Genomic DNA, 112,116 nt, shown 5'->3' on the forward strand with positions numbered 1-112,116 from the left:
TATTACACAGAATCTGGATTTCCTCAATTTCTGGCCATTTTCCCTCCAAAATCCTGTGTCAACTGTATGAAAAGATTTATAATTTTCATAGCTCATCTAGGTTTCCGAGGGGTCATACGTGGCATTGAGTGGCACTGACTCATCTGCTTGCTTTGCTGAGCTATTCAGAGATTTTAATGGGTTGCCGAGTCCTTTGGGGTCATTTTTGAAGTATCTTAAGTGGTATAAGCTATCTCTATGAAATTGTGTGGGTCACTTATCATTATAATTGAGATGTACTGGTCTGTTTATCTCTTTCTCACACATTCATCACAATCAGAATTAAATTAGTGTGGAATTAATCAGATTAATACAAATGAGAAAATTAGCTGGATGTTGGCAGGTCAAGAGTTCATGTTCTTAATATCTTAAAATATCAAATTGTAATTACATAGCTCATTTAAAATATTTAAAAGATCTTACTGACCCCAGACATTTGAACAGTAAAGTTAGTTCTGATCTCATAGAAAAGTTATAGCACACATCTCCTCAACAAACCATATGATTTAAGGTATCATTCATGTCCACAGCACGAACGGTATCGGAAAGGTTATGCAGCCAATTTTAATACTTAGAGTAGTAGTTTGTTCAATAGTAATACAGAATTGTGCCTTAGCAAACACCATTAAAATGCATTGCACAAAGTTCACAAATATTTATATGGTAGGATACTTGGTTTTGGCTGGAATTAGTTTCAGTTGGGGTATATGATTACAATAAAAAACATGAATGTTGACTTAGAACTGTTGATGTGCAGTTTTACAAGCTCCCAATGTGCACACCTGAACTCCTGTGGTTTCCAGCTAAATAAGCAGGCCTCAACTAAATTAATAGGACATGGTTGAATTGCAAACCATACAGATGATCTGAAATATTTAATAGGGATTATGGAAATTTATGTGAGGAACTTTGTGTTGAATCAGTGAATATTTGAGTTTCTTGATTAGATTAGACTTTGCTGCTTTGCTACTTTGAGGAGTGATATGGGTAAGGTTAGGGAAAGGTTTGGTGGTATGGGTAGACTTTAGGGTGGGTTATGGTGTAAAGTGAAGGGTCAACTGTGTAATTATAGATGTAATTACAGAAATTACAGCTGTAATTGGAAGCACTTTTTTAATATTAATACAACATAAAATCATGTATGTACACAATAAGTGCATTGAATTAAATTAATCATTTAAATGTTAGTACATAAAGGTTAAAGACACTTTTGGGTCCCTTAGACCTATAATAAAAATGCATATTTTTCCCTCTCTACACAGCCATAGTAATGGTAAAAGTGATTTAGTCACATCAGTGTTTATTCCTCTATTTTAAATATACATAGGCTTTGTCATCCAAACTCACTAAAACAATGCAAATGTGTTTTGGGTGGCTGCCACTTGGACTTCATGCAAGCTTGAGCGCATGCTGAAAGCCCCAGTAACTATTTAGTCTTCTAAAAATTCCTTCTTTTAGAGGCACGTAAGTCACTGAATTCAGCTGATGGCAGTATAAGTGCTGTGCAGTTTTGCTGCTTGATCATCCATAAAGTTTCCATCTCTTTTTCAATAAATTGTAAGAATTTCTATTTTCATGAAGCAAGGTGATGTGTAAGAAATGCTTAGTTTGGACTTCTATGAAGATGACTAAACATCAAAACACAGCAAATTTATTTTAGGGTGTTTCTTTTTAACGCTTGAAAACTTAGGCTTTGAGAGAGAGAGTTCTACACTGCCGGAAAGGATTTTGCATTGTGCTGTTATTTGGGTGGGCATTTTTTCATCACAAATGATATTGTCATCATAATTAAAATTAAAATTTAAATTTAATACAAATATTAATATAAATACTTTAGTATTTGTTTTTCTGTCTTTTGCTTTAATGACAACTCCTGAAAACCTAATGGTCTAATTTGAGAAAAAGTGTTATGTCAGGCAAGGCAGGCAAAGGAAGAGAAGGAGAGGTGGATCTAATTGAAGCTGCATGTTAATATTAATTGAATATTAATAATATTAAGTGCAGTCAGCGCATTAGGGCACAGTCAGGGGAGCTAAAGCCCAAGGTGAAGTCAGGTGTGCAGGAGACTAAGGCAAAGTTGGAGGGATGAAGAACCTAGGGTGACACCACAGGCTTGGAGGACCAAGTGTTGCCTGGGACTCGGAAGACTGAGGCAGGGCCTGGGGAAGGAGGAGCCTGGTGGAGCAGAAGGGGTGGAGGGCTGAGGTGAAGCAGGAGGCCTGGAAGTCTGTGGCAAAACCAGGGTGATGTCTGACCAAGGCGATGGACCTTTGCGGAGTCAAAGGGATGATGGACCATGCCGGAGTCGACGGTGTGACGAGTCATGGTAGAGTCAATGGGTCCACAAGCCGGGTTGGAGCAATGGTCCCAGAAAACAGTGGCAGAGACTGAGGATTATGAAGCCCTGGGTCTCTTGACCAAGGTTAGATGGGCTGGACCGATGACTGTGGTCACTCTGGTGGAGCTGAAGGAGAGCCAGTGAAACAGATAGAGCCAGCAGAGGAGCGAAGCCAGGAAGCCAGGATGAACCAAAGATGAGGAGATAGGAAGCCAGGCAGAGGAGGCAGAGCCAGGGAGCTGAGTAGGATCAACAAAGACAAAGGAGCGAGGAGACTGGGCAGAACCAATGGAAACACAGAAGCCAAGAGACAGCAGAACCAACAGAGACAAAGGAGCCAGGAGACTGGATAGAACCAATTGAGACAAAGGAGACAAGATAGAGCCAAATGAGAAGGAAGGGTTTGTCCACTGGAGGGGACCAATAAGTCAAATATATCAAATGGGGTCAGTGGGAACAAATCTATCATAGGGGTGAGGTTATGGATGGGACTTAACTCCAGGAAGTCCAGTTGTATTGGTGCTCCTATACCGGGACAGACATGACAGCTGGTTATAGCTCAGTGACTAACCTGTCAACTGGCTCTAACTCTGGGATATAACCGGCCGCAGGCTCTAGATCAGAGGTGGAACTCTCCACTGGCTAGTGGTTCACTGTGGGCATGGACTGGTCTGTGGCAGACAAGGGTTCAGGCTCTTGGTCCATGGCGGGCAACTGGCAAACACCGTCCTCCTCCACCTTACCCACAGTGAAAGAGTAAATCCTCATCCTAATCCAAATCCTAATCCTAATCCTTAAAATTCCCCCAAGGACCATTCCAACAAACAGAGGATCTAGTTGTTTAATGTGACCATTAATCCAGTCCAAAAAAAAGTGATTAGTGAGTGGTCAGGGTAGTGAGTTTGGTATGCGAGGTCCAAGAACTTATTGGTGCGGTCCACAAGGGTGCAATCTTCCTGTATGAGGAGGTGAACGGCTGGAAGATCCATTGTAATATCTTCTCTAGGTCCTGTTTTCTGCTATGTAAGGGAAAGAGAGGCAAAGGAAGAGGAGAAGGAGATGTGCATCTAATTGTAGCCGTTTTATTAATAAACATGGGAACTAACTGAAAGAGGAACTAAGATATGGGAAAATAGGAACAAACTAACATAAAAGTCCATGGAAAAAGAAACTTAGATTAGGCTACACATTACACAACGAGCATCTTGAGTTGAAATACCACAAATTGGAATATCATAAATTTGCTAATTTGATGAGTGACCTAGAAATAGTGCAAAAATCTTAAATATTTTTAATTAAAACATTTCTTTGTTTAACATTTCTAAAAATGCATTTTTATTTCTAGGTTTAAATGGCACATAAATGCCAGATTGACAAAATGGTCTCAGACTTTTGGACCCCACTGTACACTGTCACTCAGATTAAACGGGCCAATCAAAGGCAATTTGTAGGAGTTCCTATCGCAGGTCACTGTCTATAACCTAAGAGCTAACAGCCTTTTCATGTTACCTCTGGTAGCTTACCAGGGTGCAAGGGTCATTTGGCCAGCTGAAATGGGACAGGGACAAAGTAGAAATGTGTGCAGAGCCACATCCAGGCCTCTATTGGATCCACTGACTCAAACAGTTTTGCATGTCTGCTGTAGAGTCATCTTTCAGCCGAGCTGTGAAGTGTTGCCAGAGTTTCCCTGGAACACAGTCAGACACAAGAGCCAGAGACTCTGAGAACTGAGATGCCACGGGTGTTACTGTATTTCAGATGAGAGTAATGCTTTCCACATTCATTTTACAGCTCTATACACCTAATATAGCTTTCTTATTTGTCCAAAGGAATATTAGGAGAAAAACCCAAGACAAAGTTGAAGAACCAAGAACAGAGTAAATTTATAGTTACTTACACAAAGTGTGATTGGCATGAATAAAACATTCATGCAGGTTATTCGCTCTCCTCACTATATAGTCGGCCACCACGGAAGATTATTTTTGACCAAGGAAAAACCCTGTTGGATGTTTCATTGAACAATGAGCAAGTCAGATAAATGGATGGTTCACCCCAAAATGATCATTCTGTCATCGTTTACTCTCCCTCATGTTATTTCAAACCTATATGGCTTTCTTTTCTTTGTGGAACGAAAAAAAAAAAAATGTTTTTGTCCAATGTTGACTTTTATTATATGGACATATAATGAAAAAGCATTCTTCACAATATTTTCCTTTTGGTTGGATAGAAAGAACATGGAATAAAGAAAGTCACAGAGGTTTGGTCCATCATGATTTCATGGTGAATTTAAGGTTTCCTGACCCTTATTTAAAAAGACCAACTTAGACAAGTATGATTCAAGGCTGGTCAAGGCAGGTTGGCTCTGATGTTCACCAGCAAAACATTTTAGGTGGTCGGCAGGACATTTTGCTGGTTAAGAATCCTAGCAGCAAGTAAACACAACATATGCTGGTGAGTAGAGCCATCACTAATACGACTGAATGACTGTTTTTGTTTTTGTAGTTTTGCAAGAATTTATGCTTAAGTGCTCCAGGCAAGAGAGAAAGAGACAGATAAGATAAATGCTGTTTACTGAAGGAAGTCTTGAGAATAACACAGATTTCTAAATATGGTTAATAATGTTTCTTCATAATTATATATAGCATGATAAAGAAAATGAGCAGTTCTAGCTGGATGTTTGTTTGAGTTGTATGTGTGGGCCAGGTGCTATCTTTGTTATGACCAAATTCTCAACAAGGACAAAATCCTCAACAGTGATGGGAGCAGTCAACAGTTGACACAAGGACACCAGCTTATACTGACAGAGAGAAAAAAATAAATGTTGTCATATCATTTACTTTTGTTTGTGTTATTTTGACCCTCATAACTTTGTCTGGACAAGGACAACAAAAGATGCCAACTCAAAAAAAAATAAAAAAAATAAAAAGCAGACTCAAAATAATGATTATCCCATTAAAGTCAGCGTGAAATGATAGTTGCAGTAGTTTTTCTTCCCTATTGTGATGTTGGATGGTTGTGGTTTGCTATTGGTTGATCTCGTGTGAGTGACAGCTTGTCCCGCCCTCGTGCCAGTTATCACTCATCAGAGAAGAGATGATGCTGCATGTTATTTTAATAAATTTTGATTAAAAATTACAAAGAATCTAAAAAACAAAATAATGGTTTGCACAGATAAATCATTTATAATAAATACTGGAATATTCCAATAAAAATAAGAATTGTGAATTTTGATTTTATTGTGTCTTTAAAGGTGCTGTAAATGATGCCAAGCCATTTGTAAACCTGTGAGGTTGAGCAAATATCAGTCTCTGAATTGGGAACCAAATTAAACACGCTCCCTTAATAATCCAATATTTATGTCAGTCCGAAGCTGTCTATTTTGATTCACATAGAAGCTCTTAGCTCCCTCCGGCGACAAAATGTTATCTTTATTTCATTTCATCGTCTTATTAATTTTATCATGTTTATAAGATGAGCAATCGTGAACTTAGTTCATCAATCACACTCTCAGCTTCCGGCTTCCCATATATGGACATCCTGAATGTGCTTCAAAGTGTTCTGATTGGTTGAAGAATGCAGAATGTCTGAAACTTGTAAATGTCTGAAACCCGTCAATGTTGAAAATATTATAAAACAAGGAATTATTTTGCAAATTGATGAAATATTGGTATAATCACCTAGGCTATTCACAGGGATTACAAGCAGTTCATCTGTCAAACTTCTTTAATGTTTAACTGAAGATAAAGAATATGAGATTGGAACAACATTAGTGTGAGTAAACAGTCACAATATTTAAACGTTAGGCAAAATGTTTCTATATAGGTTAGGTTTAGTGGTATGGGTAGAAAATACAGCAAATGCAATTAGATTATAATATTTAAACAGTTAAAACAGAAATGCATCCCCACCACCATAGAGATGATGTTTGTAGGCTTCAAAAGGGCTCCTAGTAAGAATCTGATACTGAGATTAAATAGATGTATGTTGTTTTTCAGCCAAGTTATGTAAGAATTTTAAACAGAAAAAAAAATGGATGGCACAAAAGCCAGACAGATTGTAAAAAAGATTAGTCCGTCTTTCACGGTATCTCATATATCTCGCACAGCAGAGCATGTCTCGATGTACATCTCAGTGTTCCACACAATTGCCTCGAATGTGAAAACAATACAGAAAGATCCCACTGATGTCACTAAGGGAAGGGAAACGATAGAATTCCCATACTTTGGCAAAGATCTGGGAATGGAAAATGCAAACAAAACACATGAACAGGCCTCTTGGGATCATGTCACCACATAGTATGAGCATATGTTCAACATTGATTTAAGTAGTAGGGTTTATCTTGACTGCTGTTTGCAATGAGGTCAGTGAATATCTTCTTATGGCCATAATATCTTCAAGCATTTCTCTCTGTTCTTTTCTGTCAGATAATACTGTGTGAAGCACTGATGGCCTCAAACACCAAAACCACAAAAGAAACAAATTCCCAACAACTGTACCAATTGGTATTTCAGTGGTAGGTATACATAAATATTACATTTGTATTTTATTTTAAATGTCAGGTCCTTGATTAAAATGTTTTGTTAGCTAAAATGTCTATTAGCATTGAGGTAATCAATAATATGGTATTGCACTCCATAAAATCTAATTAAAATCTAACACTTTTAAAATTTACAGTCATTGTCTTCAAGACAATAGGCCAACAATATTTTTGATTCATCTGGTTTTGACCAATCAGATCTGGCTAGAGTGAGAAGATAAACCAAAGGCTAGAGAACTGCAGTGATTGTGGGCTTCATTTATAAAATGTATAAATCCATGCGAACATTCATATCAATAAAAACAGTTTTGACATGAAAAAGTCTTTATGTCATAGGGTCTAAGCAGATGTAGCCCATGTACTTTTCCTTGTGGCAGAGAGTCGGAGTAATGCAGGTATTTGGAAATCTCAGGAAATCTTAGCAATTCTTGCCACTTGTCATTCTCAAATAAAGGTCTTGGACCAATCGTGTCACTAAAAAGTGAAGCCAAAGCGTCTTGATCGCCACCAGGTGGCTGGATGCAGTATAGGTCATAAACCCTGCCCTCTCCATGTAAAGTAATGGGACGTAAGAACAATTAAACAGTCAAATTACATGTGAAATATTTTTTTCCAAAGATGGTTTCTGTCATTTTAAGCAGTTTTTATCACACTGATGTTAACTGATGTTAGTGTTTGTTCAATAAATAAGTTTGTTTTTAGGTAGTTATTTGATGCAATAAAAATTTGGGTTTTGACATTGTGATTGACAGCTGAGATTGACAGCTTCTCTGAGCGAAGTAGGCTAGTCACCGAAGCGCCAATGGACTTTTTTCTGGATGTTCGGGAGGAGATTGGAGCTTTAACTTTATTCTACAATTTCTACATTTCCAGAACTGTTTGTAATGAGTTTTTCTGCAGTATTAACCGATTTTTTGGGAGCATGATCATTTGCGATTTATAAATGTCACTTCTGGAAGAGAGCACGCACATTTTTTGTGCATACGTTCGTTTTCTGAATCACATGTGCGCACATTTAAGAAATGATTTTAAGATCAAATGTAGGATGGTTTCTATGCAACATTTTGAAAATGAGGCCCTATGTAGACTATTTTTGTAGGCCAGTCTATAAGTTCGCATCGCCCTGGTTTCCTTGACAAAAACCAAATAAGATTTTACATTGGCTTTTGGATTATTGCAGAAAATAAGCACAAAATGAAATCTGAATCCTAAATACAATCGTCAGAAGTAAAAGGCTAAACAAATTACACTACGGTCACATCACCATTGTGAGATTGTGAAAGTGGACTAGTGAGTAGATGAGTTTATCTGTTCTGCATGATGACGTTAAAGGGTTAGTTCACCCAAAAATGAAAATTCTGTCATTTATTACTCACACTTATGCCGTTCCACACCCGTAAAACCTTCGTTAATCTTCAGAACACAAATTAAGATATTTTTGTTGAAATCCGAAGGCTTAGTGAGGCCTTCATAGGGAGCAATGACATTTCTTCTCTCAAGATCCATAAAGGCTAAACCCAGCCTGATCTGCTGGCAATTTTATTTCGCCCAGCAACTCAGTGTGGAAACCCGTACATTCATTTCTGCTGCTTCTGTTACACTTTTGCGGGAACCAATCACAGACTGGCTTATCCACCTTGCTCGCTATTGGCGGGTATAACACGATGACGATAGAGAAGCGACGGCAAGCACGACCGTCAATCCAATTCCTTTTAACCTCTCGACGATGCTGAATGACTTCTTTAGTTTAGCAAACAAATCACTCGAGTGGGTGTAAATACCGATCACTTTCATGTTTTTTTGCACAACCTGCAAAAATCGCTCGATGCCATTGCTGCTTCTGCAAACCGCTGATCAATGCTACAAACCAATACAAACTAAACCTGTCTGGAGTTTTCACGTCGCTCTGCAAAGTACGTCACCCGGATCGTTGATCTGATTGGTTGAAGGACTATCCAACTGCGTGAATAATGCTCGTTGATCACGCCTCTTGTGCAGTAGAAAATACATACAGACTCCCCAGACCAATGTTCAGTTTTAAATTGAGCTTGGTCTGGTGATAGCCAGACAACCATAAAGGTACTAAAAACATATTTAAATCAGTTCATGTGAGTACAGTGGTTCAATATTAATATTATAAAGCGACAAGAATATTTTTGGTGTGCCAAAAAAACAAAATAGTGACTTATTTAGTGATGGCCGATTTCAAAACACTGCTTCATGAAGCATCAGAGCACAAATAAATCAGCGTATCGAATCATGATTCAGATCGCGTGTCAAACTGCCAACGGCTGAAATTACGTGACTTTGGCGTAAGTCACTTACGTGACTTAGTGTAATTCGATACACTGATTCATTATGATCCGAATCTTCCTGAAGCAGTGTTTTGAAATCAGCCATCACTAAATAAGTCATTATTTTGTTTTTTGTTTTTTGGTGCTCCAAAAATTTGCATATTCTTGTCGCTTTATAATATTAATATTGAACCACTGACTCACATGAACTGATTTAAATATGTTTTTAGTACCTTCATGGATTTTAAGAGAGGAAATGTCATTGCTCCCTATGGAGGCCTCACGGAGCTATCGGATCTCAACTAAAATATCTTAATTTGTGTTCCGAAGATTAACGAAGGTCTTACGGGAGTGGAACGGCATAAGGGTGAGTAATACATTTTCATTTTCATTTTTGGGTGAACTAACCCTTTAATGTCTCCGACAAACTCTTTTTAGCAACAACCTTTTTCAAGACAAGTAAAAGCTTTAAAAAAAATCACAAAGGGGTGTTACTGATGTCATAGAATAGACCTATCTTGAGCTTGTATTCATCAAAGACCTTATTTCAGGCTTTTCACCAAAAACTTTCTGACGGAAGCATATGCTAATGTAAACTTGTTTCCGGGTTGCAGCACTCTGTTGGCTAGTAGACCAGAACCCTGTCCTGACACTCACATCAATGGACATCAACACCATGATGAAAGTGTGATGAACCGGATCTTGGGTGGTGGCATACAGGGAAAATCGAGATGAAATGTTGATTTTTATACATAGTATTTATCAGAAAAGCATTTATATCCAATTAAGGTTTTTTCTTTTTCTTCACGAAACAGTTCGACTCTTTGACCTATCAACTTTCTCACTTTCATAAACATCTTTGCAAAAACATACTCAACCTTGTAAAATGAGTATAGAATGAACACATACCAAAATGCTGATCGCTGTAATTATGTCATCATATCTCAAAGGCATGGTTATTATATGCAGACACTTCCCCCCTTCATGACAGTGTGATTTAACACTCGCGCCATTGAGCTACATTGATAAAGCAGCACTGCCACCTGTCGGACATTACATGTATTACATTATTCATTGCAACAAAAGTGATGACACCAGCCGATTTATGGTTTATGATGGGTCCTCAAATAATAGAACACACAAAAGGTCAAACATTAAGATATTGAGATATTATGAAATTATGCTTTCTGCCAATTTAAGGTAAATTGAAAAAGGTAGTATTTTTCTTATTATCACAAAGAAACAAACATCATGGTCAAGGTCTATCACACAAATGATAAATTAAGTATATAACATGATATGGCAATACATTATCACATGCAGGCAACTTGAATGTCAATATTAATGGCACTGCAAAAATGTATTAGCAAAAAGGACACACAGCTAAAGAAGCTATCAAATTTTCTCCTCCTGAATCAAATTCCTTGGCCAGTACTTCACTCTATCTACTGCCCATTGCTCTACGTCCTACTGTGGAGAGTGTCACGCTCTCTGCATTTTCTCTTAAGACGCTGTTTTTGTCCTATTTACACCTGGTAGAAACATCCATCTTGGTTGATTCAGTCGCATGTGGTCACCATGCTGATTAACCACAAGAAAAGTGCTTGTGCATGTACTTATATGGACTTTTCCAAGTATTTCGAATCAATCTTTTAAAGCCTCAAATGACTGGAAAACCATTGTTTTAGCACAATGAATGACTGTCAGGTGAATAGGTGATCTTTCATGGATGTCCAAATAGGTTTACACTACAAAAGCAAAGTGTTCACATGCTTTTCTGTCCACTATATGTCATTTCAGTGATTTGAACACAGAATGTTTTGGACCCCATTAACACCTGGATTTAGTGCTGTCTTCTTGTGAACGGATCACCTGAAACTGATGTTAATACCAGGAGCCTGTGGGTCAGAGTTCATGTAGAGGTGACAACTCTAATGCCAAAGTACAATCGGAGCTGCTCCAGAAAGATGAAAGTTAGTACAGTGTGAGGAATCAGACGGATTCCAGCTGGGACAAGACCCTGAGGAGCCAAAAACACATGGTTACTACAAGAGTAACACAGTTTTAGAATATATAACACACGCTTTCATTGCATAAAACATGGTTTTCACCTTGTAGAAAGCTTTAGGTCCAAGTTTTCCAGTGTCGGTCAGACAATGAATCACCCCCTACCACAGAAACTATAGTGTCACAACTGAATAACATATACTAACAATCACAAATTTGAGCATTGATAAGATTTTTAACATTTTTGTGAAATACTGTAAGAATTTGTGAAATATTATTACAATTTAAAATAGATGTTTTCTATTGGAATATATATATTAAAATGTAATTTATTCCTGTGATGTCAAAGTTGAATCTTCAGCATAATTACTCCAGTCTTCAGTTACATGATCCTTCAGAAATCACTGTAATATGATGATTTGACTTTTTGAATGGAAAGTTCAAAAGAACAGCATTTTCTTATAGAAACCTTTTGTAACATGATAAATGTCTTTACTGTCACTTTTGATCAATCTAATGCATCCTTGCTAAATAAAAGTATTAGATTTATGTGTTTATATACACACCGATCAGGCATAACATTATGACCCCCTTCCTAATATTGTGTTGGTCCCCCTTTGCTGCCAAAACAGCCCTGACCCGTCGAGGTATGGACTCCTCTAGACCCCTGAAGGTGTGCTGTGGTATCTGCTCCAAGATGTTAGTAGAAGATCCTTTAAGTCCTGTAAGTTGTGAGGTGGGGCCTCCATGGATCTGACTTGTTTGTTCAGCACATCCCACAGATGCTCGATTGGATTGAGATCTGGGGAATTTGGAGGCCAAGTCACACCTCAGACTCGTTGTTGTGCTCCTCAAACCATTCCTGAACTTTTTGCTTTGTGGCAGGGCGCATTATCCTGCTGAAAGAGGCCACAGCCACCAGGGAATACCATTTCCATGAAAGGGTGTACATGGTCTGCAACAATGCTTAGGTAGGTGGTACGTGTCAAAGTAACATCCACATGGACCAGCAGAACATTGCCCAAAGTATAAGCCTCCCTCTGCCGGCTTGCTTTCTTCCCATAGTGCATCCTGGTGCCATGTGTTCCCCAGGTAAGCGACACACACGCACCCGGCCATCCATGTGATGTAAAAGAAAACGTGATTCATCAGACCAGGCCACCTTCTTCCATTGCTCCGTGGTCCAGTTCTGATGCTCACGTGCCCACTGTTGGCGCTTTCGGCGGTGGACAGGGGTCAACATGGGCACCCTGACTGGTCTGCAGCTATGAAGCTCCATACGCAACAACCTGTGATGCACTGTGTATTCTGACATCTTTCTGTCAGAACCAGCATTAACTTCTTGAGCAATTTGAGCTACAGCAGCTCGTCTGTTGGATCAGACCACACGGGCCAGCCTTCGCTCCCCACGTGCATCAATGAACCTTGGCCACCCATGACCCTGTCGCCGGTTCACCACTGTTCCTTCCTTGGACCACTTCTGACAGATACTGACCACTGCAGACCAGAAACACTCCACAAGAGCTGCAGTTTTGGAGATGCCCTGACCCAGTCGTCTAGCCATCACAACTTGGCCCTCGTCAAACTCGCTCAAATCCTTACACTTGCCCATTTTCCTGCTTCTAACACATCAACTTTGAAAACAAAATGTTCACTTGCTGTCTAATATATTCCACCCACTAACAGGTGCTGTGATGAAGAGATAATCAGTGTTATTCACTTCACCTATCAGTGCTCATAATGCTATGCCTGATCGATATATATATATATATATATATATATATATATATATATATATATATATATGTTCAAAAGTTTGGGGTCAGTAAGATTTTTTAATGTTTTAAAAGAAGTATCTTCTGCTCACCAAGCCTGCATTTATTTGATTAAAAATACAAACAAAAACAGTAATATTGTGAAATATTATTCCAATTTAAAACAGCTGTTTTCTATGTCAATACAGTAAAGTGTAATTTATTCCTGTGATCAAAGCTGAATTTTCAGCATCGTTACTCCAGTCTTCAGTGTCACATGATCCTTCAGAAATCATTCTAATATGATGATTTGATGCTCAAGAAACATTTATGATTATTATCAATGTTGAAAACAGTTGTGTACAATTTTTTTCAAAATTCTTCGATGAATAGAAAGTTCAAAAGAACAGCATTTATTTAAAATAGAATATTTTCTAACATTATAATTGTCTTTACTGTAACTTTTGATTAGTTTAACTCATCCTTGATGAATAAAAGTACTGATTAATTTTATTTCTATCCCCCAAAAATAAAATTAAAATTCTTACTGACCCCAAACTTTTGAACGGTAGAGTTCAATGTTACAAAAGATTTAGATTTCAGACAAATGCTGTTCTTTTGAACTTTCTATTCATCATAGCATCATGAAATAAAATGTAAATAACTGTTTTCAACATTGATAATAATAGTAAATGTTTCTTGAGCAGCAAATCATCATATTAGAATGATTTCTGAAAGATCATGTGACACTGAAGACTGGAGTAATGATGCTGAAAATTCAGTTTTGATCACAGGAATAAATTACACTTTATTGTATATTGACATAGAAAACAGCTGTTTTAAATTGGAATAATATTTCACAATATTACTGTTTTTGTTTGTATTTTTAATCAAATAAATGCAGGCTTCGTGAGCAGAAGATACTTCTTTTAAAACATTAAAAAATCTTACTGACCCCAAACTTTTGAACGGTAGTGTATATATATGATCCTATAGAACCCAAAATTTTCAACTTTTTTTTTTTAATTGAGAAATTCAAAGACAATCTTACCCTGTATTCCTCTTTTGAATTCATCAGCCTGGTTTTCACCACATCCATGGGCTGACAGAGAACAGTAGCACAGCCTCCCTGTGAACAGGACAACATTAAAATGTTTCTATGTTAACAAAGATGAACTACTTAGTGGAATCAACATCATACTTTTTACATTTTTAAACAGACAACACTCAAAAATGTCTTAAAGTCACAGTAGCAAAAGAGTGCATAATTCCAAAGTTGAGAGAGAGGGTGGAAAACGGTCATGTAAATGAAATCAAACTACTACATAACTGTTCGACCAACAAGTGGAAAAATAAAATGACAAAAAAGTAAAGGTTATTTTTCAATGTGTTTCTGAAGGCAACTCACCGCAATGAGGCTTGCAAAAATGTGAGTGAAAATGTTATCAGTCATCAGACCAGTTCCCAGAAGCAGCTGCTTGGCCTGGTCATAACAGGAGAGCTAGAAGATCCACAGAACACCAGTGAGGAACTGAGACTATCCTGCGCATTTAAGGGCCAAATGACAGACCACCAAACCATTTTTATTACCTGCCCCACAGTGACCATGGCTCCTCTACTAGCTGCCATTGAGGCTCCAGAGAACAGCTTTCTTATTCCCTCTGTGAGAAAGGGCGGCAGTTCATGAGGGATCTTACAGACAGAGCTCTATGAATAATTCAAATGACCCCAACCCTTGTCTGTTCTCTCTTTCCTGATGAATGAATAAGTAGCACAGCCCCACATTCTGTTATTACACATTTCCAAATTGCTGTGGGAAGGTTTTAAAGTGCAGACTTTGGCATGCATAATTCTCTGGCACCAAAACATCGCTGCAATTCATTCTATACTAAAGTTTGCGACTATATATTTTCAGACAGTTCATTCATCAGATTTCTTCTAGTCCTAAGCCAAAATATTTATCTTTTTTTTTTTTTATTGTGAAAGGATTTGCTTGTTCTCACCTTCATTCCAGACGCGCAACAATCCATCAAGAGCGTGTGCATAGCTGCAAAACACCATATGCTGTCATGACAGATCATCATTCTGTTTGGTGTATGATTTATAATCTTTGAGACTCACTTTCTTCTAAGCTCAGGTGGCAACTTCACATCATTCTGCATTCTGTTATAAAACACAAGGTAGAAGAAAATCATTCAGCCTCACAGCACTTTTTATTATTTACAAAAGAGTACCAAAATAAACCACTTACAGTTGCTCCACCACAAAAACACTCACAACTGCACTGCTGTTCTCACTTATTGTGTAAATCAATGTCACTCACCTGACATTAACCATGTCTGCTGGCGTCCCAATAAACCCTCCAGTAAGACCTACAGGTTAGGAAATGAAATGAAATTTTCTTTATCAGCTTTTTTCCTTTCCTCCAAGAAGCATATTTTATTGTATGAAAACAGACCCTCTAAGATATTCTGCTCTCATTTTGTGTTTCATGGAAAGACATTTTAACAAATGGTTAAAATGACATAGGTTTGAGTAAATCATTTTCATTAGCTATGTTTACATGCACCCAAATCTGTTGAATGGAATTGATGAAGACTCAATTGAAAAGCCTTTATGTAAATACTTCAAGTCTGATTCAAATTTAATTTAATTCAGATTAAAAGTGGAGGTGTAAACGTGAAATAATCCGATCAACAGGAAAAAAAACAAGCATGTAAATGTTAAAACTGTTTAAAATGATTTTCATGATTTGTTATCATCACAACATTTTTTCTTATGTCAAATCATCTTAGATAATTAATGTGGTTCAGATGACATTCATTGTAACATTTATCACCTTCATTGAATTAACTCAATTTTTTAATTTCAATGAACTCAAAATTAAGGCAACCAGGTAACTTACTTTTTTAAGTTAAACCATTATACAATTATTTTTTACAGTGTACTTGCATATGTTTACCAGTGGCCATTCATAATTAGAGCTCTGATTATATACGAACGTGCATATGTTTATGTCTTATGAAGTGGTCAGTGGAAGAGACTGAATATTTAAAATTTGTTTTATAATTATATATTTGTCAGCTTTCATTTTAGGTATGTCATCAAGGCAAAAATGACATTTATACTCACAGTATAGCTCAGGTGAAATTGTAGCGATGGCTTTCTTTGGTTCTGAAAGCAGTGACTTAAGTTGTTTGGGGCTGATATTTTGCTGGATATTTACACACATAAAATGAAAATAGGAATCAGATTCCAAGGTTTAGGGTTCATATAAACAGAACTTTGATCATCTGGACTGGATTCAGTATGATTGACAAAAATGAGTGCATGTGAACATACCTATTTTGGGGTGAACTGTCCATTTAAACCAGAGGTTCTCAACTAGGGGGCCTCAGCAAACTTCCAAGATGGTCTCAAGGTGACTTAAAATTACTTAAAATAAGCAAAACCAATAAAAATCAAGAATTGTTTGTTTCTTTTGAAGAACTAGGATTCCCAATGTTTGATACATGTGGTAGCCTAATTTTAAAAGGGTGATTTCTAGTCCTAAAAAAGTTGTGTAAATTAATCAGATCTTAATATGCCATGGGGGTTTTAATAAAGATAGTTATCCTGAGCTATAAACTATTTGCATAGATGGAGGCCTTAAAAATTTGTTATGGACAATGGAGGGCCTTGGAGTCCAAAAGGTTGAGAACCACTGCTTTAAAAGATGCCAAATAGAGTGAGCCATCTTCAGTTTGCTTCACTGGCAAATTAAGACAGTTATTGGATTACAACAGAAAGAGTCTGCTGTGACGCTTTTACCTCCAAAAGCAGCCAGTAAGATCTTCTGGTAGAAGGGCATGGGCCCCTGGTTTCGACTGGAGTTCTTGTCTCTCACAGTTTCATAAATGGCAAAGCGGGTCATTGAGTAAGTCATCTAGAAAAGTAAACACGGCCCCACACTGTCAAAAGTATCTGTATCATTCAGGCAGTCTTGTTGAAGGACCATAAATTTAGCTCAAAAACATCCAAATCCTCTTCAGAGGCACTAACCTGCCTGCAGAGGGAGGCACTGAGCCCGTTGTAGAGCGCTAACAGCCCATCACTGCGCACCACCTGCGTGGCCATGCTAGTCATCCTCATCTTCACCTCCTGCTGGGTTTGCAGATGAACCTGCAGGTGGAGGAGGAAACCAAGACAAAATGCAGCAGAGACTATACTGTAGACTATATTATTACACATTTTACTGTACTATACTCTACATAAGCAATAAGGCACATGAGACATGTGACCTTGATTGTCTTTCTAAAATGCTTAATAAAAAAAAAGGCTGTTTTATTGCCAGGCAAAATAATAAGACAATATTTCACCATTTTTAAAAAAAAGAAATACTAGCCGAACGCCAATAAATTGAAGATAAAAGTAGCCCCCTTGTGTCACTTCCAAACTGTTTAAAAATATGTTTTTGGAAAAATTTGTGTAAAATGATTTTGTGTATGGCACCTGTCTGTCACTGACAAACACATTCGGGTCTACAAAACATTTTTTACTCTTAATGACTACAGCAGATTGGCTAAGATATTTTATCTGGAATTTCTGCTGTAATTATATGACAGTTTGAATTATTATTTTTGTTAACAGAAACTTGAATTGTCTACGATATAGGCCTATTATATAACCACAATATTTTCAGTTTACATCTTGATAGTGTGTATATGTGTGTGTGTGTGTGTGTGTGTGTGTGTGTGTGTGTGTGTTTAGCATTTTAGCATTACCCTTTTTTTTAGTTCGCTGAAGCCTCCCAGTGGATTGAGAACCACTGTACTAATCTATTTGATGCACTGATACTTGTTCAATAAATACAGTAACATTTGTGATGTAATATAGCCTACTACAGTGGCTCTCAACCAGAAAGCCAGGGGCCCACAAGGGGCCTCAGCATACTTCCAATGGGGTCTCAAGATGACCAAAAATATTTTAAATATTAAAACAAAAACAATTATTAAATAAACCAAAACAACTAAAATCAAGATATGTATTAGGCTATTTTAATTCACCCCTCAACAACAACTGTCTTGAAAAACCTGGATATGTGCCTAGCCTCATTTTAAGTGTTATTTCTAGCCCTAGAAAATTAATAAAACCATAAAAACCCATGTAGCCTAAAGTTTTCTAGTTATTACAAGCTCTAAATATTAAGGAGTAGAATTTTCGAATTTTGTTCTGGACAATTGGGATCCTAGGAGTTAAAAAGGTTGAGAACCATACATAGGAAATAGGCTACTTACTATACACTATACTATACTCTATTCTATTCTATTCTATACACACATAAAGTTGTTATACACTGAAGACTAAGACTGCAGGTCTCTTTAGAAGAGCTCATGTAACCCCCCTCACTCATACCTTGATCAAGTCCAGTGGGTGAGTGCAACAGGCGGCCGCACACGAGGCAATTCCTCCGAAATACCAGCGCGAAACACGCGTCTCTGTCATGCCTGAATCTGGGTTTATTCCGTGACGACACGATGAAGGAATAAAGTGGAATAACGCGATTCACACGCGACATTAACCGCTCGGATCTGTGAGTCCAGTGATAATCCTCTACAGTGCAGCTGATGATTTAATGCTGCCGGAAGACCTGTACTGTCAAAAGTAAGCTTGTCAGTATTACTTAACCCGCTATACGTAGCGTTACAAATGCACAGAAAGTCGCTCGTTTGTAAACAATAACAGCCTTTACTGATATAGCGGGTGAAGCGCGCGGGTTAAAGCTGTAGTCGAGCGTCATGCTGCAGTCTCGCACGCTCCAGGCGACATTTCAAGATCGAGCATCTGTCAGAGGAAAGTAGGCTATCATGTGCCACAGCTACAATGTTGCTTTAAGGAGACACGCAGTTGGCATTAGGCCTATTACTCACATGGCACGGTAAGTGTTAATTCAGAAATTATTCTTTATTTGCATTTTTATGTTCAAATCTATGTTTCTGGGGTCTTTTGAATTTATCGATGAATTATTGAGCCTTGCTGAGTATAGCCTATTATTTAGCCAGTCAGTTCTTCAATGAAATATGAAACAATGAAATATCTTTTCGGTAAGCAAACAAGAGTATTTGCACTGAGAAAGTCTCATAAGGTGTCAAGCGAGCTTTCAGTGTGTACGTGACATGTATAAATAGAAACAAGAATTGTTTTACCTCTGTTGGGTTTGTTAAAGGTTTCAAATAAAGTTCACCGTGTAGTGAATGCTGCCAGACTTCGGTTCATTTTTATTAATATTTAGCAAACCTTTTTGTCACAATTGTGAGCACTTCCATGTTTAAATAAACAGTGTGCACAAAATTCTTAGGCACATCGAGTCAAATTTGGGTTATTCCTACAGTTTGGTGTTTGTTTTTTGTTTTGTTTTTTTGTCCCCATGAACTGCATATTTTACATGGTTTTTCATGCATGGATGTATCATGAATTGACAAATTCATAGTTATATATATATATATATATATATATATATATATATATATATATATATAAACTTTTGAAGCCAAATTCCTGTCCCCAATCATGTTTTCTCAATTTCACTTTGAAATAAAGGTTCGTCTACATAGTAAAAGCACAATTTTAAGTATTAGTATTTGTCTATTATTTTTTACATAAAATATTTTTGTAAAGTGTAAAACCATTAAATTAGGAAGGAAGATCCACAGGCAGATAGGTCAGTGACCAGATTTGATAAGAAGGGCAACACAGAGTGCAGGAAATGAGGTCATAGTGATATGAGACCAGCAGAGGGCGCCAGAGACCACCGTGAAGAAAAACAACAACCTGTTCAAAACCCCTGAAACATGCTTAGAATTAGAAGAATCATCACACAGACTGACTGCTGATATTGATATTTCAGCATCTTGTAAACACATACAATCTCTCTCGTGAATGATTTGTCTATTATTCTTATCTTCAAAATTACTTAAATAACATTTTAACTAACATTTTTGATCCTCTTTAATGGGTCAGAAACAGCATTGATTAACAACCTCAAAGTTCATCCAACCCCAACTTTACAGTTTTTATTACGTCCAGCTCATTTCAAGCCACAACATAAAAACAGGATAACACACCACCGTTCAATCAAAACAAATTCATTTATTGATTTTAACAAAAAATAAAATTAAAAATTAATTTAAAAAATGTAAATGCAATATTCAGGCATTTAAAATTCATAGTATGTAATCAGTGACAGTGTGCAAATTTGTCTGACACAGTTTTCAGTCTTTTAGATGCCATATGAACACCCTCACATCTGAGCGACCCCCATCCAAAACATATGAAAAGTGTATCTTTTATAAATTTATACACTGAAAAAAAATTATATTATTAATCTAATGAGTTTATATTAAGTTACATTTATTATATCAATTTTAAACTCACTATAGTAATGTACTGTTAAATGTATTTATTTGTTTAATTCATTTTAATGTCATTTTTATTTATTTATATTACGTATTTATATTTGTTTAAATCTTTCATTTAATATTCTAATATTTGTAAATATTTATAATGAATTTTAATTGTGCATTTATTTATTTTAATCAAATTTAGTTATTTATTTTAGTCTTATTATTTATTTATTACCTTTTATTATTATTATTATTATTATTATTGTTATATATATATATATATATATATATATATATATATATATATTATAATTTTTTTTTTTTAATTTAAACATTTTTCCTCTAGACTTTTTCACTCCCTTGTGGCCCACTGTGTGTTCCCAGACCCCTCTCTGAAAACCCCTGGTCTAACACAATTTTGTATTTTCATTGAAAGTGAATTATGAGAGTGAGAGAGAGAGAGAGAGAGAGAGAGAGAGAGAGAGAATTATGATTATTTCAATTGAAAGGTTCTTTTGGTAGTAATAATAAAAATGATGAAATGATGATAAAATCTCCATGAACACAAAAAGAACTTGAGAAAACAAACATTCACAAATCAAAACACTGTTGAATATCAAATGTCAAGTGTCCCCAACTAAGCAAGCCAAAGGTGGCAAGGAACCCAAACTCCAGCAGGTGACATCAGGTGGCAAACAGGTGTTAAAATGGAAAAAAAAAAAACCTTAGGAGAAACCAGGCTGTCGGGGGGCCAGTTCTCCTCTGGCCAACAGCGTACAGTGCTTTATTATGATTCAGTTAGCTTTGAAAAACTGTTTGAGGACTTACATATATGTATATGAATTTGGGGGAAAATGGGTGGAAAAAGCTTTTTTTTTTTTTTGTAATATGATATATTATTTAAGACTTTTTTTTATTGTGAGAGAGCAACATACATGACACAGGGGCAGGAATTACAATATTTGTCAATGTAAATTTAAATGTTTGGTGGGTAAAAGCGAAGACTATAGATTAACATTTAAAGGGGTTTTGGTAAAAGCATGTTTTTGTATACTAGTGCAATTGCTTGGAATAAATTACCTGTATGTAAAGAGATTAAAGGACCGTGGAGGTTTTAAAAGAGTGGTAAAAAGATGGTTTGGTGATTTTAATTAGGATTGTTGTGTGTTTAATGTGATTATTATTTGTATTTTATGATGAATTTGTTTTTGTTTTTTGATCTTTGACCTCTGTCACGTTTGTACATGCCTCCATCCCTTTTAAATAACAATGAGGACCACAATGGAAAAAGCCATTGGCTTTATTGTATTTTTTTTTTTTTTTTTTTATCCTCTACAGTTTTTTTAAAGTGTATGGGATACTTGGTATTTTGTAGTTTGTAAACTTGTCAAATAAATTCAAATCAAATCAAAATTGTTGCACCAGGAAAAATAAGACATCTGACAAGTGTTCTGGCAATAAAGGCACTTTCTCTGTGTCCACATTGCCTCCATTTGGATGATCTGATCATAACGTTAATCTTCAACCCAAATATCAAAGACTTTGTGGGAAACCTTTGATTCCCCAGATCTGGATACACAAACTAATGATTTAGTGTGAATAAGATAAATAACAAGAATAAGATTTTGTGTGAAGTCAGTTTTACCCCTCAAAACGTACAAATTACAAATTACATTTAAGTGATGGGCATTGAAGAAACTCAAACATCATTAGAGGAAACTTCAACTATTACATGTTCCCAAAATCAACAAATCAAAAGAGCTTGATGACCGACCAATCACATTAACCTCTCTGGTGCTAAATGCTTTGAAAGGTTTGTTAAAAGGTGTCTAATGTCAAATACTCAACACTTATTTGATCCTTTTCTATTTGGTTATTAGTCCAATGAAAGAGTAGATGATGCAATTCTAACATTGTTGTATCTTGTTTTCTCACATCTTAATGTAATGAAGAGAAAATAGACTCTTCAACATCTCATTGTTATTGATTTATCATGAAGTACACTCACCTAAAGGATTATTAGGAACACCTGTTCAATTTCTCATTAATGCAATTATCTAATCAACCAATCACATGGCAGTTGCTTCAATGCATTTAGGGGTGTGGTCCTGGTCAAGACAATCTCCTGAACTCCAAACTGAATGTCAGAATGGGAAAGAAAGCTGATTTAAGCAATTTTGAGCGTGGCATGGTTGGTGGTGCCAGACGGGCCGGTCTGAGTATTTCACAATCTGCTCAGTTACTGGGATTTTCACGCACAACCATTTCTAGGGTTTACAAAGAATGGTGTGAAAAGGGAAAAACATCCAGTATGCGGCAGTCCCGTGGGCGAAAATGCCTTGTTGATGCTAGAGGTCAGAGGAGAATGGGCCGACTGATTCAAGCTGATAGAAGAGCAACTTTGACTGAAATAACCACTCGTTACAACCGAGGTATGCAGCAAAGCATTTGTGAAGCCACAACACGCACAACCTTGAGGCGGATGGGCTACAACAGCAGAAGACCCCACCGGGTACCACTCATCTCCACTACAAATAGGAAAAAGAGGCTACAATTTGCACGAGCTCACCAAAATTGGACAGTTGAAGACTGGAAAAATGTTGCCTGGTCTGATGAGTCTCGATTTCTGTTGAGACATTCAGATGGTAGAGTCAGAATTTGGCGTGAACAGAATGAGAACATGGATCCATCATGCCTTGTTACCACTGTGCAGGCTGGTGGTGGTGGTGTAATGGTGTGGGGGATGTTTTCTTGGCACACTTTAGGCCCCTTAGTGCCAATTGGGCATCGTTTAATTGCCACGGCCTACCTGCGCATTGTTTCTGACCATGTCCATCCCTTTATGACCACCATGTACCCATCCTCTGATGGCTACTTCCAGCAGGATAATGCACCATGTCACAAAGCTCGAATCATTTCAAATTGGTTTCTTGAACATGACAATGAGTTCACTGTACTAAAATGGCCCCCACAGTCACCAGATCTCAACCCAATAGAGCATCTTTGGGATGTGGTGGAACGGGAGCTTCGTGCCCTGGATGTGCATCCCACAAATCTCCATCAACTGCAAGATGCTATCCTATCAATATGGGCCAACATTTCTAAAGAATGCTTTCAGCACCTTGTTGAATCAATGCCACGTAGAATTAAGGCAGTTCTGAAGGTGAAAGGGGGTCAAACACAGTATTAGTATGGTGTTCCTAATAATCTTTTAGGTGAGTGTATTTTAGGTAAAATCTCTCTCAATCTATTCTGAAACATCAACACAGTTTCACTGATGATCCAGACCAAACATTAAACCCAGGATAAAGCGGCTGAGTGAATGTGGTCTGGACTGTGTGGATGAGGCTCATTGTGTCAGAGACGCTGTAGAAAGACAGAGTTCCTGCACTGTGATCCACAAACACTCCTATTCTATGACTGATGGACTTTATAGGGAGGACAGTCTCTATGTTATTGTGTCTGAATGAGTATTTGGAGGGAGTACAGTCCAAACTCCAGGACTGATCATTATATCCAAACGCACACTTAATATTCCCTCCCTTCCTGCTGATGCTCTTATATGACACTGATATAAACACATAATTTCCACTCCAGTCAATCTCCCAGTAACAGCGTCCACACACACTCTCTCTACACAACACCTGAGACCACCCATCAAATCTGTCTGGATGCTCAGGATACGGCTGGACTGTGTAAGTGAATGTAATCACTCTGTTCTTCTCAGACAGATAGAGGGTTTTATTCACTGTGTTCAGATCCAGAGTGAACTGATGGGAATCTGATGGAGAGAAAAAAAAAAAACATCAGAATCAGGAATTATGAATCTGTCCGATCTTTTAATGTATCTAAACTCTTTGTAGGAACTGTGGACGAACCAGACAAATTAATCATTCAGACGATTCTTTCAAAACATATTTCTAATTCAGAATCAAGGTTCCGGCTCCAGCTCGTCTACAGAGAGAACCAATGCTGATTATTTTTACGACACACTATGCTTCCTGATAGCAGGAGAAGTGACAAACCAAAGGGTCACCCAAGAAGATAGATCCTTTGATCACCAGAGCAAGAAACGTCTCGGTTACGTATGTAACCCTCGTTCCCTGAAGGAAGGAACGGAGACGTACGTCAGTAGTGACCGACGAATTGGGATATCGCTTAGAGAGCCCTATCAGCTTCGTGTGAACTAAAACAAGCCAATGGAATTGGCGTGCGATATTTGCATAATGCGCACCGCCCCCGACAGGTGTATATAAATAGGAAGCAGATGCAATCGCACTCTGTTTTTCGCTGAGGAGACAACTGGTGTCCGCACATCAGCGAGGGTACAGAAACTGTGGCGACGGGACGTACGTCTCCGTTCCCTCCTTCAGGGAACGAGGGTTACATACGTAACCGAGACGTTCCCTTTCAGTCGGTCACGTTCGACGTACGTCAGTAGTGACCGACGAATTGGGATCCCAACTAAAGCGCCACAGTTACGAAACCCCTTCCAGTGCTCAACGCGAGCTCTATCCGCCCATAGCTCTATCCTTCTCCATAGGAATGGAGAAGGGGGCGAGCTCACGCCGAGGAGTTTACTGCTGTTTTACCTAATACCCACTAAGTAAACTAGACTACACTGGGAAAGCGAACCCGGAGGGGACGCTGCGGAGGCCACTACCTACCCAAGGGGGAGGAGTTTACGTGGAGAATACACATATGGACTGGCCCGGGGGGCAGTACGCATATGGAGTCCCTGGGATGGCTCCACCTGGGTAGGGGGAGACTCATCTGACAGGTGACAGCAGAGCTGGCTCTGCTAAGGGAAAGACACGGACTCGCCGTAGGGAGTTTTAAACCGTGGATAATTACACATATGGGACCGCTCACGTAGAGGAGTCACGACATATGGGCCCCAGCCAACAGACAGCGTCAGCGACGGATGTAGGCCTGGCATCAGACACTCTGCAATGTCCGAGCCGAAGGGGGAGGTGGAGGAACTCGACAGGGTTCGCCAAGCGGGGAACACGACTGGAGTCAAAATATGCACGCATCCGGCCCAGGGGGCGGGAATGGCATTGCAAGCCGACACTTAGAGCGGGTTCAACGCGTTTACCGGCTAGTGGAAGCGAGTACACGGGAAGATACCGACTCTTCACGAAGGCTATAGAATCTAGCGAACGTGTTAGGTGTCGCCCAGCCCGCAGCTCTACAGATATCTGTCAGCGAGGCGCCATGAGCCAGCGCCCAGGAGGAGGCCACCCCTCTGGTGGAGTGGGCTCTCAACCCGAGCGGGCAAGGCATGCCCTGGGATTCGTACGCCAAGGCGATGGCATCCACTATCCAGTGGGCCATCCTCTGCTTGGAGACAGCCTTTCCCTTCTGCTGGCCTCCGTAACAGACAAAGAGCTGATCTGAGGTCCTGAAGCTTTGCGTCCTGTCCACGTACACACGCAGAGCGCGGACGGGACAGAGCAAAGCTAGGGCTGGGTCTGCCTCCTCCGAAGGCAGCGCTTGCAGGTTCACTACCTGATCTCGAAAGGGAGTGGTAGGAACCTTGGGCACATATCCAGGCCGGGGTCTCAGGATGACGTGAGAATCACCGGGCCCGAACTCTAGGCACGCTTCGTCGACCGAAAATGCATGCAGGTCCCCTACCCTCTTAAGGGAAGCCAATGCGACCAGAAGGACAGTTTTCAGAGACATTACTTTCAGGTCGACTGATCGCAAGGGCTCAAAGGGATGACCCCGGAGAGCTGAGAGAACCAGGGTCAGATCCCAAGAGGGTACGGAGGAAGGGCGAGGAGGATTCAGTCTCCTCGCCCCCCTCAGGAACCTGACGATCAGATCATGTTTCCCCAGGGACTTACCCTCAACTGCGTGGTGATGTGCAGCGATAGCGGCAACATACACCTTCAGGGTGGAGGGAGACAGCCTTCGCTCCAACCCTTCTTGCAGGAAGGAAAGCACGGATCTGACCAAGCATAATCGGGGGTCCTCTCGGCGAGAGGCGCACCATTCGACGAACAGGTTCCAATTCAGCGCGTAGAGGCTCCTAGGGGAAGGAGCTCTAGCGGAAGTGATGGTGTCTACGACCGCTTGCGGGAGATCACTCAGAACCTCCGCATCCCGTACAGGGACCACACGTGGAGGTTCCACAGGTCGGGACGCGGGTGCCATAGGGTGCCCCGTCTCTGAGTCAGGAGGTCCTTCCTCAGAGGAATCGGCCAGGGAGGGGCTGTCGCGAGGAGCATGAGGTCCGAGAACCAGGTCCGAGTGGGCCAGTACGGCGCCACTAACAGAACCTGCTCCCCATCCTCCCTGACCTTGCACGGGAGTTGTGCGAGAAGGCTCACTGGGGGAAACGCATATTTGCGCAGACCCTGGGGCCAGCTGTGTGCCAGGGCATCCGTGCCGAGCGTGCCGCCGGTCAGGGAATAGAACCACTGGCAGTGGGCAGTTTCTGGGGAGGCAAACAGGTCTACCTGGGCCTCGCCGAAATGCTGCCAAATCAGCTGAACCTGGGGGGTGGAGCCGCCACTCGCCCGCAAGTGGAGGCTGCCGTGAGAGCTCGTCGGCTGCACGGTTGAGCACACCTGGGACATGAGTGGCCCGAAGGGACCTCAGATGCTTCTGACTCCACAACAAGAGATGGCGGGCGAGCTGCGACATGCAACGGGAGCGTAGACCACCTTGACGGTTGATGTACGCAACGGCCGCAGTACTGTCCGAGCAGACCAGTACGTGCTTGTCTGACAGCTCCTTGAAGCGGGCCAGAGCAAGACGTACCGCTAGCAACTCGAGGCAATTGATATGCCAATGCAGCTGAGGCCCCGTCCAAAGGCCCGACACTGCATGCCCGTTGTACGTGGCCCCCCATCCCGTGGCAGAGGCATCTGTGGAGACCACAGCATGCCTGGACATTTGTTCGAGGGGTACTCCGGCCCGCAGGAACGAAGGGTCCGACCACCGGACAAGGGTGCGACGGCAGGTCGGTGTCACGGGGACACGGAGCGTGCCGCGCTGCCACGCCCATCTCGGGACCCGGCCGTGGAGCCAGTGTTGAAGCGGCCTCATATGGAGCAATCCGAGCGGCGTGACCGCGGCTGCAGATGCCATATGCCCCAGGAGCCTCTGAAAATCTTTCAGTGGGGCCGCTGTCCTGCGCTTGAGCGAGCTCAGGCAGTTCAACACCGACTGGACGCACGCCTCGTGAGACGTGCAGTCCGTGCGACCGAGTCTAGCTCGAGACCGAGATAAGAGATCCTCTGCCCGGGGGCGAGTTTGCTCTTGTCCCAACCGGCTGAGGTGAGCTAAAACCATGTCCCTGTGTTCGCACAACTGCTCTCGCGAGCTGGCCAGGATCAACCAGTCGTTGAGATAGTTGAGAATACGAACGCCCTGTTCCTTGAGGGGAACAATGGCCGCCTCCGCAACCTTCGTAAAGACGCGGGGTGACAGGGCCAGCCCGAAGGGTAGGACTTTGTACTGATATGCCCGACCCTCGAACGCAAACCGTAGGAAGGGTCGTGTCGAGGCAGAATCGAGACATGAAAGTACGCGTCCTTCAGGTCGATTGCTGCAAACCAATCCCGGGGACGGACGCATTCGAAAATGCGCTTCTGCGTGAGCATCTTGAACGGCATCCTGTGAAGATACCGGTTCAAAACGCGCAGATCCAGGATTGGCCGTAGCCCACCGCCCTTCTTCGGTACAATGAAGTAGGGGCTGTAGAACCCTGACTTCATATCGGCTGGAGGGACCGGCTCGATTGCATCCTTCGCCAGTAGGACAGCAATCTCCGCCCGGAGAACAGGTGCACTGTCCAACGACACTTGAGTGAAGTGGACACCCCTGAAAACCGGGGGACGCCGGGCGAACTGAATCGCATAGCCGAGTCTGATAGTGCGAATGAGCCAGCGGGACGGGCTGGGAAGCGTGGTCCACGCCTCCAGACTCCGAGCCAGAGGGACCAAAGGCACCACAGACGCACCGGGGGTGGGGCAGCGAGGCAGAGTACGGGGACCCGACTCGGACGGCATGGAAGCGACCCGGAGTGTGGTCAGACTCTGCGAGGCAGCAGTGCGTATGGGAGACGGCGCAGGGGACGCGGCCTGCACCATCACACTGCCACCTGCTGGCGGAAAGGGAGGGGGCTGCGAGCGGCAAGGCGGGGCCTGGCACACTGGCAGACGCGCCCTCTTGTGACCTGGAGTTTGAGGAAACTGCTCTTTTTGTGATAAAGTGGGTACCGCTGGACTCCGGGGAGCCAGCGGCGGTAGATGGACAGACAACACAAATTCCCCCCGGCCCTCCTCCGGGGGTGGGAGAGAAGATGGAAAACTCTCCCGAAGAGCGAGAACCTTCCCCTCCAGGTCGCCTGTCTCAGGGCCGTGATTTCTTTGACCGTTTGCCACCTGGCTTGGCAGAGACGGGCTGGGCACCACGTCCGCGACCGGCACCCTGCTGTTTGGCTGGTGTAGACTGCTGCTTTGCCGACTTAGCAGGGGCGGAGGACGACGCAGGCGGGCGCCCTCGGTGACGAGCAGGCTGAGCCACAGGCGGCTGGGTGGAGGCAGCAGCGGACCGCCGTGGCATAACGTGTTTAATGGCCTCAGCCTGCTTCTGTGCAGCGTAGAACTGTTGGGCAAAGCTCTCCACTGCGTCGCCGAAAAGGCTGACTGGAGACACGGGGGAATCCAGGAACCGATGTTTGTCGGTTTCCCGCATGTCTGCCAGGGTCAGCCAGAGATGGCGTTGCTGGACTACCAGAGTAGACATCGCGTGACCAACAGAGCGTGCTGTCACCTTCGTTGCCCAGAGGGCAAGGTCAGTGGCAGCGCGCAGCTCCCCAAGCAACTGTTGGTCAGGCCCTTCCTGGGGCATCTCCGACAGCGCCTTTGCCTGGTATACCTGCAAAAGGGCCATCGCGTGCAGGGCGGAGGCAGCCTGCCCACAGGCTCTGTAAGCCTTCTCAGTCAGACCGGCTGAGAACTTACAGCCCCGGGACGGGAGGCGCGGCTCACCACGCCAGCCAGTGGCCGTTGGACACAACTGCATCGCAACAGACCGCTCGACTGGCGGGATCCTCGCGTATCCCCTGGCTTCCCCGCCGTCCAGGGAGGTGAAGGCGGACGAGAGACCGGGCCTTGCACGAACACTATACTGTGCTTGCCAAGACCTGGTCACCTCATCGTGCACTTCCGGGAAGAAGGGCATTGGGGCGGGACGCTGGACCTGACCAGCGCGACCCCCCCCCCCCCCCCAAGTACCAATCATCCAACCGAGATGGGCCGGGGCAGGGTGGAGGATTCCACTCGAGCCCGACACACATGGCGGCCCGGGAAAGCACAGCCGTCAACTCGGGATCCGACTCGGTCAACGCTACCGTCCCGGAGGGCGGCAACGCAGCTGGATCTTCCTCCCCCGAGGACTCTGGCTCGTCTTCCGATGCAGAGATCGACATCTGCTCCGCTGCAGGCGCACCAAAGGTAATGGCTGGACAGTCTGTAGAGGGCCCAGCGGAAACCAACGGCGGCACGATGGGTTGCGGTGCTGGTGAGGCGGCAGGGGCGGTGCTCGGCGGGGAAGCCCTGACCGTGATCCTCAAGTCACCCTTCCTATACGCCGCCGAACCGTCATTCCGACCGGGGCCGGAAAAAACGGTCGAATGGGGCATAGGGGAGGGGACCCCCGCTTCCTGAGACTTCAGGAAGGAGAGTCTAGACCTCATGAACCATCCACAAAAGCTGCTTCTGCGTGCTGAACGCCCAAACACGAGATGCAGCGATTGTGCCCATCAGCAGGGACCAGGGAACGACCGCACCCAGTAACGCACAGACGAAATGACATACTGTCAGGGTTCGTCTGTAAAGCTCTTTTAGAAGGGAACAGTCAGCTCACTCGTGCTGAAGCACACAGGGAGTGACGCGATGTGTGCAGGTACATCACTCCCTGACACACACCGGGGAAACCAGCCCAAATCGCAACACACTCTTATTTTTCTTTTAGTAGTGGAGATTTGAGAGTTGCTGTTAAAACAGCAGTTGAGAGCTTTTAAGCTCAGGCTCCCCGGAAGCTCGCGACCTCGCTGAAGTGCCTTGACTGCCAACACAAAACAGCGCTGTTGATCCTCTTCTGAGGCAGTTTAGTTTCACTTTGAAAAAAGTCTTTTTTCTGAAGCAGGACACCAGAGTTTGGCTACGAAGCAAAAGACAGAGTGCGATTGCATCTGCTTCCTATTTATATACACCTGTTGGGGGCGGTGCGCATTATGCAAATATCGCACGCCAATTCCATTGGCTTGTTTTAGTTCACACGAAGCTGATAGGGCTCTCTAAGCGTACGTACTGACGTACGTCGAACGTGACCGACTGAAAGGGAACAGAGAGACAATGCAGACCCCTTTTGGTTTCCTTACTTCACAGAAAAGCCAACGAAGACTGTTCTACAACTAAAACTGCATCAAAATTGTTCCAACAATTTTAATGGACTTATCAAACATCTTTTAACTACATACATTTTGCATTATGTGTCCACAAGTACTACCTGTAAAAAGTTATGCTTTAGAACACTCACAATTCATGTAAATGTGTTAACTCTTGACTGAATGACTGAAAGTATGCCTTATTTGGACTTAATTTGATTCTTTCCCCCTTTCCTATATCCTGACTTGAATGAAATCTGTTTAAAATGTATTGTATTCCATTTAATAGAAATTATGTTAAAATGGCACTCTCTGCTGAAGCAGAAACAGGATGTAACACCTATGTTTTATCGGGGGCAGAGAAAAGCCCTTTTGAAACAGGACAATATCTGATTGGCCAAAACCCCTTAGAGGTGTGACAAACAACTAAGTAAATTGTCATATTGCAAGATAGTGAACTAGTTAGGTTAGTTCTGTTCAAAGAAGTCAAGACAAGTACCAAGAACAATGGAGTAACAGGAAGAACAGACAAGCCGCTTATTCAAGCCATCCAACCTTCACTCACTTTTCTTTTCTTTTCTTTTCTTTTCTTTTCTTTTCTTTTCTTTTACTTAATTTTTCTTTACCGCTGAAAGTGTTGTGTCCTAAGTTTCGCTGCAAAGTTCAACCAACGACTTTTGCCGCTTCAACTCCAGCGACAAAGAGACTTCCTTTCATTGTTCCACATGGACCTGACCTGGACCAATCATCGACTTGGGAAACCCTTCTCTGCACGACGAGGGAAATTCACCTTTAAGTCAAAGCAAGCAAGTACCTCCAGATGAAAACTGAACTGGTGCATTTAAATTAATGATTCATGGTTCGTTCGGGTCTTTGAAATGCATTGATAGGAATTCTGGTAATCATATCACTCTCTCTCTCTCTCTCTCTTTCAAAACTCTTTCTCTCTCATTTCCTTCTTACTGCAACACGTATGAATGTATGTGTGTGTATGTGTATGTGCGTGTGTTTGTGTTAGATTAGTTTGTGTTAGAATAAATAAAATCTCTTGTAGATTTTTTTTAAAGAAAGTGTCTTGTATTATGTAATTCTATGATTTAATGTCTTAAACTGCGATCTTAAGTTACCGTGCTTTAATCAGTGTTTTCACGATTGTTGGATATTTATATCTGCTAGAAGAGCTTATTACGGCTCGAGCAAATGAACGCTAGACGAATCAGTTGCTCGGTCGTAAACTTACAACTCTTTATATTTCCCTAATAAATTACTTAATTTGAGCTAATTTTACTTCCTAGGGTGTTTTCCCTACGTCTTCATGACTCAATGTTCAGTGTATCATCAGTGTCTCAGTACAGCTGATCAGATATACTAAGCAAATCATCATTTACATGATCAATTATAAACTCTTCTATCATGATTTCTTTCACCTGCTACAGGAAGAACATGAACACATTCAGTGAGTTCTTCTGCTTGTTTTCTTAGTGACTTACATTGTAGGAAGTCGTTCCTGGTTTTGGGATTCATGTTGGTGAATGTGACTGTGGAAATAAACAGACATGAACAATGTGAAGAGAAATGACAAGATTACTGTAAATGCATTATGAAATTTCTAGATGATTCGAATATGTTGTATGATATGATGAAGGATTCGTTTCTGAGAGCAGATGAATCTTCAGGTGCCTCATTTATGAAACGCATGTATCGGTCCTAAATGATCCTAAATTCCATGGATTTTATTTCACATCATTTGTGCTGGACTGGTCCATAAAGGGATATATGTGGCTGTCCTGTAGAGTTGATGTGCTTGTTCACATTGCATTTGAATTAAAGATTAACTGTGATTTATGAAGTGGGAACATTACTTGTGCATATGGATGTTTTATAAATAGTAGGAATATTTCAGAAATTCTTGTATGTTCACATTTCGGATATTTCTACACATTTTTATAAATGAGGCCCAGGACTTTACCTCTGTCAGAGATCTTCTTGATCTCCTCTTTGCAGAAATCCTCCAGTTTGTCTCTCAGCAGACGGACAGATTCTCTCATGCCATCAAAAGAGAAGAGAGAACTGGAGGGATCGTCGGGTTCGTCTGTAGATTTAGGAGGTGCTGAGAGAGACTGGAAACTCTACAGAAAACACAAATCAAAACTCATCAGCTCCACACTTCAGCCAATAACCTGATTAGATATGTGCGACTCTTGTTGACTTGACTTATCTTCAGTAACTCACTTCAGTCCAGCACTTTCACACAATCAGATACATTCTTCTCATATTCATTATTTCATGCTACAAACTCTTGTATTTGCCACTTTTAAATAGAGTAAAATATACTAAAAATGTATACTTAACTGCAGATTGGATGTAATGTTTTTAGACACTTAATTGCATGTTATTTGCACTTAAATGAATGTGGAAGTTTAAATTGTTATTACATGAAATGAACAGAACTTTAGAGTGCTTTTTTCTCCTGTTTAAGTTGGTCTCAATCTGCTCTCATGAAATGTTTCTCTTGCTCAACTCCACTATGATCCTGTTCTTCTAGATCTCTGTTACCTGCAGGAAATGGATGTGATCATGTGTGTGTGAAAGCTGCTCCAGCTCAGCATCTCTCCTCCTCAGATCATTGATCTCCTGCTCCAGTTGTTTCAGTCGTCCTTCAGCTCGACTCACTGCAGCCTTTTCCTGATCTCTGATCAGCTGTGTGACCTCAGAGCAGCTTCTCTCAATGGAGCAGATGAGCTCAGTAAAGATCTTCTCACTGTCCTTCACTGCTGTCTGTGCAGAGCGCTGTTAGGACACACATCACAATCACACAGTAACTTCAGCAGGACTGACAGAGTCAAACTGAGACGTCTCAAACTTCTCTTCTTCTCCAGACTCACCTTATGAGACTCCACAGCCTCTCTCAGCTGCTGAAGATCTTTCTGTCTCTGCTGGATTATCTGACGGATCTTCATCTGTGTCTCCTTCAGCTGATTCTGGAGGACAAACCAATAACAAGAAATGACACACAAAACTACTATCACAAAAGAAAATTAAAGTTACATGAATCCTGAATTGGTGGAGGGTTAAAGATCAAGCATAGTAAGGTTATACTGTAGGATTAATCCACAGATTCATAGCTTCCTGAAATGAGATTATGAATGAATATGAAAATGGCAGCATTATTTTATCAGTGCTTTATATGGTTATTTCACCCTAAAGTTTTAATTCTGTCATTGCTCGCCTTCATGTTCCAAACCTGTTTGACTTTCTGTGGGACACAAGATATTTTGAAGAATGTATCAGCTATAAATATGGTGACGCCTCAATAACATCAAACCTCACTGGTTCTTAAATGTTTAAGTCACATGACTAAACATCATGATGTCATGACACAAACACCAGTGACGTTTGATGGTTTTGATTTCACCATATTTGATTTGGGCTCCATATACATGAGTTGATCAATGATTTTATTCATTTGTTAATCAAAATATGTGCTTAAAATATACTTTTAATAAAATGAACTACAACTTTTAATGTTTAGGCCAAAATAGATGAGACATTCTTTAATATATCATCTTTTACATTCCACTGAAGAAAGCAAGTCAAACCGGTTTAAATCAGTGTGACGGTGAGTAAATGAAGAAAAAATGTGTTATTTCTGCGTGAATACCTCCTCTCAGTTCATACCTGTTTCTCTGTCCTCTGTGCTGCAGTTGATACAGTGTTGTGGTTTTTATGTTCATACTCCTTACACAGCACACAGATGCATTGTTGATCAGTGACACAGTACATTTCTAGCTCTTTATCATGTTTACAGCAGATCATGTCCTGCAGTCGTCCAGTGGCTTCAATCACTTTGTGTGGTTTACGAGAGTGAGATTCCTCATGAAAATGAGTTTGACAGTAAGATTCCCGACACAGCAGACAGGACTTGACGGCTCTGTATTTTCTTCCAGGACAGACGTCACACTGCACGTCTCCAGCTCTACTGCTCGTCTCTAGCTCTTTGTCTTGTTTACGACAGATCATGTCCTGCAGTCGTCCAGTAGCTTCAATCACTTTGTGTGGTTTACGAGAGTGAAACTCCTCATGAAAATGAGTTTGACAGTAAGATTCCTGACACAGCAGACAGGACTTGACGGCTTTGTATTTTCTTCCAGGACAGACGTCACACTGCACATCTCCAGCTCCAGCGTAACAGTCAGCAGGAAGTTTAGTCTTCTTCAGTTTCTCCACCACTTCAGCCAGCATGGTGTTTTTACCTAAAGCAGGTCTTGGACTAAAGGTCTGTCTACACTGAGGGCAGCTGTAGACTCTCCTCTCATCCTCCTGATCCCAGCAGCCTGTAATACAGCTCTTACAGAAACTGTGTCCACAAGAAGTTGTCACTGGATCCTTCAGGAGATCCAGACACACTGGACATGTGAACTCATCCTGAGAAATCCTGGCTTCTGCCATTTTACTGCATGAATACAGAGAGACACAAACACACAACAGCTCAACAATACTTCAGTTTCTGTTTCTCTGAACTGAGGAGCTGAAATAGTTTCCTGCTTCTGTGTTTGAGTGACGTGTGGAAAACAGGTTGTGTCTGTAACGCAGCTTCCTCATTTCTGCTCAAGGAGAGTCACTTACCTGCTGTGCTTATGTGATCAAAACTAGATGATAAATATGTTGCCGAGTTGTGACACTGATAGGTGAGAAAATATAGATCTGTAAGTGTTATGTGTTATCTATTACTATTTATATAGAGAGATCAGTGAGCGTTCTGTAGTGAATATTTTGAATCCCTCAACTTTCACAATTTTTTTCTATTTATAAATAGGTTATACAGTAATACTATCTATAAATAAGTGATAGAATTTTTTATTTCTTTTTTTTTAGTATGGCAAGCAGGATGAGGCTGAGGGCCATGAGAACGGCACGAGGCCAGTGGCGTGATTGCTAATGAGTTTCACCTGCCCACATACCGGTCTCGTAACTCACAGATGACTTCGGAGGCATAAAAGGGGGAGCGACAACAGTGAAGTACGAAAGAGGACCAGGCCTGGACTATGTTTTGTTTATGTGTGTGTGTGGCAGTCGTCCATTGGGACTGCCGCTTTTACCTTTGTTTTTTTGTTTGTTTTATTTGTTTATTTTATATGATTAAAAATTTGAACATTTGCCGGTTCCCGCATCTTCCTTCCCTGATCTATAAACGGTGTTACCTTGGTGCCGAAACCTGGGAAGAAAGGAGAAGCATACTGTCGAAGAGCCCTCGCTGCTGAGGGGAATTGTGGTGCTGAGGAGGTCAGGAAGCATGAAGGAGCGGTGATCACCAGTGGCTGCCGTGCTCCTGGGCCAAGGAGGGGTGGCTGCCATCTGAGAGGGAGCGGAGGAGTCGGCGCTGTTTGCCATGTTTGGAGAGGAGCAGGGAACGGGGGACTCGCTGCCGGCTTCCCCTTAACAGAAGGAGCCATCGCCGTCCACCAGGAGGCGGACTAGGATCGAGCCGTCCACCGAGGAGTGTCCAGTACCATTGCATGGCACCGCGAGTGAGAGTCTCTCAGCTGGTTGAGGACTGAGTTGCAGTGTGTCCGGGAACCAGACCAAGATTTTTTTTCCTTTTCCTCTCTCCCCTCTCTCGTCTGTCACTCCTGGTCCTTCCATCTCCTTTTCTCTCACTTCTTCTGTCCTTAGCCCCATGTGCCGCGGGAGGGCAATCTCGGGAGTACCCCCGGGCCTGCAAGGGGTGATGGGGATATGTGGCAAGCAGAATGAGGCTGAGGGCAGTGAGAACAGCTTGCTAATGAGCGTCACCTGCGCACACACTGGTCTCGTATCTCAGAAGCATAAAACGGGGAGCGAGGACAGTGAAGGATGAAAAAGGATCAGGGCTATATGTTATGTTTTGTTTATGTGTGTGCGGCAGTTGTCCGTGAGGGACTGCTTCTTTTACTTTTGTTTTCTGGCTTATTTTATATGATTAAAATTTGTTGAATGTTCACTGGTTCCTGTCTCCTACTTCCCTGATCTACGAATTTACTCTATCCATTGCACAAGAACAAATCCAACGTATTGCCAAGTTAGAAAAGCAGAACAAACAGTTGCACACTCGAGTGTCTCGTCTCACTCAGAAGTTGGGCCTAAACAAAGCCTCAACCAAAAGTGACTCAAAAGACCAACAGTCAGATGAGAGCTATCCTGACTTACTGTCTTTCTGTAGACTAGAGGGCAATAGCAATACTGGATTCATGGATAAAGATGTAAATGCAGTTGAAGTGTGTGGAGTGAGACAAAAGGCTCAGAGCAGGGCAAAAGGGGTTGACACAGTTCGATTTGTAACCCCCATACTGCAGTTACAAGCAGTCAGTACCACTATAGGTCCTGAAGACATAGAAAGAATAGCTGAGAATTTGCCATCAGTGCATAGAAACTTTTCTGAGTTTAGGACATAGTTGTCCAGAAAAATGAAGCTCTATGATATGTCCCTAGCTGAAGTCACCCAGCTAATGTCACAAATCTTGACAGAGTCAGAAATCAATAACTTTGAAAGTGCTGTAAATAATTCTGAGTTTCAGCATTCCAGTAAAGGTGAATTGAGAGAAGGTGTTCTGAGAGTGTTACAGAACCTTGTTGGACCAAAGGTAGACTGGTCAAAGATCACTAGTTGTGTACAGAAGAGGAGTGAAACTGTAAGTGAGTACACTGAAAGATTTTGTCAGTCAGCTGCAGCATACAGTGGAATAGCTGACACTCCAGAGAAGGTGTTAGAGGATAATGGACCACTGGTCCGCATGAGGTTTGATGGGCTTTCATCAGAATACAGAAATGCATTGCCTTTCTTAGACCTCACATGGTCCAATGTAATCCGGCAAAACAACTTGGATAGGTTAGCTATTTGGGAAAGAGACTCCGATGTCAAGACAAGAGTAAAGATTGCAGCAGCATCCTTTAAGGTCAACACAGAGAATCGACAGAAACGTAAATGTCCTAAGAGAGAAGGCAGTTGTCATTACTGTGGCAAACCTGGACATTGGATGAAAGAGTGTAGGAAAAACAAAAAGACATTTAAAGAAACTAACAGCTTTACTCAGCTCCTACTCAGTCTACTTGCTACATTGAAACTGCCCCTCCCCTCTTCTCCAAACTCTTGGAGCAACAGCTTGCTGACATGCTAACCATTTGGGCTGTGAGTGCTTAATTTCCCCAGTAATCTACAAGAAAGCTAAAAGACTCATTCTGAACAAAAGAAAGTTGACTGTCACTTCCACCATTTGGGGAACACTTGTTAAGTACACTCACAGCCTTAAATGTTATGCTACAGCACACTCCATTCACTTATCCATCCTCTATGGGTTATGATGTCTGCTATGACTGATGGTTTCAATGGAAGCTGGAGATGTAGCACAGTAAAGTTTGCAAATTAACTACAGGGAGAGAATAGGACACACAGACCAGTGAGGAGCCCAGGGAAGAACCGAAGTGCAAAAGGCCTCGGGGGCCAACCCTGTGGTGAAGACTTCCTCATAGGTTTCCCCATCTCAGTACTTTATCCCCACCTTACTGGTCTATAGGTGTCAAATTGATTAAGACTAGGTTAAGAAAAAGAAGAACAAAACCACTATACGATCACTAGAAGTTTATGATGATCAGAATTAGACAGAAAAAACTATACAATCATCAGAGGTCTAATGTACTAAAGTCTATGCATGAATACTGCTGGTCTGCTGTTTCTTTGTTTTCTTGTGTGCAGGTATGTGTATATGCCATGACGTCTCAAGCAGCACCTGGTGTAAAGCATCACCTCAGATATCCATGAACAACCTTCATGATGATGGAGTCATCAGAGCAACTCGGAGTTGCACAACGACAAAGAATCATCTTAGGACAAACATGGAAATGGACTCTACAGGGAACAGACTCCACAGATATTCAGGCGCCATGGACTTTTAGGACTTCCACGCTTATGCTACATGGTTTTTCTGTGTCATCATGTAGTTAATACAACATGTTACCACCCTGCGTTGTATACAGGTGCTGGTCATATAATTAGAATATCGTGAAAAAGTTCATTTTTTTATTGTAAATTATTTTAAAAAATGAAACTTTCATTTATACTAGATTCCCTACATGTAAAGTTTTTTTTAATTTGTTGATTAGAGTGTACAGCTAATGAAAGTCCAAAATCCAGTATCTCATAATATTAGAATATTTATATTTGAGTTTCATTAAATGACCATCCCTACAGTATAAATTCCGGGTATCTCTTGTTCTCTGAAACCACACTAATGGGGAAGACTGCTGACTTGGCAATGGTCCAGGAGACAATCATTGACACCCTCCACAAAGAGAGTAAGTCACAGATGGTCATTACTGAATGTGGTGGCTGTTCACAGAGTGATGTATCAAAGCATATTAAATGCAAAGTTGACTAGAAGGAAGAAATTGGGTAGGCAAAGGTTCACAAGCAACAGGGATGACCACAAGCTTGAGAATACTGTCAAGTAAAGCCAATTCAAACACTTGGGAGAGCTTCACAATGAGTAGAATGAAGCCAGAGTCAGCGCATCAAGAGTCACCACACTCGGACATCTTCAGGAAAAGGACTACCAAGCCACTTCTGAAACAGAAAAAACGTCAGAAGCTTCTTACCTGGGCTAAGGAGAAAAAGAACTGGACAGTGAACAGTGGTCGAAAGTCCTCTTTTCAGATAAAAGTAAATTTTGCATTTCATGTTGAAATCATGGTCCCAGAGTCTGAAGGAAGATTGGAGAGGCACAGAATCCAAGCTGCTTGAAGTCTAGTGGGAAGTTTCTGAAGTTAGTAATGATTTGGGGGGCCATGACATCTGCTGGTGTTGGTCCATTGTGTTTTATCAAGTGCAAAGTCAATGCAGCCATCTTCCAGGAGATTTTGGAGCACTTTATGCTTCCATCTGCTGACAAGCTTTATGGAGATGCTGATTTCCTTTTCCAGCAGGACTTTAGCACCTGCTCACAGTGCAAAAACCACTTCCCAGCCAACATGCCTGACCCCTGAATCTATGGGATATTTTCAAGAGAAAGATGAGAAACAGTCAATCCAACAATATACAGATGATCTGAAGGCTCAGTAGTGCCTCAGCAGTGCCACAGGCTGATCACTACCATGCCAAACTTCACAGATGCTGTAATTTGTGCTAGGAGCAAGTCATTTGCTGTAATATGTGCTGCCGACCAAGTATTGAGTGTACAAATGAACATACTTTAAAGAACTTGAACTTTTCTGTTTTGAAAATCCATTTTTTGATTGATCTTAGGAAATATTCTAATATTTTGAGATACTGGATTTTGGACTTTCATGAGCTGTACGCTCTAATCATCAAAATTAAAAAAAAAAAAAAAAAAAAAAACTTTTGAAATGTTTTACTTTACATGTAGGGAATCTAGAATATATGAAAGTTTCATTTTTAAAAATAATTTACAATAAAAAAAATTAACTTTTTCACGATATTCTAATTATATGACCAGCACCTGTATGTGTCAACAGTATACTCAAGTTAAAGTACAACACTTATGTAAATGTTGGACACGACACAGAATAAGATGTATGTGCCTGTAGCTGTTACAAGTTGCATGACTGGAAGATGGGACTTATGTTAACAAACATATGTTATAGAAGGGATTTAAGAAGGTTTAAATTTGTATTATGTGAGAGTTATTAGAACTCTCAAAGGGGGAACTGTGGGATTACAAATTTAAGAATCTGTTTAAGATCTGATGACCCCACATCCAGACATAACCTCACATGAAATACTAAGGTGAAGTACATTGTATTTAGCATTTTAAGGTAAAGATGGCCACATCCGATGAATGATTCTGTTTAGCAAAGTTTCTAGCAAGAGTTTTCTGCCAGTTCCTGTTCTCTTTATTGTATGTCTAATGAGTCAGATTACTGAGATTCTCACCTTTTGTCGTTAATGGCTCTTGGAGCCCCTCTCCCATTCCTTGAATAGTGAATAGGTATGCTGATTGGATTAGGACTTGTGACACTCTAGCGTCTGGGGTGGGTTCCTATACCTGAATACTTAATTTGCATGCTTTGTTGTCTCCCTGGTGCTTTGTCTCTATCACTAAGCACTGCCCCCTAAAATGTATATAAACTTCAATGTACACTGCCTTAGTTAGACTTGGATGACTGCAGCTACCGACAGCACGTGTTCTCAATAAAGAGTAACTTCTCCTTGAAAGATATCCCAACGTCTCCTCGTCTCTGTTTCGACGAGGAAAAAGTTTCCAACAATATTAAAAATAAATTTGCTGGTCTCAAGAGGGTCTTGGCTGAGTAATTTTCCCAGAGTGACTTGTTATCACCTCACTGATTTTTTAGAAGGCAATTTGGCCCTGCAGCTACAGCTGTGATGGCATTGCATTGTGTTCATAGCAACAAGACAAACTGGAAACAGATATAGACTTTGACGCTGTGAATACTGAGTCAAATTATTTAAAGATTTTTGTGACTACAATACAGAATTAGACACAATTTTCTTATTTTTGGGGGTAAGATGTTATCAATTACATTCTTCTGAGAATTTATTTGGATATGAAAAGAAAGGTTGGACAAACACAGGTCTGACTGACAGCACAACGATTAATTTTTGGTGGGCTTTTATTTATTTTTATTTTTTTCAGTCTCTTTTGAGACACTGAACAACATACAAGAGTGCAGTAATATTAAAGTCTGATATAAGACCAAGATAAAAGATATGTTTTATAAGACTGAGCCTTAACCAGTGCTGTTCACACCATTTATGACGTCAGTCATAAACCTTCTTAGCACCTCTTGAACAATTTCAAAGTGATTCATGTTATTCTTGGGCTAAATTTCTTTTATGAAACAAAGACAAGCTGAGCATGTCCTCTGAATGGGTGAAATCCTCAGGCTTGGTTACAAGTCTCTCAGTGACATCATAATTATCATTATATACCTCAGTTTTAAAATTTTGTGTATTTTCCTAATTGCAGTCTCTAGGACTTCTGCATGGCAGCAGTTCTCCAGAACTGAGACAGAATTATACCATTTATAATTTTTAGTTTCACAACACTGTTTTGTCCACTGTTTTGGATAATCCTATCAAAAGATATTTTTCACAAGTTAACGTGACCATTTGCTTATTTTCAGTGTTGCAACGTTGTTGCAGCAAAGCAAATAAACATGTAGCTGGGCCCTAAATTTGGATACTGTTATTCCAATTTAAGGTTAATATCTTGTTGCGTAGGCAAACAAGGAGATCTTTTAAGTTAAAGCAAGGGATATCATTTCTCATCTACGCTGTCGCAATCATGTCCCTGATAAAATGTGGTTGTCTAATTCTCCAGCCCCACCAGATTTTGGTATGCCGACCCATTCTACAAATGTGTCTATATAGGATGCGGCTATCTTTCCCTCAACACTTCTAAAAGGCAAATAAGAATGGACTTACCACAACAGCTGAAAAAAGAGAAGCAGCAAACCTCTTGCTTGTTGCAAATCCCAATTTTCATCTTAAAAAAAGACAACAGGATATGGGAGATCACGTCAGGGTCACCACTTTGTAGGAAACCCCCATCGGCCCAAAAACAGAATCTGACGGCCTGGGTGAAGGTTTAATGCGTGTACGCCTTTTCAGCACCCCAATGAAGTTCACTTAATTTCTAGAATTTAGTCTCAATTTTACTTTAGATGCTTGTTTAATCTGACTCCAATTTCAAATGATTATTACTCTTAGATGGTGTTTCCATTTAGAAATTAATCATCGGTTATGTATTAACTTAGATTTTTGATTATTCTGATTACCTTATATATTATTCCTTATATAATTATTCGTTCACTGCAGTCCTGGTATTGCTTAGAAAAGTCACTTCGGCTGATTAAGTGCTCTTCACAATTACAAATTCGTCAGTTCTGACCTTCAACAATGGATGCAGGGTAAATATCTACCTTTAAGTCGGTCACGCTCTGCATACTTGTAACAAAAAGCATAGTTTTTATATACTTATGAAAACTGCAACAGAAATCAGAAAGTCAGAAATCGAAATGGACTTAATTTATGTGCTATATGCTCCACCTATTAAACCTTCCGTATGATCAATCCTGAACGGATTTGCGGTAATACCTTCGCTTTAATCTACTAGAAATAATGAGTTAAGAATAATGTAGAATAAATCAAGAATAATATTTATTTTTCAAGTAAAAATGTATCATGCCAATTACATAGTTGGACAATTAGAAGCCAATTCAGAAATCATAAATGCATAACATCAGTTGCTCAAAGATGACTCTAAGAGTAACAATTGCATATACACACAGTGGTGAATAAGTGTTTTTAGGACACTCACCCATCACTGGGGGTTTCTGGCTACAGAAGATCCCACATGACTGCTTTGCACTTTACCTTATATATTCAAACCAAAACAAAAGGGTTATAAATATTTACTACAGCAACACCTGTTTTGGGGGGAGCAGAGTGGGTTTTTACAACACCCAAAAGGAGGACATAATTCTCCTTAGTTTTCAATCTTCTTCATAATACCAATGACTGCTGTGAAACTGAGACCATTTTACCAATCACACTGTGACAACTATGCCATCATTATGGAGATTAGCCCTTTAGTTGGGCTCTTGACCCTTGACTTTCTATGTTAGATTTTTTTTTTTCTGTAATAATGCAAATTATGTCATAAAGCAGTGAGATCAGTGCTTTACAGTGAGCAGATATTAGCTGCTTTTTAATGATGAGGTAGTCATTGTGGCCTGATCGTATCCAGAGTAACTAATCGATTGTTTTGTCAAATATACATTTAAGTTTTGCTTTATCAACACTGAAACTACAGCATGGAAGTAAAATTATGCAATATGTTTTTGAAACAAAAAGCATGTTGAATTGCACTACTTGATAAAAAAAATGCATTGCATTAACCGTGCTTGTATTTTAATGCATTGTATTTTTTAGGGCTTGCATTTTTATGGGCTGAAATTCAACATGGCTGTATATTTAAGCAGTATATATTTAATCTAAAACATTTCACCCACATTTTCATTGTTAAAAATTCAATAATCTATATTAACCTTTCAGATTTCACTTCCAAAATATTCATTCTGTTTAAAAATACAACCTATAATATTCAGCAGGCAATTTTCGGTCCATTTCATTTTGCGTCCACAATTCAGTGGATCAAATTTCAACATTTCACATCCGGGAACTGCAGGAATAGCAGTAGAGTACCGATTATAATCTCCAATTGCTGTTAGTCAACCTCACCAGCAGGTGGTGCAAACGCGTGTTGATGAAGAACAGAGCGATGGGTAGAGAGAGTCATTCATTAAAACGGATTTACATTAATTTACATTCCCCTGCCGTCTGGACATTAGGGGTGCAACGGTTCTCGGTAAAAAAATTGAACCGTACGGTTCTCCACTTACGGTTCGGTACGCACTTGCACCGCGGTCCATCTTGAATGACGATGCATCTATTGGTTAATATGGTTTGTTTAAAATAGCAACGTGGAAATCAGACAGACAGAGTTCAGATAATGTATGTTTCAGTCGATGGATGCGCAAAACGTTACAACAACGATAATCAAAAAGCGTGGACAAAACAGTCACTCTTTGTAAACTGTTAACTGCGAGTGCCGTATGCTCTAATGTCCAGTCATTTACGCCGTCATCGCTCGGGTGTTGATAGCGCGCGAGTGCAGGTGAGACCTGAACAGCACACATTGCTATCTGTGTTTAAACTAAACTCATTTAAGCCTTGCTGCTTTAAACCTTCAAGAACAAGACGCGAAAGAGAACTCGCACGCTGTGAGAAGATTTGTGTGCGCTCATCCGAAGCATTTCAGACAGCGTGCAAATACTGAGTTCTCTTTCAAGTCTTGCACTTCAGCGGACAAATTCATACAAAAATTATGTTAGCATGCCCGTCTTGGCGAGTATCCTAGCAAACATAGTCGGTTATGTCTTGGGTGAACGTATATTAGTCGAGAAAGAGAGTGCATGTGTAACAGTATATGTACTGGATCGTGCATGTCTTAAAGGGGAAAAAACTATTCCTGCTGCCTGACTGAATAGTTTTTGCAACTTCAATAATGATTAATCTTTATTTATTTTATACAGTAAAGATAATATGCAGTGTTATTTTATATTTGATTACTTTATCCATTTTCTGTACCTGAAAACTACTGTTAGATACCTGAAAAACCTGCAAAGCACTGTTTATTTTATTTGAATATTTGCTTTATTGTATACTTATTTGTGATGTTGCTTGTAGTTTGATTGTTTGTTCTTATTTTCTTTATTTTTATTTGACAGTAGTCCTATTTTCCCTAAACATAGCACATACCGAACCGTACCGAATCCGTGACCCTAAAACCGTGATACGAACCGAACCGTGAGCAATTTGAACCGTTGCACCCCTACTGGACATATAGAACGCTTAACTTATTTTTATAGACTAAATACAGTGAAAGACCACCAAACTTGCACCTAGTGTTGTCAAAAGTACCGGTACTTCATATGTGACTTAAATGTGACATCGCAGCCATGAAAACATTTTGGTTCATGCCGAATGAGAGAGGTACAAGAGTCCATACATTTAAGTTTTGTCGGGTTACTATTCTGTTTTAAAGGTGCCCTAGAATCAAAAATTGAATTTACCTCGGCATTGTTGAATAACAAGAGTTCAGTACATGGAAAAGACATACGTTGAGTTTCAAACTCCATTGCTTCCTCCTTCTTATATAAATCTCATTTGTTTAAAAGACCTCCGGAAAACAGGCAAATCTCAACATAACACCGACTGTTACGTAACAGTCGGGATCATCAATATGTACGCCCCCAATATTTGATGCATGCATGCAACATGAATGACAAACATCTTGTAAAGATCCATTTGAGGGTTATATTAGCTGTGTGAACTTTGTTTATGCACTGTATAACTGCACTTATAGTCGAGAGCTCGAGGGCAGGGAGCAAGAGATTTAAAGGGGCCGTGCAGCCTGAATCGGTACATAGTTAAAGGGTTAGTTCACCCAAAAATGAAAATTCTGTCAGTAATTACTCACCCTCATGTTGATACAACCATGTAAGTCTTTCTTTCATCTTCGGATCACAAATTAATATTTTTGTGATTAAATATGAGCGGTGGAATACTCCTCCATTGGCTTTAAGGGGGCCCAAACTTGTCCGTCCAGAAAGTCAGTGAAGAAAATGTTTAAATAGTCCATGCCACTACAGTGGCTCACCCGTACGTTTCTCAAGCGACGATAATACTTTTCGTGCGAAAAAAACAAACAAAAGAACGACTTTATTCAACTATTCATTTTCTCTCTTGTAGGCCTCTGACGTAGCTCCATGACGCATGCGCGAGAACTAAACTGACGACGGTCTTCTTCTACTACTACTTGTTACTGGCTGCTCACTCCTTAGGAGTATTACCGCCACCTAGTGTTCAAGATGAAGTGCTGGCATAGCCGGAAGCGCTAAACTTTGTTTACAAGCAGGTGAACGCGCGCGCGCGACATTGATCGTGCTTTTGGTCTCGCTCTAAGTAATTGTTTACAATGGTTAGAAAGTGTGCATTTCCTGGATGTCCGAATCGTGAAAAACTAACGAGTAAACGTAAAGGTGCCTTAACATTGCCACAAAATGAACGGCTTACCTTTCACCGTTTCCCATCAAATGATCGTGAGGGACTGAATCTATGGCTGCTGGCTGTTCAACGGGATGTTAATTTACCAATTAATTTCGTCAAGCACATGAAGTTATGCAGTGAACATTTCTCTCCAGACGACTTCAAATCAGTTCAACAAAAAAGATTACTGAAATCAACAGCTGTGCCCAACTTGTTTATACAGACCAACAAGGTAAGTGGAAGCAGTATGTGGTAATTGTTAAAGTCATGATACACTCATTTAGTTTTGTCTTAATTTGTATATGGCTATATATTAAATAAAAAAAACATAATACATGATACAGTGAGTTTTACAGTGTCTGTGTATTCAGGTTCGAATAAGTAAGGTTGGTTAAAAAAATTCAAGTCTTCATCTACGTCAAAATCTGCCGACATATTTACAAATAATGGTTTTTACATACAGCGCGCGCGTTCACCTGCTTGTAAAAGTTTTACAAAGTTTAGCGCTTCCGGTTCCGGCTATGCCAGCACTTCATCTTGAACACTAGGTGGCGGTAATACTCCTAAGGAGTGAGCAGCCAGTAACAAGTAGTAGTAGAAGAAGACCGTCGTCAGTTTAGTTCTCGCGCATGCGTCATGGAGCTACGTCAGAGGCCTACAAGAGAGAAAATGAATAGTTGAATAAAGTCGTTCTTTTGTTTGTTTTTTTCGCACGAAAAGTATTATCGTCGCTTGAGAAACGTACGGGTGAGCCACTGTAGTGGCATGGACTATTTAAACATTTTCTTCACTGACTTTCTGGACGGACAAGTTTGGGCCCCCTTAAAGCCAATGGAGGAGTATTCCACCGCTCATATTTAATCACAAAAATATTAATTTGTGATCCGAAGATGAAAGAAAGACTTACATGGTTGTATCAACATGAGGGTGAGTAATTACTGACAGAATTTTCATTTTTGGGTGAACTAACCCTTTAATGATGCCCCAAAATAGGCAGATAAAAAAATTTATTTAAAAAAATCTATGGGGTATTTTGAGCTGAAACTTCACAGACACATTCAGGGGACACCTTAGACTTATATTACATCTTTTGAAAAGAAGTTCTACGGCACCTTTAAGAATCGTGATCTGGTCACCCGATTAGCAGAGAATTTAACACTATTCCATTAGTTATTCCACTGAACATGAAATTTGTTTCTTTTCCCAAATCTTCACTCACGCAGGGGATTATAAACATTTATTTCTTTCGTTCGCTTTTAGGCCTATTCACATTATTTACTGTGGTAAAGTAGAAAAACATGTAGGACAGAAACCTTTTTGCTTGCACATCAATTTCTATTTAACACAGTTTGTGCTTGTTATTAGCTAGACTTTATAAGGTGTGTCAAGTTTATTTGTATAGCGTGTTTCACATACACCGGTAATTTTTAGCTTCGCTTTGTCTGGTGTGGTACCGAAATTGGTACCGAGAACCGTACATTTTTAATGGTATTGGTACCAACTACTGGAATTTTGGTACCATGACAACACTACTCGCACCTTATTAAGGATGTAGCTATAGGCTACAGGCAAGCAGGTTGACTCGGAATATGGACGTAATGTGCAAAGTTTGTTGCTAATCGTTTCCCAGTGAAATACTGGCATAAAGTTGGCTTGACATTGGATGGTCGATACTTGCAAATTTAGGCACCGTCAGTTACATATGACATTTAAATAGCATATAAAGAGAATGGCTTACAGTCATAAAACCAACTGTAAAGTGTTCATGTAGGTTTCAGGTATGATGCACACCTTTTATGTCCTGACGGCAGGGGAATCCTGCATACTGCAGCACAGCCACAATATAATGAAAGTTACGTCTACCTCAGATTTATCGTTTGAACTGTTCATCAGCATCAGAGAATAACGTTACAATCTCGTTCACTGTAGAGAAAGCTGCTTACATGTAAGCTACACAGGGAAAGTAACAGTGAAGACATTGATTTAAATGTAAACACAACTTTTGTGTCTTTATCAGCTTCTGCTTATATACTGTCCCTGATAATCATCACACATACACTTACCTCTTGCTCCGTTAATGTAAATCTGTTTTAATGAATGAAATGAATGTCTTTATCTGTTGCTCTGCTCTTCATCAACACATGCTTGCACCACCTGCTGGTGAGGTCGACTAACAGCAGATGGAGATAGTGCTTTTCCTGCAGTTCCCGGATGTGAAATGTTGAAATTTGAACCACAGAATTTTTGGACGCAAAATAAAATGGACAGAAAATTGCCTGCTGAATATTATAGGTAATATTTTTAAACAGAGTAAATATTTTGGAAGTGAAATCTGAAAGGTGAATGTAAATTATTGAATTTTTAAAAGTGAAAATGTGTGTGAAATGTTTTTCAATTGAAATATTCACAGCTTAAATATGCAACCATAAAAATGCAAGCCCTAAAAATACAATGCATTAAAATACAAGCACGGTTAATGCAATGCATATTTTTTTTTCAAGTTATGCAGTTCAAAAAGCGTTTTATTTCAAAAACATATGGCATTACTTTACTTCCATGCTACAGCATGAGAACAGTGTCACAGCAAAGAGTTATCAGGAATGATTTTAAAACCGTGTAGTGCATAAAAGATTTTGAACTATACATGCTATTTACACACACAGACATCAAGAATCAGCATATGAATCTCAGCAATGGTGATAATCAACAAAACACTTCACACTGCAATGCATGCTGAGTATCATATCATAGTACAAAACTCCCATCATGCACTGCAGTATGAATAATTATTGTCACCACTGTTGAGGTTTGTATGATAAGTGTTCATGTCTAAGCTTGAACAGCAACTGTTGTTCATCTTCATCATTGAAGTATTATGGTGGCATTTGTTTAATGGAGCTATTTTTTAAGCAGTTCTTTAATAGCTGAATCTCCTTTAATAAACTGAAAGAGAGAGAGAGAGAGAGAGAGAGAGAGAAACCACTTTGTGTTCATTCCATTGTTTTAAAAGAAGAAAATATAAGCTGAACTGCTCTTTCAATGTTTTGATTCAGGAATGCAAAAGTGTTTGTTGTGAAAAACTACTGCAATTGCTTAAAAGCAAATCATTTGAAAAACATTAAAGGGTGAAGAGCCCAACTAAAGCAAACACTGACCACCATGATGGTGGAATTGTTTTTATGACAAGCAAAGCATTAACATCTAAAGCTCTGTTAATTCTCAATAAGAACTGCTGTAGACATCTGACAGAAATAAAGTCAATCTGGTTAGTAATAAGTGAAGCAGGTACTGCTGTTTGTGGAGTTGTTTAATTAATCCTCCTCTGCTGAGATCTTCAGAGATTTAATGTATTTTATCTTCAATTTATTTCATCTAAGGGGCCATAATGATAATCGAGAGACAAACAAATAAACATTCTTCAAAAGCCTGTTTTATCATTATTTGATACATACATTTTAACATGACTTTTCTAATTGTAATGATTTTGCTCATGTAGTAAATATTGTTCAGCAAAGTTTTGTACATGTTGATCATTTAGAGTACTTAGAAATTCATGTATTAAATATGAAACAGTAGGCTTTATAGGGTAGAGGACAGCAGTTAAGTTTCTCTTTTTGTTTCTCTTTATAAATTGCAAATCAGAAAAGTAATAAAAATGTTAGAAAAGTGTTGGGGTATATTTTCACTGCACAACACAAGAAATGCTGCAAATTTTAAGAAAAGCTGCCATAAAATCAGTAAATTTAAGCTGCAAAAAATCAGAAAAAGCCCCACGAAATCCTGGAGGGACTCTGATACATCAACACAGTTTCACCGATGATCCAACACAAACCATACACCCAGGGTAGAGCAGCTGAGTGAATGTGGTCTGGACTGTGTGGATAAGGCTCATTGTGTCAGAGACGCTGTAGAAGGACAGAGTTCCTGCACTGTGATCCACATACACTCCTATTCTACGACTGATGGGCGCTACAGGGAGAACAGTCTGTATCTTATTGTGCATGAATGAATAACTGTAGGAAGAGCAGTACAAACTCCAGGACTGATTATTACCTCCAAACAAACCCTCATTACCCTCTCCCTTCCTGCTGATGCTCTTATATGACACTGATATAAACACACCATAAACCCCACTCCACTCAATCTCCCAGTAACAGCGTCCCCACACACTCTCTCTACACAACACCTGCCACCACTGATCAAATCTGTCTGGATGATCAGGATACGGCTGCTCTATGTCAGTGCCACTAATCGTTCTGATCTTCTCAGACAGATAGAGGTGTTTATTCACTGTGTTCAGATCCAGAGTGAGCTGATGGGAATCTGAAGGAGAGAAACACATCAGAATCAGGAATTATGAATCTGTCTGATCTTTTAATGTATCTGCACTCTTCATGGCTCAGTGTTCAGTATATATTCAGTGTCTCAGTACAGCTGACCAGATATCCTGTGCAAATCATCATTTACATGATCAATTATAAACTCTTCTATCATGATTTCTTTCACCTGCTACAAGAAGAACATGAACACATTCAGTGAGTTCTTCTGCTTGTTTTCTTAGTGACTTACATTGTAGGAAGTCGTTCCTGGTTTTGGGATTTATGCTGGTGAATGTGACTGTGCAAATAAACAGACATGAACAATGTGAAGAGAAATGACAAGATTAAATGCATTAATTTCTAAAACATTTCTAATATGTTGTATGATGTTAGATGAAGGAAGACTCATTTCTGGGGCAGATGAATCATACATTATTTATATGTGACAGAGGCACAGGACTTTACCTCTGTCAGAGATCTTCTTGATCTCCTCTTTGCAGAAATCCTCCAGTTTGTCTCTCAGCAGACGGACAGATTCTCTCATGCCATCAAAAGAGAAGAGAGATCTGAAGGGATCGTCGGGTTTGTCTGTAGATTTAGGAGGTGCTGAGAGAGACTGGAAACTCTACAGAAAACACAAATCAAAACTCACCAGCTCCACACAATAACCTGCACTATCGGCATATCAGATCTGTGCTCTCATGAAATGTTTCTCTTGCTCAACTCCACTATGATCCTGTTCTTCTAGATCTCTGTTACCTGCAGGAAATGGATGTGATCATGTGTGTGTGAAAGCTGCTCCAGCTCAGCGTCTCTCCTCCTCAGATCATTGATCTCCTGCTCCAGTCGCTCCAGTCGTCCTTCAGCTCGACTCACTGCAGCCTTTTCCTGATCTCTGATCAGCTGTGTGACCTCAGAGCGGCTTCTCTCAATGGAGCGGATGAGCTCAGTAAAGATCTTCTCACTGTCCTTCACTGCTGTCTGTGCAGAGCGCTGTTAGGACACACATCACAATCACACAGTAACTTCAGCAGGACTGACAGAGTCAAACTGAGACGTCTCAAACTTCTCTTCTTCTCCAGACTCACCTTATGAGACTCCACAGCCTCTCTCAGCTGCTGAAGATCTTTCTGTCTCTGCTGGATTATCTGACGGATCTTCATTTGCGTCTCCTTCAGCTGTTTCTGGAGGGGAAACCAATAACAGGTAATAAAACATTAAACTACTATCACACAATAATGAAAGTTACATGAATCCTGAACTGATGGAGGGTTAAAGATCAAGCATTGTAAGTTTATACTACAGGTTTAATCCACAGATTCATAGCTTCCTGAAATGAGATTATAAATGAAAATGAAAGTGTCAGTGTTAACCCTCTGGAGTCTGAGGCTGTTTTGGGGCCCTGGAGAAGTTTTGACATGGCCTGACATTTGTGCTTTTTTCAGTTGTTCATATACATATTAATGGAAAAAGTGTCATTACACTGTATTCAGTACGAACTTGGCTACCATAATATGTGAGCAACATGAATGTACATGTTTGTATTTTTGAAGGATTAATGGGTAACGCTTTAGATTACAGGCTGGAAAGTACTGCGTAATTACAACAAATTTACAGCGTAACTTTCAATAAATTATAGTGTAACTATACAGTAAGTATGTGTAAGTATAGGGGAACAATATGTAAAGTATTGGGAATAAAGGGGTAACAACCAGGAAAATAACAAATTATTTGTACTGTAAATATTTTATAACTAAGGGGTAAGTATGACATTACGGGCCGTAAATTAAAGTGGAGCTTGTTACCCTCTTATTTCATGTAGTTACAGGGTAAGTAATTAATAAAATGCAAACAATCTGATATCTGTTACAACAGAGACACGGAGGCAGAGGTAAAAGCAATCCAGGTAAGTTTATTTCACAAATAGCAGAGCACTGGGTGATGGTAAGTAGATATATAGTTCTTGTGAGATGAAGAGAGTGTAATACTGTCCTGATTTATCTTGCAGATGCTGGCGGAGAGTTGCAATGAAGGGAGATGACGGAGACACTCACACACACAGGCAGGTAGGCACACGAGGAGAACAGGAGACGAAGGAGATGGAGGAGATCGCTGGAGCAGGTAAGTATGTCGTTGGGAGTCCTTAAGGTAAGCATACATGAGTAGTAGTGCAAACGAGACCGGACAGTGAGTGTGTGTGAGTGTGGTGGTTTTGTAGTGGCGGTGATTGCAGTGCTGATGAGTAACAGGTGGCGGTGATCAGTACGCTGGTGATTGAGTGCGTGGGTAAGGGAGTGAGGTGGAACCTGACGTGTCTGTGACAATATCACTGACTCCGAAACCTTTATTTGAAAAACAACTTTATTAAAAACAGGTCTACAACACTTATTATTCATTTTTTTTAAATCAACTTTTCATTTCCTGACAGAAAGTAACAAGTTTTGTCCGTTTTTTGGTTGTTGTTGTTTCTCGCTTGGCTTCCTCCTGCTCTTGTTTCTCAGCTGATGAATCTTAAGAAGGAATCTCATTGCTGTTCTGTATCATAAGAAAATACAGTACATCCCGAAATTTTCTCATGGTTTAGGCTATTCATCTTTTCGCTTCTGACCAACTGTCACCAGCGCCTGCATGAGAGTCGACTTTGCGTTTGACGAAGCATATTAATGAGCAACGTGAAGCTTTCATGACGTTCTCGCGGGAGACTCATGTGAAACTCGCACGAGAACTGCCGTCTCTGTTATTCTGTCTTGTTTGTCTCTCATTCTCATTATCTGTTATTCTGTGTATTTTGTTGTGAGCATTACTAAAAAATAATAATTTTAAAAAAAAACTGACGGCATCCAACATCTGCATCTCGGCACGTTTACGTCACGCTTCAAGTTACGTCAAGCATGAACTCTCAACCCTCGCATGCAAGCGCAGGAGACAGTTGGTCGAAAGTTTTAAAAATATTCAAATATTTGGTATTTTTCTTACAAATACGTATCGTTTCACTTCAGAAGACATCGATTCATCCATTGGGGTCGTATGGATTACTGTAGTTATTGCTGTATGTGCTGTTTGATGCTTCGACTTTTAGGAACACGTGAGCTTGCATTATAAAGCGTTCCCAGATGATTTATTTTTTTCCTAAAATCTTTTTTGTGTTCATCTTAAGAAGGAAAGTCATATACATCTCAGATGGCATGAGGGTAAAAGATGAGTAAACGGTGAGCACATTTCCGGGTGTACTGTATTTTCTTATAATACAGAATAGCAAATGGGATTCCCTCTTATTCATGGGATTCATCAGTGGAAAGAAAGAAAAAGAGGAACAAGAGGAGTAGGAAGCCAAGCAAGAGAAACAAATAAGAAGTGTTGCAACTTTCAAAATCTGTTTTGAAATAAGTTGTTTTTCAAATAAAGTTTTCCAAGTGATATGACTGTTTGCGTTTGTTTATTTATTTATTTATTTATTTATTATTAATTACCCTGTAACTACATGAAATAAGAGGGTAACAAGCTCCACTTTAATTTACGGCCCGTAATGTCATATTTACCCTGTAACTACATGAAATAAGAGGGTAACAAGCTCCACTTTAATTTACGGCCCGCAATGTCATACATACATACATAATTATTGAAAGTTGCACTGTAAATTTGTTGTAATTACACAGTACTTTCCGGGCTGTAATCTAAAGCGTTACCGAATAATGTTTATGCGTGGTAATTGAAAAAACAAAAAACTTAAGTCACTGAAATAATGCCAAAAAACTAATATTATATATGTGTTCACAAGACTTCTGGGTATTGGAGGTTGTAGACTAGAGTTTTTGCTTCAAAATTATGTAAAAATTATCCTGCCTACTCTTACAAAAATTTTGTAAGACACTTTTTGTCAAGAAACACAGTATGGGTGAAGGCGTGAATCTTCATGAATAATGCTGTGATTCACACCTGAGAAGACAAAGACCCGCATAATGACCTGCATAATGACCCACATGATGAACCCTTTCAGTCAGGTAGGCTATGTGAAAAAACCCTCTGTGAACATGCTATTAAAAGTATTAACATAAATATAATGTCCACTCTTTACAAAAAAAAAAAAAAAAAAAAACATGATTTTTGTGATCTCATGCATGCACGTATTATTGCACATCAAATGAGGAAAATTTTGTATAGGCATATTATAGTCTAAATTACAGCAGTCAAAAAATTGGATGCATTACTATTATATTTTTAAGAGAAGTCCCAAGTCTCTGTAACGATGGGAGACTCAGGCAGGGATCCAATTGCAAAGCTTTTATTAAAAGTGAGCGTGGTCATACAGGCAGGGTCAAACGGGAACAAACAGGAACAGCAAGGGAAAGGCAGGATCGTAGTCAGGATACAGGCAATGGTCAGGACTGGCAGATATCATTCACAGAACAGCAGACAAGGCAAGGGTCAGGACAGGCAGCACAGGATCGTAGACGGTAGACAACAGGTTCAGTAACAAACAGGCAGACAGGAAAGTAATGCTCGGAATTGTGACACAAGGTAAACAAGACTTCGCGGTGAGGTGGTGTGTGTGAAAGTCCTTTATAGTCCTGGTAATGAGCTGCAGTTGGGTGTGGTGATCAGTGTGGAGTGATTGTGGAGTGAGTGCAGGTGATAAGCAAGGGAGGATTATGGGAAATGGAGTCCGGAGTGAACAGGAACGTGACAGGAACAGACGGTGATCATAACAGTCTCTAACCAAATAATGGTTTTCTATTTTAATATACTTTAAAATACAATGTATTTATGTGATGCAAAGCGTCTGAACATTTAAGTTACCTCGATGGCCTCTATTCATCAGTGTGTTCCCTAGTGAAAAAAAAGTATACTAAGTATACTTGCAGCAAGAGTAATTATTAGTATATTTCAAGTGTGTTAATGATTAGTTCATTTAAAGTGTGCTATTTTGAAACAACTAATTTTGTACTAAGTATATTTAAGTTGAAATTAAGTAGTATTAAAATACAACTTTAAGAATATTTAGTATACTTATGTGTACTAAATTGAAACAACTTCAAGTATACTTAGTACACTTTAAGTATATGTCTGTGTAGGGACTAATTACATGCTTGATTAGTGATATTAAAGTGTACTTAATTTGTGTTATAAGTATACTTCATTTGTGTTAAAAGTATATTTTTTGTTATAATATACGTTGTATTATAAGTATACTTTTATTTGTGTTATAAGTATACTTTATTTCTGTTATGAGTACACTTTGTGTTATAAGTACACTTTATTTGTGATTTAAGTACATTACAAAATAATTACGAGTGTCTTCAGAAAACACAAACAATACACACTGAATATATTATAGTATATACTGTATGCTCAGTACCTTTGGCTTATTCCAAATATTAAACATTACACACTTTGCAGTCAATAACTATACACTTTGTTATTACTTCTACTTTGTATAATATAGTCAACATTTGAAGCGGATCAAAACCTTTAATCAAAGTTGTCCTAACTTTTTTGATCCACTTCAAATGTTGACTACTGTACTTTGAATTACATAATCTCACACAATACAGTTGTGCTACCATTTAAATACAGTTCCCTTTCGATACTTCACTCGTACTGCGTATGGGGAAAAGTCTCCCTTTTTCCCCGTCACTGAAGCCTTTTTCAATAACGCAGTGTAACTGCACCGTCATTGGTTCACTCATAGACAAGTTGTTGAACCAATGGCGGCGCGGCATAGCGGCGCGGCATAGCTGCGCGGCCTATGGCGAGAAAGCTCGCGAACTTTCCCGCCAAAATGGGCGGGGTTAAGGGCTGTATAAGCAGGCGTTTCGCCATAGGATTTCAGTGCATTCTCCTTCAGCGACGACTTCTACTTCTCCTCGCTGATCTCCGCATGAAGCCGAAGAAGCTCGCCGCCTTCGAAGAAGCTCTCGCCGCCGTCAGAAGAGGCTCCTGCAGCGGACTCAGCTGGACTCGCCGGTCTGAGACAGCACCGGCGCCCTCGCTGACTGCAGCCTTCTGCGCCGTCTTCGAGCCGCCGCCTCCCGCTTCCCGCTCCGGCCGTTTCACCAGCGTGTCTCCTGCCGCCATCCGGCGCGCCTTCTGAAAGCTTTTCACCGCTCCACAGAGCTTCCGCGGCCCTCGCCACTCTAGAGAGCCCCCCAATCGCCGTTATTACGGCGGTGGCGTTTCTTCTAATGCCGCGCCACTCGTGTGGCACGTGCAGAGCCCCTCTGCACGACGATGATGGACACAGCGAGTGCGTCGCTTGCCTGGGCAAGTCCCACGCTGACGGCGCGCTTGCTGGAGCCTCATGCCCGCACTGCGAGAGCATGAGTCTCGGTTCCCTGCGCTCGCGGGTTGCCTTCTTCACGGAGGGCGATCTCGCCGCTCGCGCCCTCCCGTCTCCTTCCTCCCGTGAGCCGGCTAGGAAGAGACAGCGGGGTAGAGCGATACAGCGCCCGGAGTTGAGCGAGCTCACGCTGGCCCAGCCCCCGCGTGCCTCGCCCTCTCCTCCAAGGGAACACTATCCCGTCCTGTTCTCCCGACCCGAGCAGCGTCCCTCTGCTGATGCAAGTGACCTCGTCTCGTTTGGAGGATCGGACGACGAAGCAGATGACTCTATGTCCCTTGCTGCCTCCGAAGCAGAAGGATGGGCTGGCGAGCCGGAGGATCCCGCTCCCCCACCTCCTCTGGAGCCCATTGAGCACAGCCAGGGCATGGATGCCGAGCTTTTCCGCATACTGTCCAGGGCCGTGGAAGAGCTGGACCTCGAGTGGGCCCCTCCAGAGGAACCATCACGCAGCCGCCTGGACGAATGGTTTCTGCCAGGCCGCCGCCAAGCACCTCGCCAGCATTCAGCTCCATTGTTTCCAGAGGTCCACGAGGAGCTGACGAAGTCGTGGCGCGCTCCCTACTTCGCCCGCCTCCACACGACTCATCGCTCTGCCCTCACTGCTGTCGACGGCGGCGAAGAGAAGGGATACGAGCACTTGCCGCCCCTGGATGAAGCGGTGGCAGCTCACCTCTGTCCTCCTGTGGCTGTAGGATGGAAAACGAAGAGGTCCCTTCCCTCCAAGCCCTGCCGGACTACCTCTACCCTGGCTGGATGGGCTTACACCTCAGAGGGCCAAGCTGCCTCCGCGCTCCATACAATGGCCATATTCCAGGTCTTCCAGGCCAAACTCCTCCGCTCACTGGACGAGTCTGGCATAGACGCACCGGCCTTCAAGGACCTCCGCAGTGCCACCGACCTAGCCCTGTGAGCCACGAAGGCGACGGCCCAAGCCATTGGCCGCTCAATGGCCAGCTTGGTTGTCTTGGAACGCCACCTTTGGCTCAACTTAACTGAGATCAAGGACCTAGACAAGACGGCCTTTCTGGACGCTCCGGTCTCACCCTCCGGTCTCTTTGGGCCAGCAGTGGATGGCTTTACTGAGCGCTTCACCGCGGCGCAGAAGTCGTCTCAGGCTATGAGGCACTTCCTGCCCAAGCGCTCCAGCTCTGCTTCTGCTTCCAGCTGCCCCAGGACTGCGCCGGCTCAGCAGAACAAGCCAGCCCCACCCGCCTCCCAGGCAGCGCCACCAAAGGAGCACCGCCAGCTCTCGCGCCCTGCGAAGCGCCCCTCCTTCCCGAGACGGCAGGGACCCCGGCCCAAGATTGTGCTGGACCCGGCGGCTCCGAAGACGTCCTGATTCATCAGAAAGGAAGAGGATGGGGGTTTGTCTTGTTGCGACCGGACCACCCCCAAAGCTCCTGCGTGCAGTTTCCCCTCCGCCTCGTCTAATTCCGGGCGTGGGAAACATGCTTCATGTTGTAACTCCGCCCACACCTGTTGCGCCCACACAAACCGCCGTTTTCACGGCGAACACTATTTTACTTCATCAAAAAAAGAGCAAATTTCCTCTTCCACCTCTCTCAGTGTACGGCCCCCTCACCGGCGGCCTGTCATCCGACGTTATACGACCCCTCGTCACTCGGGCCGAGGCTTGGCAAGCCATCCCCGATGTGTCAGACTGGATCCTGGGGATCATAACTCAGGGCTACTCGCTCCAATTTGCACGACGGCCCCCTCGCTTCGGCGGGGTGTTGCAAACCTCGGTGAACGCGGACGACGCTCACGTCCTCTGAGCCGAAGTTATGACGTTGCTAAGGAAGGGAGCTGTAGAAATAGTTTCCCCTGCAGAGAGCGAGTCAGGCTTTTACAGCCGCTACTTTCTGGTCCCCAAGAAGGATGGCGGTCTCAGACCCATCCTAGATCTCAGACTTTTGAATCGCTCCCTCATGAGACGGAAGTTCAAAATGCTGACGCTGAAGCAGATCCTCGCGCATATCTGCCCTGGGGACTGGTTCTGCTCGCTGGACCTGAAGGATGCGTATTTTCACATCCAGATAGCCCCCCATCACAGACGATTCTTGAGATTCGCATTCGAGGGGGTGGCATACCAATATACGGTCCTGCCCTTCGGGCTGTCTCTGGCTCCTTGCACTTCCACCAAGTGCATGAACGCGGCGCTCTCCCCTTTGAGACAAATGGGAATCCGGGTTCTAAATTATCTCGACGACTGGCTCATTCTAGCCCGTTCGCGAGCCGAGCTGGAACACCACAGATCCGTGCTCCTCAGCCATTTACAATGTCTGGGTCTCAGGGTCAACTTAGCCAAGAGCTCGCTATGCCCCAGCCAGCAAATTTTGTTTCTGGGGGCAGTATTCGACTCAGTCCGTATGACGGCAGTAGTCTCGCCGGAACGCGCTCTGGCGATTCAGCAGCTCGCGGCCTCAGTCAAGAACAAAGCCTATCTCCCTCTGAAGCTTTTCCAGAGGTTGTTAGGGCTGATGGCTTCCGCCTCCCCGGTGCTGCAGCTCGGCCTTCTTCGGATGCGGCCTCTACAGTACTGGCTGAAGTTTCGGGTTCCTCCAAACGCCTGGCGGCACGGCCGCCTGTGTCTCAAGGTCAATCAGGCCTGTCTTCTAGCCCTGAAACCTTGGTTGAACCCTGCTTGGTTCATTCTTGGAGTACCCCTGCAGGCGGTCTCACGACGGACGGTGCTCTCAACAGACGCCTCCAACACGGGTTGGGGCGCTGTGTGCAAGGGCAGACCGGCCTTCGGCTCGTGGAGTCACGAGGAAAGCCATCTACACATCAACTGCCTCGAGATGCTAGCAGTGATGAAAGCCCTTCAATCCTTTCAGGCTCACTTGACAGGACGCCATGTCTTGGTCCAATCAGACAGCCTGACAGTGGTGTCGTACATAAACCACCAGGGCGGTCTTTCGTCCAGCCGCTTATGCGCTCTGGCAAAACGTCTCCTGGAATGGGCCCTGCCGAGACTTCAGTCGCTCAGAGCGACTCACATTCCTGGCAAGACCAATCTGGGCGCGGACATGTTGTCACGGAGCAACATCCCCTCAGACGAGTGGATGCTCCATCCCCAGACGGTTCTCATGATTTGGGAGTTCTTCGGGAAAGCAGAGGTAGACCTCTTCGCCTCGGAAGACAACTCTCACTGCCCAACATTTTTCTCGAAGGAAGTCGATGCTCTGGCCCACACATGGCCCAGAACGCTCCTCTATGCTTTTCCCCCGATCGCACTGATCCCCCAGGTCATCAGGCGCATCAGGGAAGACCAACACAGAGTCCTTCTGGTAGCCCCGCTCTGGAGGAGCCAAGTTTGGTCCTCAGAGCTGTTCAAGCTCTCTACGAGAGCCCCGTGGCCGATTCCCCTGAGACGGAATCTCCTTTCTCAGGCAAACGGGACAATTTGGCACCCACAGCCAGAGCTCTGGGCTCTACACCTCTGGTCCCTCGAGGGGAGCCGGCTAACCTCCCCCGGGACGTTCTAAATACCATATCTCAGGCGAGAGCCCCGTCCACGAGACACCTCTACGCCCAGAAATGGTCGGTCTTTGTTGATTGGTGTTCCACGCGCAACATAGACCCTGTGGAGAGTGACATATCTTTCATACTGTCTTTCCTCCAAGCGCGTTTAGATATGGGGCGCTCCCCTTCAACACTTAAAGTGTACGTAGCAGCCATCGCAGCGTTTCACGCGCCTATTGCTGGACAGTCAGTAGGTCGAAACGGCCTGGTGGTCCGTTTTTTAAGGGGTTCTAGGCGATTAAATCCACCTCGTCCCCTCACTGTTCCCACTTGGGACCTTTCCCTGGTCCTCAGGGCCCTCAAGGGTAAACCCTTTGAGCCGCTGCGTTCAGCTGACCTCAGGCCCCTCACACTGAAAACCGCTCTGCTGCTTGCATTAGCATTGGTTAAGCGAGTTGGCGATTTGCAGGCCCTCTCTGTAAGCCCTGCATGCCTCGAATTCGGGACTAATGACTCTAAGGTCGTTCTGAAACCTAGGCATGGCTACGTTCCCAAGGTGCTCTAAACCCTGTTTAGAGCACAGGTCATCTCGCTTTCTGCTCTTCCTCCCTCTACGGATGAACGAGAGCTAGAGTTACTCTGCCCTGTCAGGGCATTGAGGACCTATGTGGAGCGATCACAGTCCTTCAGGCAGTCGGATCAGCTCTTTGTTTGTTTTGGTGGCCGCACCAAAGGGTCTCCGGTCTCAAAACAGCGTCTCTCACGTTGGATAGTCGACGCCATTAACCTGTGTTACTCCTCTCTGGGCGCTGAATGCCCCATAGGAGTTAAAGCCCATTCCACCAGGGGAATGGCTTCCTCATGGGCTTGGTCCAACGGAGTTTCCATTAAAGACATCTGTGAGGCGGCCGGCTGGTCTTCACTGTCCACTTTTGTCAGGTTTTATCATCTTGACGTCACGACCTTGCAAGCTTGGGTGCTTTCAGTGTGATTGGGCGGCCTCTTGCGAGTTCCGCGTCACACCGTTTCAGGATTCATTCCTTGTAGTGTAACAAGGGATACGGTGGCTTTGCTTTCATACTTGTTTTCTTGGTCCCCTTTCGGTGTCCAGAACAAGTTACGTCGTTCCCTGCCGTGGCACGGCGCGGTTGAATTCGTTCCCCATACGCAGTACGAGTGAAGTATCGAAAGGGAACGTACTCGGTTACTAACGTAACCTCGGTTCCCTGAGATACGGAGCGAGTACTGCGTTACTTGCCGTGCCACGAGGCTGCGGCTTCAGAGTCGTCGCTTCAGTCGATTGGCACTGAAATCCTATGGCGAAACGCCTGCTTATATAGCCCTTAACCCCGCCCATTTCGGCGGGAAAGTTCGCGCGCTTTCTCGCCATAGGCCGCACAGCTATGCCGCGCCGCCATTGGTTCAACAACTTGTCTATGAGTGAACCAATGACGGTGCAGTTACACTGCGTTATTGAAAAAGGCTTCAGTGATGGGGAAAAAGGGAGACTTTTCCCCATACGCAGTACTCGTTCCGTATCTCAGGGAACCGAGGTTACGTTAGTAACCGAGTACGTTTAACACATTTTCCCAAAGTTGAATGCATTTGTTTTCAAGGCCACTAAATTAAATAAAATATAAGAACATCACTAATGAAGAGACATATTTAATTGACAAATCCAATGGTTTTTATTTAAACTTAATATAGATTCAGCAAAACTTACCATGTTTTTCATTAAAGAAAAAAAAAATATTGGACCATGGTGACCCTCTATACACAAATACAAATTACACATTATATTCCATGTTCTGATGAGCTTCTCATTGTGTCTGATGGCACAATGATGACCGCAGAGACTCATGAAGAACAGCATCTGTTGACAGAATATACCAAAGATATAAGACAGCATGTTCAACTCTTTTCACGTTTACAATAGTCTGTCTAAATCCTACATTGAACCAATACTATTTTTGAACAGTAAATGAGGATTAGCAGCAGGGAACTGTATCAGAATGGCATGTCGATATTGTTTTCGGTACATAGTCAAGCATAAAACACTTTATGAATTAATATCGTACAGAATACGGGCCGATTTGACCAATCATATGAATGTTCTGGTGCTGCATACAAACATGTGCCATAAAACACCATACAAAAACTCAAAAAGGAGATATCAAGCCGAAATATCGCTCTCCGTTTGTTAAAGAAAATAAAGTTTGTTAACTGGTAAACTACAGCTCACCTCCCAATAGCAGCACTTTTCTCCGGTTCTTTCAGGATCGCGTAGGCCATTAGATGTCGTCGCCATCACGGTCAGGCTGCAATGTCACTTGATTGAACTGGTCAGAATCCCCAAGATTGAGCGATGTATTGCGCTTTCAGTGTTTTATTAAATAAATTATACATTGCGACATTATACTTCACCAGAGTGACTGAGCGAGGGGATTCAGACGATTCAGCTCTGATTGGCTGAAGGCAGTGAGCAACAAAATCTGATTGGTCACAGACCAAGTTGAAGAGACATTTTAATTCCTATAAGTTTAACCACTCAACATATTTTTTCGCATTACTTGTGCTGCTGGTGTGTTGTTTAATATAGATTTGTGTGTACGATTGTAAAATGATTCTGCCAGTGTAAACTTAATAAACATTTACACATATTTGGAAATTCTATAGGCTACACTGCATATACTAAATGGGCTTATGGGCTAATGCATTCATACTGAAATAAATAGCACAAGTAATATAATGAATTCCAAGGATGAAGAAGTAAACTTAAAAAATATACTCAAATTTAACATTAGATACACTACAACTTCAGGATATTAAATAATGCATTTTTTAAATGTACTTTTAGTGCATTGTTACAATGATCATTTTCAGCACACTGTTAAAATATACTTCAAATATATTTTTATAAAGTGCAAATAAATACACTTTTAAAAAATAAACTGAACTTACACTTCAAGTATATTTTTCTAAAATATATTTTTAGAAAATATACTAAAGTACAATTATTTTAAAGTGTGTTAAAAGTTGCATTGTGAAAATATGATACTAATATACTTTTTATATATTTAATGATAGTACATTTTTTGTTAGTATATTTGCAGTGTACTATAGAAAAAGGGAATATATTTAAAATACAATAAAGTATACTTTTTTTTCACTAGGGTTGTTTTAAATGAATACTCATGCCATTCCAAACCTGTATGACTTTCAGTCTACAAGATATTTTGAAGAATGTATCAGCAATACATATGGTGATGCCTCAATAACATCAAACCTAATTGGTTCTTGAATATTCAAGTCGCATGATTAAACATCATGATGTCACAAACACCAGTGAAGTTTGATGTTTTTGATGTCACCATATTTGATTTGGGCTCCATATACATGAGTTGATCAATTATTTCGTTTTATTTGTTAATCAATATTTGTTATTTCTGCGTGAACACTTCCTCTCAGTTCATACCTGTTTCTCTGTCCTCTGTGCTGCAGTTGATACAGTGTTGTGGTTTTTATGTTCATACTCCTTACACAGCACACAGATGCATCTTTGATCAGTGATACAGAACATTTCTAGCTCTTTATCATGTTTACAGCAGATCATGTCCTGCAGTCGTCCAGTGGCATCAATCACTTTGTGTGGTTTACGAGAGTGAGATTCCTCATGAAAATGAGTTTGACAGTAAGATTCCCGACACAGCAGACAGGACTTGACAGCTTTGTATTTTCTTCCAGGACAGACATCACACTGCACGTCTCCAGCTCCAGCGTAACAGTCAGCAGGAAGTTTAGTCTTCTTCAGTTTCTCCACCACTTCAGCCAGCATGGTGTTTTTACCTAAAGCAGGTCTTGGACTGAAGGTCTGTCTGCACTGAGGGCAGCTGTAGACTCTCTTCTCATCCTCCTGATCCCAGCAGTCTGTAATACAGATCTTACAGTAACTGTGTCCGCAGGAAGTGGTCACTGGATCCTTCAGGAGATCCAGACACACTGGACATATGAACTGATCCACTGAAATTCTGGCTTCTGCCATTTTACTGCATGAATACAGAGAGACACAAACACACAAAGCTCAACAAAACTTCAGTTTCTGTTTCTCTGAACTGAGGAGTTTAAATAGTTTCCTGCTTCTGTGTTTGAGTGACGTGTGGAAAACAGGCGTGTCTGTAAAGCAGCTTCTCATTTCTGCTCAAGGAGAGACACTTTCCTACTGTATCTATGTGCCTTTCAAGTGAAATATACTGTAATTGTGAGTTCTGATCAAGTGAATGACCAAGAAATGTGGTATTTATAAATGAGAAACTCAAAATTCTAGATTTTTAAAATTCTAGTTTCACTTCAAGTACACGCTTTTCTAAATCTCAATTCTATTTACGAGATGTTTCAGTCTGGATACAGAAATCATATCTATATGACAACTGATGTTGGAGATAATGGTATATTAATGCTCTCAGAGCTTAGCTCTGTTTATGACATGGTTGACCATGATATCCTTATCTGCCAACCTAAACTCGGTGGGAGATTGAAAGGAAGTTTTAAAATGGTTAAAATTCTCTGTAAATTTTGGCTCATCTGTGTCATCGGCTGCTCATTTCTCTTCCCCAGGGATCCATATTAGCCTTGACTCTTTTTTCATTATATTTGCTCCATTTGAGTTTAATTTTTAGGAAACGTGTGTCCTTTCATTGTTACACAGATGACACCCAGATTTATCTCTTCTCAAATGTTCTGGATATAATACCTTTGAGCCCTTGCTGGTCTGTTAAGAGGACATTAAAATGTGGATGTCTGCTTTTTTTCAGATTTAAATGAAAATAAAAGAGATATTATCTATTTCTGTCCTCCTGATGGTAGATTGATGTACTACCTCAATTGCATCACTTCATCTTCAGCGAAACTGTTGTTAAGAATCTGGGTGTTCTGTTAGACAGTGATATGAAACCTGAAAAGTAAACTCAGTTGTCATATCTTGCATTTTCATCTTCGTCTTTTGACCAAAGTTCAGCCTTTCCTTTCTCCACAAGTTTTTGAACATGTGATTCATGCACTTTTATCATCTTGCTTAGACTGTAACTCCTTGTATTATGGTACAAACTCCATTACCCTGGCACGACTCCAGACAGACAAAATGCAGCAGCAAAATCCTAAAAATAAATCTGAAAAAATGACCATATTTTAGAATCATTCCATTGGCTGCTGGTTCATTTTAGAGTTGATTTTAAAATATTTTCTTTGTTTACAAATGTTTGAATAACCTTGCACCCCATCTTTCTGATCTTTTATCTTTACACAACCTTTCTAGAGCTGTTAGACAGGTAATTATAGCAAAAGCATGTTGTCCCTGTGCTTTTGCTATAATCTTTGGAACAGTCTGCCACGTCACATTAGATCTGCACCAACACTATCATTTTTAAATCTTAAGACTTTATTATTATTTATAGGCCTATTATTTATTATTAAAAACTCTTTTAATGTTCCCTAAATGATATCTTAAAATATATCATTAAAATATATCATGGTTTTTTTGTCTCAAGAAGCACACCAGTAATGATTTTTCTAAGGAATGTTTATAAAAGATACTTATATATCATAATTAATCTATGGCCTAATCCTGGCTTAATCTAAGTTTGTGAAACCAGGCCTTTTATTGTCAATATTATTTAATTTGTCTGTGTTTTATTGTTCCTTTTATGGTACGTTTTTATGATGTGTTGTAAAGCATGTTGGTTATGTTGTATAAATGGTGCTGTAAAAATAAACTTTGACTTATAAGTGTTATCAATATGTATACAGTATATAGTGTTGTATTGATTTGCTATTTACCAGTTTTTAAAAAAACGTTATTTGCATGCTTTTAAGTTAATGCCATATAAAGATGCACAGCAAATTAATGCTATTTGCTGAGAAAGTACCTGCAATACTTCAATTTAATTGATGAAATTAGCAAAAGATGTGAAAAGTAATTTCATAAACTTAATGTGTGTAACCAACCACAAAGTTTAACGAGAGGGACCACGGAGGTGAAGAGAAGTTGTTAAAACCACAAACGGAAATAAGATGTCCAAATCAACAAACAATAACATCAGTGATATATCAGTTCTACCAGAAAGACTCGGGAAGCAAAGAAACGTTCGAATACAATTTATTAAACAGTATGAATGTAAATATCAAAGATAAATGATAAAATTCTTTGGCGTAGGCCTCGTCCATAGTACAATCCGGAGGGTAGCAGACGTTTGCAGATCCTGCCTGAAGATGAAGGCCAGTTGGAGGATTCTTTGAATGCGTTCCTAAATATTACCAAAGAGAAAGAGATAATGAATGCACAGACTTAATGAATGTTGAACAGAAACATTAACAGAAAGAATCATATAATCTTTTCGTTCTGCCAATCTTAATCTTTTCGTTCTGCCATAGCTTTAAGGATGTGAAGATTGCCGCATAGGCCGTAACATTGCCACATTCGAGCATGAAAGCCAAGTTGGCTGATAGGCCAGCGTATAAACATGCCATGTAGATCATATGTATGATGCCACGATAGGCCATAGTGAGGGGAAGACAGAGTGGATGAATGAGATACCCTGATATGCCGAATAAGGCAAGCCATATAGATGTAAATAGTAGGAATAGAAACTGACGCCGTTACAGGTAGTTTGACGCAATAGTATACTTACCACAGAAGATTTAAATATAGGATTTTATGATAAGCTGTAACCTTACCTAATGCTTGTTATTGTTACGGTGCTGTATGCAATAGAGATGAGGCATCAACGGAAATCCACAATAATGGGTATTTTAATGAAGAAACACAGAGCCGAAGCATAAACACACAATACAACATAAAGAACGGACAAGGAGTGAAGGGAGTGAGTCCAATATAAAGGGAGTGCTAACGAGGAAGTCCAGGTGATGATGATCGGTGAAGATGGGGAGATGACGAGGGAAGTGAGTGCAGGTGTGAAGAACAGGAGGATCATGGGAAATGGAGTTCAGGAAGACAAGGGATCTGTGACATTACCCCCCCCCTCTCCCGGTAGGCATGGCCTCACGCCGTAGATGTAACAACGGGGAGGGGGGGTGGGTGCCCTGGAGACCTCATGCTGGTGCAGGGAGAGGAGTGGACTGGAGTGGAGGTCTCCAGGGCGGGTCCATGAACCATGGCAGGTCAGGGGCCTTGGCATGCCACGGCGGAGCAGGTGCAGCGGGCCGCCACGGCGGGTCAGGTGTCGTGGGAGGCCACGGTGGGACAGGTGCCGTGGGCGGCCATGGTGGAGCCCTACCCACATGTGTCCCCCACATGTACCCCACCCACGGGTACTTGGGGCCCCCCCAAAAAAATATACTTGGGGAGGTTTAGGATGAGTCTGAGGAGTCTAGGGCTGCGTCCGAAATCGCCTACTCACTGAGTAGGTACTTAATTTCAGTAAGTACTTACTTTACGAGCCTAAAAGAGTAGGTACTAATCTCGTTGAGTATGAATGTGATCCGGATATAATCCGCCATGTTGACGTTATCATGTGACCTACGCCGTTATCACAAGCGCAACAACTGAAAAGATATGAGTGACAGGTTCTCCAAGCCAATTTTTTTTTGCTTTAAAAATGATTTCAAACTGTATTGTTCTGTTTTGCATAATTGTAAAAGTAAAAAGGCAATGCGAGCTTATAAAATTGTAAGCAGATATGATGTATAAAGTAGCACCCTTTTCCTTTTGTTTGTTTTATATATATATATTTTTTTTTTCTTGTCCTCTGGCATTGTTTTTTTTTTCACCTTATTTTAGCTGCTGGTTTGTTTTTGTTCTTTTACTTAAATGATATATCTCATTGTATTGTTGTTGGTTTGTGGCATTAATAAAAAAAAATAAAAAAAAAAAAATATGAGTGACAGGTTTAATTCATGTCTGTAAATATCTTGAAATTGATTTTTTTTTTTTACCCTACTAATGTGACCCACAGTTTTATCCTTAAAGATAGGCTATATAACTAAAAAATCGCGATCTCTTGAATATGTTGTTAATTTCTTTATTTTATATGCATACAATTTTATCCACAAGCAAAAATGGCTTAAATCTCCTGTTTTCCTTTTTCTCGTTGAATTTAACTGTCGTTCCCTTATCCCTATAATAAAAAATTATATATTTTTTTTAAGCCTTATGTTGAATTATTCAGATATTTAACCTTGTCATTGTGCTTTTTTTCTGTGTATATAATCTATTTATTTATTTGTCATTATGATTGCTCATTGTTAGTTCTGCAATAATAATATAATAAAAAAGATATGAGTGACAGGTGCACTAACACCTCACAGCACCAGTAACTTCACAACACTACCTTGTACGGTTTTCATTAGCATTTGCAATATCTGCACAAAGGAGATGTCAGACAGCTGCTTGAAGATCTCACCTTTGGAGAAGACTGATGTATTACTACTAAAGATTACCCCAGAATGAACAGCATTGCTAGACCACCCTAACACTTAATAATAAATGCTGACCAATACTTAAATATAACTTTTTTACAGAAAATAATGTATTAGTAAAACAAGCAAAACGTAAAGTTTTGTCATATGACATAGCTATGCATGAATAAACACTAGACAAATACAACCAAGGTGAACACATCTCAATTTACAGTCAAGCAATGAATGCATGAATAAAATAAATATATTTTATTTACGGACAATAGGAAACCTAAATGAGTTATAGAATGAATAAAAGTAATCATCACAATAAATAAATACATAAGTCAACAACACATGAAACAAAGCTTTATTCAAACTTATTGTTCTTACAATCGCATATTTCAGCCCTGCTGCCATCTCACACAGCTGTGCCAATTCTGCAGCTTTATTCTGATGAAGCAGCTGACCACCATGAACACCTTTGCCTGTCTTTGCCATCTATAATGTCCCTCATTGCTGCTCCTCTCAATGGGGACATCTTTGATCCAGAGGATGAGGGAGATGATGAACCCCTCAACCTTGAAGCAGGAGTGGGAGAAGATGTGCGGGACAATCTGGCTGCTGCTGTGTCTGCTCCAAACATTCATGTGCTCTCCATGAACAAGACTACATGTAAAACATTTAAACTGATTGAAACGTTTAATAATTCATGTCAGAATTCTGTTTCCTGCCATATTTCATTCAATATTTTTACAATTACGTGCTATTTTTTTGTTTCAGCTTTATTATTTTAGTGGTGTAGTGGGCTAAAGGTAAGCAGAATGTTGCTGGTTCTATCTCCGCAGCTGTCACCGTCCTTAATCAAGACACTTTACTCCAGGTTACTCCATGGGGATCATCCCTGTAATAAGAGCACTGTATGTCACTTTTGATAAAGGCATTTGCCAAAAGCAAACCTGTAAATAAATGTAAATGTGATTTTTGTAAATCTTTTTTGTTAGTGTCTTGGGCACAAACACTCAATAAAGCTGATTATCTCTTAAAGTTTACTTTTTCAAGATACTACCATAATATAAATGCATACATACAGTTTCTATTTGGGGGCTTAAAGGGTTAGTTCACCCAAACATATAAATTCATTCATTATTCAGGTTTCTTTTCCCCACAAATGCCGCCATCACCTTGCCTTGCAGGTCCTGCTCCACCACAAAAGCTCTGCAGCAAACATACTGACATCAAGAATCAGAAGTGCTGTAATAACTCTGTTTGAAATGACAGTAATTAAAATAAACTACAAGTTAATATTTAAATAGATTTGTATTAATTTCTGTAGTATACTCACTCAAAGCCATTGATGCCATCATTCCTTCATCAGCCTCTTTCCACCGGATAAACACGTGTGCTCATCTGTCCCTGTAACATTCAGACAAGATTCATGTTTCCTCTGAGATTTATGTGCTCAATACTACATTTACATGATGATGTGTTAACACTTTATCCAACACAAATGTTCCTTAATTTACCAACAGTAGGCTACTAACGGACAAATAAAATAAATAACTTAGGTCTAGTTACTTGTACATTTGTTTATTTACATTCATTCATGTACATTTACTTACATTCATGTAAAGTGCTGACAACAGTGAATTCTACATCACACATCACTCAGATGTATATTTCATATTGTGACGTACTCATTATCTGCAATACTTATTGAATGTTTTCCTGTCAGATGTTAAATAAACATTTAGTAATCGACTTTATGATGTATATGGTTTGGAATTCATGTAAATCCACTTTGGAGACGAACGTGTGTTTATTGAAGCTCCCCTCTTAGCACAATAAAACGTGTTTTTACAGCAAAATCACAACTATACTACACTGACAGGCGTCTTTACACCTCTATAGTAGTTCAACAAATGCAATTTTAACACAAGGAACCAAGTTTTTGGTTTTTAATACTCACATTTGAAAACATCCGCGCTGCTTTTCTCCTCCGTGTTCGAGTGTGACGTATCCTCTCCCGTGGCCTCCTGGGATATAAGAGTGTCCATCGGATGAACACTTCAGAATCTGGGCGGGAGCAGTAGGCCATCCGGGAACTTCTCGACTACTCATTTATGATTACTGAGGATTTCGGACATACTAGTTCTTTCATGTACTATTTTTCTCTACTATATAGTAGGTAAGTTGGCATATTCGGACGCACTTTAAGTAGACGCACGTCCGAATCTCGCGAGGATTAGACATCACCCAGGTAGTTCTCGCCTACTCTTTTATGAATACTTCGGTTTCGGACATACTTTTTCGCTCGCCTACTGCTTTTCCCCTACTATATGTAACCCGTGCGGCTCGCTTATGCCCAGCGTGATGTGCGGCCAGCGACACCGGGTATTAAAACTTGGTCTGCGTTGTGTTACGTTGTGTGGATGAAGAGACAGACACGGGACAGCAAGCAGCCGATTCACTGGATCTTTTTACTGTATCAATAGAGACAAATAAGCAGCCTCAGATTGAGTGGCCCTTATAACACTCTCTTCCATTGAATCACAGTTCAAAAGGGGCGGAAGAAAACATGAACATAAGGAAAATATATACAAAAAAACATACCTGTATCAATAGAGACAAATAAGCAGCCTCAGATTGAGTGGCCCTTATAACACTCTATAAAACAAATATGGTGCGCCTCCATTACCATGTGCTTGTTTCACATAAAAGACAGAAATATTCCTCAAAGAATGTAAAATAACAAAAATAATCCCAAGGATAGATAAAATAGTACTTTACACATAAGTTTGGGTTGAAATAAAGATATAAAAGATATAATTAACATAAGGATTAAATAAAATTAACAGGATGACAAAAGAAACCTACCTCTTCCATTGAATCACAGTTCAAAAGGGAAGAGGAGGAGACAGGACAGGAAATTAGGTCATACTGTGACCTCGCATCACTTAAAGGAGAAGCGCACCTTTAGATCAGGTATCATAAAACGTACAATAGAACAATTTTGTGTGAATTATAACAATATTTAGCTGTATACTTTGTATACCTGTTACACTCACCCCCCAGAATTTACACAAAATTCCAGAGTATAACAAAAACAAGAGCACAGATCTTGAGAATGACATGGTCTACACCAATGGTTCCCAACCACATTCCTGGAGTACCCCCAACACTGCACATTTTCCATGTCTCCTTTGTCTGACACACCCATTTCTGGTCTTGGAGTCTCTGCTAATGAATTGATGACTTGATTCAGGTGTGCTTGATCAAGGAGACATGCAAAATGTGCAGTGTTGGGGGTACTCCAGGAATGTGGTTGGGAACCACTGGTCTACACCCCAGAAAAAAAACAGTGAAGACTCTCAACATGAAAAGTTACCCAACTAAGGGATACAAACATGAAAGAAGTTGGCCAAACCACTACACATGTTGTAGGCATACCAAAGTGCCTTTTACACTTTGAAAAACTCAGACCATTTGCTTAAACAGTATACACATGAGAAAAATACAATACATTACACTCAGTAGTATCAAAGAGCAATGCTATACAGATTTAAACATGAATAACAGGAGATATGGACTCCACACCAAGTAAGGTCTCAAGTTGAACCATTGACTCAATCAGCCTACGAACAGGCTTAATTACTCTACCAAGCCTGGTAATGTAACGATTGTCAGGGTTATTGTCAACCACAGGATCGTACAAATCTGTAGAAACAGGGACAGTAGGTGAAAAAGCACTAGCTACAGTGTCAGGGTTGTAATGAATTCCAGGGCCCAGTTTACGGCCGGGCCCCTCTCGCTCCGTAACAGTGGACAAAGGTTTGCTACATTTTGATTGGATCTTGGTGGACTAACACAAACAAACTGTCCAACGCCATCAGATAAAGATGTAAGGACAACATCCAGACCTCTCTTAGAGGGTAAGAAGAAGACCTCTTGTACCAAGCCTGGGAAGGACAGGACTTCTCATTGGTCCACAGGCAGTTACTGCCCTTCACCCATCTAGTCACGACTTCCTAAAGTTGGCCAGAGACTGCCATAAAAATTCCTCGGGACCTTAGCAGAAATGGGTGAAACAGAGAGATCACAAAGATCCATCCAAATCCATTCAAAACTATGTTTGAAAACCTTAGAACTGATGAAAACTACACATCCATTTCATACTTATTCACAGAAATAAGTATTCTCAGTGACAGCTATTTGTAGTGCAACCTCTGATGCAAATTCAGCTGTTAATGTAGAATTGAATGACAGTTCAATCTTTTTCCATCATGTTTAGTCTCTATTCGTTTAGAATATTGCCAAAGGTATTCTGGTGGTGGTTTGGAAAGTGAGAAATGCATTGGTAAACTTTAAAGACACTGTAAAGACTTCCAACTTTGTGCTTTATGCAAATGAGTTCCACAGGAGAAAGAAGGGTGGGCCACACTCTGTGTGTCCCCTCTGATGCCAGCAGCCAATCACAGCACTCGAATGGAGAAGTGCCAAAATGCAATCTCCTCCTCATCAGAAAGGGATAAAGGTACCCTTTCAACAGACCCTCTTTGTTCTGAGTCTGCCCTTCAAACAGGGAAAGACATAACAGATATTGTTCTGAGTCCCGGCTTGCGAAGCTGAGACACAACAGATACACTGTTCTGAGTCTGTCCTGCACGGGACAGATATTAACAGATACAACACCGTTCTGAGCCTCTGGTCCATCCAGAGAGACAACAACAGATCCCGTGATCTGAGCCTACAGCTTGTGAGGCAGCAACAGAGACGACTACGTTCTAAGCCTCCAGCTTGTGAGGAAAGAGACATCAACTAACACTACGTTCAGAGTTTCCGTCCAGCGAGACAGTAACGACATCTGCAACAAGGTTAAGCTCGGGAGAGCAAACCTTCATTCCAAGGTACCTTCGTCTGCGTGTTCCAGATTGTTAAGGACCTTCTGCACCTACGCCAGGGCCTCATCTGCGTGTTCCAGATTTTAGGACCCTTTGGTGCTCCAGGAGATCAGCATCCAGCAGAGCTTCGTGTTCAAGACTGTTGAAACAGTTTCTGGCTCCTCTCCCCACTGCATTGTCACCCAGCACAACCAGTGGAAGACGTCACCGTCATTGGACTCAACCAAGTGGAACGTAAATATCACTTAACCAAACCTCTTTCCAGAGACCTTGGCATTGTTGTATATTATCAGTATATAATTTCCTAACTTCCATTAGATGTAATATAGCTGATTTTAGTTAATAACAAATAATCTTTCGTTTATTTGTTTGGTGCATAATAAGGTTCTCCACCTTATTATTTTCAGAGAAACAGTTTATCTTTCCATAAGATAGCGTAACTCTTCCATAGCCACACCCAACTTAATCACTTGTATTCTATGTAGCTTATGCACTTTATTCCTTTATCATTCATAGTATTCATTTAGTAGTTGTGTTAGTTATTCTTGTTTATCTTTTTGTTAATAAAGGGAAAGGGGGGGGGGGAAGTGGTCATCTGATGTACTCATAACCACACCTTAAGAGACGTGTGTCCAAAAATCACAACGTCAGCGGTGACTTGAGTACCAATCCCTATTTTACTTTGTGTCCTTTGATGGACAAAGTAAAAATCACTACAGGATCAACAACAGATAAATCAGCTTGTGCTTCAGAAACATCTTGAAAAGAATGAGATGAGACCCAAGAAGCTGTACAATCATCATCACACACAGCCATGTGAGAAATGACAGATAGAGACTCTGCATGTGACAAAGCATTAGTGACAGGTATTGTTGACTCAGTTACATCACATACAGATTGAGAAGGTGAGGAACAAGGACCATCACCAGTACATTCACCAACAGAAAACTCAAACTCTGTTGTGGGCAAAGGAAGAAAGTTAACTGGCAACAAGAGATTCCGATGTACCACTTTCTCATGACCAGATCTGTCACGGATCTTATAAATGTGCAAGGAAGGTTTCGAAGCGACAACAGAGTACATGGTGGGTTCCCATTTATCGGCAAGCTTCCGTTTACCTCGACAGCCTTTGTTGGCGATAAGAACTTGATCACCAATAGATAGAGGCAATCCCTTGACTCTCTTGTTGTATTGATCAGACTGGTGTTTCTGTTCTGCAGTAGAATTCTTTTGAGCCAGCACCATAGCAGACTGTAGATCACTGACAAGAGATTGAACATAGTCATTGTAATCACAGACTGACTCATCACGAAGCACACTTGAAAACATGAGGTCAACAGGTAATCTCGGCACCCTTCCAAACATCAGGTAAAAAGGGGCAAATCCAGTTGTTTCATGGGCAGTGCAGTTATACACGAATGTCATCGTTTGCACTAACTGTGGCCACTTTTGTTTAGATCTGGGTGGAAGCGATCTCAACATGTTACTTAACGTTCTGTTAAACCTCTCAGTTCCACCATTTCCCATTGGGTGGTACGGGGAAGTTTGTGACTTGTCGACACCAGCAAGATCAAGGAGCTCTGCTATCAGCTCGCTCTCAAAATTTGCTCCCTGATCCAAATGGATACGCTGAGGGAAGCCGTAAACACAGAAGAAGCCATCCCAGAGTTTCTTCGCAACACTCTTAGCCGATTGGTTCTGGCATGGAAAAGCGTGAGCTAGCTTGGTGAAATGATCTGTGATTACCAAGACATCCACAGATTTATTGTGCCTATCCTCGGCAGACCAGAAATCAATACAAACGAGCTCCAATGGGGCAGTAGTCTTGATGCTCTCCAAGGGTGCTCTTGCAGCTGGCTCTGGAGTTTTACTCAGGACACAACGGGTACAAGTCTTGACGTAATCACGAACATCACTTTCCATCCCAGGCCAATAAAACCTCTGGCGGGCTAAAGACAGTGTACGTGGCTGGCCCTGGTGACCGGCCAAATCATGAACACCAGAGAGAGCTTGCTGTTTCAGGGATTCAGGAAGGACGAACTGAATTCTCTTATGCTTTGTGAGTGGATCTTTGATGGCTCTGTACAGAATGCCATTGAGCAAAAAGAGTTTGTCCCACTGCTTTAAAATCCTCAATACACGCAAATCCTCATTCACACGTTCGCGCCTTGAAGGTCTGCGCTTCCTGGTGACATAGAAGGACACCCGTGAAATAACTGCGTCATTGTGCTGCTGACACTGCAATTCGGACAATGAAAAAGCATGGGAGACATCTTGACAGGCAGGAATTAAAGAGCTCATGTGATCAGCTAGGGACGTTGCTCTGGATACTGCTCCTAAATCCCAATCACCACAAGACGACAAGATGGAAGACACATCCTCAGCAGTCATAGAAACATCCATTTCAGAATTTTGATCGCGTTCAGTGCCAAGTGTTTGTGGCTGGCATGTGAGATGGAATGCTCTCTGTACAGAATCATCTTCAACACTGTGTACATGCTTCAGCAGCTCGGAGTAAGGCTCGGTCAGAATTCGCTGACTCACCGGCTTGACAAACGGGTCGCGACTGAGCGCATCCGCCACAACATTTAGCCTTCCAGGGATGTACTTGATCTTAAAGTTGTACGGGGCAAGTTTTGAAACCCAGCGCTGCTCACACGCATCCAGTTTAGGTTTTGTCATGATGTACGTGAGCGGATTATTATCGGTCCATACAGTGAACTCATGGCCTTTAAGCCAATGGCTGAACTTGTCACATATGGACCATTTCAAGGCCAAGAACTCCAGCCTGTGTGCAGGGTAATTGGCTTGGCTGTGGTTCAAAGACTTGCTGGCGAACGCTATAGGACGTGCTTTATCCTCGCCAACAGTGACTTGAGAGAGCACTGCGCCAAGGCCATTCAATGATGCGTCAGTGCAGAGGATGAAGGGACGCTCAAAGTCAGGGTGGGCCAACACCACGCTCTCGACAAGGGCTCTCTTTAACTCCTCGAAGGCGACATCACAGTCAGGAGTCCAGTCATGAGGAGTCAACTCCCGGAAAGTGCCATTACTATTACGACGACTTCTGCCTTTCACCAAACACTTTTGACCAGCAGTCAACTTGAACAATGGCTTTGCAACTTGTGAGCAGCCAGGGATGAAGCTCTGGTAGTAAAGAACCATGCCCAGAAACGATCTAATTCTCTTTGGCGAATGTGTGCTGCCATCCTCTTTCATTAGGTCTTTCTTCTGAAAGGCAGCAATGACTGCAACCTTATCTTCATCCACTGAAACTCCTGAACCACTGATCACATGGCCCAAAAACTTGATGGAACGCCTGAGGAAGTGACACTTTTTTGGAGCCAACTTCAAATTACTAGCTCTCAACCGTGCAAACACCACTTCTAAGCGTTTCAATGCCTCTTCTTCAGAACGGGTGAAAACCAGCAAATCGTCGAGATAGCAAAGGAGGCTGGAAAAGTTAAGATCTCCAAATACGCTGAGCATCATGCGCATAAAGGATGCTGGACTGTTACACAGGCCCTGGGGGAGACGGTTATATTCATATAAGCCCATGGGCGTTGTGAATGCTGTGTAATGCCGATCAGATACATGGAGTGGGACGTTATAAAATCCAGATGTTAAGTCCACAGAGCTGAATAGAAGATTGCCACCAAGAGCGGCCAGGCAATCCGCCTGATGGGGCAAAGGATGAGCATCTTTTATGGTCTTTGCATTAAGCCAGCGAAAATCAGTGCAGACTCTTAATGATCCATCCTTCTTCCAAACCATTACCAAGGGAGATGCGTACTCGCTAACTGATTTGCTGATAATGCCTTTTTCTTCCATCTCTGAAAGAACTTCTCACAACTTATGATAGTGGGCAGGAGGGATTCGGCGGTAAGGCAGACGGAAAGGACGTTCATCACATAAATGTATCCTGTGTACAAAGTCCTTCGCCTCTCCACAATCAAGTCGGTCTCTGGAGAAAACATCACGATAAGACACGATAACACTTGCCAACTTCTCCTTCCATAAGTCGGAGACTTCACACTCATCGATATTAATGTCATCCAAGCCGTACTCATGCAATAACCTAACAGGATCGACAGATGACACGGGCTTGGGGAAAGCTGTATCAGGAACATCATGAGATCTGCATAGATTTTGCGTGACAGCAACATCCTCTACTGCCAAACAAGGAGACACATCAGCCAGCTTAGCATTACGACGAAGAGTTATTGGAGACTGTGTGGGGTTCAAAATCTTCATCGGCACCCATCGATCACCCCACATAGGGCTCACTACGCGTCCCACAAGAACATGACGGGGTGCTGAACGTGAAGAAGTGGGTTCAACGATGACTGTGCTTCCTGGGGAAACATTAACATTAGCAGGAAGTTTTCCCCAGACCAGGTGTTCACTTCTGGGAAGTAAGGTAACTGCTTGACAGAGCTTCACCGTGCTGAGCTTAACAGGCTGGCGAGGACCAGACCAACGAGAAATACAGCTCAAAAGCTCAAGGAACTCTTCAGACTCAGGATTGCTGTTTTCACATGAAATTACTTCCCAGTATTTCTTTTCGGCTTTCATCTTCTTAAGCACACATTTGATAACGTTACTGCCAATGATGAACTCATCTTTCTGTCCAGGCACTACTAAAGTAGGTACGATGAACTTGAATCCATAGACTTCGATTTCCAGGTCATATGTGCACTTAGGCTGAATAGTAAGACCACCACAGCCCACTAGGACCACGTTACCAGGATCTACTGAAGGTTGCGAAAGAACCCTTCGGCACGCAACTTGGATTCACTCTCCGTACTCAGGGTGCAAGCCATACTGCCAGAATCTAGCAAACCATTCAGTACAGACTGGCCACTGACAGTCACAGGAGCATAAAACAGTTCACTAGCTCCATCGATTCTCTGAGATCCCACATACAGCACCGTTTTGTCAGGTGGCTGCAACTTGCAACTATTTACAAAAATCTCATGTGGGTCTGACTCATCTTTTAGGGGAAGTATGTCACTGCCCATGCTACCCCCTTCCACACATGGGCTATCTAGTTTAACTGAGTGGCAGAAGAATGAGGCTCAAAGCTTGTCGTCTTTGGACAATCACTCTTAAAGTGTCCAGGCTTGAAGCAGTTACGGCAAAGCCTCTGCCGCATGCAATGAGAATGTGTAGTGTGCTCTTTAGATCGACATACTTTACATGCTGGGCTCACACTAGGCTTGGGGTCTGATGTTGTGACATTACATCCAGGATTGGACGAGGACAGTGAGGCAGTGCAGAGAGACAGAACTTTATCCATCATGCCGACTAACTGTTGCATACTATTGTTAGGAGTAAAAGGGACAGCGTTAGGGTTGAGCTGACCATACGAACATGGTGACTGACCTGAGGAGGGTTCAGGCTGTTTGGGAGAACTCAATACAGGATCGTCACGGACAGTCACAGTGTCCTGATGGCAGGCGAACACAGGTGAGTAACGTTGGGTTCTAGCAGAAGTTCTTTTCAGGTTCCCGCGGTGACAATCCAGTCACTCTTGAACCTCAGCAGCACTCCACTGTTCAGCAGGCTTGAACTGAAAAGACAAAGCAAGGCCAGGATCTGGACAGTGAGAGACAAACATCATAACAGCTTCAGCTGCAGGATCCTCAACACACTTGTTGCGTCTACGTAAATACTCATCAGCCACATCGATCGCCTTATTCAGCCGTATCCAGTAGTCCATTGGACTCTCGTCCACCTTAGGAAGAGTGTTGTAGAAGTCAGCCATAGGCATGTTCGAGTAAGTTAACTCGCTGAAATTACGCTTCAGTATATCAAACACTGTGGCGGGGAGTACTGCAGTAGTCTGCCCTGGGAAGCTACGTAAGGACACTTACGTAAGGACACTTTTCCAGCCAATCTGCTCAAAATGAGATTAGAAGCAGTTTCATCAGTGCATTTCTTACTGTTCAAATAACTGTACATCATGTCCTCCCATTCGTGCACAGTAAATGAATCACTTCGATCACCTCTAAATAATGGTGGAGGTGTCACATCATGTTGGACAATCACTTTCAATTTTGAAATATCAGCACAGTCATCTGAATGCTGCACATTTGACTTAGACTGCATTTGGCTGGGTTGTTGTGTTAAATTGAGACTGGCCGAAATGCTTTCGCCAATTTTCTGAGCTAAGTCAGAAATAAAACCACCTAAAGACTCTGGAGTAAAAACATTATCAGCGTTTGAGCGTGCAAAAGGTGTGGAACAGGCAGTAGGGCCCACTGAGGTACCAATAGCTGAATCAGATGCATGTACATGGCCAATTTCTGCATTAAAGAATGCCCTTCCCCTCCCAAAACATTGAGGTGGAGTTTCAGACATTTTGTCAGGACGACTATACACAGCCCCACTACCCCTGCATACTGGAAACATGGCGTTAGGTTTTCGCACAGAGCTAAAGTTATCTTGACTAACAGTGTCCTCAAACATGACTCAACTTGAATAGTAAACACCAAGAGATATGCAGGAAATGGAATTAAAAGCACTAAAGACACAACATAGTATGCAGAAAAATATATACACTTTGCAGAAACACATGTAATAATGCTCTTTCAAAGCAGTTCAGTGTGACGTGTCACGGAGAGAGAGAGAAAAAAAAAAAAAAAAAAAAACAAAAAAAAAAAAACTTACGTATGTGACGATCACAAAAACCTCCGTTATTATGAGCGTGCAGCAGCGCGAAGAACAGTTCAGCATACAGTTGCACGGAGAATGAGAAAAAAAAAATGTTCCACGTGACGATCAAACTCCTTTATAATGAGTGTTCAGTTTCACGGAACAGTTCAACACACATCAAAGTGTATATGCAGCGAATAGTAGTCGATAGAAACAAAACAGTTATCAACCATACCTCACAAAAAGCAATCGTTCGATTAAAGCCGTCCTACTTGATGTGAGCAGCAGATAGAGTGAACTGGTTGAACACAGGTGACGAGATGAAACGAGCTGCGGCCTCCGCGGCCAGCTAAACACTCCTCCAGCGATTCGTAACAGCGCACCCGTCGTCTGTTGAAGCAGCGACTCCGGCGATCGGTGAACAGCCGATCATGCGAAACCCAAGGTTCACGGCACCACGTGTAACCCGTGCGGCTCGTTTATGCCCAGCGTGATGTGCGGCCAGCGACACCGGGTATTAAAACTTGGTCTGCGTTGTGTTACGTTGTGTGGATGAAGAGACAGACACGGGACAGCAAGCAGCCGATTCACTGGATCTTTTTACTGTATCAATAGAGACAAATAAGCAGCCTCAGATTGAGTGGCCCTTATAACACTCTCTTCCATTGAATCACAGTTCAAAAGGGGCGGAAGAAAACATGAACATAAGGAAAATATATACAGAAAAACATACCTGTATCAATAGAGACAAATAAGCAGCCTCAGATTGAGTGGCCCTTATAACACTCTATAAAACAAATATGGTGCGCCTCCATTACCATGTGCTTGTTTCACATAAAAGACAGAAATATTCCTCAAAGAATGTAAAATAACAAAAATAATCCCAAGGATAGATAAAATAGTACTTTACACATAAGTTTGGGTTGAAATAAAGATATAAAAGATATAATTAACATAAGGATTAAATAAAATTAACAGGATGACAAAAGAAACCTACCTCTTCCATTGAATCACAGTTCCAAAGGGAAGAGGAGGAGACAGGACAGGAAATTAGGTCATACTGTGACCTCGCATCACTTAAAGGAGAAGCGCACCTTTAGATCAGGTATCATAAAACGTACAATAGAACAATTTTGTGTGAATTATAACAATATTTAGCTGTATACTTTGTATACCTGTTACATATATAGTAGAGAAGTATGCGGTTTTGGATGCAGCCTAGGAACCGTTGAAGCGGTATGTGCAGGGTTCTGGGGTGAGGTGAGCTGGCGAGGCCCGATAAGCTGCTGATGGGGCTGGACAAGGACAATTCTGGTTCTCTTGAATTTTGTCGACTTCAAAATTAGAACCATTTAAAAAGAGAATTAGATTTAGAGAATTGACTAAGGAGAAACTACAGGCGGTTCATTATAACGAATTACGTCCTTGTCCAGTCCCATCAGAAACACAGCATTAAGACTGGCATCAGGCCAGCTCACCAAATAAGAGACCTCCAAAAACTCCTCCACATACCTCTCCAATGGTCTGCCACTCTGCCGTAAACGGCATAGCCTTTCCTCCGTCTTGAGAGACTTCGGGGGTACAGGAATAAGGAAAATAACCATCCTTTGAATTGTGGAAGTCCAGCGGTTTTGGTCCGTTCTTCTGTTACGGTGCTGTATGCAATAGAGATGAGGCATCAACGGAAATCCACAATAAGCCAAAGCATAAACACACAATACAACATAAAGAACAGACAAGGAGTGAAGGGAGTGAGTTCAATATAAAGGGAGTGCTAACGAGGAAGTCCAGGTGATGATGATCGGTGATGATGGGGAGATGACGAGGGAAGTGAGTGCAGGTGTGAAGAACAGGAGGATCATGGGAAATGGAGTTCAGGAAGACAAGGGATCTGTGACAGTTATAAACATAGCCTAGATTAACAAAAGAATACCAGTGATGTGAATAGTGATTTGATGCTATGGTCAGAAAGACAAGTTAGTCTGCGATACTAGAAGACTGCATATGAGGACCATGGACCAAACTCATGAGACATGAGTTTACATGATTTCTAATATAGTTTTATAGCGTATACAATGTCTTATTTTATAAACTAAATTTCCTGAAATTTAAATATGCATCTTTATTTTCTTAAAACCGACTTTAATGACAAGTACTTGTTTCGGCTAAGTGACTGACATTTGATTTTGTGAATCTTACTAGTTGGCTAGCCTATATGTTTATGTCTATGGAAATAACTTCTTAATATCTAGAAATAACGACTTAATATCTTGAAATAACGAGATATTATGTCATAATAATGACTTATTATGTCGAAATAACGACTTAATATCTTGAAATAATGAGATATTATGTCGTAATAATGACGTATTATGTTGAAATAACAACTTAATTATGTCGAAATAATGAGATAAGTTTTGTTTTTCTCCCCACCAAGTTTTTTTTTTCACCATGCGGTTCAGGGCTTCCATACAAAACAGAATCATTGTGGGTTTTTTCTATATTTACTAGTTGGCTATCCAGCTAACTGTTCTCATACATTGAAGGTTTCCCAGAGATAAAGAGTTGAGGAGACAGTGGGAAGTAGCTATAAGAAGGGAAGGTTTTTCTGCAAGCGAGTTCTCTGTGCTATGCAGTGAACACTTCAAGCCGGAAGACTTTGACAGGACAGGTCAGACTGTCAGAATAAGGGATGGAGCAAAACCATCTATTTTCAGTTTCCCGACTCATCTACAAAGAGTAGGTTTATCATCACTAGATTTATAAGGATTTAATTGCTTGCCATAAAATGGTGATTTGTTTATAATTTTATTTCATTTTTAGCCTGTTGTAATCAGGACTACACAAGCCTCAAGGAAAGCTGAGGAGAGCCTGTCAGTGGACTGTTCTCAGCATTTCCAAGACACTGATCCTCCTCTGCCTAATGCTGTGAGTATTTGTTCTAGTAAAACCCATATCCCATATTAAAGAGAGAGAAAAGGGGAAAAAAAACAGTGTTATTTAATAGATTAAACATGATGATGTTGGACATGTTGAAAAGACGACAAGAAGAAGACCCAGCTAAATACGGATGTGTAACTCTCATGTTGGATGCCATGGCTATCAAAAAAAGCCAAAAAAAATAGCCAGGATCATTTGGAGCTTCTCTTCAATTCAATTCGGGCATCAGGTAGGGATTTCAAAAAAATTGCGGATGGAATAAATTAGTTTTTAAACCGGTTTAATCTACATCTTGGCATTCTCAATCTTCTACCCAATAGCAGCATGTCAATCTCACAGTACAAGGTGTGTGTTATAATCCTTCTTTCTGTTAGGACCACACCTATGCATTACCTGCATCTCCCACTGATTTAAAGAACAGACTCTGTGAAGCTTTGGCTAGAGTGGAGAGTCTGGAGCGAGAGATGAGGAATTTGAAGGACAGAGAACAGAGGGCAAAGAGGACTGCGTATGATCTTCTTGAAGATCTGAAGGGGAAGAACCTCATAAACGAAGAGCTGAAAGAAAGGCTCAATTTCTACAAAAAATTTCTAAAAAAAAAAAAAAAAAAAAAAAAAAAAAAACTTTGAACTTTATGCATATCTTATGTGTACACTTTCCCAATATAATGACAATTAGTATTATTGTATTATTATTTCCATTATTTTTGCAAAAACACTTAGTCTGTTATAACTGAATTTCAGATCTTCCAATAGACCTCTTGTCAAAACAGGGCCACGAGTACACAAAAGTACAGAGGGAGTTTGCCCTCACTCTTCACTTACATGGCCCAAAAGCCTATAACTATTTGAGAAAGTCTCTCCTTTTAAACCTCCCACATCCACATACATTACAGAGGTATATTTTATTTAATTTGATTCATTTGATTGCACAAAATGGTTTAATACATTAATTAACTACTTTTCATTTTACAAAGGTGGATGAGTTCTGTGGATTCCAAACCTGGCCTCAACATGATGATGTTGGACATGTTGAAAAGACGACAAGAAGAAGACCCAGCTAAATACGGATGTGTAACTCTCATGTTGGATGCCATGGCTATCAAAAAACATGTTCATTACAATCCTCATACACAGAAAATGTCTGGATTTGTGGATATGGGGGATGGTTTGAATGAAACTGATGTTGCCACCGAGGCTCTTGTTTTTATGGTGGTTGGCCGACAAGGCCATTGGAAAGCTCCAATTGCCTACTATCTGACCAACTCTCTGTCACCAGATACACAGAAGGTCTTAATTGTGCATGCCTTGGAGGAACTGCATAAGCGTGGAATAAGAGTGGTGTGTGTCACAATGGATGGACATGCCTCCAATATTAGCATGTGCACCCAGCTTGGGTGCCAATTAAAGGCAAACCCTCTTGAGCCCTTAAAAACCTTTTTTGCACATCCAGTGACGGGTGAGAAGGTGTTCGTGATTATGGATGCTTGCCACATGTTGAAGCTGGCTCGCAATATGTTGGCTTACAGTCCAATAACCAGCAGCACTGGCCAGATCAACTGGACATTCATTGTTCATCTAAATGATGTTCAAGTTAAAGATGGACTGCATGCAGCCAACAAGATAACAGACAAGCATGTGCGTGTCTTTGGCTGCACAGACACTGAGTCACTCAGTCGCCGTAGCTCTGCGCACATTGAGAGACCTTGGCTATTCACAGTTTAAACACTGTGAAGCAACGGCTGAATTCATTGAGGTAATACTATGCAAAAATGGTGATTAATCAAATGCTTTCTCTTTATGCAAACATTTGCTTTTAGATGATTGACAGGCTCTTTGACATAATGAACAGCCGCAATCCACGTGCCAAAGGGTTCAAAAGTCCCCTGAGTTCTTGGAATTGGAGTGATAGAGTAGAGTTCTTGTTGAGAGCCAGGGAATATTTGATCAGTTTGGTGATGAAAGATGGCACACCCCTTCACCAATCAAAAAGGTTATTCAAAATTGTCAAGCTTCTGTTCAAGTGAAGCGTACACATCATAAGTTTGTATGATGCTCTTGTTCCCTTGTTCTGATCTTTTTGTTTCTGTTGACATTCTTCTATATATTCTTCTATGTCTAAGTATTTTTCAGTTCTTAGAGGTGGCAAAATGGTATGTATGGCACTATGTTCATATTTTCAAACCTTCCCAGTTCTGGTCTAAAATTGATCTTAGCTGGACAAATGTCCTAGAGGTAAATCATTTGCTTAAAGGTTCCCTACCCTGACACTAATTTATACTCTTAAGGAGCATGCAGTAATTTTGTGATACGCACCATATTTTATGTACTAGGAAAAAACAATTATCAACCAAAGACAGTGTAATGGGGTGGCTTCTCGGGATCTTCCCTGAATGTTTTCTCAAAAGCCCCAAAGTTTTTGGAATTTACAATTAACTTATATTACGTATCATTTGCCCTTAGACACTAACTTATCTTCTCTATAAAGAGAAAATGTTCTATTATTAGATATGTTCTATTATTATTATCTATTGGTCACTGGAATGGCATGTCAATATATTGTCACATCAAGACCATTTACAACTTTCAGTGAACAAAATTACATTGTGCTCTCTTAAGAGTATCTTGATTTTTGCCATGATCAAATTTACTATTTTTTTTTTTTTTTTGAAGGTGACAGACAGACAGACCCTAATGTTGATGATTCCCGAACAGCTACGATTTCAGCGGTACATCTGCACTTACCGATTTAGCCAGGATCATTTGGAGCTTCTCTTCAATTCAATTCGGGCATCAGGTAGGGATTTCAAAAAAATTAGAAATTAAAAAATATATATAATCTGAAAACAGCAAATATCTTTATTAAAGGAAGATGATTAATTGTAAAAAAGAATATTGATTCAAACATTTACACCATCTTATTTCTAAATGACAATTATCCGGCTACATCTATTTGACAAGTACGATCACAGCAAAAATATGTGATTCATCCAGAATCACAAATTTATCCAGAATTTTGTGAACTATTGTGAACACCTTAAGTAAGTGTGTGTGTGTGTGTGTTTGTTTTTTAGGGGGCTGGAACAACAATCCTACTGCAGGCCAGTTTCAGGGCATTTTCTGACATCTAATGGTCCGGTGCGGTGTCTCTCCAAGTGGTGTCTCCACTTCAGGGAATGTGGCACCACAGGATGAGACTGTGTCGCTGACAGCTGTCGAATTGTCATCTTTAGCAGTAGACGAGTCCGAGGAGCTTCTGTCCCCTTTCACAAATGTTTCTGCACTTGTGTGTGACCACAGCTACCTGCCCACCCGCTTTGGTAGCCTTGTGGACAATGCCCTTGTCTACATTTCCGGTTTTGTGGTGCATCAAATTCTGAGAAAGCTTCCCTATGGTGTGTGCCATGCTAGATTGGTGGCAGATGCTGTGCCTTATTCATTTGACCAGAACTACCACTTACTTACTCTAAAGAACAATGGAGGGCTGATGATTCCTTCTGAGGGCACAGTCAAAGTGGTCAGATCAGCAGAGCGATTCATTCGCCAGTCATCCTCAGGGAACGCCGTCAGATTGCCTTTGATCAGCCAGTTTGTCAGAGCTGAGATTGGTTCGGAGGATGTGTTTGTTCTCAAGGAGCACATTCAGGAAACACAGTTTGGAATTGACAACTATCATTTTTCTCTCTTATCTTTAGTTGTGTCTGTCTTTCACAAACTGAGAATGCACCTGTCAAAGTATCAACTTAGGATACCATCAAAAGTTCTGGAGGATGTTAAATGCCAGTTTTTCCCTTTTTATTTGGGGACATTCCCAAGCCAGTAAAGTGCAGAGTGCTCACAGATGCAAAAACAAAAAAAAAACAAAAATTTTCCAAAGAGGGGGAAAAAAAAAAAATATTCAATGTAAATCAAAACAAATAATAATAATAATAATAAAAAAACTTTAGTCAGGTATAACACTACTAACACTACCCCCCCCCCAACCCCCCGGGTAGAACTTCTGCTAAATGCTCCCATTTCCACTGATGCTTATGATTTTTTCCCAGACATCAGAATTATACCTGATCTTGAAAAATCCAGTTATAATAGTCCACTGTTGTGTTTGAATAAAAATGAAAATCTTGATTTTTGACCAATCAAAGGAAAGGTGCTGTATAGATGCATTGTGAAGATAATTAATAAAAATACGTTAAAAAATAGAGCTGATACAGTTTGGAGAGATAAATTAGGAGTGGTAGAGGAAATTAAACCAGAGTGGAGAGTACTATACAAACCACCATTGACTAAAAGAGCAGGGGATCTCCAGTGGAGAATCTTGCACGGTGCCATAGCTGTAAATGCTTTTGTGTCAAATGAATCCCTCTATAAATGATAATTGTCCTACACAGAGAGAAACAGTTTTTCATTGTTTTATGAATTGTGACAGACTTTCTCTGCTCTTTGATCTCTTAGATTTTTTTGTTTTCTTTATTAGGGATTTCTTTTACAAAGAAATGTTTTATACTGGGTTTTAAGTACAGTAAACTACAGAAATATAGGTGTCAATTAATTAACTTTATTGTTGGTCAAGCCAAAATGGTAATTTATAATTCTAGAAGAAATAAAATTGAACAGAGAAATGGACAGCACATTGTAGCAGTTTTTAAGAATATGTTCAAATCAAGAATTCTTGTTGATTTCAGTTATTACAAATTGATGAATGCAATCAATGTTTTTAAGATTGAATGGTGTAGTGATGTTGATATGTGTACTGTACTTAATGAGTTGTTTTTTTATACATGAATTAAGGTAATTTGAAGAACTTAAATTTATAGAACTGTTTTAATAAAGAGTTTGTAAAACTCAAAACTCTCTCTCTCTCTCTCACACACACACACACACTGTTCTTACTGTCTATATATGATGATTTCATACACATTTATTCAGTTATAGAAGTTCATCTGTAGTATTAATGTAATGAAGAGAAAATAAGAGACTCTGTAACATCTCACTGTTACTGATTTATCATGCAGCTCAAAGTATTAGAATCTTTCTCCATCTTTTCTGATACATCAACACAGTTCCATTGATCCAGACCAAACATTAAACCCAGGATAGAGCGGCTGAGTGAATGTGGTCTGGACTGAGTGGATGAGGCTCATTGTGTCAGAGACGCTGTAGAAGGACAGAGTTCCTGCACTGTGATCCACAAACACTCCTATTCTACGACTGGATTTTGCAGGGAGAACAGTCTCTATTTTATTGTGTATGAATAAGTATTTGGAGGAGGTACATTCCAAACTCCAAGACTGATCGTTACGTCCAAACAAACACTCGTAACCTGATCCCTTCCTGCTGATGCTCTTATATGACACTGTTATACGAACACCATAATCCCCACTGCACTCAATCTCCCAGTAACAGCGTCCACACACACTCTCTCTACACAACACCTGCTGATACACATCAAATCTGTCTGGATGATCAGGATATGTCTGGACTGTGCGAGTGTATGTAATCACTCTGTTCTTCTCAGACAGACGGAGGTGTTTATTCACTGTGTTCAGATCCAGAGTGAGCTGATGTGAATCTGATGGAGAGAAACAATCAGAATTATGAATCTAATCTTTTAATGTATCTAAACTCTTCATGGCTCAATGTTCAGTGTATCATCAGTATCTCAGTACAGCTGACCAGATATCCTGTGCAAATCATCATTTACACGATCAATTATAAAACTCTTCATAATTTCTTTCACCTTCTACAGGACGAACATGACCACATTCAGTGAGTTTTTCTTCTTGTTTTCTCAGTGACTTACATTGTAGGAAGTCATTCCTGGTTTTGAGATTCATGTTTGTGAAAGTGACTGTGGAAATAAACAGACATGAACAATGTGAAGAGAAATGACAGGATTAAATCCATTAAGACATTTCTAGATGATTCTAATATGTTGTATGATATGATGAAGGACTTACATCAAAAAATAAGTACAATGTACTTATTGTGTTCATAATGAATTGCAAAACACATTTGCTGCTATTGAGGTGGGATATGGGTAAGGTTAGGGACAGGTTTGGTGGTATGGGTAGGTTTAAGGGTAGGGGTAATGTGTAAGGAATGGGTCAACAGTGTAATTATAAATGTAATTACAGAAATTAATTACAGATGTAATTACATGCAGGTGTTTTTAAAATATAACTACAATGTAAAAACATGTATGTACACAATAAGTGCATTGTATCAAATGATTAATTTAAATGTAAGTACATAGTAGTTAAGGCCACTTAATATAAAGTGGGTCCGATGTGCTTGTTCACATTGCATTTGAATTAAAGATTAACTGTTATTTATGAAGTGGGATGCATTTACGATTATTTCTTGAGCAGCATCTGGATGTAAATTACAAATGATCGAGTCAACTCTAAGTATTGTTAAGCTGTAACGTTTGACCCCCCTCCTGTAATTCACCACATGGCTTTGACTGGTCTTGGCCACAATGCCTGTTGTCACATTTTATTACCCCCAAAGAAACTAACCACAAACATACTGAACTTTCTTATGGCCCCTATGGTAGCTTCCAAAGGTGATAGGTTGACCTCCTGTTGGGAAGAGGCAGACTGGGTAATACCAGGAGACAACCCAATATACACACACACATACCTATATAGAGAAAAACTATTATAATCTAACTTAGAAGTTAACCATCCTTTCTAGAAAATACATGGTGCATCCCTTTATGTATGCATGTCCCCATGTGTAATTGGCCTAGTTGTGAGTTTTAGTTATTCAAGAATAAGTTTAAATGCTTGTAATCATATGTGTGCTTTCTTAATGTGTTTGTCATCCTATCATGTTTGGTTTTGTTCTAAACCCCTACGAAATGCTTTAATCAACTTTGTATGTTATGATTACTATAAAATGTTTCATTCTACATTTAAAGTACTTTTGAGAAATAACGTACCCAGATCTGACACATTATAAATTATGCACCAGAGACCATAAAACCAGACAAAGTAGATATTTCCCAATATAGGATTCATGCTGGCGATTGGCCAGTCAAAACTTGAGAGGAGTGGAGATGTTTTGCTATATAACGAACCAACACGTCTTCACCAGAGGCTTGCTTTTACTTTGTTTTCCATTTCTTCTTTCTTGTTTTAATGGCCATCTTACTTTGTTAAACCTTGTTTGAACATCCCGCCGAAGATCCTGCTTGGAACGCACTGAAACCTCTGCAGAACGACGTGCATCTTTTGAACTACAGCATCCACAATTGCCTATGCAAGTATAAGAAATATTTCTTGCTGCTTTCAAAGCTTACATTTGCTGAACTGATTCCGTGCTGGCTCTCAAAGGTTTTAACTGTTTGTAATTTGCCATTTCTTTGATCACTTCTGTTTTCTTGACTTTACTTTTGTTTTATTCTATGTATGTTCCTTTGTTATGTTTTAGTCATATATTCGTAGTTTGTATCTATTAAACCTATTATAGATATACTTTTATTGTCTCTGTTGCTGCTCATTATATATATATATATATATATATATATATATATATATTCATAATTGGTGATAATCCGTTGTAACTGATTATCTATACACAATTCCCTTTTTGGTCGATTTGCGTTATGATTAATCATAACACAGTATGATATATTGATATGATATATTTATATTTATATATTTCACCCAAAATTTGAGCTAATTCGTTGCACTTGTGCAATGTTTATCACTTTTGTGATGTTTTATAAATAGTAGGAATATTTCAAAAAAATTTCATATGTTCACATTTTAGATCTTTATAAAGAGGCACAGGACTTTACCTCTGTCAGAGATCTTCTTGATCTCCTCTTTGCAGAAATCCTCCAGTTTGTCTCTCAGCAGATGGACAGATTCTCTCATGCCATCAAAAGAGAAGAGAGAACTGAAGGGATCGTCGGGTTTGTCTGTAGATTTAGGAGGTGCTGAGAGAGACTGGAAACTCTACAGAAAACACAAATCAAAACTCATCAGCTCCACACTTCAGCCAATAACCTGCACTATCAGATATGTGCGACTCTTGTTGATTTATCCCCAGTGACTCACTTCAGTCCAGCACTTTCACACAATCAGCTCAACATTGCATGTTATTTGCAATTAAATGAATGTGGAAGTTTAAATTGTTATTACATTAAATTAGCTGAACTTTAGAGTGCTTTTTTCTCCTGTTTAAGTTGGTCTCATTCTGCTCTCATGAAATGTTTCTCCTGCTCAAGTCCACTATGATCCTGTTCTTCTAGATCTCTGTTACCTGCAGGAAATGGATGTGATCATGTGTTTGTGAAAGCTGCTCCAGCTCAGCGTCTCTCCTCTTCAGATCATTGATCTCCTGCTCCAGACGCTCCAGTCGTCCTTCAGCTCGACTCACTGCAGCCTTTTCCTGATCTCTGATCAGCTGTGTGACCTCAGAGCGGCTTCTCTCAATGGAGCGGATGAGCTCAGTAAAGATTCTCTCACTGTCCTCCACTGCTGTCTGTGCAGAGCGCTGTTAGGAAACACATCACAATCACACAATAACTTCAGCAGGACTGACAGAGTCCAAACTGAGACGTCTCAAACTTCTCTTCTTCTCCAGACTCACCTTATGAGACTCCACAGCCTCTCTCAGCTGCTGAAGATCTTTCTGTCTCTGCTGGATTCTCTGACGGATCTTCATCTGCGTCTCCTTCAGCTGTTTCTGGAGGACAAACCATTAACAGGAAATGACAGAAAATGTTTTGGTTACGTATATAACCCTCGTTCCCTGAAGGAGGGAATGGAGACGTATGTCAGTAGTAGGAGTGCAACGGTTCTCGGTAAAAAAATCGAACCGTACCGTTCTTCACTCACTGGAGGGGTCACAGCATATGGCAACCAGCCAAACATCAATGTCGGTGATGGATGTTTGGCCTAGCATCAAAAAATTTTAGCATCACAATGTCAAAGCTACAAGGGGTGGTGGAGGAACTCAACAGAGTTCACCAAGTGGGGAACTTGACTGGAGCAAAGGCATGCACGTATCCGGTCCAGGGGGCAGGAGTGGCATAGCAAGCCGACACTACGAGAAGATACCGGTTCCACACGAAGGCTATAGAATCTAGCGAATGTGCTGGGTGTCGCCCAGCCCGCAGCTCTACAGATATCTGTCAGCGAGGCGCCATGCGCCAGCGCCCAGGAAGAGGCAACTCCTCTAGTGGAGTGAGGTCTTAACCCGAGCAGGAAAGGCACGCCTTGGGACTGATAAGCCAAGGCGATGGTGTCCACTATCCAGTGGGCCATGCTCTGTTTGGAGACAGCCTTTCCCTTCTGCTGGACTCCGTAACAGACAAAGAGCTGAGCTTCGCGTTCTATCCACGTACAGGCGCAGATCGCGGACGGGACAGAGCAAAGACAGGGCTTGGTCTGCTTCCTCCGAAGACAGCGCTTGCAGGTTCACTACCTGATCTCTGAAGGGAGTGGTAGGAACATTGGGCACATATCCAGGCCGGGGTCTCGGGATAACGTGAGAGTCACCGGGCGTGAATTCCAATCACGATTCGTCGACCGAAAATGCATACAGGTCCCCTACCCTCTTAACCAAAGCCAATGCAACCAGAAGGACGGTCTTAAGGGACAGTACTTTTAACTCCACTGACTACAAAGGCTCGAAGGGATGACCCCCGGGGAGATGTAAGTACCAGGGAGAGATCCCAAGAGGGTATAGAGGAAGGGCGAGGTGGATTCAGTCTCCTCGCCCCCCTCAGGAACCTGACGATCAGGTCGTGCTTCCCCAAAGACTTACCATCAACTGCATCATGATGTGCAGCAATAGCGGCATATCACGTGTCCAGAGAGGCAAACAGATCTATCTGTGTGGCCCCAAAGCATTGCCAAATCAGCTGAACCACCCGGGGATGGAGTCTCCATTCACCCGGAAGTGGAGGCTACCGTGAGAGCTTGTCGACTGCATGGTTGAACACGCCTGGGATGTGAATGGCACGAAGCGATCTCAGATGCTTCTGACTCCATAGCAAGAGATTGCGTGTGAGTTGCGACATGCAACGGGAATGTAGACCATCCTGATGGTTGATGTATGCAACAGTCACAGTGCAAGACGTACTGCTAGCAACTCGAGGCAATTGATATGCCAATGCAGTTGGGGCCCCGTCCATAGACCCGATACTGCATACCCGTTGTACGTGGTTCCCCACCCGGTAGCAGAGGCATCTGTGGAGACCACAGCATGCCTGGACACTTGTTCAAGGGGAACTCCTGCCCACAGGAAAGAAGGGTCCGACTACTGAGTGAGGGTATGATGGCAGTTCGGTGTTACAGGGACACGGAACGTACCGCATTGCCACGCACATCTCGGGACCCGGCCATGAAGCCAGTGCTGTAGCGGCCTCATATGAGGCAATCCGAGTGGCGTGAATGCGGCTGCAGATGCCATATGCCCCAGGAGCCTCTGAAAAAGTTTCAGTTGGGCCGCTGCCCTGCGCTTGAGTAAACTCAGGCAGTTCAACACTGACTGGACACGCTCCTCTGTGAGGCGCGCTGTCCGGGCGACCGAGTCCAGGGGACGAGTTTGCTCTTATCCCAGTTGACCCGAAGACCCAACCGGCTGAGGTGAGCTAACACCATGTCCCTGTGTTCGCACAACTGCTCTCGCGAGCTGGCCAGAAAGAGCCAGTCGTCAATGTAGTTAAGAATGCAAATGCCCTGTTCCTTGAGCGAAACAATGGCCACCTCCACAACTTTAGTAAAGACATGGGGCGACAGGGCCAGCCCGAAGGGTAGGACTTGTACTGATATGCCCGACCCTTGAACGCAAAACAGAGGAAGGGTCTGTGTCGAGGCATAATCGAGGCGTACGCATCCTTCTGGTCGATTGCTGCGAACCAATCCTGGGGATGGATGCATTCGAAAATGCATTTCTGCGTAAGCATCTTGAACGGCAGCCTGTGAAGGGACCGATTCAGGACACGCAGATCCAGGATTGGCTGTAACCCACCGCCTGTCTTCGGTACAATGAAGTAGGGGCTGTAAACCCCTGACTTCATATCAGCTGGAGGGACTGGCTCGATTGCATCCTTCGCCAGGAGGACAGCAATCTCTGCCCAAAGAACAGGTGCACTGTCCAGGGACACGCAAGTGTAATGGACACCCCTGAACACCGGCGGTCACCAGGCGAACTGAATCGCATAGCCTAGTCTGATAGTACAGATGAGCCAGCGGGACGGGCTGGGAAGCGCTAACCAGGCCTCCAGACTCCAAGCCAGTGGGACAAACAACACCATAGATGTACCCAGCATGGGGCAGCGAGGTAGAGTGCTGGGACCCAACTTGGACGGCATAGCGGCCCAATGTGGGGTCGGAATCTGGCAGTTGACAGGGTGTATGGGAAACAGCACAGAAGGGGCAGCCTCGACACTTTCATACTGCCACCTGCTGGCAAGGTGAGAGAGGGCTGAGGATGGCATAGCATGGCGTAGCCCCAGGTGAAAAAAAGAGTACATTTCTTTAATGTACTTAAAGTGCTCTATTTTTGTGCACTAATTTTGTACGTAATATACTAAAAAAATCTTCTTTAGTACTTAAGATAATCTTAAGAACAGTGTACTCAACTGTGCTATTTTGAGACACCATAAAATATGAACTAAAATATGCTTTTAATATACTATTTCTGTACTTAAAAAAAAATTATTTAGATACCACTTATATTTGAACCCATAGTGTACTACAAATGGCCACTATATACGTTTTAAATACAGAGATAGTATATTAAACATTTTAGTTCATATTTCATGGTGTCTCAAAATAGCACAGTTTAGTACACTTAGATGTTCTTAAGATTATCTTAATATACTAAAAATACTTCTTTAATACTTCTTAAGTACAATTTTAGTGTAGATAGAAAATAGAGCACTTTAAGTACATTATAGAAGTACTTTTTTTCACCTGGGAGGTGTCCTGTCACGGTTCATGGATTCACTGACTCGCCCTCGTGTGTTGTGTGTGTGTATGTGCGATAGTAATTGTGTGTGGGCGTCACCTCATTACAACTGATTGTGATCTGTTGTCAGCTGTGTCTTGTTTCAGCGTGCTATTTAATGTTTGTGCCAACGTGTTGTGTTTGTCAGATCGTTGCAGGCTGTTTTGTCATTGTGCACTTCTCCTGGTTATCTCTCCCCGGACTCCAGTCTCCGATACTCAATGCACCCCTGCATTGAGTATCGGAGAGCCAGCGGCGGAACAGAACGGAACCAAAAATTCTCCACCTGGCCCTCCTCCGGTGGAAAGAGTGATGCGGGCATCATCTCCCAAAGAACTGTCTACCTCTGCTCCAGGTCGCCCGTTTCAGGACTGCTTCTCGCTAACCACCGGGCTTTGCTGTGGACTGAGTGGGCTGGGTTTTAGGCCAGCTTGTGAGATGAGAGCATCAAGAAAGTGCACTTTGATGACAACTCACACCTCTGCAAGGCTGGCCAGGGTTTTTTTTTGGACCACCATGGTGGACATCATCTGGCCAGGGGCCTGCACTATGACTTGCATTATGCGTAGCTCAACTTTGACTCAGAACTACACATATACAATGAGTGCTTTGGCCTTCCACAGTCTCGCCGGGGGCCGCGACACATGCAGGGCAGAGGTGCTGTGCCCATAGCATTGCCACCCCACCATCGAGGGTAGTGAGAGAGGAAAAACATTTAATGCAGATTATGGCCCTTTTGGTGTTCCATATTTGGCACCAAAAGGCTTCCATACTGCCAAGTTTTTCATGCATTTCCAGGTTAAGGACAGGGGGTGGGGCAAGGTGAGTACACGTCGCACTATGCCCCCAGGGGCCCGGGAAAGCATGGTTGTCAACTCTGAATCTGATTCAGCATGAGCACACATCACAACCATGAGACGCTAAGCCTCATCTTCATTTCCAGAGCCTAACAATCCTCTCTCCAATGCAGCAATCGACATCTGATCCTCTGTTGGACTCCTGACTGAAATGCTAGGTCTCCCATGAAAAGGACCAGCAATCCACCCAGAAGCTACCAGCCATGTTGGACAGTGAACCTGGCCGTCTAACTGGATGACACACAGCGCACTGAGCGCCGACGTGGCCATGTTGTTACTAAACATAAACCACCCACGAACACAGTCACAGCATGTTTGCGATGCGCTAGAGAAGTGAGGGGCCCATGGAGAGTGGCTCGGCGGGAATTGCCCCACTGAGATCCTCTGTACAGCCTGGCTTCTTCAAAGTAGCATGTTTCTGATTCAGAAAAAAAAACTACATTGGGAAATAGGTGAGGGAACTCCACCTCGTTTGAGGCACTCGACCACGCATGTAGAGCGCCGAACAATGCGCTGGGTTGCCATGGCAGCTGGCAGCTCGACGGCACATGGCACGTTGAGCGTTCAAGCCCTTACGAGAAAGGGAAGATGAACAACGCACCGACGTGGGCATGCTCTCATGAGAGAACATGAACCACCCACAAACACAGTCTCAGCACGCTAAGCAGAAAGTGATTGTGGCTGTCAGTAAGGATAGGAAACAACGGCCTCCAGAAACGCACAGATCTAATGACATCTTGAAAAAGACACAGTGTCCATCTGTGAAGCTCTTTTAGGAGAGGGAAAGAGACAGCTCCTTGTGTTGTGCTAAAGCACACAGGGAATCAACCGTGATATGACTGCAGGTACACCACTCCCTGAGTCACACGCACAGAGGAACCCGCCCAAATCTCAACCAGCGGGGCAGAAAACAATGCTGTGTCAACAGCAGTTGAGAGCTGTATAAATAGCTTGTGAAAGCTCGCTCTGTGAAAGCTTGCGGCTTCGATGTAGGGTGCCTTAACACCAGCACGATTAACAAAAGCTTGAGAAGTTCACACTAATTCGATAGGAGGAACACAACAGGTTGGTCCCAAAGTGAAAGATAGAGTGCGATTGCATCCGCTTCCCTATTTATACCCACCTGTCGGGGGTGATGCACATTATGCAAATGTTGCATGCCAATTCCATCGGCTTGTTTTAGTTTCACTCAAAGCTGATAGGGCTTTCTGGCGATATCCCAATTCGTCAGTTACTACTGACGTACGTTGAACGTGACTGACTGAAAGGGAACTACTATCACACAATAATGAAAGTTACATGAAACCATAATTGGTGTTTAAAGGGTTAGTTCATCCAAAAATGAAAATAATGAAAATTCTGTCATTAATTACTCACCCTCATGTCGGTCTACACCCGTAATACCTTCGTTAATCTTCGGAACGCAAATTAAGATATTTTTGTTGAAATCCGATGGCTCAGTGAGGCCTGCATAGCCAGCAATGACATTTCTTCTCTCAAGTTCCATTAAAGGTGCTCTAAGCAATGTCACGCATTTTTAGGCCAAAACATTTTTTGTCACATACAGCAAACATCCCCTCACTATCCGCTAGCTGCCTGTCCCCTGAACACACTGTAAAAAAACGCTGTCTCTGTAGTCGCCACAAGCTCCAAAAACGGCAACAAAAACAAACTGGTGCAGCCTGGACCATAATCAGTGCCCCAGCCAATAACCGACAAGCAGCGTCAATACGCAAGCTACTTACATTTTAAATATGCGTTCATGACTGTTTTTAGGAAGCACGGAGGGGAGGAGCAGGAGGGAGGGTCTAGCTAGCCTCTGTTTTGTTTGACAACACTTTGAACGTCAACAGAAAGTTACTCCACCCAGGATCGCTTAGATTACCTTTAATGTACTAAAAACATATTTAAATCAGTTCATGCGAGTACAGTGGTTCAATATTGATATTATAAAGCAACGAGAATATTTTTGGCGTGCCAATAAAAACTAAATAACGACTTCTATAGTGATGGCTGATTTCAAAACACTGCTTCATTAAGCTTCAGAGCATTATGAATCTTTTGTGTCAAATCAGTGGTTCGGAGCGCCAATGTCATGTGATTTCAGCAGTTTGGCGGTTTGACACACGATCCGAATCATGATTCGACACGCTGATTCATAATGCTCTGAAGCTTAATTAAGAAGTGTTTTGAAATCAGCCATCACTATATAAGCTGTTGTTTTGTTTTTTTGGCACACCAAAAATATTCTTGTCGCTAGTTTATAATATTAATATTGAACCACTGTACACACAAACTGATTTATATATGTTTTTATTTGTGGGGACATTTGGTTCCCACAATGTAATATAAACAAGTACACACACTCACTCACGCTGGTTTGTTGAATTCTGACTGCACGCAGATAGATGAGAGAGAGCAAGGAGTGTGGTGCTTAAAACATTAGCATACCTTTGAACGGACGACAGTTTTCTGCCCCACTTTTACAATCTCCAGGTCTTGGACCCATCCATCTGTAAAAAAGACCTGGGCCTGCTGCAGCGACTTGAAGTTACTGAAAACTTTGTGTGTGTATGCACTAACACTTAATATCATGTAGTTGTGTGTGTAATATATATATATACACTCACCTAAAGGATTATTAGGAACATCTGTTCAATTTCTCATTAATGCAATTATCTAATCAACCAATCACATGGCAGTTGTTTCAATGCATTTAGGGGTGTGGTCCTGGTCAAGACAATCTCCTGAACTCCAAACTGAATGTCAGAATGGGAAAGAAAGCTGATTTAAGCAATTTTGAGCGTGGCATGGTTGTGGGTGCCAGACAGGCCGGTCTGAGTATTTCACAATCTGCTCAGTTACTGGGATTTTCACGCACAACCATTTCTAGGGTTTACAAAGAATGGTGTGAAAAGGGAAAAACATCCAGTATGCGTCAGTCCTGTGGGCGAAAATGCCTTGTTGATGCTAGAGGTCAGAGGAGAATGGGCCATGTCACAAAGCTCGAATCATTTCAAATTGGTTTCTTGAACATGACAGTGAGTTCACTGTACTAAAATGGCCCCCACAGTCACCAGATCTCAACCCAATAGAGCATCTTTGGGATGTGGTGGAATGGGAGCTTCGTGCCCTGGATGTGCATCCCACAAATCTCCATCAACTGCAAGATGCTATTCATTTCAATATGGGACAACATTTCTAAAGAATGCTTTCAGCACCTTGTTGAATCAATGCCATGTAGAATTAAGGCAGTTCTGAAGGCGAAAGGGGGTCAAACACAGTATTAGTATGGTGTTCCTAATAATCCTTTAGGTGAGTGTATATATATATATATATATATATATATATATTAGAGGTGGGCATAGATTAATTTTTTTAATCTAGATTAATCTAGATTAATTTTGGAATTAATCTTGATTAATCTAGATTAAAATAGCTCATTTGAATTCTGCCGAAGACATTCAGAATATGTGAGATACCCAAATTGTCCCTGCGTCCCAATGTCCATACTATCCATCCTAAATAGTATGTGAGATTAAAATAAGTGTGTCCCAAAGCATAGTATGTTGAAAAGAGTATGCCAAAAGTCCCCGGATGGTCTACTATTTCCGGTAGATTTTCGAAGTGTGGATCCATGCACACTATAAAGGCTAATATTGCCCACAACCCATTGCGCATTGTACGAGGATTCAGTTCAGAACTACAAACACGAGTAAAAAGTGTTAAAAAACTACAAAACATGGCGAATATGCACGATCGACGCTGAGAGGTTGTTTGAGTGACTAATAATCAGTTCAAACTGATAGAAAATATTTATTTAATGTTATAGGCTATGTGTTATTTTTCATCTGCAAATACCAATGTGGACTTTTATAAAGATCTGATTGGCCATTAACTTTTAAATGCATCATTATGCATTAATATGAGGAGAGTTCTCCACATGAAAGACTCGCGACTGCAGATCAACGTGCTGCATTTCTCTCTGATACGGTAGGAAATTAGCTAAATGAAATGTGGAGGATGTAAGATGATTGGCAGGGCAGTTTACGGTGACTGGATGCGGCAGAGAGCAAGTAGTATAAGTAGGCGAATTGGGATGCAGCAAATGACTAAAAGTAATCCGCCATTTGGTCCGACAAAGCAGATCGGAGTTAGAAGATTAACCTCGGTGGAGTTAAGCTTTTGTATATTATATTTTGTATATTTACATCTTTCCGCGTTTGAAACAACATTGATTCTCATGTTCATTCATGGTTATTTGATGCTATAAATGGACTCGTAGTAAGAGATGATCGGTTTACGAGCCTCTTGAGTTGAGGCATAACAGCAATCTGTCACGACCATGGTCACGACACATTAAAGAAAACGGGTTTTATTGTTTGAATTTCTTAAAAAACTACACAGTTTTAAAGCTGGGACTTTGTTAAATATCATAAGTTACCTGCTCTGTCTTATCTGTCGACGTCTTGTCAGTGTCCTCTTTGCTCCGTGATGCATTTATCACTGCGTGGCCTGACAGCGCCACGGCTTGTCGGACAAAGCAACAGTAACTAAGGGGGGCGGGTCTTTGCGAAGGGTCAGTTCGGCTAGGTCCGCGCTAAAATATCAAGGTGAAAGTCATCATAGCTTGCGTAGTATAGACCCAGCTCCCAACCCAACTTTGAGAATAGATTAACAGCGATATTTTTTTTATCGCCCGATAAGAGTCTCGCGTTAACGCAGCACGTTAATGCTGATAACGGCCCACCACTAATATATATATATATATAATATGGGTGCTGGATGTTGGGCAACAGTTTGACGTCCCTTGACCAGTCTTAAGGATCCAGTCCTTTGGCGGGGTGCCAAGATGGCGGCTGTGTAGGTGGTAGTGTGTTTTTGCTCTTCAGGGAATTAAAGGTGAAGTGGTGATGTAACCTATTATTTATACTGGTGATAACACTAAAATTAAGTGAAAACGTACATAACTTTGCCTTACGTCTTTATGCATGGGAAAAAGAGGCAAAAAGAAAGTTAAACAACTTTGGCTTGACACCATGTCTTCCAACGCCTCTGACACAACCGACCAGTTTGAGGATTCAGCATCAGCCTCGAGTAGCCCGGGATTGAAACCTCAGAAAGATACAGAATCACAGTGGTTTGACACATGTCCGAATTTTGACAATGAGGTTGTTGCATCCCTCTCGGATACTCCTCAGAAACCAGCTGCAAAAATAACTAAACGCGCTGAATCTAGTGGAACTTGCTTGTGGGCTTGCTTTAAAACACGACAAAACTTTCCAAAAGATTTTGGCATTTGAAACTACTACTGAGGCAACCTCCAAACAAATCAAGAGTCTGACAGCAACGGTGCAACAGCTTATCTTGGATGTCGGCGTTCATAAAGAGGCTCTTGATCATCTGGAATCTGAGGTCCGCACTCTGAGAGAGGAAAACAAAACACTGAAAGCAAGTGTACAGGAGTGCAGACGTTACGGTTGGAGATGGTTCCTAAAATTGCACGGCGTCGCGGAAAAAGACAACAAAGATGTTCGAAATGTGGTTCTCAATGTCTTGGAGAAAATTGCTCCTGGAGTCGGAGACGGGCTCCAGGACAGTGTTGACGTCGTTCATCGTCTGGGTCCAAAGAGAGCGGATGGAAAGGCCAGATCGATCATAATTCTTTTCTCGCAGCGCCGCATACGTGACATTATTTGGGGTGCCACAAAAGGCTGCAAGTTTCTAATTGACAATAAACTGCGACTCTCTGAACCTCTGTCTCCTGAAGATAGAGCAGCGCGGGACAAGCTGTGGCCTCTCGTGAAGAAAGCAAGGGAGGAGGGCAAAAAAGCTACCTTTCGTAATTCCTTTGCTCTGATTGATGGTAAACAATTCTTCTATTCGGATGTCATGTAAGCTAAGCTGCTGCTTGCACTTCTCTCATGCAAAATATGTAAATTGCTGAACAATATAATTGAAGAGAAAAAAAAAAATAAAAAAATAATATATATATATATATATATATATATATATATATATATATATATATATATATATATATATATATATATATATATTTTTTTTTTTTCTCTTCAATTATATTGTTCAGCAATGCCCCTCTGTCAGATCATAAGTTAGTTACAATAAAATTGAGTGAAATTAATGTCAATCTGAGACTGAGAGGCTATTGGAAGCTTAATAATGCATTGTTAAAAGACAAAAAAATAATAATAGTATCATCAATCTTACCAATGAACTATTTACAGTACTAAGCAGGGATTATAAAAAAAATTGGGAGTTCTTTAAATGTAAAGCTAGATACATTGCAGTTAAAAGAAGTAACAAGCTTAAAGTAATTAAAAATCAAATTGATTCAGAGTTCATAAATAGAATTAATATATTGCTAGCTAAAGATAATATCACAGAAGAAGATGATTTGGAAATTAAGGAATTAAACCTGGAGTTTGACAAAGCATACTTAAAGCTGAGTTCAGACTGCACGATTTTAGCCCCGATTTTGGCTCGCCGACAGGTTTTGAGAAATCGATGACTGACAGCCAATGAGAGAGCAAGATACAGAGCAGCGGGGAGTTCGGGGAGGAGTTATAGACCACAATATCAGCAAGCATGGCTTCGTTTCAGATAAACATTACAATTATATCAAACAGAAACAAAGCACAAACCTTTGCTTGACCATCCGCAACAGCAGCACGTTGAAAAGTTATGTATTTACCTCCAACTCTCGTTGCAGAACACACAATCCACAGTCTCCCCAACCATTTCCTCCTCCATTATTCTTTTTTTCTTTTTCTTGTTTTCGCTGCAAATCAGCGCACCGGCAATTCATATTGCAAGCTTCTTGCCGGCTACCGTTTTTAATAATAATAATAACCCCGGTCTTGCATGATATCGCGTTGTTTCCTTGTCACATCTCGCGTGTTTGGTTGTGAAACGTAGTTTGCATGCCAGACAGAGTTGTCGGCGATTCTTCCTATTGTAAAGTCATGCAGTGTGAAACCTTCTGTCGCCGATCCATCGTGCAGTATGAACACAGCAGCGACTGAATGCTGGCCAAGATAGTCATGCAGTGTGAAAAGAACAGTGACCCGACTGCTTTGAATATCTCCTTTATTTTATTTTATCCTTTATTTTATCCCTCAGACTTATAAATAACAAAAAAGTGCAAAATTTTTGATGCATTATGATGATTTATTTACAGATGTGATTTAACCTAATTTTTGTGCTTTTTTTCTTTATTATTTCATATTGATATATGCAAACTCAGGATATTTGTTTTCTGTTCTTTTAATGTATGTTCTTTTAATGTAACAGATGCAGCATGCTTTGTTTCCCTGATTCTGTATGTATGTTTGAATTTTGCAATAAAAAAAAAAAATAAAAAAAATTTGATTCCCTTTATTTTCTGGTTTTTAGCCAACGATGAGCGGGAAAAGGTAGAATGACAGAAGTGCTCATGCACCAGTGGTGTAGTCTACGTGATATGCAGGTATACGCCGTATACCGACTAAGAAAGGTTAAGAATGTCCGTATAACTGTTACCCACTTAGAAAAGTGCGAGGATACGTAACCATCCAATAAATCACAATAAGATTTGTGGTTTGTTGCTTTTGACATGAAACAAAGTCTCATATTTCAAATTCTGCCCATTTTACTAGGCTACGTAATAAAAAAAACATAAATACCGTTTTGGTAGCCTGGGTGCCAGCCCGAACCCCGCCCACAACATTTTTTGGACGGGAAGTTCGGTCTGGACTCGATCCATTGTGGAGTAATTATGCTCGGCTCCCAGAAGGCCGAGCCAATCAAATTGCCAGGGCGGGCTTTAATCGATGATGGACAGGCTATCTGCGGTTACGTAACCACCCACGTCATCAAAGAGCGCTTGGGTTGAATTGGTTTTCACCAACGATGACTGCAGCTGGAGAAGTAAGATGTTTAGATTCCGCTATCACGTCTGTAATAAAAGAAATCGACAGCGCATTAATTTTAAAAGACGAACAAAGAACCGCAATCAAGGCATTTGTCGATGGGAAAGATGTGTTTGCCGTCCTTCCAACGGGATTCGGCAAAAGTTTAAGTACAAGTTCAACATACGTCACTTACTGCGTTGCTCTGATTGGTTGTAGGTCTATCCAATTGAGTGCAGAGGTTTTTTTTTTACTGGTTCGGTTAAGACACGCCCCATAATTCAAGTGCAATGGAGCAGTATCAGACTCACATTCTGCCTAGAATATGAGTATGACGAAGTCAGGCTACCGTTTTGGCGCTCTTTAATGTGTCGTGACCGCTGTATCGCCTCATCAGTTCAAGAGAAGCGCGCGTGAACTGAGTCTCTCCTCCGCTTTAATACCAGTTACAACGCGAAATAAACATGAATGAAAGGTGGTACAGGGGATGTTTTCGTCGACTGAGTTTTTGAAATGAGCGCATGCGGAAGAACAACCCCCCTCCTTCAGTGTTTGTTTACCACTGGCATTCGCTGTGTTATTAAGCCGGGCACACATTTAACGACCAGCTGAAACATTCTAAGACTGTGCTCAACATACAGCGATTGTTTCCTGCTCCTGAAGCAGATTTATATACTTTCACAAGGAATTTGAACACCGACTGTAATCGCAGACTGAACGCAACTGGCTCTGACTGGACGCGTTTGAGCGCAATCAGTCATATCAATTTACATTCATAATCGGCCTTACAATCGTTAAGTGTGTGCGCGACCTAAAGCCGTGGATTCATTATGTCGGACTCACCGCAGGTGACTCATAATCTGCAGTTGTTACTCCTGTCTCCTGACAAAAACATTGCATGCGGAGTGTGGAAAGTTACTAGAGCGTGCAGCCGCGCGTCTCTCACAAGGAACGTCATGGCAGTGATTGACAAGCCAGAGGGCCAATCCGCGCACGTCTCTCACAATGGCAGTGATTGACAAGCCAGAGGGCCAATCCGCGCACGTCTCTCACAATGGCAGTGATTGACAAGCCAGAGGGCCAATCGTTTACGCGATGATCGCGTAAACGATTGGCTGATGTTTTTAAGGCCCTACCTCATGCACAGATGATGCATATTAATATTATTACTTTCAGTGCACCTAATAGTCTTTCATCAGTTAGTAAAGACAGTTTCAAGTAATATTGCAAAAATGTATAAAACAAAACATCCTCTCTACCACCTTGAACTTCTGAAGGTAGGATAAAAGATACAGTTCAACTTACTGAAATCCATCATGTTTCGTGTATTCGCGTAATCAGTGTTTCAACTGCGGAAAGACAGCTTGTAAACAATGTCATAACGTCACATTTAGGCTAACATTAACATATTCAGTGACCATAAACTCATTAGTCAGTTAGAAAAATGAAGTCTAGAGAGGAGCATTTAGCTAAATATATGCACCATATTACATATTAATTACAATTTTTAATGTTCTTCAATAGCCTATATAGGCCTAGGCCTAATTCATGTTTGAATAAATCTGTCAAGTTGACAGCCACCATTTAAATGTTTATATTTCAAAAAACGAATTGGAGTAGAAATTATTTTAAAGTGAGTAGGCCTATCATAACTTTATTATTGTATTATTACAAAAAATTCCTTAAGTGTAGTTTAAGTTCGTTTGCAAATCAGTTCATTTTAACCCTCTGGAGTCTGAGGCTGATTTGGGGCCTGGAGAAGTTTTGACATGCCCTGACATTTGTGCTTTTTTCAGTTGTTCATAAACATATTAATGACACAAGTGTCATTACACTGTATTCAGCACAAACTAGGCTACCATAATATGTGAGGAACATGTGTGTACATGTTTGTGTTTTTGAAGGAATAACGTTTATGCGTGGTTACTGAAAAAACAAAAAACTTAAGTCACTGATATAAGGCCAATAAAAGTATATTAAATCTGTGTTCACAAGACTTTTGGGTATTGAAGGTTGTAGACTAGAGTTTTTGCTTCAAAATTATGTAAAAATTATGCTGACTACTCTTTCATTTATAACAATATACTGATTTAGTTTTTGTAAGACACTTTTTGCCAAGAAACACGGTATGCGAGGAGGCGTGAATCTCCATGAATAATGGCTCATTCTCACCTGTGAAGACAAAAGAATTGAATAGTAATGACCTGAAAAGACTTGCATATTAATGAGGCATTTCAGTCAGGTAGGCTGTGAAAAAAAACTTCTGTGATGTCTCAAGCTCATCATGGTATATGAAACATACAGAAAAATTTTATTACAATATAAAATAATGGTTTTATATTATACTTTAAAATATAATGTATTTCTGTGATGCAAAGAGTCTGAATATAGGCTTTTAGTTTAAAAGCATGCACATTTGGAGAAATATAGGATTCTCATATGTTTATGTCAATTTTCTATACAGAGGAGTTATTTTTTATTTAATATTCATTGTTATCTCTATGAGCGCTGGTGTTTGCAATTCATACTGCAGCCGGAGGGCGCTCTGTGCATTTTAGTCCACAAATTCACCTAAGAAGAAGACGATATTCCATGAATGGTGTTTACCAATTCATACTACAGCCGGAGGGCGCTAAAGAAACAAAAACTCACTTAAAACTTATCAATAGAAGAAAACAAACAGGAATTTACTGAATGTCTTCCAGAGATCGCTAACCATGGCTTTTTCATCCAGATAAACAATTTTCAAGACAATAAATACACGATTGAGATGATGAATGCATGTGTTGTCTCTGAATTTGCGTCTGAATAGCGCTGGCTCCGTGGGCGTGGCCGCATTAGTGGGTAATGAGCTGAATCACGGACTTCTGACATGGCTCTCGTTTCATACATAAGTGATGCTAGTGACCCTGGGATGGGTCAGCTGACCCGTACTGAACTGTGAAACTTTTCACAGATCAGAATAGCGATGTACATGACCCAGGGAAGGGTCAGCTGACCCGTACTGAACTGTGAAAATTTTCACAGATCAGAAAAGTGATGCTAGTGACCCTGGCATGGGTCAGCTGACCCGTACTGAACTGTGATAGTTTTCACAGATCAGAAAAGTGATGCTAGTGACCCAGGGATGGGTCAGCTGACCCGTACTGAACTGTGAAAGTTTTCACAGATCAGAATAGTGATGTACATGACCCAGGGAAGGGTCAGCTGACCCGTACTGAACTGTGAAAATTTTCACAGATCAGAAAAGTAATGCTAGTGACCCTGGAATGGGTCAGCTGACCCGTACTGAACTGTGAAAGTTTTCACAGATCAGAATAGTGATGCTAGTGACCCAGGGAAGGGTCAGCTGACCCGTACTGAACTGTGAAAGTTTTCACAGATGAGAATAGTGATGCTAGTGACCCAGGGAAGGGTCAGCTGCCCAAAACTCAACTGTGAAAGTTTTCACAGATCAGAATAGTGATGCTAGTGACCCTGGGATGGGTCAGCTGACCCGTACTGAACTGTGAAAGTTTTCACAGATCAGAATAGCGATGTTAGTGACCCTGGGATGGGTCAGCTGACCCGTACTGAACTGTGAAAGTTTTCACAGATGAGAATAGTGATGTACATTATCTGTACAAGGTCATTTATATAATAGGCTATAGGCTATATTTATTTATTTATTTATTTATTTATTTATTTATCATATTATACAAAAAACGGGGGGCAGAGCAAAGAGAAACACGACCACGAGATAAAATGCTATTGTGAAAGTTTTCACAAATCGAGCTCGACCTAAAACAATGTTATTTTATTCCAGCAGTCTGCGTGTTCATTGGTAATAGACGTTAAACATGAAGAACGCCTTTATTTCACATTCCTTACTGGCGGACTTACCAAGGGGTTTACGGACAAGAGCTTTGCTGTGAAAAAATTCACAGATCAAGCTGGTGAAGATGACACCAGTTTCATTCCTCTAAGTGTCCAACATTTGGAGATATAGCCATTATAAAATTAACAGTCGCTACAAAAAAAAAACTGATTTCGGCCCAAAGGACAGCGTCACCTTAATTCACAAATAATGGAGAACGATATTCGGTATTATTTGCATGTCTATGACAGCGCACTGCGTATTTATAGCCAAAAGAAATCTGAATATCAAACCGCAAACTATCTTTACTGCGGTATTAAACGGCGATATTTTTTTTATCGCCCGATAAGAGTCTCACGTTAACGCAGCACGTTAACGCCGATAACGGCCCACCATTAATTTTAATATGAAACAATATCTTATTTGAACAATTAAACCTTCTTGAGCCATCAATGTGGCAATATTTGTTTCTTAATTAATTATAAAAATTCCAAGCGCCACAGAAGTGCTTGTCCCCACAGTCATGTACAGAGGGAAAGTGCTTTGTTTTGAGCTCAGAAACAAGGTTTTCTACCATTTTAAATACAATAATGTATGCATAACTATCAAATATATGATGTAAAGGACATAAAAAACAAAACAAATGCTAAATAAATATTATAAAATATATAATGAATGTAGTGGTCCCCTGGTGTTGTGTCACTGGTGTTACCTTTAACACAAATCTCTTATTTTGACAGAAAAAGAATCCTCTTCCTATTTCCTGATGATCAATAAAGAAAGGAAATGGAAAGTCCACTGTCTCTTTTCAGTTACTTTTAATTTTAATTAGAAAATCAGAATTTCATATGAAGCTTTTAGTTGAAGTCACTGGTGTGACCTACTTTATTGTTAGTGAATTAAAAAAAAAAACTAGAATACAAATGGATTAAATTACTTAATTTAGTGAATATATCACAATAGACAACATGTGGATTGACACCTTGCAGCAGCCATTTTGTAAAACGCATTTTTCATGAAAAAGTGTCACTGGTGTTACCTTTTTATGAAATTGTCACTGGTGTTACCCGTTTATAGATAAACTTTATTTAAAGCTAACTCTTAAAATTCTTTTGCATAAAATCGCACTAAGATTACGTGATTCTAACTTTTCTTTCTCATTGTTAATCCTCCTTTGGGCAGATATGGCTAAATTAAGGGTATATAGCTAAATTCAGTGCAACGACTTTACAGACAGTGTATTTTACAGACATTTTTAAAATGTTGTTTATGATTACTTTCACTAAGTGTCAATGATAAGTCTTTGATTGTATACCAAATGTAAAAATTTAGTCTCATCTACTTAATTCTAGTTGAAGAATAAGGATCTGTGGTCTTATGTATACATCACTGGAGATTCATTGTGTCACTGGTGTTACTGGTTTTTGTCTGTCACATTAAATAATATGTGTCATATGTGACATGGTAATAATTTTACATTGAATTCTGCTAAGAATTAAGATTTAAAGGATTGCATCATTACTTGTTTATAACTGTTTTTCAAATATTTTCATTGTTATAGCAAATACATGGTTGCAAAATTTAATTACCATCATTCAATCACACTTTAACTAACCTGATTTAAAAAAAAAACACAATCTCCTTATTTTTTGCATTATCATTATTTTTCTGTAACTCTGACTGCATGTGCTGAAAAAATTGAGAAATAATATTTCATAAAAATGTTTAAAAATACCAGAGAAGGTAACACCAGTGACAAAAACATGGGTACATGCAGTCTTTAAATAAATGCACAAAAAAAAAAAAAAAAAAAAATCATTAAGCTGTCATTTATGTGTATTCATAAAGTCAAAGTGTAATATAATAATGTGGTCCAAGTTTAAATGTTAAAAAAATGAAATACATTTTAAGACATTTTGTCATACCAAAAGTGGACGTTTCTGTAGAATGATATCACAGTTCTCCCCCGACTCTGAAAACAAAGCATTAGACAACTAAACTAAATAACATGTAATTTATTTGAGGTTCAAAGGTTATTTATTTTAATCGCTGCTGCAACATCAGTGTTTATATCTGGCCAGGGTCTGCTAAAATCTGATGTGCATCATTGTTGCGATGTGGTTTTTTCCTTTTTACACTGGGGTTATTTACCTCACATAATTGCGTTTCTTGGGTCTACGCTATTCCCTCCAAAGCAAACAAACCAGCGCGCCTTTATTTGTTGCTTTGTGACGGTTGTGTTGAAGTATAGTAGAGTTCAACTAAAGTTGTATTCGTTGGCAAAATGGTAATGTTAGTAGCGTTATACAAGTTGTATTTGGAATAATAAAAAACACGTTTGATTCAGTGGAAAAACGAAACAGTGGAAATCAAAACAAGTCAGCCATATCAGGCTTATTAACAGTCTCAAGCTTTACATATCAGTACTTATGACAATTAAATGAACGTTATCATAATGCTACTTTACGAAATTCTTACGTTAAAGAATTAGTCCACTTTCAAATTAAAATGTATTGATAATTTACTCAACCCCCATGTCATCCAAGATGTTCATGTCTTTCTTTTAAGCTTTTATTTAAAGAAATTAAGCTTTTTGATGAAAACATTCCAGGATTATTCTCCTTATAGTGGACTTCAATGGAGCCCAAACGGTTGAAGGTCAAAATTACAGTTTACAGCGATCCCAGATGAGAAATAAGGGTCTTATTTAGAGAAAACATTGCTCATTTTCTAAAAAAAATGAAAAACTGTATACGTTTTAACCCTAAATGCTCATCTTGAACTAGCCCTCTTCTTCTTCTCTATTTGAATTCCGGCAATGTAGAAATTGCTAAGTGTATTACTGCCCTCCACAGGTCAAAGTTTGAACTAAAAGGTCATATACAATATACTAATGCAAGTATATAACAATTAGTTCAAACTTTGACCTGTGGAGGGCAGTAATACACTTAGCAATTTCTACATTGCCGGAATTCTATTAGACAAGAAGAAGAAGAAGAGAGCTAGTTCAAGATGAGCATTTATGGTTAAAACGTTTATACGTTTTTTTTTTTTTTTTGGAAAATGAATGATGGTTTCACTAGATAAGACCCTTATTTCTCATCTGGGATTGTGTAGAGCTCTTTCAAGCTGCACTGAAACTCTAATTTTGACCTTCAACGGTTTGGAGGCCATTGAAGTCCACTATAAGGAGAAAAATCCTGAAATGTTTTCATCAAAAACCTTAATTTCTTTTCAACTGAAGAAAGAAGGACATGGACATCTTGGATGACATGGGGGTGAGTAAATTATCAGGAAATTTTAATTTGAAAGTGAACTAATCCTTTAAGGCATGCAGGCAGACCTAGCAGAGATTACTCTCATCCGTTGTGCACTCTTCCCAGGAGCATTGCACGTGGTGCTAAGCCAGGATGTTGAAGTTTTTTGGGTTTTTTTGACAACTGAGAAGGCATGATTCTCATGATTTCATTCACCATGACTCTGTACAAAGACTGTCCTCTCAGACAGGTGAATTCTCACCTAAACGTTTGCATCTATGATCTATAAGTGTTATATATTTGTATTTATATACAGAGATCAGTGAGTGTTCTGTAGTGAATAGTGTGAATCTCTCAACTTTCACAATTTGTTTCTATTTATAAATAGATTGTAATACAATTTTCTAAATAAGTGATAGATTTTTTTTTTTTTAGTGTGGCAAGCAGGATGAGGCTTAAGGCCGTGAGAACGGCGCGAGGCCAGTGGCGTGATTGCTAATGAGTTTCACCTGCCCACATACCGGTCTCATAACTCACGGATGACCTCGGAGGCATAAAAGGGGGAGCGACAACAGTTTAGGATGAAAGAGGAACAGGCCTGGACTATGTTTTGTTTATGTGCACAGCTGCATACCGGTCACTTCTTCAGGCAGCACACTCTGAACTGAAATACATTTCACTCTCCCCACTACCAAATTTGAGATAAAATGCTTGATGCATCACATTTAACTGTATAGTCCACACTAAAATGAAAATTGTCCTCATTTATTGACTCTCATATTGTACCCAACCTGTATTTTATTCAGTTGAACACAGAAGAATTTAGCAGAACGTTTAGTGGTCATTCACACA

The 112,116-nt window shown here is 41.1% G+C and overlaps 4 protein-coding genes and 1 long non-coding RNA gene across 6 annotated transcripts; 1 reads left to right on the forward strand and 4 right to left on the reverse strand.

The window, feature by feature from the left end:
* Nucleotides 1-3,900: 3,900 nt before the first annotated feature.
* slc25a10a (solute carrier family 25 member 10a) lies at nt 3,901-18,880 on the reverse strand. 2 transcript variants are annotated; one of them, XM_048171777.1, is made up of 13 exons: nt 18,364-18,880; nt 17,011-17,130; nt 16,780-16,894; nt 15,293-15,341; nt 15,091-15,132; nt 14,973-15,016; nt 14,560-14,630; nt 14,378-14,470; nt 14,021-14,098; nt 11,320-11,376; nt 10,118-11,228; nt 4,275-4,376; nt 3,901-4,064 (listed from the first exon to the last, which is right to left on the reverse strand). In XM_048171777.1, exons 1-11 carry the CDS (start codon nt 18,451-18,453, stop codon nt 11,121-11,123), a joined length of 867 nt encoding a protein of 288 aa, XP_048027734.1. In that variant the 5' UTR covers nt 18,454-18,880; the 3' UTR covers nt 3,901-4,064; nt 4,275-4,376; nt 10,118-11,120. The 2 variants fall into 2 exon arrangements, with proteins under 2 accessions (XP_048027734.1, XP_048027828.1); XM_048171871.1 differs by lacking the exon at nt 4,275-4,376.
* Nucleotides 18,881-23,595: 4,715 nt separating this feature from the next.
* LOC125250461 lies at nt 23,596-64,664 on the reverse strand. Its single transcript, XM_048163053.1, has 14 exons — nt 63,984-64,664; nt 51,792-51,887; nt 51,463-51,696; nt 51,169-51,328; nt 50,954-51,001; nt 50,185-50,707; nt 36,283-36,475; nt 35,961-36,034; nt 34,438-35,257; nt 33,645-33,740; nt 33,316-33,549; nt 32,729-32,888; nt 32,250-32,297; nt 23,596-24,132 (listed from the first exon to the last, which is right to left on the reverse strand). Exons 1-14 carry the CDS (start codon nt 64,548-64,550, stop codon nt 23,612-23,614), a joined length of 3,774 nt encoding a protein of 1,257 aa, XP_048019010.1. The 5' UTR covers nt 64,551-64,664; the 3' UTR covers nt 23,596-23,611.
* A 4,606-nt stretch (nt 64,665-69,270) lies between these two features.
* Nucleotides 69,271-73,028, reverse strand: LOC125256433. Its single transcript, XR_007182114.1, has 2 exons — nt 70,263-73,028; nt 69,271-69,821 (listed from the first exon to the last, which is right to left on the reverse strand). It is a non-coding gene; the product is annotated as an uncharacterized LOC125256433 (long non-coding RNA).
* A 9,809-nt stretch (nt 73,029-82,837) lies between these two features.
* LOC125250477 (THAP domain-containing protein 6-like) lies at nt 82,838-84,045 on the forward strand. The gene is made up of 4 exons (XM_048163075.1): nt 82,838-82,842; nt 83,022-83,214; nt 83,299-83,403; nt 83,790-84,045. The coding sequence occupies exons 1-4, from the start codon at nt 82,838-82,840 to the stop codon at nt 84,042-84,044; spliced, it is 558 nt and encodes a 185-aa protein (XP_048019032.1). The 3' UTR covers nt 84,045.
* Nucleotides 84,046-87,949: 3,904 nt separating this feature from the next.
* On the reverse strand, nt 87,950-91,747 carry LOC125256253 (tripartite motif-containing protein 16-like protein). The gene is made up of 4 exons (XM_048172114.1): nt 91,686-91,747; nt 91,219-91,378; nt 89,215-89,262; nt 87,950-88,983 (listed from the first exon to the last, which is right to left on the reverse strand). Exons 2-4 carry the CDS (start codon nt 91,295-91,297, stop codon nt 88,466-88,468), a joined length of 645 nt encoding a protein of 214 aa, XP_048028071.1. The 5' UTR covers nt 91,298-91,378; nt 91,686-91,747; the 3' UTR covers nt 87,950-88,465.
* Nucleotides 91,748-112,116: the final 20,369 nt, after the last annotated feature.

Source organism: Megalobrama amblycephala, linkage group LG1 (assembly GCF_018812025.1).
Source record: "Megalobrama amblycephala isolate DHTTF-2021 linkage group LG1, ASM1881202v1, whole genome shotgun sequence".
NCBI classification, from domain to species: Eukaryota; Metazoa; Chordata; class Actinopteri; order Cypriniformes; family Xenocyprididae; genus Megalobrama; species Megalobrama amblycephala.

Coding starts and splice junctions, on each gene's coding strand:
- slc25a10a (XM_048171871.1), bottom strand. CDS start 18,453: ATGACAGAGACGCGTGTTTCGCGCTGGTATTTCGGAGGAATTGCCTCG. Junction 16,895..17,010: donor GTGCCTCCCTCTGCAGGCAG/GTTAGTGCCTCT, acceptor TTACTTTTCTAG/ATGACTTACTCAATGACCCG. Junction 11,377..14,020: donor ATTCAAAAGAGGAATACAGG/GTAAGATTGTCT, acceptor TTTCTGTGGTAG/GGGGTGATTCATTGTCTGAC.
- LOC125250477 (XM_048163075.1), top strand. Junction 83,215..83,298: donor TCCCGACTCATCTACAAAGA/GTAGGTTTATCA, acceptor TTTCATTTTTAG/CCTGTTGTAATCAGGACTAC. Junction 83,404..83,789: donor ATCCTCCTCTGCCTAATGCT/GTGAGTATTTGT, acceptor TCTTTCTGTTAG/GACCACACCTATGCATTACC.
- LOC125256253 (XM_048172114.1), bottom strand. CDS start 91,297: ATGAGAGAATCTGTCCATCTGCTGAGAGACAAACTGGAGGATTTCTGC. Junction 89,263..91,218: donor CAAGAAGATCTCTGACAGAG/GTAAAGTCCTGT, acceptor TTATTTCCACAG/TCACTTTCACAAACATGAAT. Junction 88,984..89,214: donor CAGGAATGACTTCCTACAAT/GTAAGTCACTGA, acceptor TCTCTCCATCAG/ATTCACATCAGCTCACTCTG.
- LOC125250461 (XM_048163053.1), bottom strand. CDS start 64,550: ATGGCAGAAGCCAGAATTTCAGTGGATCAGTTCATATGTCCAGTGTGT. Junction 51,888..63,983: donor CACAGAGGACAGAGAAACAG/GTATGAACTGAG, acceptor TTTCCCCTCCAG/AAACAGCTGAAGGAGACGCA. Junction 24,133..32,249: donor CAGGAACGACTTCCTACAAT/GTAAGTCACTAA, acceptor TCTCTCCATCAG/ATTCCCATCAGTTCACTCTG.